This window comes from Schistocerca serialis, chromosome 4 (genome assembly GCF_023864345.2).
Source record: "Schistocerca serialis cubense isolate TAMUIC-IGC-003099 chromosome 4, iqSchSeri2.2, whole genome shotgun sequence".
NCBI lineage: Eukaryota > Metazoa > Arthropoda > Insecta > Orthoptera > Acrididae > Schistocerca > Schistocerca serialis.
The window spans coordinates 751,293,921-751,438,099 of record NC_064641.1 but is presented as its reverse complement, the minus strand read 5'-3'; the positions used below and the strand labels follow the sequence as shown (position 1 = coordinate 751,438,099).

Here is a 144,179-nt window from a genome sequence, read left to right as displayed (position 1 = left end):
AGATAGAATACTTCCTTGCTTAAGTCCTTGTCTTATTTCGAAGTACTCAGAGTTCCCCAATGGTGTTCTAATTCTACAATTGTGTCCTCTGTACATTGTCTTTATAACATTAATGTATCCATCTTCTATATCTATCTTCTTCATTTTTTCCCACAGTCTTTCCCTGTTAACTGAGTCATATGCCTTTTCTATGTCTATAAAAACCATTATCACCCTTTTGTTATATTCTCAACTTTTTTCCATCAGTTGGCGGATAGAAAATATCAGGTCGATCGTCCTTCTTCCTTTCCTAAACCCATGCTGTTCTTCACTCAGCTCCTATTCTATCTTTTCACTTATTAAATTTAGTAAAATTCTTTAAAAAATCTTGGCTGTATGACTCATAAGGGTTATTCCTCTGTAGTTTTTACAAAGTCTTTTATTGCCTTTCTTGAAGATGGGAACAATGTCTCCTGTTCTACAGTCGTCAGGTATTGTAGTATTTCTCCACACTCTTGATAGTACTCTATACAGCCACTGCATTCCCACTGGACCTGCTGCTCTTATCATGTCCACTGATACTTCATCAGGTCCTGGGGCTTTCCCCCCATTCATCTTCTTCACAGCTTTTTCCATTTCTTCCTGTGTAATTTGTCCTAATTCTGCTTCCCAACTTCTCTCAATTTCTCCATTATTTGTTGTTTCCTCATGTACCTACTCCTCAGCATTGAACAGCTTCTTAAAATGTTATTTCCAGAGGTCTTTTATATTCCCTGGATCTTCAATAATGGTACCGTCCTCTGTTTCCATCTTTACTGGTACTTGACAAGCCTTCCTTTTATTTTTCATCATTTTATAGAACATTTTCTTATTGCTCTTCACATCTTCTTCAAGTTTTTTTTGTAAACTCTTCCCATGCCTTTTTCTTTGCTGTTTGCACTTCTTCTTTTCCTCTATATATCTTTTATGGTCTTCGTCATTTTTAGTTTTCCACCACTTTCTCCATGCTCCATTTTTTCTTCTTAACTGCTTGGATTGTGGTATCATCCCACCAACTTGTCTGTCTTATTTTTTCCTTTGCAGATGTTCTGCCACATACTTTTTGTGCTGCTTCGACTAAAGTGTCTTTGAATAAACTCCATTCTTTTTCTACATCGCAGAAAACTTCTTTTGGAAATTTTTGTGTGATTAATTCTCTGTACTTCTCTGACATTCACTCTCCTTCAGTTTCCAATCCTGTATCCTCATCACTTTCTTCTGTTTTCTATTTTTCACACACTGATTCATTTTCCATTGTCCCACCAGTAATCTATGTATGGTCTCCATCTGCACTCACACTTGTAATTACCTTCACATTTGTTACTTTCTCTCCCCATTCCCTATCTACTAGAATATAACCAATTACACTCTTGGTTCTTCCATCCCAACTGTATCTGGTGATAACAGGACTTTCTCTCTTCATAAACCAGCTGTTTGCTATTTTCATTCCATTCCTCTGGCACAAATCCAGGAGTCTTTCCCGTTCTTCATTTCTGCCTCTATATCCAAAGCATCCCAATACTTGCTCAAATCCCTTTCTGTCTTTGCCTACCTGTGCATTAAAATCTCCCATCACTATATTAGCACTATCTATACGATTTTCTAACACATTTTCAAAGTCCATCTTCTCTTCTTCGCTACATACCACTTGAGGTGCATAAATCTGGATTACTTTTAGTGTTTCTTTTCGGAATCTCAGGTTTAAAATTATGATACTGCCTGATATATATCTCACATTTTCAATACAGCTTAGTACATTCTTATTCACCATCACTGCCACACCATTTCTTCCAGACCTGTTATTCCCACTCCAGTACAGTTTTCCTCCTCCTCTCAAATTCTTCTCACCTTTTCCCTTCCACTTTGTTTTGCTTAATCCCAATATATCTAACTTCCTCTCTCCTCTGTTAGTATAACCAATCCTCAGTTTAAATTCAAATTATGACATTGATGCATTGGAACTGTAATAGCTATTTCTGCCAACTATCTGAAGTTGATCTGAGATTAGTCGTGCACTGTAGGAAACAAATTTCCCAGGAGGTTAACATTCTATCCTCAGAAACTACAGTGCATTACACAACAATTGCACAGATACAGACAGAGCTTCTGAAGGAATATTACACTACTGGCCATTAAAATTGCTACACCACGGGGATGACATGCTACAGATGCGAAATTTAACCAAAAGGAAGAAGATGCTGTGATATGCAAATAATTAGCTTTTCGGAGCATTCACACAAGGTTGCTGCCGGTGGCGACACCTACAACATGCAGACATGAGGAAAGTTTCCAACCGATTTCTCAAACACAAACAGCAGTTGACCAGCATTGCCTGATGAAACGTTGTTGTGATGCCTCGTGTAAGGAGGAGAAATGCATACCGTCACATTTCCGACTTTGATAAAGGTCAGATCATAGACTATTGCGCTTGCGGTTTGTCGTATCATGACATTGCTGCTTGCATTGGTCGAGATCCAATGACTGTTAGCAAAATATGGAATCAGTGGGTTCAGAAGGGTAATACGGAATGCCGTGCTGGATCCCAACGGCCTCACATCACAAGCAGTCGAGATGACAGGCATCTTATCCGCATGGCTGTAACGGATTGTACAGCCACGTCTTGATCCCTAAGTCAACAGATGGGGACGTTTGCAAGACAGTAACCATCTGCATGAACAGATCGACGACGTTTGCAGCAGCATGGACTATCAGCTTGGAGGCCATGACTGCGGTTACCCTTGACGCTGCATCACAGACAGGAGTGCCTGCGATGGTGTACTCAACGACGAACATGGGTGCACGAATGGCAAAATGTCATTTTTTCGGATGAATCCAGGTTCTGTATACAGCATCATGATGGTCGCATCCGTGTTTGGCAACATTGTGGTGAACGCACATTGGAAGCGTGTACCGGTACTCGTCATCACCATACTGGTGTATCACCCGGCGTGATGGTATGGGGTGCCATTGGTTACACGTCTCGGTCACCTCTTGTTCGCATTGACGACACTTTTAACAGTGCACGTTACAGTTCAGATGTGTTACGACCCGTGGCCCTTCATTCGATCCCTGCGAAACCCTACATTTCAGCAGGATAATGCACGACCGCAGCTTGCTGGTCCTGTACGGGCCTTTCTGGATACAGAAAATATTCGACTGCTGCCCTGGCCAGCACATTCTCCAGATCTCTCACCAATTGAAAACATCAGAAACGTGATGGTACGCATTTCTCCTCCTTACACGAGGCATCACAACAACATTTCACCAGGCAACGCCGGTCAACTGCTGTTTGTGTATGAGAAATCGTTTGGAAACTTCCTTCATGTCAGCACACTGCAGGTGTTGCCACTGGCACTAACCTTGTGTGAATGCTCTGAAAAGCTAATCGTTTGCATATCACAGCATCTTCTTTCTGTCAGTTAAATTTCGCGTCTGTAGCATGTCATATTCGTGGTGTAGCAATTTTAATGGCCAGTAGTGTAGAATTAGTGGTGGTCTGTGTACAGTACCTATCAAGACAACAATCTGCAACATTTATCTCCAACCAAATAAGGTGCCCTCACTGCAAAATCTCATTGACCTACCATCAGTAATCCCAATGTTAAGAGACTTCAGTCCCCATCACCACTTTTGATTAAGCAGTTTACTACTTATTGTGTTCAACCTCAGTCTCCTTTACTCTGGAAAATCAGCTGACTGTCAGCACTGCACATGGTACATAAATGGATACTGAGTTAATGATCTGAAGCCCAGTTCTCACTCTTCTCCTCTGCAATAACCATGAAGACATATGTGTCAGCAACAATTTTCCACTAACCCTTTCCCTTCCTTCCCAACTTCCAACCAGTAAAGTGCTCACCACAGTGGATACTCCAAAAGAGAAATTGGTCAACCTTTTGCTCCAAACAGTCCAAGGTGATGCAATGGTTACCACACTGGGCTCACATTCGAGAGGACGACTCAGTCTTACTATACAGTTTTATGTTTTCTGTGATTGCTCCAGGCACATGCTGGGATGGTTCCAATTTCCTTCCCCATACTTGACACAATCCAAGCTTGTGCCCGTCTCTAATGACCTCGATGTTGACGGGATATTGAACCCAATCTTCCGTCCTTCATCCCTTAGCTCCAAATTATAATTTTTTGTCTATAGTCACACTGGAATTAAAATGCAATATAGAATTGCACTAACTTAAATCCATTCTACTCCACAGAAGAAAAGGTTGCTTCCCCTTTTTGTTATTACACTGGAAGCTTGTATCTAGTGGTCTGGAGACATTGCAGCTGCTACCAGGAGATTGTCCTGCTTTTTAAAAAAGCTGCTGCCCTGCTGCTAAAAAGCAGATAGAAGAACAAATGTGGTTTTTTTTATGACATTTGTGCTATTCCTTCAAAGTAATGTTTGACTTTTGTGAATGTTGGTTATTTCTTAAGACATAAATTAAGTTTGGGAAGTCCCTTCTGTGAATTCCTCACCCCAGAGACTTTTCTCTTATCTGCTCCAAGCACTGAAGCAGGTTTATTCCTTGTATGGATGTTATTTAAAACCTCTTTTTATCTCTTTAAAACATTTGCCTGACTGTGAGAGTATTGTAGGGTATGTGAAAGTAAAATAAATATTTATTTGTGAGGAGAAACTATTCATGATGGTATAGTGTAATGACTCATAAGTCTAAGTAAAAAATAAGATGTCTGTAATTTATTTCCCTTTAATGTTGTCAAAATAATTCTGAAGTAGTCTCCACGCCTCAGTTCACTTTTAGTTGTGCATGGTGTACTTACAGAACTACAGTTAGTGCGGAAAGGTTTGAAACAGTTCGTTTTCTGGAAATTTAAATGTGGAAATGAGTGCACCCTTAAGTGGGAAAATAGTGAAGTACACTCAAAATAATAAAAGAGAGTGGGTAAGTGAAGCTAAATTTTAGTGTTGGCTACAATGTTTTCACAGGTGTTAATTTTGCGTACTGTAAGATGTGTGGAAGAGAAATATTTCTTCAGAGGGGGAAAACTACTGTTGACAGTCATGTAGAAGTGCAGAAGCTTGTGCAATTTGGTGCAAGCAGAAAACCTTAATTTCATTTTTATTCCAAGACTCCAATGTCGGTTGCGCATGATAAATCAGTCAAATCTGAAGGCCGTAAATTCAACTGAATACCTAGGAATACAATTACGAATAGTTTAAATTGGAACACACAGAAAATATTGTGGGGAGGGGAACCAAAGACTGCGATTTATTGCCAGAACACCTAGAAAATGTAACAGATTTAATAAAGACACTGACTAACTACACTTGTCCGTCCTCTTTTGAAGTACTGCTAATGTGTCATTCTCAGCCATCGACCTCTCTTTCCGTTCTCCCGCCATCACTGACGCTGTTCAGTGGGAGGTCATTGATGATCTTCATTTCACTGACCACTTCCCAATCTGCCTTCACCTACTAAATGGTTCACCTCCTGAAGTTAAGCCCCCAAACTGGATAGTCAGCAGAGCTAACTGAACACGTTGCAGCCAGCTGGTGGTGTTTGATCACTATAACAGCATCCAAGGATTGGTGGGCCACATCACATGAGTGATCCATTGTGCTGCTGAGCTCTCCATCCCAAAGTCATCTTAGGAGGTGACCAGTACCTTGGTGGAGTGAGAGTGACATTCCGCAAACCAGGAGAGGTGTGCAGCTCTTTGACATTTTAAATGCCGACCGACAGCAGACTACCTTAGGGCCTTTCAAGTTGCGAGGGTCAATGCTTGTTGCGTCATTAGGGACAGTAAGAAAAGGTCATGGCAAGCGTCCCTGGACTCCATCAATCGTTCCACTTCTTCTGTAAAAGTATGGGAAGCCATCCGGAGGATTTCTGGTAAATGCAGAAATTTACCGATAGTAGCAGTGCTGAAACAAGGGTGCCTCCAAACAACACCCAGAGACATTGCTCGGGCACTGGCCGAATATTTTGCATGAACTACTGCCAGTGCAAGCAAGGATACAGCATTTTGTCACTATTGTGCGACTGTAGAGAAGGAAAAGTTTGACTTAACGTCCAACAGTTCTGAGGCCTACAACTCTCCTTTCTCCATGTGAGAGTTCGAATCGGCACTAACTGAGATTCGTGACACTGCACGCCTTAATGAGCTGTGTAGGAAAGACCCTGGAGCAAATGGTTAACCATCATCTGGCCTGGTTGTTAGAGACCAGGCAATTCCTTAGCCACCGGCAGGTGTGGCTGAGCGGTTCTAGGTGCTTCAGGCTGGAACCGTGCAACCGCTACAGTCGCAGGTTCGAATCCTGCCTCGGGCATGGATGTGTGTGATGTCCTTAGGTTAGTTAGGTTAAAGTAGTTCTAAGTTCTAGGGGACTGATGACCTCAGATGTTAAGTCCCATAGTGCTGAGAGCCATTTGAACCAATTCCTTAGCCACTCTCAGTATGAATTCTGAAGATTTCGGTCCACTGTCGACAATCTGGCCCTCCTAGAGGTGGCTGTTCAGCAGGCTTACCTCTGTAAGCATCACTGTATCAGCATATTCTTCGATATAAGTATGGCATATGATACTACTTGGAGACAGTGTGTTCTCGCATGACTGCATAAATGGGGCTTTCGTGGCCAGCTCCCCATCTTCATACAGTCTTTCCTGTCTCATCGGTTTTTTATGACCTGAGTTGGCAACGCGCTGTCTGATCAATTTGAGCAGGAGAATGGTGTTCCTCAGGGCAGTGTTTTAACTTTGTCATAGCCATCAACAGTATCACATCTACGGTAAGGAGTCCTGTACAGTGCTCCTTATTTTGAGACGATTTTGCTATTTCCTGTTCCTCCTCCAGTGTTGCAACAGCGAGCCATCAGTTGCAACTTACAGTGCAGAGGTTAGAGTGGGCTGCAAAGATGGGATTCCAGTTTTCTGCAGGTAAGTGTGTGTGTGTTCATTTTAATCGTTGCCATCGTCTTTTTAATTTGCCTGCCTTGAATATGGGGACACCATTCTACATTTTAGAGACATAGTGCAGTTTCTGGGCTCCCGATTGTCGTGATTACCACACCTGAGAGACCTGAAAGCCAGAAATCTGAAGGCACCGAACATCATCAAGTGCCTTAGCTGCAGAACTTGGGGAATGGACAGGGCTCGTCTCCTTCAGTTTTATCAGGCCTTTTTTTGCGTTCGCGCCTGGACTATAGTTGCACAGTGTATGGGTCAGCGAGACTCGTACTTGCAGATCATTGACACTGTCCATCATGGGTGGATTCTGCTGGGGACAGGTGCTTATCAGACCAGTCCCATACTTAGCATCTGTGTGGAGGTGGTGAACTGCCACTTACCATCCAGCGGCGGCTCCATTTGGTAATTTCCTTGCAGCTTCAACTTCACCCACACACCATACTGTTCCTTGTCCACCACTGGAATGGCTGCTTTCCAACCGTCCACGAGCCACGATGCCATTTGGGATCCACATGCAACATGTGCTGGAGTCACTCAGTTGGAGCCAGTATGACCCCAAATCCAGGGTTTTAACTTTCTGCCCCCCCCTGGTTACTGGAGAGACCCAGAGTGATTTTAGATTTGGTGCGGTACAGGAAAGATAGCACTCCTGCTTCTGTTTTTAATGTAATGTTCTCTGGTATTTTATCTGAGTACCATAACCATGTAGCTGTTTTGCAGATGGGTCTAAGCAGGGAAACTCTGTTGGTTGCTCTGTCGTTTTCCCGGATTGTGTCGTCAAGGTCAGACTGCCTACAGAATTTATTGTCTTTGATGCAGAATTATCTGTGATCTTGCGAGCACTGAAGCAGATGAGGCGTTCTCCTGGTGTTAGGTTTCTCGTCTGCTTAGATTCTCTGGGCGCCCTTTACTCTCTCCAGCACTTGTACCCAGCAGATACAGTAACCCAGAATATCCAAGATGACCTCCTACAACAACAACTACTGGGGAAGGAGGTGCCTTTCAGCTGGGTACCTGGGCACGTTGGAATTGTGGGAAATGAAAGGGCAGATCGAGTAGCCAAGGAGGCATGTCGTGATCTTCTGGTATTTCGGTGTGCTATCCCCCTGCATGCTATCACCTCGCTGTTGAGATACAAAAAAGTTATGTGTAAGTGGGAAGACAAGTGGTCGGCAGTGACCGATAACAAGCTCCATGTCATCAAGCCCATAACTCGGCAGTGGAGTTCTTCCTTCCAGCCACGTCGGCGAGACGAGGTCCTTCTTACTCGTCTTCGCATAGGCCACAGCCCTATGACACATGGATTCTTATTCCGGCGAGAGGACCCTTTTGTCGTGCAGATCACGGTGCGCCACATTTTATTGGACTGCACTTTATTTGCCGACCAGCGGACTGAGGCGGATTTGCTGGCGGATCTGCCATCTATTTTATGTAATGATCAGGCGAGTGTGGTTAGGGTTTTAAAGTTTTGTGAATTGTCCAATGTTTTTCACAAGATTTTAAGGAGATATTCTTAATGTGTCAAAGGATGGCTGGCTCACCCTAGTTCTTTGTAACTCGTCAGCCAGTCACATTTCCCTGTGCTTTTATTTCTTCTGTGTTTTTTTTCCTCTGTGTTTTAATTCCTTGATTAGCTCTCTTCCCTCATAATTGGTTGTAGTGCATGTGATAGAGTGACTGTGTGGTCATTTCGAGTGCATGCGTGTACAAACACTTTTAGTTCATCTGCGTATTCGTTTGTTTTCAAAAGTGTAAGGGCGCTGATGACCTCACCGTTGGGCGCCCATCAGATCCAAACAAACACACACCCATACCATGGATATATCTTTGCCCGTCATTGTTGCAATATTGACGTCAACATTATCGAAAACGAACTGTGAGAACGAATCAATTGAAATATTTGGTTTCCAGAACTGAACGGCAGAAGCCTCAAATAAAGCCAGAGTGCTATATGAAGAGCAGAAACCTGTATTTGGGACTATCTCATCAATGTTTTTTGACCCCACTTTACGAAACAAGTACACTGCAAGACCAAGCTGCAGTGAGAGATAAATCAACGAGGCCTGGTAGCTGACACAATCGCATGGGATATTGCTGTACATTTTTTTAATGTTCACTACCTTTCTTTTTTGACAAAACCACACCCTTCACAAATTCGTGTAAAGTGTCAGGAACCATAACTCCAGCATTCTCTGTCAAGTCATTGATATCTAGATAATCGGCAATACTGTAAGGAGTCATTCTTATATCTTCACGGATGATAGTTGCCGCTGTTCTCTTTCTCTCGTCTTTTTCATTAACAGCTCGTTCATCGTACCACTGATTCAAAAGTTTGTAGCCACAGCCATGAAAACATACGACTGGGGGATCTTCTTGTCATTGTTGCAAACAAGACCCCATCACCGAAGTGTTCAGTCAGTTTCACAGTCATTCTCTCTCTTTCTGGGAGACATTTAACTTTCTGCAACAAATCAAGCAGTGAAAATTGACATTCCTCTGAACTATCTATAAATTTGCATAACTCTTGAAAAGCGGCATCAGAGTTGATATTTTGAGGGCGGCCTCTTTTTCAAACAGAGGAGGCGTTCGACACTAATTTAGCATAGCAATCTTGATGATAACGGGTTAACGGGTTTCTGCAGCTGCTAAACACAAAACACTGTTGATGCATTGGCAAGTTTTCTACCGAAATCATCATTGCGTTTCTCTGCTTTCTCAAGCAGCATATGTTTCACAGTTAAAGAGCGAACTTCAAACACTCCAACTGGAGTGGTTCTTTTGTTTCCACCTCTATGTCACATTTTTCAGCACATATGAAACAGACTTTTTTGAAATTGAATGGATAAGAGGAAGAGGATCTCGAACTATTATCCTCTGCTTGCGCAACATTCTGATTAATTACAAGGTGTACAACTTTGCTTCCGCCGACAAACTGGTCGCACATGTATAATTCAAACTATTTTCCATCGCTGGCCACGCTGGCTCCCATCTTTCGGGCAGTGTACGAATCCCACCTCGAAAACATTGTTCATCTTTTGAAGCGATTCACGAATCGATCCAATTTGTGACTTCTTCATGAAACCGGAAGTGTTAGTCAGCCAGGCCATGCAGTATTGATCTAAACAGGTGATGGTCAGAGGGAGCAATGTCTGGAGAAGGCGGCGGGTGGGGTAGGACTTCCCATTTTAACGTTTCCAAGTGCGTTTTGACCTCTTTTGCAACGTGGGATCGAGCGTTGTCGTGTTGCGAAATCACTTTATCGTGCCTCTCGCTTTATTGCGGCCATTCGTCTTTTAATGCTCTGCTCAAACACATTAATTGCGTTCGGTAAAGAGCACCTGTGATTGTTTCACTTGGTTTTAACGCATCATAGTACATGATGCCGAGCTGGTCCCACCAAATGCAGAGCATGATCTTGGATCCGTGGATATTGTTTGGCCGTTGATGTGGAAGCATGACCGGCGTATCCCCATTACTTTTTGCGTTTAAGGTTATCGTAATGAATCCATTTTTCGTCCCCAGTCACAATGCGATGCAGAAATCCCTTCCGTTTTTGCCTCTGAAGCAGCTGTTCACAAACACACAAACGCCGTTCAACGTCTCTTGGTTTCAGTTCACATAGAACCCAAGTTCCTTCTTTCTGAATCATGCCCATAGCCTTGAGACGTATAGAAATGGCTTGCTGTGTCACTCCCATTAATAGTGCCAATTCTTCTTGAGTTTGATGCGAGTCTTCACTCAGCAATGTCTCCAATTCTGCATCTTCGAAAATACTCTCTCTTACACCACTACGCCTGTCTACGACGTTAAAATCACAGTTCTTGAAGCGTTGAAACTAATCACGACACGTTCTTTCACTAACAGCGTCCTTGTAATATGTTCTTGAGATCATTCGACGAGACTCGGCGGCTGTTTTCTTCATATTGAAACAGAACAGTAACACCTCCAACAAATGACGAGAATTAGGCTTGTAAACTGACATTTTCAATCAAGAACAACTTTATGATGCAGACACAAATCGACTAATGTTTGGATGAGGTTATGTTGACAGAGGTCCAAGGTAACTGCCTGACATCTGCGACCTGTTTCTGTCGACCGCTACTTACCGTTGTCGCCACCTATCGGCAAACGGCGTAAACAAAGTTGTACATTTTGTAGTTTCCTTATATTACATTCCTTAATATATCCACGTCGACGTACCTTATTCACTTCAATCAGCCCAGCGTTCTGTAGAAGATTATGTGCTCCATCCTTCCGTTCCTTGCTGGCGCGTATCAAAGTTTCCAAGCCCTTCGTCGCTGTTGATGTCTCTCTCCTTCCGAAACAAATTTACCACCAATAAAACAGGTAGTAGCGCCCAGCATTATTGTTTTCTCAGTTCAGACAAAAGAAATGAGACTAAGAAGAAGCACTTCATAACACCACAAACTGATGAATACTGTCACAAAAACAGAACTCTCTGGCAGTACTTTGACAGTTCACAACATTAACTCAAGTGAACTGGACACTGGACAGGAAGAAACGGCAGCAACAATAGTGGTAGGGGAGCGCAGAGTGAATGGGAACTTGATGTTTCCATTGTTGGCAGGCACTCCTGATTCCAACCATGCTGGTCGCAAACGAAATAACTTCAAGTAAAATATATAGGCTACGAACTATTTCCATACACGTAACGTTTCTCGTTTAAATACTTTGCTAAGCAACAAAAACTGCAAACTTTTACGTTAACAGAATTCTGTTCCAGTTCTTATACCTCAAATACCATTCTTAGGCGAAAATATGCACAAGATCTTTTTTGCGTACAGTTTTGCGAGGAATATATTTACTAATAAGAGCTCTGTTCGAAAAATGCGCCTTTTTGCGTATAAATTTAAAATATGGTACAAATTGATTTTTGTTATTACTATACCCCATGCGAGTATTTTCCCGAAGTTTCAAAATTTTATAGATTTTTTCCCCACATTTGCTGATTTTCGTACTAATTTGCGTGGTGTAATACGAAAGTGTTGTGATAATGTAACAGATGGTTAAGAAGAAGAAGAAACGTTTGGTTTTTACGCACGCTGGAACTCTAAACGGACGGAATTTGAAGCATTTTACGTAAATAAACTGCGCCATCAATTCTAAAGTATTGTTCTAATGTGTCTGAGGTCAGTAGCAAGAAGGTACTGATAAGAGAGAACATAAACACATGCACTGCTAAGGCTACACGGCTCTGCACTTAAACACACTATAACGCTAGAACGGTGCGGCTTCCGACCTATTAGTCCTGCTGAATATAACGCTGTTAATATTCTGGTGTAAGAAATATATCCCCTGTGCATGACATACATTCTCCATTCAAGTTTCTCTACGATAAACTACGGTGACAAACTGTAAAGAGATAAATCTACTACCTTCCACACCAAAGAAAACATTGATTTTTTCTAGCACAAACGCCACATATGTTTCCATGGGTATATGACGCCTGCTCTTTACGAAGTTCATGCCCGATTACGGTTCAGAATTAAGATATATTCACAACGGCCCTACAAAATAACCGTCAACAGCCGAAAGTGCATTCGAAGAAACAGTGAAATCTTAGGAGGAAATAAACATTATGATCAGTTGCGAGAGGAGATGTAACAGTCTTACCATAATTTACTACCGCCTCTGGTAACCTCCCTCTTGCACACAGAAGTCATGGTCCTATGTTTGGCTTTATTACTCAAGTGCAGGATAAATCGCCATTTCGCATTGACGTCACGACTCTAGAACGCCTCCTTTCTCCACTATTAAGATGTCTATATGTAGGCTATTCTCCTCCTCGAAAACACATAATTCTATTAATTTTCTCAGTACTCTTTTCGTCGTATTTGTCTGTAATTTTATATATCCTCAGTCGATTTCCGTAATTTTACTAGGTTTTCGCGATTTTACATATTTCATGGTATTTTTCTGTATCTCACATAAATTTTTTGTGATTATACCAGGTTTTTCTCGAATTTTACCGATTTTATGTCATCTTCCACATTTTTCCACAATTTTTCATATGTATATGGTCATGTTACTGACATTTCCATGTGCTGGTTGATTTTCTACGAAAATATCTGCTTTTCTTATACACCAACCTACTCCCCAATGATTCACTTGCATGCATTTAGATAGGATGAACATGAAAAGTATAGTAACAGTCGTTTCATACCTATAAATTTACATCCCAGACATGGCAGAGGAATGGCCTATTTCGCATACATCTTCGCTCATCTAGAGGAGAGTACTGAAACAGGCTTTCCAACGGTGGACATGCTTCATCACACATGAGCTGGAAGTCTTCTGATGACTCCAGATAATTATCTAAGTCACACACAGAACACGTAATTATATATGAGTTGCTCGCAGGTTATACTACACAATTGATGCACTCCGAGAGGACGATGGAAAAAATGGTTAAATGCATGATAAATGACCTGCAGCAACATGCCTCTCTATCGCTCTCAACTGATCACTCAATCTACTTCCTATCGTACCTTAATACAGATCCATATAAGTTTAGAGGCAGATGGCACTCTTTTCCAGGAAAGCATCTAAGACAGCAGTCACCTTGCATGTATCACTATTACCTCAATAGACATAGTAGAATGTTGCCATACAGCAACTGTTTGTTAGTGACACCGCAAGGTTGTGATTGACACAGAGTACAGAGAAGCACAGTCCTGCACAGGATCAAACACACGATCCATTCTGTAGTTGCGTACTGCAATCACCGCAGCTGGTAATACAATGCTCTTTAGCTAAAGACACTTAATAAAAATTTATAAGCCGGTTCCTGATAACTTTGGGGTCACACCTGGGCTTGTGATGCTACATATATTAATTTATTACTCTATATTTTGTGGTCATCCACGTTAAACATTCTATTCCAAACGTCTTATTTCTGCCAATGAAAAGTCAAAAGAGAACAATATGTTTGCTACTGAATGTAGGCAACCCATGCTAACAAACTGTGCTGAAATGAAGGTTGCCCCACTACTCTCGTGTCCAGCCCATAATACTCAGCTTGGCCATGTTCTTGCACCATATCTGTTGTCCGGACTCCGGCATGTGAAAGCTGTGCACGACTAGTGTTTGCTGACATGCCATTGGGCATAACAGGACTGCACAAACCCAATATCTCTCTCTTTCTCTCTGCCTCTCATTTTCTCCCTGCCTCTCTCTCTCTTTATTTCTTTTCTTACTATCTTTCCCCCTCTCTCCTTCTTAACGCAACGTAACGTTTGAAAGAACTGTTACATGACACAGCAACTTCATAAAGTGCGTGGAAAATAATTTGATAGTCTGTACAAGCAAAGAAAAAGGTGCTCATTATGAACAGAAGAATTATTCTGCTTTTCAGTAACAGGAAACTACAGATGCTTTAAATAAATACTATCCCTAAAATACAGTAGAAATCATACAAAGAGTATTATTCAGGCTAATTAAGCTGTCCCTACCTATGGGTTTTGGGCAACCTGCAATGCCTTCAGAAACACATGGGATTTTCATATTCCCTCACATGCTACGTGCAAACTATTGCTCTGTCCTAAGAAAGAATGAATGCGAACTTTTGGTAGCAAATAGCAAATTTAATGTAGTTAAATCTTGTACTGTCATACATTTTCGCTGAGGCCACATTTTCCGAGTTATTCAAGTAAACCGCATTTGACGATCACGTTTGTATGTTTTTCTGGGATAGTTCTAAAACTATGGCCGCTAGCAGACACATATCCCAGTACAAAATGTAACTACATTAAATTTCCTGCAAAGAGGTTCTGTTAATTTTTTTCCGTAGGACTAATAGTTTGCATGCAGCAAGTGAGAGAAAATGGATATCTCGCGTGTGGTGCTTGGAGGTGTTGCAGCTTGCATAGAACCCAAAGACAGAAGCAACTGAGTCATACTGTATATTCACGGCTGCACAATCTCACACTTTTTCACTTCAACATAGTTTATAGTTGCTGCTGATGAGCAATATATCGCTGACGCAGTGTGAATGTAATTGGTTGTGCTGATTTGATAGTTACATGCCAGCTTCTCTAATATCTAAAGCACTGTCCAACATGTGCACTTGCTGCAGGGGTGCATAATATACATCATGTAACTGCAGCCATCACTGGTACATCCTTTTCATGTCTGCAAAACCAATTTAACGCGTCATAATCATCTCCAATGAGCATTAAAATACAGAGATCTACTTCATCTGCAGTGGAGATTAAGTTATTCTTCCAGTCCCTGAAACGATATGTTTGTGATAGAGAACTGCATAATGATGTACCGGAAAAATGCATTTTACATTTGTAAAATATTATATGACTTATAATAAAAACAAAAACAAACACCATCTGAACAGGCCTTGAAGGCCCAATGGTACCGACCGGCCACCGTGTCATCTTCAGCTCTTAGGCATCACCGGGATGCAGATATGGAGGGGCATGTGGTCAGAACACTCTCCGGGCCGTTGTCAGTTTTCGCGGCCGGTGCCGCTAATTCTCAATCAAGTAGCCCCTCAACTTACCTCACGAGGGCTGAGTGTACACCGCTTTCCAACGTCACTCGTCGGACCCAGACAGTGACCCATCCAAGTGCTAGCTAAATCCAACAGCCCTTAACTTCAGTGATCTGACGGCAACTGGTGTTTCCACGGCGGCAAGGTAAGTTTACAAGCTGCGTCACTTCAAATAAAATGGCTTGTAAACCGAGAGTATTTTATTGAAGCACGCCACCACGAAAGACTCTGAGGACACGAATTATATTACTTCCGTTTGGCTATAAGACATGCACTACTTGTACAAAAACGAGAACATTAATGACAGCATGTAGTACCTGCAAAACTAGCACACTTATCTCGCACACTGTTAAGAATTTCCTACTTTTCATTTATGTTAAGCATATTGACATCACAGAAAGACATCCAAAGAAACAGCAGTTTTATGTTTGGAAGTAAATACGAGCTTCTCAACAAATACATGTCTGGCAGTATACATCAGTTAAGGTAGATAATTACAAATTTATCCTTTCCGCGTATCATACTGAAGCAGAACTTGTAACTACAGTAATTTAATCCACCTTGGTTATTTTCAACGATGCTGTAGATTTGTTGTCAGACCAAAGACGAATTAACGGTTGTAGTTCTTTTTCGTCTTCTAATTCACTTGTGGGTTTCAGGAAATCCACAATTATTCTTGGAAGCTCTTTATCATATCCCTGTAATCTGTAAGAAGAATTCTCTTCCGGCACTAAACCAACAGTTTGGTTATAGTGAGTGGGTAAGCAGTTCCGGCGTATACTGACCTATCGTTTCAAAGATAATTTCAAAGATTTGCTGAGATCGCTTTCCGTCACGTAATGTACAATGAATTTTGGAGTGTTTATTGTTGCTGCGATGTTCGGGGCATTTAACAAGAACCTATCTTCGTCGAACGTGTGACTAAGTGCTGTGTTAATACCATGAGCAGCGCAAAGAAGTCTTTCGCGATTTTTCGAAGCTTTAATTATACTGGCACTCTGGTCGGAGACGACAAAAAAATTATGTAACATGTCCGATGAAATATTCCAGTCAGTCGTACTCTCTTCTATTTTATTTTTAATATTTGCTTCTCTTTTTTTAAAATCCGGAAATTTCGTTGCAAATAAAACATTATTGATAAGAGACCAATCCATATTTATGTAGTGTACTGTAACTGTCAACTAATGCAACTGACTATGTGAATCAGACCATATGTCAGCTTTGGTAGCGCATGTTTGTATTAAAAACGGCCTTAATAACAGAAGACGATATGCTGTTTCAAATTGCATCTACCTGTTTTCTGACACATCTACTTGCCGCGCGGGATAGCCTTGTCACAGTTCTTGCGGCTCCCCCTGTCGGAGGTTCGAGTTCTCTCTCGGACATGGGTGTATGTGTGTTGTCCTTCACGTAAGTTAGTTTAAGTTAGATTAAGTAGTGTGTAAGCCTAGGGACCAATGATCTCAGCAGTTTGGTCCCATAGGAACTTACCACCATTACAACCACCACGTATCTGCTCATAGTGGAGGGATGCAGCACGAACGCTAAAATGCTGACTTCTCCATAATGCGCACATAGACCTTCTTGGCCTAGTTCTTTGAAACCTTCATCAGAAATAGCATTAAAAATCTTTTATCTTATGCATGCCTTGCAACTCATTTTTCTGTTATACAATTTTTTTATTACTGCTGGTATCCACAAAGGGTTCCGTACAACAATGTTTCTTTAGATGAATCATTCCCGACTGGAAACACAATAATGTAGTGCAGTTTATGTATGCACTGTATCCAGTAGTCTTGCTGTTTTTGTTTACAGCTAACAGAAATTTCTTGCATAGTTCACTTTTTGAGACTGTCCCGTTTCTTGAATGGTAGTTTGGTTTCCGTCCTACTACACTGGCTTCCTCACACTGCATCATTACAGACAGACACACCACAAATGAGAAGCTTATGCTGGCAGTCAGTGGGGTATCCAAGGACCAGGAAGGAGGGGGGGGGGTCTGCGCAGCTGTTGTCACTGCCCCCCCCCCCAGAAGACATACCCCTCCCCTCCAAAACAACGGATAATGTGGTTGACATAGCCAGCTTTCAGAGTCGTCCCTAAACCAGCCTTTGCAATCCATCAGAGAATTTTAGTGGCTCAAGACAGGGCAAAAAAAGGGGACGACTTTTTGCAGAAGAATAGACGCAATGACAAGCGGGCAGCCAACAAATGCTAAACGACTGCCGAAGGATCTCGTGCGTGTGCTGCTCACTTTCACCTCTCTCTCTCTCTCTCTTTCTTTTTCTGCTGGTTAACGGAAGGCAAAGGCTAAGACTGAAGGTTGAAGACATCCCAGCTGATACGAGACAGGTCCTTGGTGCATGAAGGAGTGAAGTTCTACGGTGGTCGTGCTCACAGGACTAGAGGAGGCTGTTACACCACGACGTCCAGCACGGTAATGGGATGGCAATATCAACTGCTACTCTAATCAGGGCCAAATCCACAAATTGGAAACACTGCGGGGGTAGTCATAACGTTTTAACTATTACCCCATTAAAATAAAGTTACGTGATAAACGTATTGTTTGTTTACGATCCTGGTATACTTTGAGGTCCCAACGCTACAGCGCCGTAGCACTATGCTAGAGCAGACTTAACATAATGGCACAGCCTGTCTCCACTTTATCAGTGGTTTGTTACATTTTTTTGTCTTCTTTAGCGTTGCTGTGAATAACTGTGTAGCTAATCAGAATTATTTCATCGTGTCAGCTGCTTACTATTTATATACAAACCGGGCACCATAAAATTGGCCCAAAAATATTTATAAGTATTAATTTAACAAAAACGCCAGGTAGGACTAGTAAACATATTTGGGGCCAGTTTTATCTTGCCCCCCATGTATTACAATTCTGTTTCACCTTTGATTCCAAAAATGCTCTGCTCTGGGTGATACTGTGTATGAAATTACAAGTGGGACTAATTCTAAAGTGTATTTCTGCGCTGCAGAATATATTTAGTAAGTACACTAGCGATGTAGACGGCTCTTTACATATCAAATTCAGTATTTCGAGTAATAGAAGCAACCCTTGCTGCGACGTTCCGCTACAGTTATAAAGTAATTAATTTTCTTAGTGAAACAAAGTGTTATGCTTCACTGTAACATGTGCGCACAGAGCCTACCATGAGCTCCATTGAGTTGGATGAACACACGAGATGTCAGTGGACGATAGCGGTGTAGGCTATTTGGACTCACTGACACACATCAACTGTCATAGTTGCGTTCTTGTGAGTACTCTCCACAGAGTCAAACCGGACAACCCGGCAGTCCTTTGCTGTGGCATTTCGTCCTATCCAAAGGTCTGGGAAGTTTTCATGCAATATTTGCATCGCAACATAAGAAGAGAGCTAAAAGTCTTCGTACTGGAACTATAAAGATTGCCATTTATCCAGTGATATCTCTTTTAAGAGTCGAGGGACATGAAAGGGAAGCAGTGCTTGGGAAGGGAGTGAGACAGGGATGTAGCCTATCCCCGATGTTATTCAATCTGTATATTGAGCATGCAGTAAAGGAAACAAAAGAAAAATTCGGAGTAGGTATTAAAATCCATGGAGAAGAAATAAAAACTTTGAGGTTCGCCGATGACATTGTAATTCTGTCAGAGACAACAAAGAACCTGGAAGTGCAGTTGAACGGAATGGATAGTGTCTTGCAAGGAGGATATAAGATGAACATCAACAAAAGCAAAACGAGGATAATGGAATGTAGTCGAATTATGTCGGGTGATGCTGAGGGAATTAGATAGGAAAGGAGACACTTAAAGTAGTAAAAGAGTTTTGCTATTTGGGGAGCAAAATAACTGATGATGGTCGAAGTAGAGAGGATATAAAATGTAGACTGGCAATGGCAAGGAAAGCGGTTCTAAAGAGGAGTAATTTGTTAACACCGAGTATAGATTTAAGTGTCAGGAAGTCGTTTCTGAAAGTATTTGTATGGAGTGTAGCCATGTATGGAAGTGAAACATGGACGATAAATAGTTTGGACAAGAAGAGAATAGAAGCTTTCGAAAAGTGGTGCTACAGAAGAATGCTGAAGATTAGGTGGGTAGATCATATAACTAATGAGGAGGTATTGAATAGAATTGTGGAGGAGTTTGTGGCACAACTTGACAAGAAGAAGGTACCGGTTGGTAGGATGTGTTTTGAGGCATCAAGGGATCACAAATTTAGCATTGGAGGGCAGTGTGGAGGGTAAAAATCATAGAGGGAGAGCAAGAGATGAATACAATAAGCAGATTCAGAAGGATGTAGGTTGCAGTAAGTACTGGGAGATGAATAAGCTTGCACAGGATAGAGTAGCATGGAGAGCTGCATCAAACCAGTCTCAGGACTGAAGACAACAACAACAACAACAACAACAACATCTCTTTTAGAACGGTTAGTAGAATGTTTATAGGAAGTGTCCGTCCATGTGGCAGGGCTGGAATGAAGTAAGGTACCACAACAAATTTCTCCAGAATGACACATCATACATCTGCGCACTTCTGCCATTACCTCTGTATATGACGAACCCAGCACGGAATATCTTTTTCCTTGTAGTTCGTGTTATGTAAATTTACATTACCGTGATTAACAACCGTTGTTGCTTCATTAATCAGGAACGCACATTTCAGAAACGTTATGTCGTCTCTCGGGCATTGCAAAGCAAACCTATATTTATACGATGCTAGCAATCACAAAATCGAGTGCCCGATGTAAGAACTGGTGGAGTCAATGTTGATGCAAGATGCAAACGACATGCGTCTGATTGATCCGTTCTTTGGCGATGCACTTCAGGCCACCGTGCGGACTGGCAAGCGTTGGAGCCAGATGAGTATCTTTGAGTACTCTGTCAGTTGCAGTTCTCTCGCTCTCACGCTCGCTCTCTCTCTCTCATCCTGTTTTGTAAGTTGAAGTTATCCGATTGTACTAGTGTCCTGATAATGAATGCAGTTACGTGGTCAGACGGACGTGGTGATCAGGATATGTTAAAAAGGTAGAACAAGTAAATATCAATATACGCTTTTGCACTACAATTTTTTTTTGTTCTGTAAAACCTTAACTTAAATTCTTCAAAGGCTAATACAAAAATTTTCTGAGCTCAACGTCTCACTTTTTATGGAAGGACATTTTCTATCCTAATCCGCTGAGGTAGAGCACAGTTTATGATCACCCTACACTTGTGGTAACAGAGACAGTGGTGGAACAAACAGGTCATTCCATAGGCCATTCCTGAGAACGATAAGAATGGAGTTCTAGGAATTAGCGAGACTGGTTGGCTAGAGTGTGGCCGTGGTATTTACTGGCACTCTCTAGTCAGCGGGTTGGCCTACGTGACATGTCTGCGACTGCGGCAGCGCCTCGCCGCCCCCTCCCCCAACCGCACCACGCGATCAAGTTGCTGCCGAAATGTGAAACCAGAGTGTCTCTGATATTTCCTCCATGCTACTTGGACTCATTGACACATATCGTCCGTCATAGTTATGTTCTTGTGAGTACTCTCCACAGAGTCAAACTGGGGAACCCGGCAGTCCTTTTGCTGTGGCATTTCATCCTAGCCAAAGGACAGGGAAGTTTTCATGCCAGGCTAGGAATCCGAATCACTGTCGGTAGTAAAGGACAATGACACGGTTTTTTCCAACAGGCAAATGGGAAGTTGTGGTTGATAAAATTGAAACCAAGCATCCTTGTCATGGTCCTGATATCAGCTACTTAGCTGATTGTGTGTGCAGTGACTGGCCTTAAGAATGAATAAACATTGTAGCATTAGCTTTTTACATCATAAAAGTATGTGTGTACAGCGTGTGCAGTGACTGGTTTTGAGTAATCCATTGACAGTATATAACTAGCTCTTTACACTGTGAAATAACTCTTTTGTGATAATGGATAAACAAATAATATTGCACTCTAGGGATGAATCTAACGAGGTTCGGCTGTTTTTAATAGATAGACTTGCCTTCAGGAGGGGCTCAAGTCCCCATGTCGGCAACCAGATTTTTGTTTTCTGCGGTTTCCCCAAATTATGGTTCAATGGGTCTTAACATCTGAGGTCATCAGTCCCCTAGAACTTAGAATTACTGAAACCTAACTAACCTAAGGACATCACACACATCCATGCCCGAGGCAGGATTCGAACCTGCGACCGTAGCGGTCCCACGGTTCCTCCTCAAATTACTTCAGCCAAATACCAGGATGGATCCTACTATGAGGCAACGGCCAAGTATTATCAAAATAACTGTATATATGAACCATACTTTCCTCTATATACTGAAACACCTCAGTTCGTCAAGTATCATTGTAAAAGTGATCTGAGGTTGAATAAAACTACTATTGGTATTACTATACAATTATACTGTTTTCCAGGATTTGCTTGACATTCGAAACATACATGTGGCAAATCTAGATTCTTGCTTATCTACATATTTCTACGCAAGAAATGTAGAAGCGGAAACGAGTTGTCATACACTGAAGCGCCAAAGAAGCTGGTATAGGCATGTGTATTCAAATACAGAGATATGTAAACAGGCACAATACGAAGCTGCGGTCGGAACGCCTAGCTAAGACAAGTGTCTGGTGCAGTTGTTAGATCGGTTATTGCTGCTACACTGGCAGGTTATCAAGGTTTAAGTGAATCTGAACGCGGTGTTATAGTTGGCGCAAGGGTGATGGGACATAGCATCTCCGAGGTAACGATCATGTGAGGATCTTCCCGTATGACCATTTTACGAGTGTACCGTGAATATCTGGAATCCGGTAAAACATCAAATCTCCGATAAAGCGCCGCGACAGGAAAAAGATCCTGCAAGAACGGAAGCAACGATGACTGAAGAGAATCGTTCAACGTGATAGAATTGCAACCCCCTCGCAGATTGCTGCAGATTTCAATGCTGGGCCATCAACAAGGATCAGCCTGCGAATCGTTCAACGAAACATCGTCGATATGGGCTTTCAGAGCCGAAGGCCCACTCGTGTACCCGTGATGACTGCACGACACAAAACTTTACGCCTTACCTGGGCCATCAACACCGACATTGGACTGTTGATGACTGGAAACATGTTGCCTGGTCGGACGAGTCTCGTTTCAAATTGTATCGTCTACGTGCATGGAGACAACCTCATGAATCTATGGACCCTGCATGTCAGCAGGGGACTGTTCGAGCTGGTCGACGCTCTGTAATGGTGTGGGACGTGTGCAGTTGGAATGATATGAGACCCCTGATACGTGCAGGTATGACTCTGACAGGTGACACGTACTTAAGCATCCATTCACGTCCATTGTGCATTCTGACGGACTTCGGCAATTCCAGCATGACGATGCGACACCCCACACGTCGGAATTGCTACAGAGTGGCTCCAGGAACACTCTTCTGAGTTTAAACACTTCCGCTGGCTACCAAACTCCTTAGACATGCACATTATTGAGCATATCTGGGATCCCTTGCAACGTGCTGTTCAGAAGAGATCTTCACCCCATCATACTTTATGAATTTATGGACAGCGCTGCAAGATTCATGGTGTCATTTCCCTCCAGCATTACTTCAGAAATTAGTCGAGTCCATGCCACGTCGTGTTGCGGCACTTCTGCGTGGTCGCTGGGGCCATACACGATATTAGGCAGGCATACTAGTTTCCTTGGCTCTTCAGTGTATAATAGCAGGCAGTTCCATAAAAGGAAAATTTTGTGTTGGTTCTGCAGTGCAGACAGGTGAAATACCGGAAAGCTTGACGCAGTGGAGGAGTATGAGAACTCTGCTTTATGGTGTTCACACCATAAAAGGGGATCTCTGGTGTGTTTCTTACTTTTAGTAGATTTCTCAGATGCTGTTGCGAAAACTTTCAAGCAAACGTTAAGAAGAGGTCTATCAACGTCCTCGTTTTTTCAAGGACTTTCAAATGCTACCAGAAACAATTCCGTCTACAAAAACCTTACTCGAGCCAGTATCTCAGTTGATACAAGAGTTAGAGGTATTAAATAACTGAATTATGTACACCTCTGCGTAATATTATTTGATGAAAAGATTATTCCGGTATGTTGAACTATTTATTAAATAAAAGTGGTGATACATCTTAGGTGTTTAACCCAGTAGATAGGTAAGAGCCCATATACTTTGGAAAACTGGAACTTTGTCTACTATTACTGGCATTATTTTTAATATTGTAAGATTAGTAGGAACTTTTCTAAGGGATTGCGATGCATCAATGTGTAATTTGAAACACAGTGAGGGTGGAGGAAGTATATAGTTTAACTGTCCCATAAACATCAATGTTGTTAGAGATTGAGTACAGGCAAAGGTGGAAAAAGGTGGGGCAAGCAATGGGACCTAAGGTACTTGAAGCTGGTCTACAATTTCGCTGAAGTAACTGAAGGAAATTAAAGAAAATTTAAATTACGATAATTCGGCGAAGATCCAACTCCTCGCAACTACTGCCATGCCTATAAGTTCACGTTTATGTCCTGGCCCAGCAGATAATTTTCAGATGCCTGTTAAGACTTTTCCACTTTCTTGTTCTGCTCGTTCTCCAGTCGGACAATACGCCCCACTTTTTCTCATATTCAGGTAACTGGCTCTAACTTAATGTAGAACGTAAGTATTTTATGAAGCTTTTGACTGACATTATTTTTCTATCGTTGACTTTATCCAAAAATATACCGTTATACTCACCGCTGTCTACTTTTATTCAAAATATTAATTTTTGCTGTGGATCCCCAAGTGCCAGAAGTTATTTTTTAAAATATTTATAGCTTTGAAAATTAACGCTAGGCTTTTGCAGTAGCTATAGGTTTTGTTAGATACGTCAGAAGGATTGTGAATACACTAAGATACACTACTGGCCATTAAAATTGCTACACCACGAAGATGACGTGCTACAGACGCGAAATTTAACCGATAGGAAGAAGATGCTGCGATATGCAAATAATTAGCTTTTCAGAGCATTCACACAAGGTTGGCGCCGGTGGCGACACCTACAACGTGCTGACATGAAGAAAGTTTCCAACCGATTTCTCATACACAAACAGCAGTTGACCGGCGTTGCCTGGTGAAACGTTGTTGTGATGCCTCGTGTAAGGAGGAGAAATGCGTACCATCACGTTTCCGACTTTTGTAAAGGTCGGATTGTAGCCTGTCGCGATTGCGGTTTAGCGTATCGCGACATTGCTGCTCACGTTGCTCGAGAGCCAATGACTGTTAGCAGAATATGGAATCGGTGGGTTCAGGAGGGTAATACGGAACGCCGTGCTGGATCCCAACGGCTTCGTATCACTAGTAGTCGAGATGACAGGCATCTTATCCGCATGGCTCTAACGGATCTGCAGCCACGTCTCGATCCCTGAGTCAACAGATGGGGACGTTTGCAAGACAACAACCAACTGCACGAACAGTTCGACGACGTTTGCAGCAGCATGGACTATCAGCTCGGGGACCATCGCTGCGGTTACCCTTGACGCTGCATCACAGACAGGAGTGCCTGCGATGGTGTACTCAACGATGAACATGGGTGCACGAATGGCAAAACGTCATTTTTTCGGATGAATCCAGGTTCTGTATACAGCATGATGATGGTCGCATCCGAGTTTGGCGACATCGTGGTGAACGCACATTGGAAGCGTGTACCGGTACTCGACATCGCCATGCTGGCGTATCACCCGGCGTGATGGTATAGGTTGCCATTGGTTACACGTCTCGGTCACCTCTTGTTCGCATTGACGGCACTTTGAACAGTGGACGTTACATTTCAGATGTGTTACGACCCGTGGCTCTACCCTTCATTCTATCCTTGCGAAACCCTACATTTCAGCAGGATAATGCACGACCGCATGTTGCATGTCCTGTACGGGCCTTTCTGGATACAGAAAATGTTCGACTGCTGCGCTGGCCAGCACATTCTCCAGATCTCTCGCTAATTGAAAATCTCTGGTCAATGGTGTCCTAGGAACTGGCTCGTCAAAATATGCCAGTCACTTCTCTTGATGAACTGTGGTATTGCGTTGAAGCTGCATGGGCAGCTGTACCTGTTCACGCCATCCAAGCTCTGTTTGACACAACGCCTAGGCGTATCAAGGCCGTTATTACGGCCAGAGGTGGTTGTTCTGGGTACTGATTTCTCAGGATCTATGCACCCAAGTTGCGTGAAAATGTAATCATATGTCAGTTCTAGTATAATATATGTGTCGAATGAATACCCGTTTATCATCTGCATTTCTTCTTGGTGTAGCAATTTTAATGGCCAGTAGTGTAGTTAGATGTTTGCTATTTTAAGTCTTGTTACCGCTGAACATTTGCCTTAACCGTGCGGCGGCTACTTTCTGCATTTCCTCTAAGAGTAAACAATGTATCGGGACGTGACGTGGCTCTCAACAGTGTAGAGGTCCTTGCAGCAGCCCACGCCGTTGCCTGGCATCGGTCTGAGGTGAGGCGGTAGCGAGCAGCACGGATGCGTCCATCCCTGGTCAGCAAAATCTTAAGAAAACCGTGGGATTGAGTAAGAGCACGGCGTAACGATAACAGTGTGAAGGTAAGCTATCAACGAAACCTGATTTCTGTCAATCCTTGACACTCAAGATACAGGCGTAAAATCGACTGCACCTTTTTGCGGACGCACAACATAAATTATCACAGGTTCATATATGTATTGAATTTCGAGAAGGCAGCTACATTCATGGTAATTTGATTTTGCAACCAGTCACCCAAAATATTTACAACGGCTTGAATAAAGCTGTCTGTCTTGGAGAAGTCTGGATTTTGTAAATGTTGTTATTACAAGAAAATCAGACTACCACAAATTATCCATTCTTGAATATTTGGTGTGACAGGAATGCGAAGAAAATGGGAAGGAAAGAGATAGAAAGGAAATGATGAGTCCCAGCCGCACAGGGCATTACGGCAATGTAACAGTAAGAACTGACAATTTGTGCCGGACCAGGACTCGAACCCTATTCTCTGCTTCCCTAGAACGGTTGCCTTGATCGCCTTTTTTGGGGCTCAAATGGCTCTCAGCACTATGGGACATAACTTCTAAGGCCATCAGTGCCCTAGAACTTAGAATTACTTAAACCTAACTAACCTAAGGACATTACACATATCCATGCCCGAGGCAGGATTCGAACCTGCGACCGTAGCGGTCGCGCGATCCAGACTGTAGCGCCTAGAACCTCTCGGCCACCCCGGCCGGCGATCGCCTTTCTTTCCTTCATTTTGTTCCTTATTGTTTTCGGCATTTGGTGTGGGCGGACGTCACATGACACACCGTCAAGTTCATCGTTGAAGCCAGCCCTCTGACCGAACACGCCGAGCTACCGTGCTGGCTACCGTCTCGGCCATCCGGAAACGCTTTCCGCCAGACTCAAATTCCCAACTTGCTTCCCGTCGCACCGTAACGACCTCCGCCTATTAAACTCTCAGATTTATGATTCCCGTAGGAGACAGAACACTGGTCGTGAATCCAGACAGCCTTACTGTCAGGCAGCCCTCGCGCCCGTAGAATTGTAGATATGAGCGGTGCCTGTTATCTCGGGTATGTCTAACTGAACAGACACCACTCAAATTATCCATGTCCTACGAAATTTCTGTGCCAAGTGCATTTCCGTATACATTTGTGTGGATAATGTTCCAGAAGTCGAGTGTCTCGTATTGTGTCACAACCCTTTTCCCGTGCACACATCATCAGAAATAATACATTTTCTAGGCGCTTCAGTCTGGAACCGCGTGACTGCTACGGTCGCAGGTTCGAATCCTGCCTCGGGCATGGATGTGTGTGATGTCCTTAGGTTAGTTAGGTTTAAGTAGTTCTAAGTTCTAGGGGACTGATGAGCTAAGATGTTAAGTCCCATAGTGCTCAGAGCCATTTGAACCATTTGAACCAATACATTTTCGTAAGAATTTCTAAAGGATGATATGTCGATTTACTGCTTTAAGGTCTATTTTTCTCGTAAATCTAATATTCGTTTTAAAGCGAGAGACGTCTTGGAAAGTTTCGCTATTAACGGAACGAAATCTGATTTGAAAATTGTGATTTTGCTGACAAATAATTATGTATATCGTTTTTATTTCGGTATAATCCGTATCTCCAATTCCAATTCAGTGAGCTCACATTTTCTTGGTTTGTCGTATTTCTAGCACTGGATCTTTGGCCATCAAACGACGCTGTGTGCAGTAGGTGCGGCACTGTGGGCGTCATTGCTTGATGCTGCCTTTCATTCTGATGGTAAATAATTTCTGGTAGTAAGTATGATCTGTGTATGACGTCTTATGCCATACTGTGCGCCCTGGTCTGGCACATCAAGTAGTGCCGTCGATGACGAGATCATCAAGGGCACGACACACGAGCGATATATCATTGCCAGTCTCAGCAGCAATATCGGTTGCCAGCGGTCGCTCTCTTTGACGCTGCCATTTCAACCAGTATTTCCAGTGCCACTTTCTTTCTTTTTTTTTTCTTTTGCTACTGCCATTATCCCGCATTGCGCGCAGGGTCGGCAGGGTTAAGAAAGGATTTGGCATGGTGATTTTTAAGGGGTGGCCAGATGCCCTTCCTGCCGCCATCCCATACCCCCCGGGATGGAGTACCCCAGCTGTCTGCGTCTGGTGTAAATCGGGAAAGAGTGTGAATGTGTTTCAAATGTGTGCGAGTCTGAGGCGGGACGTGGTAACGAGCCCGGTATTCACCTAGTAGGATGTGGAAAACCGCCTAAAAACCACATCCAGGCTGGGCGGCACATCGGCCGTCGTCGTTAATCCGCCAGGCGGATTCGATCCGGAGCCGGCGCGCTTACCCTAGTCCAGGAAGCAGCGTGTTAGCACTCTTGGCTATCCTGGCGTGTAGTATTTCCAATGCCACTATGTCTGCCATATTTAGCAGCAAGGCACCTGATATGCGTATGTCGGGTAATACTAGGAAGCAGGAGGGGGGGGGGGGGGGTGGCACAGGAGTCATGCGCAGAATGAGCTGGGACAGTGTCATGGAGTATAAACACACCTTCCTGCGACGTTTCGTCGTAAGATACTCCCATGACCTCATCAGTAGAGTTCGCTAGTATGTTCCTGTGACGGTTTGCTCCTTACGAGCGTAATCTGTTAGATCCACAGAATGGTGGTCTCAAGAAACTCTCAGCCACATCTTGTCCGATTATGGTTGGCTCTTCACCTTTTCGGCAGTGACCAATCCATATGTTTCCGGTACTTGCTTTGCTCCTTTATCTCGTGGCCATAGTAATATACTCAACACTAGTCCATGGTTGCTGATCAGGCGGCTGCAGAAGTCAACTAGACTGGTGCAAAAGAGCTGCAGCATTTCCGATGATGGCTCGGTACAGCGGACCTTTGAAGGGGTATGAGCAGTCGTGGAACATAGCGGGTGACCACCAACTCAGCGTGGGTTGTTACATCGCTATTCCCCTTGATAAACAGAAAACGAATTACCGCACGATACTCCACTTTGTTTGGGATGCGTCACATTGTTTTGCCTCCTCCAGCCTCGTACAACGATACTGTGTCACAGGAATTACCGTGTGTACAAGGACTACAGTCATGTACGAGGGTTGCACAGAAAGTAATGCACCACGCTTTTTTCTTCAACAGTTCTTTATTGAAAATAATGAGAATTACACGGACAAAAGAATGGTGTTTTATCTACACACCCTATTTTTCCATGTAACCCCTATCCCGTTCTATGGCCTTCCTCCAGCGTGAAACAAGGGCATGTATGCCCTGTCGGGACCAATCCTTGTCCTCGTGGCAAAGCCAGTGCTTCACTGTGTCAGTCACCTCATCATCGACCTCAAAATGTCTTCCATGAATGGAATCCTTTAATGGCCCAAACAAGTGGAAGTCTGAGGGGACTAGGTCAGGGCTATAGGGTGGATGGGGTAACACTCTCCAATCCTGTTTCGCCATGTGTTCAGCAGTCCTCAGACTTGTGTGGGGCCGAGTGTTATCGTGTTACAGCAAAACATCTCCTGGGTTGCTGTAGCGCCCAAGTCTCTGAAAGCGTGTCTTGGGTTTTGTTAATGTGTTGAAATTTGCTTCTGAATTAATGGTACCACCTCTTGGCGTCACATTAATGAGAATCACACCTTCACAGTCTCAGAACACAGTGATCATGACCTTACCGGTGAAAGCAGTTGCTTTGAATTATTTCTTCTGTGGGGAGTGAGAATGGCGCCATTCCATCGACTGTCGTTTTGTTTTGGGCTCAAAATGGTGAACCCAGGTTTCATCACCTATCGCAATCCGGGACAAGAAGGCCTCCCCCTGAGCTTCAGAACTTTGAAACAAATCAAGACAAATGTTTTTCAGTGCGATCTGAGATCCACCGTTAGACACCATGGAACCCATCTTACACACACTTTTCAATATCCAAGAGTGCGGATAACTGCATCCACACTTCCTTTGCTGACTGACAGAAGCACCGCCAACTGCCGAGTCGTAATGCGTCTGTCCTCGCAAATGACAACATAAGCGCTGCAACATGTCAGGTGGTGTAACAGCTGTGGATGGTCTCCCCAACCGCTGCAAATAGTGGAGCTCCGCCGAACCGCCTTCTGAAGACCTCACCCTCCATGCCCAACGACTAATTGTACTTCTGTCGACAGCAGATGCTCCGTAGACTTTGCACAAGCGTTTGTGGATTTCCCACAGTTTCTTTCTCTGCAGTGAGAAGTTCAATGACGGCACGTTGCTTGTAACGTACATCGCCTGCAGACGCCATTTTGAAACCATCCTGCAGCTACACTATCTGCCGGAAGTGACGGAAACTAGGCGCGCTCACTCCGGAGACTTCAAATAATACATACGTAACGTTTCGCATTCGTAGCATTGTTTTCGGCTGAGAAAAAAGGCGCGGTGCATTACTTTCTGGAAAACCATCATATGCTTAAACAAACAAGCAGGAAAAACTTGGACAGTTGCTAGTAGGTCTCGCATGCTGAGGGTCCCATACAACCCTAATTTCATGTATGGACAGTTCCTCCATCCTGGGAATCGAGAATCTCAACGATTTTTGGCTCTCACATTGATATTGGCAACATACTCGCTTTGGTCACAGGAATCCCAAAACTTTCGAGAAAGTTTGAATTCGGATGACAAATGACGAAAGAAATATTTTTTCGTGTGATATAATTACGAATTAGTCATTTTCTGATTTTTTTCCCTTTACTTGTTCTGTGAAATTTTGCTTCATGCCAAATTTCAGAATTATCGGTCAACGGGTAATACGCTATATGTTTTGATGAGTGAGTTTGCGGGTATCAATATATGTGACATAAATGGCACTACCTTTTGATTGCATAGCCTTAGAAGCTTAAGTTTTTTAACCTTGAAGGGACCGTAGACCTTAGTGTGTGACACGAATTCGAGCTTGTTATATCTACCCGTTCCTGAGAAACAGAGTCTTAACAGACGACCGGACAGACTCGGATAACAAATGAAAAAAAAAAAAAATTATTCGTTTGATATAATTACAAATTCACAATTTTCGGATTTCTTTCTTTACCTTTACCTTGAAACCTTGCCCCTTGCCAAATTTTTTGATTCTACGTCAACGGTTAGTACTCTATAAATTTTGATGAGCGTGTTTGCAAGTATCAAAATATGTGACATAAATGGCAATATCTTTTGATTGCACTGACTTAGAATCTTCAGTTTTTTACATCTCCATAGGATCGTAGATCTTAGTATGTGACATAAATTTCAACTTTATACTTCCACCTGTTCCTGAGGAAAAGAATTTTTAACAGTCTGATAGTCAGACAGACAGACAACAAAGTGATACTATTAGGCTGGTGCATAAGTTCATAGCGCTTTTTCATCAGAGTGTTTTCATCAGATTGTTTAGTCATCAATACCATATTCTTCCTCAGTATTTACAACAGTCTACCAAAGCTGGGATAACTTCTGGATTCAACGACCGTAGAAATCACGTGGTTTTGAGGCGAAGAACTCGTCAAGCCATGTTTGGAGCGCGTTTTCATTCGGAAAGGAAATTCTTTGGAGGTTGTTCGACAGAGAGCTGAAAACATGAAAATGTGAAGGTGCAAGATCAGGTGAATAAGGTGAGTGCGGAGTGACTTCCCTTTCCAACTGCTAGACAGTGCTTTTTGTCAATCTTGCAGAGCACGGGCTGCCATTATCGTGGAGTAGCATCACTTCATGCAGTCTTCCTGGTCACTATTCTTGGACTGCGTCAGCAAGACGTCTCAGTTGTTGACAGTAAATGTCAGCAGTGATGGTTACACCTTGGGAAGCAATTCGGAAGTATACCACACCGTCGCTGTTCCACCAGATGCACAACATTATCTTTTGCGGATGCGCACAGGTCTTTGTACAGGGAGTTTGGGCTCAACCACTCCTTTTTTCCCCTTATGTTAGCATAAAGACACCATTTCTCGTCACCAGATAACGATACAGTACCGGAATGGTTGGTGTTATTTACGAGCCAGTTGATGACAAGCAAGCAGAGATGCACATATGGGCACCTGCTGATTCTTGTGATTTTGGACTAGAGCATGCGGTACTCATAAAACCAATTTTTGCATGTAGATGTCGCACGACGGTGGAACGATCACAGTTCATCACATCTGCCAGTTGTCGACTATACTGAAGTGGAACATTGTGGATTAATGCCTTTAAACGATCTTCATCAAACCCCAAAGGTCTTCCTGGACGTGGAGAGTCATTAATGTCAAAACAATCCTCCTTAAAACTAGGAAACCATGTTCTGTCCAATGGCAATATCCCCATACAGGGCGCAAATTTTTCTGGTTGCCTCCGCTGTTGCCACCCCTCTATTGAACTCAAACAGAAGAATATATCGGAAATATTCCGATTTCTCCACTAGAAATTCCATTTTCTAGCGTCCACAGCTCCATTCACTATCTCCAAATGACAAAATGACGATATGAAAACTCAAATAGCAACAGTGAGCACAAATAAAGAATGACAGTCGATGAATAAACACATAACAACCGGAATACCAACATGCAAGATAAAAACGCTACGAGCTTATGTATCAGTCTAACATATGGGTTCCGTTTTTAGCGATTGACATACGGAACCCAAATATAATTTAACTTTTCGATGTGATGACTGAACATTTATGACTACCCTCGAAGTTGTACTAACGTTATTCGGCAGTATACAGAGTTACAGTTGAACGCTAATTATATACTTGTTTTGTCCAACGCCTTGTCGGAATACAACTTATAGGTTCTTCGTTGACTCAAGAGACGGTTAAGTGTCAACCTGCATTAACACTAAGCGAGACTTGCCTCACAAAAAGGACAGGAAAGGAGTGAAATGTCGGGCGAGACTATGGTGTTGGAAAGCCCTGCCGTAGAACTGACCGCCGCATCTGCTTTCGCCCAAATAAGGAGCCTGTATATGGAAAAGCAGAAAAAAAAGCAGAATGCCCATTACACCCCATGTCACACAAACGTGCTGCCTTCCATTGCATGGTACTTCGTCTTACGCCCATTCCAATGTCGAAACAGAATTTTAAGATAGAATTAGACGCCATTACATGCACTGCATCAAACGATGGCTATAGCCTTCAATTAACTGACAACATTTTACAAAAACACGACAGAAGAAAAATTTCTGTGTGTATGCCCCTCTGCAGCAACAATCACAGCTAAAACCAGCTGGTGTACTGCCCCGCAATTAGGAAAGCTATCCGACAAATTAGCCAAAACCCTCAAATCCTGCAATTACAAAACTTGATTGCATGTAAGGGGCACTACAGCTCATATCCTATTCAACAGCAAGGTCAAAACAGATTTATTGAGTAAGTGTTTACAAAATCAGTTGCAATGACTGCAAACAACTGTATATTGGTCAGACAAGTAGGGCTGTAACAAGTAGGCTGATTGGACACGAACGCAGCTGGAGGTTATGTCAGACGCCACCTTTGCCAAACGTGTGTTGAAAGAAGAACACAGATACCAAGTCCACACGGAAGTACTGCATATATACAACAAAGGAAGAAAACTAAGCTTGTTAGAAGCACTTTAGCTAAACAGACATTTAGCTCAAAATCCCCAGCTGGTTCTAAATAATCAATTACAGCTGAATACATCCCCATTTTTAAGCTTCACATGCAACAATCAAGCGGTCACATACCCCCAAACCGCCACACTGACACATACTGCTACACAAAATTAATAGAATTACCAACTCCTTACCTTTATTAGACCACAAACTTCAACAACATAACTTATAATACTTTAATATTGTGTCTCCTAACCATCTACTGTGTTTAATGTTGACCACTGCATAAAAATGTAATTTACGATGTGAAACATGTTTGTCGCACAACATAAGTTACCAGTGCTCAGTTACACAGTTCTCAACCAATGCCACGACCTCGAAAACTATGGCACTACAACCATAGAACGTGTAATACTATAAGATTCTGTATTTTAATTATTCTATATAGTACTCTCCGTTGCCTTTAAAGTTTAGTTTACAGCGTTAAAAAAAAAGATGTATGTTGCACAACATAAATGAAGAGCGCTCAGTTTAACAATTTCTTAGCCAATGTTAATATCTCAAAAAATTTATCAGTATAACCATTTAACCCGTAATTCTGCATTATTTAATTATTTATCGTGATTAACATTGTCAGTTATGTAAAGTGTAATTGGAAAGTTAGGAAACAAGTTTGATGCACAATACTCTGTGCAAGTGGGCAGTATTTTTGTTTTTGTATCGTTGCCTAAGATCTAGAGTCTATTTCTGACTATAGTCAGTTGTTTCCTGAAGATTGTCCAATAAGCCGCAAACTAATTCGAAATAAACAAAATTCAGTAGAACAAAAACAGTGTACTTGTTACTCAACCTTAGATAAAACGGGATGAGGTCGTCGCTTGTGGAGTAAGAAATTTTCTGTCGGCGATGTCAATACGGGAATCAGTGTTTAAATGAAATGGCTTCGTTTTGTTTTTATATGACCTCCAACAGAGTTTTCATTTTAATTTCAAAACTGAGACTGTTGCTGAAGGATCACGGTCAGGTTCTTCCACTCATCCTCTCTTTTTGCCCGATTGCGATGGGATTTCATTTTGAGATCTCACAAAAGCAGAATTTTTTGTGTAATTCGATGAGGTGGATACTTACCTCTTGTTTTAAGGTCTCGCTCGGAACAGGTAGCTACGTTTACATTACTAGAAACGTGAGACGCGAGGCTTTCTGATGCGAACAGAGAGACAGAATGGGGTCTGCCTCGGCGCGAAACAACTTCGCGCTACACCTCTTGCGGCAGGGACCACGTTTATCAGTATGCGATACTTGCCTCGCGAAATTGTTGCGTACCGCTGTTTCACGCCGCGTAAAGGCGTCCTAAGGACGTTGCTTGTTTCACTCTGAAATGAATGCATATAGCTTTTTCTAAATTTTTATTTATTTACGGAAGCGTGGATCGGTTTCCTTGTTTCATCCTTCTGACGTTATTCAGTCAGCTCATGGAATATCTTTGCATGGAATGGCGAGGAAAGAGGCGAGAAACGTCCTTAATGTGTACTGTTATTACAGTTATTTGACCGGTATGAAACCAGACTTCTTAAATGTTTCTCTGAGTTGTATCCTTTGATCATCTGTCAAAGGCTGCAACGGTCGACGACACGGGCCTCCGTACAGCCCAAACATGTCCATTGCTTCTTTCATAGCTGGTACCCCGAACTCACGTGTCACCTGCCAACAGAAATTTAGCATTTTAGTTAGTAAAGTGTCTCATATGAACATTTATAAAGGATAAAGAGGCTGCATTGTCAGTTTGATACAGCCAAAAGAAGAGCAAAATTATTGTTTTCAGCGAACTGTACACGTCAATTTATTTAACGTTTATTTATTCAGTTATTTATCTTCACCAGATGAGGGCATTCACGCTCTCTCCCGTTCAACCAGATCGCTTACATTTTACTTGATAGATACATAAATATTAGAAATTAAACTGGTAGCAATACATTGACAGTATTTCGTCGTTGAAGAAACAGTGCCACGTGACTGACTGTGTCGATATGCCGCATAAATGCAAAAACTCGCACAGCCACAAAACAGTGTTATCGATTTTTGTGTATGTCCTTGTGTTGGAAGCCGGTTTTGGGTCAAGGTATTAGCTGATAGCGTTTCGTAAAATGATATTTTCACCAAGAAAGAATTCGTTGCTCACTTGAAAGTAGTGTGTGTAAGAGTCGAGATTTGTCTTTGGGAGTGATTGACAGCTGCCAGCCACTCTAGGTGTTGCTGCATTCCGCAAGAATTTTCTGGCCCTGCAGCCTGCTTACAGATAACGGCATCTTCTGCTAACACCCTGTGAGATCTTCTGACGCTCCAGTTACACGGTATTTCATTCTTTTGCAGGTGCGTGACATGTATAACTCTTTTTACTTTGTTTGAATTACGCAATTCTTTGAGCTTTATTTTCATCGTATACCAACTGATACAAATCTGGAAAATCGGAAAGGTCAGTTACACAGCATTATTTCTTCAACGACGATTTGTAAGGAATAATGTACAACTCTGCTATGCCTGTTTTGGAAATATTTATTCAGTCGACAAAGTCACAATTGTTCCACAGTATTATCGTTTTCGGTTGACTTGGCAACCATCACGTCAATTAGCGTTCCTGAAGATAATCAACACTCGTAGTGTGCATTCCAGTGAAAAACGGACTACCGAGACCGGCATGAAATTGAAGATGGCGTTATTACTGCGATGACAGTACCTAAGGTTGTTTCTACTATAACATACCTAGATGAACACGCTATAATTTATTAATGTACTACCATTGCAGTAATACCGTCTGAAGGTGGTTGCTGTGACAACCGAATGTAGTTATACAGTGCAATAATCATTCACTTTGTTGGTTGAATTATCGTTTCTACATAGAAATTGGGATTTGCAACGTAAATGTTAATGAAAACAAAACCACAGTTGAAAGAAAGAAATAAAAAAGGGGAGAAAGATTAGAAAACATGGAGGGAAAAGTGAAAATATCTGTATGTTTAATTTATGGTAGCAAATTGTGAAAGATGACAGTTTGTGACGTACAGAAACTAAATGGGAAGTAAAAGCTGAGCTGCCATAATTTCGATAGATAAGTCATGAGTTTATTTACGAAAGTGGAAAAAAATGGAACACATTTGATGTGCTACAATGCTGGTAATTCCTTTGTAGTATGCTTACGCTCAAACGGGGATGGCACAAACACTTGTGGAATGAGTTAGAATTAAAGGTTCAAAATGCCCGAGGGTATTGAGCAACCAGCTGACATAGTGTTCAAAATGGTTCAAATGGCTCTGAGCACTATGGGACTCAATTGCTGAGGTCATTATTCCCCTAGAACTTAGAACTAGTTAAACCCAACTAACCTAAGGACATAACAAACATCCATGCCCGAGGCAGGATTCGAACCTGCGACCGTAGCGGTCTTGCGGTTCCAGACTGCAGCGCCTTTAACCGCACGGCCACTTCGGAGCTGACATAAGTAAGCTGCACTTGGGCACATACAGGGTGAAAAGTATTTAAACCGACAAACTCTGGGAGGTTGTAGGGGACGTCAATACAAATATTTTTCCCTAATGTCATTTTTTCCTGGGAGGATTATTTAAACCGGTGGAGGCTGTATTACGCTCTTCAGTTGTTAGAGGCCGTATTACGATCTTCAGTTATTAGAGGGCGTATTACGCTCTTCAGTTGTAAGCAACTGCTGTCCACCAGTGTAGTAGTGCATTGTCTCTGTTTACTAATGGAGCGATACACCAGGAACGAGTACACTGATATGGTTGGTGCGTACTACGTAGCGCGCCACAACGGACGAGCTGCACAGCCGGTTTATCAACAACAATATCCTAATCGCCGTACCCCGCATCATACGACCTTTGCTGCTGTGTGCCAACGTCTGCGTGAGACCGGGTCATTTAGCAGATTACCTGGACAGGGACACCGTCACACGGTAAGAACGCTGCAATTTGAGGAACCTGTCTTGCAGCATGTGGAGCGGGATCCTTCAATCAGCACTCGTGCAAGTGCACGTAACATGGGAACGAATCAGACGAATGTAAGAACAGTCCTTCGAGTGCAATTGTTACGTCCATTTCACTTACAGCGTGTCCACAATCTGGAACCAGTTGATTATCCACCCAGAGCACAGTTTTCGCAGTGGCACCTGGAACAGTGTGAAATGCATCCTACATTTCCATCCTCTGTGTTGTTTACCGATGAAGCGACGTTCGGGCGTGATGGAGTCTTCAACATGCACAATTCGCATGTTTGGAGTGAGAATAACCCACATGCCACAGTTACTAGCGCTCATCAAGTGCGGTTCTTCGTTAATGTGTGGGTCGGTGTTGTTGGGGACTGTTGAATTGGGCCGTATCTGCTACCTAGGCCATTAAATGGCAGGCACTATTACAATTTTCTCGCCAGAACATTGCCAGAATTGCTGGAAGACGTCCCGCTCCCTACAAGACAACACATGTGGTTCCAACATGACGGGGCGCCGGCACATTTCAGTCGTCGTGTGCGTCGATTCCTGGACCGACGGTTCCCAGAAACGTGGACTGGCAGATGAGGTCCTGTACTATGGCCTGCTCGATCCCCAGTTATGTCCCCTCTGGACTTTTTTGTGTGGGGAGAGATGCGCAACCTTGTTTACGCAACTCCTGTTGCATCAGAAGAGGATCTGATTGCCCGGATAGTAGCAGCAGCAGGAACAATTCAGGATACTCCTGGGGTTTTTGCACGTGTCAGACAGAACATGATCCGGCGGTGTAACCTTTGTTTACGTGTCAGTGGAGGCATTTTTGAAAATCTATTGTAATTGAAATTGGGTTGTGTTAATGTGTTGTCTCTTGGTCATAAAAAATGGAAAAGTGTTTGTTGGTTCAATAAATTAGCCACCAGAGAAATCTTTCTTTAAAGGTTTAAATACTCCTCATAGGAAAAAATGACATTAGGAAAGAATATTTGTTTTGATGTCCCCTACAACCTCCCAGAGTTGGTCGGTTTAAATACTTTTCACCCTGTATAGGTGGAGTTGTTATCGGTGAGGGGCTACGGAAATAATATTGCCTTTGACCTGTTATGGTGACAACCGTACTTCTCCGGATCTCGCTACGTCTGCCGAACCGGCAGCCATAACGGCAATGTAATCGTGAAGATGGTCTGAGGAAAGGGCCAAAACCTGTTGTCAGAAAATAAAAAGTCTGAAAACGCGATCGAGGCTGTTTTTATTGATTTTTGAAGTCTTTCTTTTGCAACATTTTATGTAGAATCAAACTGTAGCCTTCTGATATAAAGGCGAGGGGAAGGTTTAAGGCAGACGTTTCCGCGACGGTCTCGAAAGAGGAATTCTTGACAATTACCATTGCACAGAAAAGTGTTCCCTTCCCCTGTTCGCCTCTTCCACATCTTTATGGGCTCTATGATGAAGTAAGTGTAATACTCGGAGAAAGAAGTAGGTCAGACACGTTAATATTAGAAAACATTCATCCTTGCAGACCAGAAAGAGGAAATGTTACTGTCTTGTTAGCTGACTGCAGGAGAGTCCGTGGTAAGGGCCCAAAATTTGTCGTGCTTATTGAAAGGAAAATGTCCATGTACAATTACGAACAGAATACTGGCTGACCGGAAGGGACTAGCAATGATACCCCAAATTCAGATTAGTATATACAGTCTAAGAAAAAACAAACAAACAAATAATCAAACAAACGACGCACCACAAAGAGTTATCCGAATGGGACGGTAATCGGTAGATATGATGTACATGTACAACAAGCAAAGGATTACAGTTTCAGAAAAAATGATTTATTTGAGCCGTGCGCTGCTCGTGTTCGTGCCGTTTATTACTTGACATCTTGTCTGCGGTACTGCCGTCCCGTTTCTTATTCGATTTACTGGCGACACTGAGTTGCTGGCTTGCCTGCCCGAGAGTGATAGCAGCAGCGCTTATCGATAAGAGCACTGTCGTACCATCTTTGGAGTGACCGCTAGTATTTCCGGGTTGTCGTACATCGTGAGTTCAGTTGGGACTGAGCCGCAGTGAGGTCTGGACAGCCATGCCTTGCCTGACTGTTGCCGACGTGCTTGACTTGAGTGGCGACGACCTTGGGTGGTTTTTCGGTCAGTCGTCTCATCGCACGACGTGCATATGGTCGCCGACCGCTTCTGAGTTCTCTGTGTGTGTCGACTTGTGATTCGTCCTTGTTGTTCCACAGTGACCGTTAACATTGTCCGAGTTGTTTGTGGAAGTCTTTTTGCTCAACCATGTGTAGCTTGTGTGGATTTACCTGAGCAGTTGTTTTAATGCTGTCTGCATGCTGGCAGTCCGTCGGTTGGGACGGAGCAGCGAGGAAGTCTCCGGGATGCGGAGTCAGGCCGGGACCGCTGGCGGTGCGCACGAGCTGTCGGATTGTGAGGTGCTAGCTGTGAGAGCGACAAAGTTCGTTGCCCACCGAACCTCGACGCTGAAGTTGAGTGATCAGTTAACCTGTTATGAAACCTCAACTACTGTGACATCTCTTCGTTCATTTGCAGGTTGTTGCTCCTTGGGCCGTTCGGGTTAGCAGAAACGTATGATGTGTTGGAGTCAGTGAAATCTTGCAGCCGTCTTCCTATATTGTGATTAATTATAAAATTGACTGTTACTTGCCAGTGAAGTGCACCAGCAGCATTTTCTGCCCTGTGGCTGTTAACACCCCAGTTACCTATCCTGGTCGTTAGCGTAGTTTTCCGGCAGTGTGCCTTTCCTTGTCGTGTTGATGCTGTCCGGCACGGCGTGTAGTTCGACAGCCTTTTAAGTTATTTGGTTCATATTTTGCTTAGAGTGGTTATTGTTCCCTTGGCTGTTTTTAGAAGCCAATTTATGAAGATGTAGTGCTGTTCATATCCTCATTATCGGCCAATATTTTCCATTGTTGTGCCATTGGTCGGACAGAAGGGAATTGGTTAAATTGTTGGTTGGTCCTTGGGCTGTCCGTAGTTTGGCTTGCCATCCAATTATTTAACTTCAACTCTTGGCTGCCTCTCTCATCTCACCTTACGTTTGAGCTACCTTCTCAGGCCGCCCCTTGGAACACTTCTGAGCACCACTGTTCTTTTTGTTTTAGATTGTGATTTTCATTTTAGTTTCAAGTATTGCGTGAGGTCTACAGCCGTGTATTAATTCAGTTCTTTTAAATTTTACGATTACATAAAGGCGTTCAGCTGTGTTAAATTAAAATTTTTAAGATTGATTTCATTTTTTTTAATTTTCCTTAAAATTAGTTCTATCTGAATTTTTTTGTAATCAAGGCCCTACGCCGTTAGTTGTTTGATGTGTTATGTGTGGCCTTCAGCCGAGGATTTACGTGAACCCCTTTTAATAAGGCCTTCAGCCATGTGTATTCTTTAAAGGAATTTTTTTTATAAGAAGGAAGGGGTTTATTTTAAATTGTTTGTCTGACTTGTTGTTCAGGCCTTCAACCGTTGTTTGAAATTTGTTTGTGGCCTTCAGCCGTGCAGTAAGTTAATATTTCTTTAATTAAGCTTTCGGCCGTTCTGTTGTAAGTTTAAAAAGAAATTTCTTTGTTGAAAAAATTGTTTATTAATGTGTTTTAATTATAGCTGTCCTTCAGCCACTAATTGTTTTCAATTGCATGTTTTTTTAAGAAATGAATATTTTACCTTGTATTTTTAATTACTTTTGATTTCTAAGCCAGACCTTCAGCCGTTCTTGTTTTGGGTGTAGTTTTGGGCCTTCAGCCCAGAAAGCATCTCAAGTTCTTTAACTAGGCCTTCAGTCATATTGTTTAGTTGCGATCTTTTAAAGCAATGTGTAAAGGAGTGGTTCTTATAAAATAAAGTTGTGTGTTTGATTGTGCAACTCACAGCAAATGTTTACAGCCCCATCCACAATCATAACCTTATCCTGTGTGCTCTCTGAGCACCTACCAACCTGGTTTCATTATTCAGAGCAAGTCAGTAACGCGTTGGTCCACCTCTGTCCCTTACGCATGCAGCTATTCTGCTTGATACTGATTGACAGAGTTGTTGGATATCCTCCAACTGGCACATTAGGTCGTCAAAATCCCGAGCTGCTTGCAGGACCCTGCCCATGATTCTCCAAACGTTTTCAACTGGGGAAAGATCCGGCGACATTGCTGACTAAGTTAGGGTTTGGCAAGCACAAAGATAAGCAGTAGAAACTCTCACCGTCTACAGGCGAGCATTATCTTGCTGAAATGTAAGCCCAGGATGGCTTGCCATTTACGGGAGTAGAATATCGGTGACGTACCGCTGTGTTGTAAGGATGCCGAGACTCACAATCTAAGGGGTTCTGTTAAGAAAAGAACAGGCACCCCAGACCATCACTCTTGGCTGTTGTGCCATATGGTGTGCAAATATCCTACCGCTGTCCTGTGGTCTCCAGACACGTCTTTTCTGGTCATTGGGGCGCAATGCCAAACAGGACTCGTCATTGAATACAATTCTACTCCGGTCAATGAGATTCCAGGCTGGATAACGGCTTTTCTAAGGGCCACAGGTAGACCAACGCGCTATTGACTTGCTGAATTTGTGAAGCTCTTCTCTTGAATAAATCATCCAATTTTTCTGAGATGATAATCATTTATTTGTCTGTAAATGTACGTACATCGCATCTACCGATTTCCGTCTAATTCGAGTAGTTCCTTCAGGGTGTGTATGTTTTTTTTCTTGTCTTAGAATGTATATCACAACGATAGTCTATGCGTGTATAGTGATGCAGTAGTTATTTCTGAAACGACATTATGTACTGAGATTATTCAGAGTCTTATTGTGAAGTTATCTGGATGAAATTAAGCATCAAAGATGGTAGCTTCTGTAGACCACCTGCCTCAGGAGCTTCAGAGAAAACTAGAAGAATATTGAGGGAACTTTTTTAGATAATGCTATTGTAATTCATTTATTGTGACAACTATAGAATGGATTAGCAACGATGGCCGAGAGTTTCTAGGCGCTTCAGTCCGGAACCGCGCTGCTGCTCCGGTCGCAGGTTCGAATCCTGTCTCGGGCATGGATGTGTGTGTTGTCCTTAGTTCAGTTAGGTTTAAGTAGTTCTAAGTCAAGGGGACTGATGACCTCAGATGTTAAGTCCCATAGTGCTTAGAGCCATTTGAACCATTTGATTAGCAACGCGATTAAATCTGGTACCTGGGTCAGCGATTCGTGTGAAATTGTTAGGATATTATTCTCCGAAAATTACTTCAGTCGTTGAGGGTAAATCTGAGCGGACAGAAACTTTTGGAATCAGTCAGCGTAGATGAGGGAATCATTTACCATAAGGCTGTTAACCATCAATGACTGTAGTTGTTAAATAGAATGATATGAAATATAAAACATTCACGATCAAAAACATTTTTGAAGATCCAGCATCAAACAATTATCTCTTTGTCGTAGACAAGAAATGATATCGTATGGCATTGACTGACACCACATTGGGCGACTTGTGCGTCGATGGTGATGGAACAATCGTGAGGGCAACACAACACTCAGTCTCCGAGGGAAAAAATATAATATCCTAGCAAGGTTTTCCAGAAATGGAAAGACACGCCGTGGTTTAAGCTGTTACAAGAAGTAAGGAAGGAAGATTGGGTTTTACGTCCCATCAATATCGAGATCATTAGAGAGGGAGCACAAGCTCGAATTGTGTCAAGGATGGGGAAGGAAATCGGCCATGCCCTTTCAAAGGAACCTTCCCCGCATTTGCCTGGAGCGATTTAGGGAAATCACGGAAAACCTAAATCTCGATGGCCAGAACCGTCATTGTCCCGAAAGCGATTCCAATTTGTTAACCACTGCGCCACTTCGCTCGGTGTGTCTGTTGTCCTTTAGTAGTCTCGGCAATAGTCATACTGTGTACTGCTTGTAGAATATGAGTCATGTGATAAGAACATATTACCGTCGCAAGTAAGTGTGATGGATAGTGAGAGCATGTGAGATGCCGCATAGCCCTCTCACCGGAATGAAAAAAATAAACCGGTGTGAACTATGTTACAACAAAGGTATTCAAGAGTCAAATCTTGCAAGACGGAATGCAACAGTCGTAGCATGTAGAACTTGTGTAGAACAAATAGGAGATACATGCGCCTGGAGGTCGCTTGCTTACATCTCGCTGTTGCAAACGGACGTTATACCACGACACAGACACAAATTGTAATACAGCGAACAGACACGATGATGATAGAAAAGACACTCCATAATTTTGTAAAAAAAAATATGGCGCACGAGAGAGATTTGAAAACAGATCTCCACTTTCGCAGTCCAACAGCGTGGCCACATAACCACGACACCGGTTTATTCAAGTTCACTCGATGTTGCCCATCTTGAGCTTGGACCGTTCACTGTTTCTATTTTGCTTCTTTTTTCACAGTTCAGTACATCTTCTTTCTGTTTTCATGCTTTATCTGTGTTCAGTTTTATACCGGCTATCCAATGGAGCATCTTTCCACTAAATCTGAGGCTGGTGCGATGGGGAGTTCTCCTGGCAGCATCCACGGCCGGATGACTTGTCCGACTTAGCGGTAATAAATTCTGTATAAAACCTTTCCCGTGAGTCAGTCTATCTATTAGCGAAAACCATATCAAAAGCCGTACAGCAGTTCCTGAGATTAGCTTTGACATACAAACCGAGAAAAGCGGCGGGGGGCCTTAATTTGTAATACACGGTCCAGTCACACTAATGTGACCACCGAAGAGAATGTGCGACAACCACTCATAGACGACGGGTGGCACCGATAGCAGTGGAGGGTACATAAAGCGTGTCGGGGCGACGCAGAAAACAGTGCAGTCGCTACCGAAAGGCGGAAACGGAGCGATTTACCTGACGCTCAGAAGGGCATGATCTTTGGGTAGAAGCATTTCGGAAACGACTAAGTTTGCAAACTGAAACTTTCTGGAAGATTAAAACTGTGTGCCGGACCGAGACTCGAACCCGGGACCTTTGCCTTTCGCGGGCAAGTGCTCTACCATATGAACTACCCAAGCACGACTTACACCCCGTCCTCACAGCTTCACTTCTGCCAGTATCTAGTCTCCTACCTTCCAAACTTTACAGAAGCTCTCCTGTGGCTAAGTCATGTCTCCGCAATATCCTTTCTTTCCTGAGAGCTAGTTCTGCAATGTTCGCAGGAGAGCTTCTGTGAAGTAAGTAATTCAATGAGCGGTGAACTCTATATAATAAGGCCAGTAAAAATTTAGTGATAATTCATTTCACTTGAATCATCTGCGGATAATTTTTCAAACATTTCATGATCTACCTTTTCACAAAGAGTGATCTTACTGGCAACGCAGCTAATGAAATATCTGAAAAAAAAAGTTTATTCTTAAACTGTTACTATCTGCGTGTTGTGATATAGCAAGTGTAACATCATTTATGCAGACATATATCACAAACAATAAAGAAATCAACATAGAAGCTTATGGTACTTTATGACTGTTCCAAATTCCGAGCGCCTTTGGCTACACGGTCGACAGGCAATTAACGTTCATTGCTTTCTGTCATGCGGATAAAGTATTGCCAACTATTCCATTACGTTTTAGTTTTTTCTGTAACGGTTAATAGAGATTATTGTTCACATTAATACTTTTCGCCGCGACCACACCAGCACCAGGACAAATGTTTCGAATACTGCTTAACTCCCAGAACTTCAGGGAGTCCTTCTCTATGTCAGTGACATAGCGGCTCATTTATCCCTTTCTGGCTGTCGAATTAGTGAATCGAAGATCTGCTCTACCGCTCGATTTCCTCTGAACAATGGGATGTTGGCCTGGCGGGTTGATAACGAAATTTCTGTGAAAAGGAGGAATGCTAGCGCACATTTCATTCATGTGCTGTTTTCATCCGTGAAGAAGGCGGGTGTTATACATACCAGGAAGACGCACTGACTGAGTTTCCAGTAGAACTTCGTGCTTAAAGAAAAAGCAGTACATCAGGCCATCAGAAAGTTATAGCAAACGACCTCCATTAACACTCGTGTGATTTATCGTCAAACGTGACCTAAAAGAAATTTTGTCAATTTACGTAATTTAAGAGGTGCTCTAATAAAAATGCAGTCCAGACGTAACGACTTATTTTTCAGTGGTTTTCCTCAGGAGCTCCAAGGAAGTTCTCCATAAAAATTAGTCACTTTTTGTCACCCTCATCCTTGTTCAACTCCACGAGAGCTCCACTTATAATGACCCTGATTTCAGCGAGATGTTAGACTGTAAGCTTAAGCTCATTTCTTCCTTTAAGAGTATTTGTGTAGAGAATATTCAGGAGACAGGAAATAAATTAGAAGACGTCTGCCAAGACGCAGGGCAGTGCAGTGTCATGAGATGTTAACAAACGGAAAGGTTAGAGAGAAGTACACGGAAAGAACGTTATTAAGCTAGAGGCATAACATTAAAAAGATACAAAATTCATGAGGGTGATAATACTTGATTACAGTATTATTATAATTTTAGGTATAACGAATTAAGCAAGCAATACATTTCATACGTGTTAACAACTGTGAGTATGAATACCACAGTTGCTACTATGACAGACAATGGAACTGTTGTCGCTCCTCAATCAGTACTATCAGCATGTTACTTTGCGAAGTATTTTGCCTCCTTCATGTATGGGTAATGCGAATGTTTTTTGGCGAAGACTGCTTCTCGCTTCTATACGCTTCAGTTTCTCTTATTCTGTCAATTATTTTCTGGAGTCTTCTTTAGGTAATTACATCGCTTACGGTACGTTTCTATACTAGCTTCTAGATGTATGTCCTTTTTTTTTGTCTTTGAAAAAGTGAAGATGTACATCTAGAAGCTAGTGTAAAGGCGTCCTTGATTCAGTAACTTCAAGAGGATTCTTAGAACTGGGTTAGTAAGGTAAAAGGATGTGGAAATTGTTTGGTAATGGTATTATTTTAAGGAGAAAGTATTGCCATTGCCAAAGATCAGTAGTGTCATCAAGTAACTAAATGTACAATACCAAAATACTCCATTAGGAATAAGTTTGTATTTGTAAGTATATTATTGACATTTCGTGAACAAAGACGAAGAAATACTGAGGCCTTGTGAAATGCTAATACTATATTTAAACTTATAAGTACTACATATTACACCTCTTACTCCAAGTACTCACCAAGGCATTGGGAGCTTGAATTCTTCCGTGAAGTTCTGTTGCTTCTTTATACTTCCCTTCAGAAGCCAGTCTGTATATCTCACACACCTCATTGCCCAACATGTTGGCCAGTCCGTTTATTCCTCCAACAGCCCCTGAGGATGCATATTTAAGAAACAGTTTATCTTGCGATCAGGACAAATAAATTTAAAGCAAGGGATATTAAATGTAATGGCTATAAGATTTATAAGTTTCTTTTGAGATAAAATAAATTATTCAGGTTTATTGTGCATAAAAATGAAATGTTCAGAACAACTATGCAGACCATAATAAAATATCTCTCTATATAATTCAATAATAGAAACGTTCGGATTTTCCTTCTTATTTATTTGTAAAATTCAGGTTTCTTTTAATAACTGTATCAGTAAACTGACAATCTACTTAACTAAAAGCTTCGTGTCCAAATAAGGGACAGCATCAGTACTTTCTGTTTTCTAAAATAAGCTCACGTGCCTCCACTGCAGTATGTTACAGTGAGGCTATATTTTTGAGATACTTACTCAATGCAAGTAAATAAAGAAAGAAATGAGCGGCGATTTAGACATCTGCGAATTTTGGACTGTATGAGCAAAAAACATCATGCAAAGAAACATAAATTATTAAATCAACCTCTAAATATTGCCACTTCTGATTTAGTTCTGAATCTAAGCTAGTGTAGCAAATCAGATAAGTAAAAGATTGGAAATCGTTTTTGTATTTCACCTGTTTCGTTCATATTCTATTCTGTAACACCTGCATTCGCAATGTAAAGATTTATGCCATTCTATATATAAGTACTTGATTTTTCCACCACAGGATCTGAAACCGACAGCTTAAGAGCATAAGGAAAAATGTAGTATCATGCGTGCACCAAGAGGGTTACGAAACGTAAATTTAATTAAAAAAAGATTAAATTGAATCTGAAACTTTTGGAATCAGATAATCTCTGATTGAGAATGTTTCTGCAGCTTAAATTAAAGTACAGTTACCCCCTATGCCCTCATACGTATTATACGAGACGTGCAGGATGGTTATTTTCTCACCGACTAGTAACGAAGGTAGTAGGAAACTAGTGGATCCAGCAATGACCTGGAAATCGATGTTCTTTGTTTCATGCACTACACGGGCTATCTTCGTTATCTGAAACAAGCAAGGTGTCGTTTTCAGAATTATATGCTATTCTTTTATAAAGGTTACATAAATACATTACATTATTATCATACTCTCAACAGATTTGTAACTTACATCACCACCGCTCTCTTTCATTCCGATTATATTTGGGTGTTGAGCCAACTCGGTTATTAGAGGTGCACCCATATCTATTCCAGTGTTAGCTGGCATATTGTACAGTATTACAGGTACACGACTTCCTTCGGCTACATGCAAAAAATGTTTCTTCAGTGCTTGTGGCTGCAAATGGAAATGTAATTCCTTAATTAGTTATATCTGCAGAAAATAGTGTATGTCGCAATATGTTCCATTCAGGCGTTTTATTCACCTGACGTATAACATATAAAAAGAGAAACTGATGAAATGCTTCCTTGTTTACTTAATGAAAAGTAAATTGAAAAATTTTGAAAGAACAGAAAGCCATAACGCTTCAGTAAGCATTCATGGCTGATTTCAGCGTGCATATTAACTGCCATTTACGAGAATATTTGTCACGAAGTGTACTGATTCCTGAACAGGTTTTTCGCCCTTTGTGCCAGTTATACTGCTCATTGTCGCATTTCATCTTTTTCTCAGATGATAACCGAAATAATTCTAAATGCACGAGGCAGCATACGTTCAGTGCCGACTGTTTCGTTCTTTTAAAACATATAGTAAAAGGATGGTGAAGACAAAATGAGTGTCAAGGACATGGACATCCGCAGGGGGGGGGGGGGGGAGGGGGGGGGTGAGAGAGGGCAAGAGGGTACACACTCTTGGATACAGAGCTTATTTTCATTAAAAAAATCTGGGATATAAGAAGTTGTTATGCAACCTATAAAATGTTATTAGTTCTTGCGGCATGACACACCTCGAAACTAACCAACTGGTTTATCCAAAAATGGGACTTTTACCGTAGGTTCCTGCCTTACACTTGATTTTTTAAATGTATTGTACGTATGTATTGGGTCTCTTTCTTAAGAATAATCAGGCTGATTTTCTCTGGAGTTTCGGCTGATATTCACAACCACGTTTTCGCATTGCATAGCTGGAGTCAGCCCAACCAAATTACTGCTCGTCACGTCTTTCGTGCGACAACCAGTGACAACAGAAAGCGTCGGTTTGTTTCCTTTTACAAACAAAATTATCTTTAAATCGAAATTTTACGTGCGCGTTAGGCTGAGTGCTTCCAAATTATCTAGTGTGATATTCGTTTTATCGACATTTATTAACAGGGACAGTAAAAAACGAAGAACGAGCAGCAACGCAGCGGCGACTCAGCTGCGCCGCGTGCTCGGTGGTAGCAGTCAGTGTGAGCCAGAGCAGTGCCGTCGTTGCTGGAGTACTGGTATTATTCGTGCTTTACTGTCCCTGTTAATAGATATCGCTAAAACGAATATCGGACTAGACTAATCTGGGTCCGCACTATCGAGAAGGCATGTAAAATTCCTCTTTAAAAACCAGTTTGTTTGTAACAGGAACAATACTGACGCTTTCCGTCGACAATGGATATCGCATGAGACACGTGGCGAGCGGCATTTGCTTGTGCTGACTCCAGCTACACAATGCAAAAACGAAATTGCAAGCATCTGCTGAAATGCAGGATAAAATGCATCTGCTGATTCTTAGGAGATACACCCGATATACTAGCCTTTTCTCCATGGCTTCGCCCCAGTATGCGTTCGACATGTACACTGCACATACCACCTCCTCCCCCATCTGTTTGTTCACCTCTTCCTCCCTCCATCTTTCTGTCTACATCATCTTCCAACCTCTGTCTGTCTTCGACTATTCCCAACTCTCTCTGGCTCTTACTTCTCCTCCCCTCTCTCTTTGTCCATCTTCTCTGCACCCTCTCCATATCTTTCCCCTTCATCTCAACATTCCCCATGTGAACGTGTAGCCCCTGCCAAACAAATCGAGAAAGCACACATCTGTTGTGTAGGGTAGCCTATATCGCAGGGGCTGAAAAACGTGGCTCTTTCTGAAACTCTACTTCTAATACAATTCTTGAATTTTCCTGTTTGTGTGCCAAATTTGGTCGCAATTGATGCAGGGGCTTAGGAGCAGCTTTGCTCACGTACACGTATGTCTCATACATTTCACAAATCTTCTCTCCTCCTTCTATTTATCCATTTCCTCCACCCCATCCCTCTGTTGGTCTCCTCTTCCCCTTTCTGTTTCCTCCACTGACCCACCTTGTCTCTTTTTTCACATCTTTTATCTGTCTGTATCCTCCTCCTATTCTTTCTGTCTCTCCAACTCCTTCTGCCCCTCATCTGTCCATCACTTCAACCCCTCTCTCTGTCCATCCCCTCCTCCCCCCTCTCTGTCTATCCCCTCATTACATCTTCTGTGTCCATCTCCCCTCCCTCTATTCATACCTTTCTCCCCCATCTCTCTAACCATCTTCTCCTCCCCCTCTCTTTCTGTCCATCTCCTCCTCCTTCCTCTATCTCTCTGTCCCATTCTTCCCATCCCTTCCGCCGGCCGGTGTGGCCGTGCAGTTCTAGGTGCTACAGTCTGGAGCCGAGCGACCGCTACGGTCGCAGGTTCGAATCCTGCCTCGGGCATGGATGTGTATGATGTCCTTAGGTTAATTAGGTTTAAGTAGTTCTAAGTTCTAGGCGACTGATGATCTCAGATGTTAAGTCGCATAGTGCTCAGAGCCATTTCAACCATTACAACCATCCCTTCCTTCTTTCCTTCTCTCATTACCCATCCCCTTCTCTATACATTTGCATCTTCCTTCAGCCATGCCCACCAGGACGTGTAGTCCCTGCAAAACACACACTACTACTCCCACAATGTGTCTGCTGTGCAGGGCACCCTACATACCAAAGGCCTTAAAACCTTTTCTTGCTACTGATATGTAGGTTTCTCTTCTAAACAAATCGATAAGGCAGGCTGATGCAGCTCCAACATAACGTGGCCTATAGTGCAGGGCAGCCCACATGTCAGGGGCTAGAAAACCGTTTCTTGCCCTTGACATGCAGGCTGCCCTGCAATGCAGGTCTATTAGGCAGGCTGACACTATTATATCACAATACATACTTCATGCAGGTCAGCCTATACTGCAGGGGCTGAAAAATTACATCTCTGTCGATATCTCCTCTTTGAGATAGAAGGTTGTAAGCCCCACAGTGCTCATACTTGTGAAGTATGCTCATCATGTGCCAAATATCATTGAAATCTATCAAGGGGTTTGGGAGGAGATTCCTGACGAACATACAGTCTGCTTTACATATTACATAGTAACCTTTTGCCCATGGTTTCTCATTTGTTTATGCATGTCACTTATAATGGTTCAAATGGCTCTGAGCACTATGGGACTTAACATCTGAGATCATCAGTCCCCTAGACTTAGAACTACTTAGACCTAACTAACCTAAGGCAGCACACACATCTATGCCCGAGGCAGGATTCGAAACTGCGTCTGTAGCAGCAGCGTGGCTCTGGACTGAACTCTTATAATGCACACACCTATTGGTCCTTCACTGATGACCAGCATTTGGTTGGGCTGCCTCCAACTACATATTATAAAAACAAACTACAGAATGTTCCACCTAACCTTACGACTTCATACACTTCCGAAATGAAACAAAAAATGAAAAATGCAGTTCACCAGGGATGTACCTATGGTAGGGGCTCACACATTGGGAAGGAATGCACAGTCCATAAATGTAAATAAACATCACCTTCGACTTTTTCCGCATTGGAGCATTATTGCAGAAACTGTGGCACCATTTCTGAAGTAGTGCTGGAGGGGACTGACACCTTGAATCCTGCAGGGCTGTCCATAAATCTGTAAGAGTACGAGGGGATGGAGATTCTTCTGAACAGCACGTTGCAAGGCATCCTATGTATGCTGGTGAATGTTCTGGTCTGAGGAGCTTGATGGCCAGTGGAAGTGCTTAAATTCATAAGAGTGTTCCTGGAGCCACTCTGTAGCAATTCTGTAGGTGTGGGGTGTCGCATTGTCCTACTGTAATTGCCCAACTTCGTCGGAATGCACAAGGGGCATGAATGAATGCAGATGATCAGACAGGTTGCTTACGTATGTGTCACCTACCAGAGTCGTATCTAGACATATCAGGGGTCCCATATCACTCCAACTGCAAACACCACACACCATTACCTAGCCTCCACCAGGTTGAACAGTCCTCTGCTGATATACAGGGTCCACGGATTCACGAGGTCGTCTCCATACCCGTACACGTCCATCTGCTCAGTACAATTTGAAACGAGACCTGTCCAACCACGCAACATGTTTCATGCCATCGACAGTCCAATGTCAGTGTTGAAGGCTCCAGGCGAGGCATAAAGCTTTGTGTCATGCAGTCATCAAGGGTGCACGAGTGGGCCTTCGGCTACGAAAGCCCATATCGATGACATTTCGTTGAATGCTTCACATGCTGACACTTGTTGATGGTCCAGCATTGAAATCTGCAGCAATTTGCGGAAGGGTAGCACTTAAATCACGTTGAGTGATTCTCTTCAGTCGTCGTTGGTCCCACTCTTGCAGGATCTTTTTACGGCCACAGCGATGTCGGAGATTTGATGTTTTACCGGATTCCTGATATTCACGGTACACTCGTGAAATGGTCGTACGGGAAAATCCCCACTTCATCGCTACCTCGGAGATGCTGTGTCCCATCGCTCGTGCACTGACTATAACACCGGGCTCAAACTCACTTAAATCTTGATAAGCTGCCATTGTAGCATCAGTAACCGATCTAACTACTGCGCCAGACACTTGTTGTCTTATACAGGTGTTACCGATCGCAGCGTCGTATTCTGCGTGTTTACATATTTCTGTAATTGAATACGCATGCTGCCGATACCAGTTTCTTTGGCACTTCTGTGCATATGAAGTGGCAAAGTTAGTTGGGACACATTGTGTTCCGTTTTTGTAATGTGTAACGTAAGTTAGCCCAAGCAAATACTGCTCATCATGTCTTGATGGCTAGTGTAGACAGAAAACTTTGGCTTGTTTCCCATTACAAGCAAAATGATGCTTAAAGTGGTATTTTGTGTGCCCGTTCGGCATATCGGTCCCAAATAACTCTAGTGTGACATTTTTTTTATCGATACGTGTTGGCAAAAAAATTAAAACACGAAGGGTAATCGGTACTCCAGCAGTGATTAAACAGCGCTGCTGCCTGATGGTAGCAGTCAGGGCAGGCCGGGGGGTGCTATCGTTCCTAGAGTGACGATTATCCTTTGGGTTCTACTGTCTCTGGAAATACATATCGGTAAAACAAATATCGCATTGGGCTAAATTGGGACCTCTCTATCGAATGGCCATGTAGAATTCCACTATAAAAATTATCTTGTTTGTAATGGGAAAAAACCCAACGCTAGTCATCGACATTGAGCGTCGCATGAAAGACATGTTGAGAAGTTTTTGCTTGGGCTGACTCCAGGCAGAGTCTGCACAGAATACTGTGGCCCACAGATGCACAGACAGCAGGGCACGGGTGGGGAAAGCGGTAATGGTGGGGGCTAAGGACAGGCGTTGTAGGGCGAGAGCGGAGTGCTGGAGGGGAAATGCCATTCTAAACTGAAGCCTGCGCTTACATTATCTGTAAATATTAAGCAGGACCCCTCCACGCCCACAACTGCATGGCGACCATTCGAAAAGACCTGTCATCTCTGCTTTGGCTAGTATCTAAACAGAATTCCGCCGAAACTATTTTTGACTGGGTTGTTAACTATTTTTAACTTTCAGAGAAGCGTCATGAGTGGCGAATTTTGAAAAACCTACACATTTCTCTGGTTTACATGTTAAAATTTGTTTCTTTTGCCAAAACACAGCGGAATTTGCACAGTCTCACCTCACTAACATGTTGAGCAGACACAACTGCAAGAGCATTCTGAGACAGTGGTGAGGAACTGAGGAAAAGTAAAGTCAGTAGCTTATAAAAAAGCACATCTCCGGTACAAAAAACGTGTAATGTCTTCACTTATGTTGTTCCAAAACCCATAGCATTTCTAGTTTAATCTGCTATCGATGGGCATTAAAAATTACATTCTTTCATCGAAGAAGTCTGTGATTAGTGGAATAACCTAGTAGATAATGAAGTTTTGCTTAATAACAATATGGCAAGATACTCTCCTCTTTGTGTGCTGTCATTTGCCAAAATCTCATTGCAGAATCTGAAACCATTTATGAAATATAAGGAACATTGTGGTTATTTCACTCTGCCTTTATCGCTGGCACGGCGCGATCGCAAATGTGTGCGCTACGTCAGATAAAATTTCCCGATATTGGTGATAGACAGACACCTCTGCCCAAGTCCAAAGAAAAATTCAATATGTTAGCTAAATTTCATACACATCAGCGTATTATGTAATCACGAAATGCAAAACCATAGCGACCCCTATTTTTCATTGCAAACTTTTTACAATTTCGCGCACTTCCACGTAAATATCACTATAACTATGACCATCATGAACCTGACATATAAAGCTATAAGTATAGCAAAAATGATTTTTTTGCCGAATCATTTCTGTAAAATCGTTTGAGAAAGATTGCACGGCGTGCACATCGATTCTGTCATCGCCAATCAGCCAAAAGGTGAGAAACGTTTGTCGACGTCCCCTTCTGAACAAGCGAATGGACCTGCCCAGCGCTTTGGACGAAAATTGCTCACTGCGTATCGGCCACCGTACCCTGTGCGGACTCCACAAACTGAAAATACGAAATTGCAAATATGTACAGAAACGCCAGAGAAAACGCGCCTGACGGCTTTTAGGACAGACACCATGTAAATTTAAAGGAAGATAAATCCATATCATTGTGCAGTTAATTATGACGACAGCGTGAGCTTCCTATAATACCCTCACAATGAAGTTTGAAGGAAATATTTTGTCAATCATTTATCACCGATCTGCACGTACAGTCACTGAGTAACAATAAGTCTCGTAATATCAAGTCTGTGTGACTGAGGATTCTAATTCACAGCAGCGCAGTGGCACTGGACCCAAACAGTCAATCAGTCGAAGTCGTAATGACGAAAAATGTTTCCATCAAGGGAAATTGTCTGGCAAGAGTTGAAGAGTCATAACATTACTATTTTGGGTAGTCAAATAAAAATAGGAGTAAATGTTACCTGGAATGCACTTACTATCCTCAGCAGGATTCTCTAATTTATATGTCCCGTATCGCTGAGCCAAATAGTTTACAATAAATGCGTCTTATCTGTTTTGGCTTATGGACATGCAATTCAAAACCATTAAAAAGAGTGAGGCGTACTTGGCGAGCGAAGCTGAAACTTTATTTGAAAATATCTAAAAAGGATAGAATATAGCCCTCGTTGACTTAAATATGAACTGATCGTAACTTACCACCTGAAAAGTCTACTGGATAAAATTCTGCGGATGTCAATGGTCAAGTGGTAATGTTAGCCTCAAGCACAACTCACATAAATAAGAAGTGAAAACGAGGCAGGTACATATTATATTATACGTCTACAGAACAACTTTTGCAGTGACATGTATCTTTAAAGTGAGACACCTGCAGCAAGAAAAGAACGAGCTATTTCCTAAGAATCCACTATAACAATAACTTGTAGCTTTTTTTTTACCGTCATGCTGCTCTTGAAGTAACTGGGAGAAATGACCATCACGGCGTCTGCGCCAGCGTCGGCCATCTTATTCGACATGTCGATAGTCATCTGAGTAGCTGTAAAATGTAAGAAACCAACATCAGCTCACGATACTTTTAAATAGTGGATAACTGATGGATATGAGAAGAAAGTGCATTTTACAATGTTTCTCCTTCCAGTGCTTTAATCTGTAATGCTGATAAAATTATTGTTAGTTAATTAAGGAGCTAAGTGACTGGCCTGCAAAGGGCCAAGGTACAAACATACACTTCTGGAAATTGAAATAAGAACACCGTGAATTCATTGTCCCAGGAAGGGGAAACTTTATTGACACATTCCTGGGGTCAGATACATCACATGATCACACTGACAGAACCACAGGCACATAGACACAGGCAACAGAGCATGCACAATGTCGGCACTAGTACAGTGTATATCCACCTTTCGCAGCAATGCAGGCTGCTATTCTCCCATGGAGACGATCGTAGAGATGCTGGATGTAGTCCTGTGGAACGGCTTGCCATGCCATTTCCACCTGGCGCCTCAGTTGGACCAGCGTTCGTGCTGGACGTGCAGACCGCGTGAGACGACGCTTCATCCAGTCCCAAACATGCTCAATGGGGGACAGATTCGGAGATCTTGCTGGCCAGGGTAGTTGACTTACACCTTCTAGAGCACGTTGGGTGGCACGGGATACATGCGGACGTGCATTGTCCTGTTGGAACAGCAAGTTCCCTTGCCGGTCAAGGAATGGTAGAACGATGGGTTCGATGACGGTTTGGATGTACCGTGCACTATTCAGTGTCCCCTCGACGATCACCAGTGGTGTACGGCCAGTGTAGGAGATCGCTCCCCACACCATGATACCGGGTGTTGGCCCTGTGTGCCTCGGTCGTATGCAGTCCTGATTGTGGCGCTCACCTGCACGGCGCCAAACACGCATACGACCATCATTGGCACCAAGGCAGAAGCGACTCTCATCGCTGAAGACGACACGTCTCCATTCGTCCCTCCATTCACGCCTGTCGCGACACCACTGGAGGCGGGCTGCACGATGTTGGGGCGTGAGCGGAAGACGGCCTAACGGTGTGCGGGACCGTAGCCCAGCTTCATGGAGACGGTTGCGAATGGTCCTCGCCGATACCCCAGGAGCAACAGTGTCCCTAATTTGCTGGGAAGTGGCGGTGCGGTTCCCTACGGCACTGCGTAGGATCCTACGGTCTTGGCGTGCATCCGTGCGTCGCTGCGGTCCGGTCCCAGGTCGACGGGCACGTGCACCTTCCGCCGACCACTGGCGACAACATCGATGTACTGTGGAGACCTCACGCCCCACGTGTTGAGCAATTCGGCGGTACGTCCACCCGGCCTCCCGCATGCCCACTATACGCCCTCGCTCAAAGTCCGTCAACTGCACATACGGTTCACGTCCACGCTGTCGCGGCATGCTACCAGTGTTAAAGACTGCGATGGAGCTCCGTATGCCACGGCAAACTGGCTGACACTGACGGCGGCGGTGCACAAATGCTGCGCAGCTAGCGCCATTCGACGGCCAACACCGCGGTTCCTGGTGTGTCCGCTGTGCCGTGCGTGTGATCATTGCTTGTACAGCCCTCTCGCAGTGTCCGGAGCAAGTATGGTGGGTCTGACACACCAGTGTCAATGTGTTCTTTTTTCCATTTCCAGGAGTGTACATTTACACCAGCGAAATGTTTCAGAAATGAATTGTATTTATTTTTAATGTATACATGGTGAGTCACCTAACATTACCGCTGGATATATTTCGTAAACCACATCAAATACTGACGAATCGATTCCACAGACCGAACGTGAGGAGAGCGGCTAGTGTAATTGGTTAATACAAACCATACAAAAATGCACGGAAGTATGTTTTTTAACACAAACCTGCGTTTTTTAAAATGGAACCACGTTAGTTCTGTTAGCACATCTGAACATATAAACAAATACGTAATCAGTGCCGTTTGTTGCATTGTAAAATGTTATTCACATCCGGAGATATTGTAACCTAAAGTTGACGCTTGAGTACCACTCCTCCGCTGTTCGATCGTGTATATCGGAGAGCACCGAATTACGTAGGGATCCAAAGGGAACGGTGATGGACCTAAGGTACAGAAGAGACTGGAACAGCACATTACGTCCACATGCTAACACCTTTTTATTGGTATTTTTCACTGACGCACATGTACATTACCATGAGGGGTGAGGTACACGTACACACGTGGTTTCCGTTTTCAATTACGGAGTGGAATAGAGTGTGTCCCGACATGTCAGGCCAATACATGTTTAATGTGGTGGCCATCATTTGCTGCACACAATTGCAATCTCTGGCGCAATGAATGTCGTACACGCCGCAGTACATCTGGTGTAATGTTGCCGCAGGCTGCCACAATACGTTGTTTCATATCCTCTGGGCTTGTAGGCACATCACGGTAGACATTCTCCTTTAACGTACCCCACAGAAAGAAGTCCAGAGGTCTAAGATCAGGAGAAAAGGCTGGCCAATTTATGCGTCCTCCACGTCCTATGAAACGCCCGTCGAACTTCCTGACAAGGGTCAGCCTAGTGTTAATTGCGGAATGTGCATCATGCTGATACCACATACGTCGACGCGTTTCCAATGGGACATTGTCGAGCAACGTGTACGTGTGTACGTGTACCTCATCCCTCATGGTAATGTACATGTGCGTCAGTGAAAAAGACCAATAAAAAGGTGTTAGCATATGGACGTAATGTGCTGTTCCAGTCTCTTCTGTACCTAAGGTCCATCACCGTTCCCTTTGGATCCCTACGAAATTCGGTGCTCTCCGATACACACGATCGAACAGCGGAGGAGTGGTACTCAAGCGTCAACTTTAGGTTACAATATCTCCGGATGTAATTAACATTTTACAATGCAACAAACGGCACTGATTACGTATTTGTTTATATGTTCAGATGTGCTAACAAAACTAACGGGGTTCTATTTAAAAAAACGTAGGTTTGTGTTAAAAAACATACTTCCGTGCATTTTTGTATGGTTTGTATTAACCAATTACACTAGCCCCTCTCCTCACGTTCGGTCTGTGGAATCGGTTCATCAGTATTTGATGTGGTTTACGAAATATATCCAGCGGTAACGTTAGGTGACTCACCCTGTATATGTGTATACACGCTCGTAAAATATAGGTACAATATGTCTCTCCTAAGAGTCGTCAGGTGCTCTTGTATTTCGGCGGCTGTTAGCTGTTTTGTTTTTGTAACATGTTACTGGAGCAAGCCCAAACAAAGACTACTTATTGCGTCTTTAATAGGGTGCTCAGTGTCGACGGAATGCGCCTGTTTGTTCCCTGTTACAAACAAAATTAGTTTTGAAGTTGAATTTTACATGCAAAGTCGGTACAGCGGTCCCAAGTTAGTCTAGTGCGATATTCGTTTGATCGATATTCATTAACAGGGACAGTAAAACACTAAGAATAACAAGTACTTCAGCAGCGCCCTGCTCCGTGCTGACCGCTGCAGCCATGCGGAGCATTACTCAGTCGCTGCTGGAGTACTGGCATTTGAGCCACGGTAAAAATTGCTGTTTTGAAGAGCGCGCCGCAGCGCGTAGTGTGAAGCAGTCGCCCTCCGTTTCTGGCGGTGGCGCCGCTGTGGCAATCGCAGCTTTGGTGTCTCCCTCTGGTGGGAAAGGGGAAAGGTAGCCTGTTCACGTGCATTTAAGGGGCGCTATGAGCGCGCCAATCAGTCAGTCGGGGTCAGTCTGGGTGAGTCTGGAGTCAATCTGGGGTCAGTCTCCCGTCCCCAGCTTGCTAGTCTGTCTCTAGTCCGAATTTGTGGTGCAGTGAGAGAACTCAACGAGTGGTCGCCCGGTCGGGGGCTTAGTTCCTGCATCTGAGTCTGCGCGTTAGGCCGCTAGTCTACTCGTGTTTGCTCAGGGAATGGTCATTGGCGGTTGAATCGATTGGTTGGTCGGTCGCGGGCTGAGACACAAGATGACTTGTCCGCCTTGAGCGTTGGCGCATGTGAGGTCGCCACGTGAGTCCAGTGGGCCGCGCCGTATAGCGAGGGGCAGTGGATTCGCGCCCGACACGAGAGCAACAGGAGTCAATCCACGACATCGGTCTGGCCGGTGCGAGCTGCGACGCCGTGAGACGGGAGATCGGCGCACCTTCCTGCGTCCGTTGAAGCGGCTGGCAGCGGACGGTTCGAGAGAGCGTTTTGGAGGTGCTGCGCCAGGTCTTCGCCAGAAATCGCAGTTTATTATAAGTTAAGTGATTGATGATATGTTGTTTCATGTTCTTGTTAGGTCACCAGCCTCTTTGTTTTGAGGTCGCCCCACCATTCTTCTCCGTTTGAAACTGAAACCACATATCAACTACGTTGCTCTGTGAGAAGATTATAAATATGTAATGTTCTACTGAATTATAACCACATTCTAAAGATAATGCTGAAGATAGTTGTGACAGATAATGCGGAACGCTTGTACTTGAGGTAAGTACATGAGGACTGCGTTACGGCTTTTCAGAACGAAGATCTTTGTAGAATTCAAAGTAAAGTCAACTCACACTCGCATGAAGATCCAGCGATCACCAGCTTGCCGTTAGGGGTGAACTTGCGCACTTGCCGCACCATTTCAATTCTTTCCTCGGTACCCATAAGAGGGTATTCTCCATTTGAGCCCTGCACCACATAACCTGTAAAAATAAGAAGCACTGAAGTGGTTATTCACGCCCGGGTTCCCGGGTTCGATTCCCGGCGGGGCCAGGGATTTTCTCTGCCTCGTGATGGCTGGGTGTTGTGTGCTGTCCTTAGGTTAGTTAGGTTTAAGTAGTTCTAAGTTCTAGGGGACTTACGACCACAGCAGTTGAGTCCCATAGTGCTCAGAGCCATTTGAACCATTTGAAGTGGTTATTTGCATATGGCTATATTATTTGCGCGCAATAGTTTAGCTGCAACCACGCAATAAACTTTGTACTAACAATTACAGCACTTGCTCTATTTTTCCTTCATTATGTGAACATTATTGATGAACATTAATTGGAACAGCCCATTGTCTATATAGTGTTCTCGTGCTAACCTCAGCGATTCGTCTATATATGAACGAGATTTTTGTCCAGCATGAACAAGTTTGGTTTAAAATGGATTTATTGCTAAATATTTTCAAACAGTGCGTACAGTATATATAGTCACATAAGAATAAAGATGGAATCAAGTGACATGTGAACAAGACGTAGAATGCTTTTGTAAAGCATCGCATGTCAGCAGTGATATACGCCACACTGGAATACAGTGAATAGCCATACTTGCAATTTAACGATATTTAATTAGAACTTCTCTAAGGCCATTTTCGGAAAGTGTGTAAAGACTGCTGCTCGATACTTGTACAGGTTTGTGCTCAGGGAATACTGTACACATTTTAGACAAGAAGATGGAAGCTCATTCCAAAATAAGTGGAAAGAAGACATAACAAAATGACAGGAATAGGTGTTTTTAAGAAAGAATGAATGAAAGGAAGTAATACCTCTCAACATTGTGCTCAAATTCTTTTTCATTATTCACTATCGCTCTCACCTTACAATCTATAGTATCATTACCTTTTGTCAGTTACATCGGTAAGTTTTACGCTAAAATTTTCTCGGGATTGGAAGAAAGCTTTTCTGAAGCTTTCTCTTCGAACTTATTTTGAATTTCCTCTACAGACATTTGCAAGTATCCTTATCAGAAGAAAAACTTGGACAGTCTTTGATGTTCTCTAGGCCTTCACCCCTCAAAGCTACAACCGACCATCTAGTGTTGGATAAGATAGTACCAATTCCAGTAGTGTCCACCTAATGGCGAGAAAAAGACGTCACTTTCGGTTAATAGGTCAACGATTGCATATCCCTTACTTATCTTCAGTTGCATTCTTTATATTCTAGGAAATATAACATAGATCCAAATCCACGGGGTTTTCCATGATTCTTTTTTTATCTTTAAAAACAGAGCACTGATGCCATTTTGAGTACCAATGGATAAGGCAAATTACTAGACTGTGGATGCTGCTGCAAATGTTTTTGAAGGGAAGAATATTTGCCGATGGGCAAAGTGAATGAAGTTATTTCTAACTAATAATGAACATCTGGACACTATCACACTCTGGGAGTAGATTACTCCGTTTTCTTCTCTTACGCGCAAACCGTGGAGCATAAATTTTTGTCTCCTATTCCCCTGTGCGGCCATGGTTGGCAAGGTGTCACTTATGCTGCACAATAAAACATCTGTTATGTTCCAGTTGCTTAATGAATTTGAAATTGTTGGAATCGCTGCCTGTCCACATCTCTGCCACGCTAAGGCAGACGTGAAACACTAACCAGACGCGCCGAGACCGTTGGTGTGAATTGCGAGACCACTGGGAGAATGCCGCCCGCGACAACAGTAGATATTTATTCTATTGTTGACATTATTAGAGTGGGCGCATTTACGCTTTTCAGGGTTCGCAGTTACGGACACATTACACCAGATATGATGCATCATTCCGTACTCAGACGCTCATTTCGTAGAGGACTACTGGTCGTATTGAGTCCGATTGGGTATGCCAGACAATCTGCGTTAAGGCTTTACGAGGGGCTATCGATGTTCTAGCCTTGGAATGTACCTTATTTCCTCAAAAGTATCCCGACGCCCATTAGTGGTTATTTCTGTGGGGTGAGTCCACCCTTCGCCTTTATGGCAGCTTGAAATCTTCTGGGAACACATTCAATTAAGTGTCTGAGTATCTTTAGGGTAGTGGTTCCCATCCTGGGGGTAATTACCCCCAGAGCGGTTAAATGAAATTTACTAATAGGTAGAGACAAAAGAATTCAATTGTGTTTCAGTCGCAAAACTAAACTTTTTGTACAATACTAATATTAACGCGCAACAACCTATGGTGGAGTTTACAGCTTGTGAAACAAATACGTGAACACCTTCCTCACGTAGTCCACTCATCACATAAATTCTCTGTACTTTGTACCATGCATCCATGATAGTAAATGTGAGACATACATATCACATATTCTTAATTATGTCATCAAAATACCTTTTCCTAATTGTGAGTAGTTCCCATAATAGACTAGAAACTGATCTGTTATTCACTTCGCAACAATGAACCAACAAGTTGACAACAAACACAAAAAACAGTAACTATGTAAAAACTACTACGGCCTTCAGTGGTCAGATAAAATGCAGTGATGTTGGACTCCAGGGTCTGTAGAGAAGTCGTCGGTCTAACAAATGTGTTCTCGTCAGTGCACTAGGCAGAGCAATTATTTCAGGGATGTTGTTGTCCACAAAGCATTGCCTCACACAACCTGCTTTATGACAGAGTGCATTGTCATGCTGATGCAACCACTCACCATAATCAAACTGTTCCTGTATTGCACGCAGAGTACGATGCTGTGAAATGTGTTCGTATCCTTCGGAATTCAAAATTTTCTTAAGTGCTGTGAATGGACTAAACTGTTCATGAAAAACACCCCCATAGTTAACACCACATTCTCTATACTACACTGTTGACACTGTTGACACCACACATGACGGCAGGTAACGTTCTTCAGGCATTCACCAAACCCAAATCCTTCCATCAGATTGCCACAGAGTATGGCGTACTTGCCTGACCGGCTAGCTGCACGGTCTAACGCGCTGCTTCCTGAGCGGGAAGGCGTCGCAGTCCACAGCACGAATCCGCCCGGAGGATTAATGTCGAGGTCCGGTGTGCTGGCCAGTGTGTGGATAGTTTTTAAGGCGGTTTTTCATCTGCCTTGGCGAATGCGGACTGGTTCCCCTAATTCCATCTCAGTTACACTATGCTGGCGATTGCTATGCAAACACTGCCTCCACATACGCATACACCATAATCACTCTACCATGCAAACATCTGGGGCTACACTCGTCTGGTATGACACGTTCCCAGGGGTGTCCACTGGGAGCCGAACCGCACAATAACCTGTGTTCGGTGTGGGACGGCGGTGGGGTGGGTGGACTGCTGTGGCCTGTTGTGGGGTTGTGAACCACTGAGGGCTACGGCGGGACAAAGCCTCTCCGTCGTTTCTAGGTCCCCAGTTCAATACACAATAAACGATGGTGTAGTTCCCCACTGAAGAGCCCCGTTTCCAATTGTGCTTAAACCACGCTGAGAGGCGCTTAGCATTGAATATAGCAACGTGTGGCTTAAGAGGAGCATCTCGATCATTGTACCTACAACGACGCTCCACAGTGTTTGACGGTTCCTATGTCAGTACGAGATGTCTGTCTGGTCTTGGTTCAGCTGCGGTTGTTTCTTTGCCTTTCCTCTTCCAAATCACGTCACCGAACAGTCGACTTGGACAGCTTTAGAAGGTTGGAAACGTTCTTTATGTATCTGTAAGTTGGGTCACACCCAATGGCTAGTCCACGTCCGAAGTCACTAAACTCTCCTGACAGACCCATTACGCTGTTACTGCTTTTCGTTGCAAATGCAAAACTCCCCAACTCCTTTTATACGGGCGGATCCACCTCTCGTGACACCTAGCGCCAATTCTGCACTACTTAAGGGTGTCCGGATACTTGTTACCAGATAGTGTTTAGGTCTATGATTTAATCCTGTGCTGGTGCAAGGAATTATTTTAACTTGTCGCTTCTTTCACTCTGGCAACGATTAGTTAATGTGAAAAACACCAGACTGCATCGTGGTATGGATTTCGCTATAATCTGAACAAGTAAGTTTTAAGGTGAGAAGAATATGAGGACTCATGGATGGCAATAGAACAATTTCAGTGGCAGCAATATCTATTGATTACAGTCTCCTCTACATCTGTAACCATACACTGCAAACCATTGTAAAGTGTATGGCAAAGGGTACTTCCCGTTGTGCCAGATACACTGATGTCCAAAATTAAAGCAACAAAACAAAATTTTGCAAGGTTGCTTTTATTTTGATACAAAACATTATAAACAGGTGATAATAAAGTAGAAACAACGTAAAGAATACAGAACATAAACAACTGCAACATGCATAATGGTAGACAAAAATGTTCTTCTTTTCTTTCAACTAATGGATTTTCACACGCATTCTGACAATCAGTTAATGTGCTCAGTATGGGATGTGACTATCTCTGGCAGTATTACAGGCCTGACAACGACGGGGCATACTGTGAATGTTGTCATCAGTCGCATGTTGAGGCAAGACCCCCCATTCTTCCTGTAGAGCTGTTCGTAGTCTTGGAGAGATGTTGGTGGATGCTGATGTGATGCAAGCAGTCTCCCTAGTGCATCCCAGATTTGCTGTTTGGGATTCAAATCAGGAGAGTGAGCAAGCCACGCTATGGATGCAATATCTTCCGTTTCCAAGAAAACCTCAACTACCTGTACTCTATGAGGTTGAGCATCAGCGTCCATCAGTACGAAGTCTGGGCCCACAACACCTTGCAGCAACCGCACTCAGATCGGTTTCGGTGCGAGTGGCCACCGTTAGCGGACTGTGCAGCCCCTGAGAGTGATATCTCTGTGCATGGTGCGATCTTGCAGTCGGTGTGGCAGCAGACTGTGTGGCCTGCAACAGCTGTTTCTCTGCATATGGTGCGATCTCACATTCAGTGTGGCAGCAAACTATGCAGACGGCAGGCAGCGAGTGGAGTGCTTATGTAATCAAGCATTACATATTTATAAAGAGCTTCACCTTGCTCCTGCAAGTTAATAGGCAATCAATCATTTGATGGACTTCTTCCAAGAGTGGAATAAATTTCCCGCCATTTTCATTTGTTGGAGTGAAAGGATGTATGCCAGGGTAGTCTATGTATTTGATTTATTTTAGGGATGTATGTCAGGCACTCCTCACTACTTAGCAGAACAATAGGGAGTCATAAATCAATCGATCAGCTCGATTGACAGCTGCCAAAACTGCACACATGCTGGGGCAAGAGTTGGAGAAGTCTGTAGAGCACTTGTGCCAGAGGGATGGGGATGGGGAGGAGCGGTGGTTTCTCAGGAGGTCAGATTATCCACAGGGCACATAAATCAACCCACAGGATGTCATAAATCAATTAGCATAGCAATGGATTAAGGTTATAAATCAATCCGTTGCCAAAATTCCGCTAATACTCTCTTTGCTCCACTACTCAGGGCTCTGTTTTAAGAACCAGGAACACTAACATTACCTTGCTCTTTTATTGCTGTAAAGCTGAAGTTTCTTAAAAGTGACATTTTAGATACTGATGTCAGCATGCAAAGAAAATTGCAGTTTCCATAACGACAATACAAGAATTCAAGACAACCAGTATTTACTACATACAGACTCAAGTTTGTGCCAGAAAGGAACTGTACAAATGAGAATTGTTTAAAAAGTTACCTTCACATGTTAAGACCAATGATGATACAAAATTATTTCAGAATTTAGCCAGGGATAATCTGATGCCCCATTGTTTCTATTCAGTTAAAGAGTATATCAACTGACAAACTGCCTATTGGCTTCTGTCTCGGGTTCTTCGGCCGACGTTCATCTAATGATTTTTCCGACGTTTCGCCAGCACGAGTGGCTGGCATTGTCAAAGCTTCACCCTCCATTGCCGGTGGTGAACTCGAGCCGAGCTCGCGGCCGCAGACTATATGTACCTGGCGCGCCAACGTCCGAGGGCTTCTCCGCTGCCATTTACGGTGCGGTTCTCCTCTTGCTACCTGCGACGGTCGTCCGCTGCAGTACGGGAAGCCAGGATCCGTTTACCTTAAGGCTTTCCTCTTTCTTGTTGAAACTGTTCGCGTGTTTTTGTATTCCTACAGCTTCTCTAAACAAGCGGGTGTGATAGTGCTTCTCTACAGCCAGAACTTCCGTGTCGGCGAATTTTATTACGTGGTCGGTCTCATTCAGTGCGTGCTCTGCCACGGCCGATTTCTCCACCTGCCCCAACCTGCAATGTCGCTTATGCTCTTTGATCCTGGTGTTAATGGATCGTCCAGTCATTCCGACATAAACTTTTCCGCATGTGCATGGTATACGGTATATTCCCGACATTGCAAGTGGGTCTCTTTTCTCCTTCGCCGGTCTAAGACACTCTTTGATCTTCCTTGTCGGTTTGAAAATCGTCTTTACGCCATGTTTGCGCAATATACGGCCGATTCTGTCCGTCACTCTGGGAATGTATGGCAGAAAGGCCGTACCCGACATTTCTTCTTCTGGTTCTTTACTTCGCCGAGTGTTTGGCTCTGTTGCACTTCTAATGTAATTTGTGGAGTACCCATTGCTCCTCAGAACAGTTTCCAGGTGTTGCATTTCTCGTTTGAGGTGTTGCGGCTCACATATTCGTCCTGCTCTCGTTACGAGCGTACTAATCATGCCTCTTTTCTGGCTCGGGTGGTGGTTTGACAGTTTGTGCAGGTATCGGTCCGTGTGTGTCGTTTTTCGATACACGCTGTGTCCCAGGTTTTCGCCGTCCCTTGTGACCAGCACATCTAGAAATGGCAGTTTCTTGTCTTTTTCTACTTCCATGGTAAATGTTATATTGGCATGGAGGCTGTTCAAGTGCCTTAGGAAGTCACCGAGCTGTTCTTCACCATGGGTCCACACCACGAAAGTATCATCGACATACCTGTACCACACCTTAGGTTTGCAAGGCGCCGAGTGCAGTGCCTGTGCTTCGAATTGTTCCATGAAGAAGTTGACCACCACTGGACTGAGAGGACTACCCATGGCGACGCCTTACATCTGTTCGTAGAAATCACGATTCCACGTGAAATAGCTCGTGGTGACACATGCATGGAAGAGCTTTTTGATGTCTTGCGGGAACATGGAACCGATATGCTCCAGAGCGTCACTGAGTGGCACTTTCGTAAATAACGAAACAACATCAAAGCTGACCAGTATGTCGTTTGGTGCAAGTTTCAGTAGAGAAATCGGCCGTGGCAGAGCACGCACTGAATGAGATCGACCACGTAATAAAATTCGCCGACACGGAAGTTCTGGCTGTAGAGAAGCACTATCACACGCGCTTGTTTAGAGAAGCTGTAGAAATACAAAAACACGCGAACAGTTTGAACAAGAAAGAGGAAAGCCTTAAGGTAAACGGATCCTGGCTTTCCGTACTGCAGCGGACGACCGTCGCAGGTAGCAAGAGGAGAACCGCACCGGAAATGACAGCGGAGAAGCCCTCGGACGTTGGCGCGCCAGGTACATATAGTCTGCGGCCGCGAACTCGGCTCCAGTTCACCACCGGCATTGGAGGGTGAAGCTTTGACAATGCCAGCCACTCGTGCTGGCGAAACGTCGGAAAAATCATTAGATGAACGTCGGCCGAAGAACCCGAGACAGAAGCCAATAGGCAGTTTGTCTACAAGTGGCCACGAAAGCCTTAACAATTTTGTAGTATATCAACTGTGTATTTTTGCTTGAAAACTACACTTATTTATTAAGAAGTAAACAATCTTTGTGTTGCGTTGTTGTGTGTATGTGAAGTGTCAATCTAACTCGTAATCCGTTGAAAACTATTCTTTTATTTACAATGAAATATTATTTCGTTGTGTTGTGGTACTGAACAGAAGTTTCAAACCCAAATGCGTATTGCTGAGTTTGTATTTTTAATCTTGCATTGTAGTGAACTGTATTGCCCATTATCACGTGGTACATTTGTGCTGCTGGTGTACTCAACTGTATGAAATAAAGAAATAAGCAAATAGACATCTGTCTTTTAATCTCCGCAGCTGCTATCGCTTAACGAGTAAGCTACTCTTCTTATGGAGTCGTGAACGTTAGGCAATTAGCACGACACACAACCCGTCTCTGTGTAAGGGCATGATGTCACCATCGTTTTGTCAAAGTAACGTGCGGTGCTTCTCGTCGTCAGCGCTAGACGTGAGGTAATGTAACGTTTGATCTCATCACATGTGAATCCCGGTCCTTGAATTACGCCGAAAATGCTTCGTGGTACGTGATGTGATTCTGACGCAACATTGAGTGTGAGCCGACCTTAATGAGCCGGCCGTGCTGGAACCTTGGCCGTAATCCGAGAACACCAGAGCGGACAACGGGACGGCCAGTTCTACTGGAGCGCGCTTGTTTCTTGGCTGCTTCACCTGTACGTCCACTGCTAGTCTACTGGGTGGGCACTATCTCGTGAGACACATCCTTTGTGAATCATGTTGAAAGACTGACATCACGTACCGTACCGGAAACAGAACCGTGGATTTTGGCCTCAACAGAACCGCGGGATTCTGGCTCCTCGCGGATAATACAGTTACCGTCTGACCACCCATACACACTTCATTGCCAGCTTCAATGTGCCAGTAATTCTTTCTGTGACGTGTATTGGAATAGTTCGACTGGGAACAGATTTGCCTGGGAGAGGTCAGAATTTCTGCTTCGATTTCAGATCTGGAGCGAGACATCACCTAGAGTAAAAAAAGATTCTCAATTACGATTTACGTATGCCTGAAATAAATACATCAGTTGTTCCAGATCAGGTTTCTTTCCGCATGTATTTGAGAACCACAGGCAATATCGCGTCATGCCTCTCGACTATGGTGAGCGGTTATCTTATCACAACATTGCCATATTTTACAGATACACTCTCCTGTGGAAATGAAGAGTCTTATCGCCAACCGATACATCGAGAATGACACAGCACTTACCGACAGAATCATATTGTCATAGTTATCATTAATCGGTTCACTCACTGCAGAGAGTTATGATCTCATTTCTTCATTCTTTTCTTGAGTAAATGAATCTGCGACTATACGTCTCTATCCACAGCGATCTTAGGCTCTTCTATATACAATAGGCCGGTAATGTTTTTCGTTTGATCCAGCTATCAATGAGGTCTGTGAAAAAAGTACTGAGATCGACTATTTATCTACGAAAGTTTTTTTTTTTAAACAACAATAGTGTCCCCTTCAAAGTAGATCCCTTCGGCAGAGCCGTTCTTCCGTCTTGGTAGCAGCGCCGAAAGGATTCGACTGATTGGGTCTTTAACAAGTCGGTCACATTCTTTCACCAGAGTCCCAAAATGATGAACCTTTTACGAATTTCTTCAATTTCGGAAAAAAAGTGACAAGGACACAGATGACGTGAACTGGGGGTTGGGGCCGGGCGGGGGAGGGGGGGTGGGGGGGTGGAACAACATGAAAATCTATTGAGATCAAAAATTCCCTGATGCAAGTGGCCGTGTGAGACAAGTGCCTTTGTCATGGTACAGCATACACTTGTCGGCAATGTCTCGTCTCACTTCATTCAGCTTTTTCCTGACCCTTCAAGGACATCTTCGCAGAACACTTGGTTGACAATTTGTCCTGAAGGACAAATCCTACTGTCAAATACACAAATCATCATTGTTTTGATCTTTGATTTGCTCGCTCGAGCTTTTTCACTCGAGGATATGTGCCACTCCTCACTTTGCCACTTTGTCTCAGGATCGAACTCAAAAATCCAGGCTCCATCTCCTGTGCTGACATGACTGAACCATTCGCAGTCATTGACAATCCTCTCAAGAAGATCGACACATACGTTGTTCGAGTGTCCTTGTGCTCAGTTTGAGGTTCTTTTTAGCACAGACCATTCGCATGTGCAAAACTTCGGGGAAAATTTGATGTACGGTGAAAGTGTTTAAGTTTAACAGGCCACTCATCATCCCTATTTGTTAAACGTCAGTCTCATCTCACAAGAGCACGCACACGTTCGACGTTTTCGTCGGTTTTTGAAGGTCCCTCTGAGCGAGATTCATCTTCAATGTGTTTTCGGCCTTCCAAAAATGATTTTTGGCAGCAAAAAATATGTGCTCTTGATAAGGAATGTTCCCCACAGTCCTGTTTCAACTTTTCAGGGGTCACACTCGCGGGTTCCACAAGTTTAACGAAAAACTTGGGGGGCATAACATACCTCTAAATTCCGCTGTTCCATTTTCGTAACAGAGAACAAAAACCGAGCTTCGGTGAAGGTACTGTCAAAAATCATGTGATGGATTCAAGGAACTGAAACTCGGTCTGAGCATTATAGCGTCCCCAGTGCCATATTACGAAAAGACAATATTTATAAAGAAGACATTCATAATTTGTAAGAGATTTTTTTTTCATGTAGCCGTAAAATAATAATTTCTCTGTGTAGGTTTAGATTGCAAAGAAATAATTTATGACAGAATGATCTAGAGAGACGCCCAGTTACGCTCTTTTGTTAATTTTTTAGTCGACTTCACTTCCTCTTTTGTCTTGAATGTGTCTAGAGGGACATCTTGCGTGTGCTGACGAATGTAAGCATATTTGTATGAGTTAAGCATATAATATACTGATTTAAATTTATTGTACACTTTTAATTTGTAAGAGGTGATCCCGATTTCATGTCCGCCTTCCTTGAATTAACCTGCATTCAAGTAATTTACAGCTCAACAATCGCAGCGGCCGATGCAGCCAACGACGCCATTACGTGGCGATATTAACTTATGAAAAATTAGCGGAAGCGGAAAACTCGCCCGCTATTAGCATAATATCAATTTTTCTCCACAGCCGCACGAAGTTGCAGAAATACATAGCTTTAAGATTCTTATTTTCAGTAGCATAGCCGAGACCCAGAGCCAGGACTCTGACTACAATACAATGGTTAACGGAGGTAAGAAAATACTCTCGCGCGTGTGTGGGCCGCAATTGTAATTAATAACTAAAGATCTTTTGCTTTAACGTCAACTGACTAGCCGAGGAAATTTATATGAAAAGTTTATTGCATTGCTCAACTTAAATATCATTTTTATTAAGGCCCACCACGTAAGTCGGCAACAATCAAAAAAAAAAAAATAATAACAATAATAATATATACATTAAATTAAGACGGCCGACGGACGCGAGATTGGCGCCGCAACTTTGGGGCCCGATTAATATGATTCTATTGTAATGAATGTAATTATGTATGTGTCTAATTGTTGTAAAATATTAATGCTTGTATGAATTCTTTTACATGTACAACAACAAAACCACACCCTGAGGAGATCTGGAGAGGAAAAAGTGTAGAAAAGAAAGAGGATTGCGAGAAAGAAAAATAAGTAAGGTAAGGCCTATTGTGCAAGCATCCTGTGTAGCTCTGTGCGGAATATCGAACACATGTGCACATGAGATACCTTCGGTGTTTTGTGTATTTATGTGTTTATTTTTGGAGGGGATAATTATTCGTTTTGTGTATTTATGTGTTTATTTTTGGAGGGGATAATTATTCGTTTTGTGTATTTATGTGTTTATTTTTGGAGGGGATAATTAATCGTGTGTGTATCAGTGTTAAAGATTCGTCAGTGGCTTAAAGTGAATTTAGTATGGGTAAGATAGGACAACCTAAAGCATCCGTACCAGAAGAACAAAATTCTGTTAATATGGAAAGTGAGGATCATTTGCAATACGTAAACGAATCCCAAGCCACCGCCTCGGATAACATAATTTCCGGAGCGGGGGGCGAGGATCTGTGGACGGTGAATGACGCTCCACAGCAGAATGGGAATAGAGTAACAACTCCACTGCCTGGGCAGGGGGGCCAATCGAGTGCTAGATTAAGCGGGGCACCAGTATGCTCACCGATTGCAGACCCATTTGCAGAATTTCTGCGCAGGTTAGAAGAAAGAGATAGGGAAAGAGATCAGAAACTGGCTCAGATGCTACGTGAGCAAGAGCAGCGCAATGAAGCGAAACTAGATAGGATCCAAAGCGAACTTGCCGAGATGCGGGACGCGTGCAAAGAAATACCCGATCTTGTGCAAAGCTTAGCCGGAGAGATGCAAAAATTACAGATATCGCAGGCTAGGCTTGAAGACAATGTCCAGACTTTAACCAACCGCGTGGATAATGTGGAGATAGATGCACGGAAAAGTATTGACGCATATTTGGAAGTGCAAGCTCAAAAAGTAGAAAAAGAATTAAATGAATGGCTAGAAGTAAAGGATCGCGAGATATCTGCAAAGATTGAAAGCGACGTAAAAACAGCTGTAGAACAAGCGACTGCGGCCGCGAGTGTAAATATTGACGCCAGCGTTGCCGCACTACATGCCGAATTAATACAGATTAAGTCCCGTGTGACTGCGGAGTTGCCAAATTGGCAACAGGAGGTCGCGCGGAGACTGTCTGCGTTGGAAAGCAATGTAAACAGTGGCGGACAGATCATGAATCAGACTCCGCGTACTGATTACTATAATAACGCTGACGGTAGCCAGGGTGCGAGTGCGCAACCGCAACCTAATGCGAATTATGAGCACGAGCAACATGCGATACCGTGCAGCGCACATCACGAAGTGATGAATGTCCCAGAATGTAGCAATCGGACATGCAAAAAAGAGGACAATGTAATAAAACACAGGACATTCCAACCCTTCAATAGCGAAAAACGAAATGTCCACCCTGTTGTATTTATTAAGAGCTTCAGGAATGTGTTTCCCAGGACATGGACGGAAAGACAAAGAATACAGTTCGTGGTCTCCTTTATTCAAGGTGACGCGGCACTGTGGGCCACCGACGTGTCCGAAAAATGTCTAACGATGCAACAGTTTGAAGGTGCATTCTTGCAAAAATTCTGGTCCGATAGCGTCCAAGAAAGACTACGAAAGGAGTTGTACAGTCCAGAAATGTACAATCCTAAGATGGGAACGTTACGCAAATATTTCGAAAAGTATATAAACAAAACCAGGTACTGGGACGAGCCAATGTCCGATCGTGATATAATCAGATTAATAAAAATGAAGTTGCCCAGTGAAATTAAAAGATATTTCATCAATGTGCCGGAATACGATATAGAACAATTCATGGAAATAGTGGATTCTGTTGACCTACTGATCGAAGATATGAAAACCGAAAACAAGTGGAACCATGCAGGCTATAATCAACACAAAGCCGATTACAATAGCAGCCACAGTAACGGTAGTAACTTAGTACCAAATGGTAACGGGAATAGGCAACAGCACCGGCAACAGAATCAAGGCACAAACAATGGCAATGGTTATAACGGCAACGGTTATAATCGTGAAAATCGAAAGAGACATCATGATGGACGCATGAGTAATGGACATAATGGTAACGGCAATCCGCAATGGCGGAACAACCGAAACCAGTGGCGTGGTCGTAACGAACCGACACCACAGTGGCAACAAAACACAGCGCCACAATGGAACGCCAACCCAGGTCCGTCACAGAACAGGTCAGGGAGTTACAACCGACCACCACAAAACCAGAGCCATACACAATATCAAAATACACCATCGGGGAGGCAGGGCGGCCAACCCAACAGTAGCAACAACAACAACCAGAACCACAATGTGAGGTTAGTGGAAGTGACAGACAACTGTCAACCCACTGATGCTCATACGTTAAACTAAAGACAGCCACAATACGCTCTCCGTTGTTGGCTGCAGGATGGTGTAGTGAGGGCACATTCACGGATGACAGCCATAAACTTTGTATGCTGAGATACAATGAAGGAACAAAAATAGAAAAGGAACTTGTAGACATACCGCAGACATGTAACCGAACCGACAAAAGTGTTGTGCAGGCTATATTGCAAGCAGATATGTATGGAGCACCAATACACATAATAGTCGATACCGGTGCGTCAACCAATGTCATGAGCGCAAATTTTTACAAGTACTTGAGTCAAAATAATAGAATACCAGTATTGCCAGTGAAGAATTGTCGTGTTACAGGTGCAATAGGTGCACAATCTCATATCATAAAGCACCAGGTGCAAGTCGAGTTTACGGTAGGAAATGAAGCAATGAAAAGCTCGTTCCTAGTAGTTAAGGGATTAGGTGTTGCTTGCATCCTGGGGATGGAATTTTTACGCCAGAGGGACGCAAAAATCGACCTCTTGTGCGGGGAAGTAAGCCTTATGAATGAGGGTAGACGGGTAATTTTGCCACTGTTGAGGACACGGGAAGTGCACGGTAAATATTGCCGGAGCTTTCAAACGAGATTCGAAGGAATACAGGTAATGAATTTATATTCTGACTTAAGTACAAGACAAGTATATTTTAAAGATTTTATTACTGAAGACAAAGAGGAAAAAAGGAAACTGATAGCCATGAAAGTTAGGGAGTCAGAACATTTGACTGAAGCACAACAAAACGAATTGACTCAGCTACTTACAGATTATGAGAATGTGTTTTCGGAAAAACCCGGTGTTATCGAGGGCTACACCTATAACATCGAAGTGGTACCTCACGATACTTTCTGTCACGCAAACTACACCATTCCGTGGTCAAATAAGGAGGCAGTTACCAAGGAAATAAGAAAAAATACTTACAAAGACTTAAAGAAGTTCGCTCAGTAGAGCAACGTTTACATTTGTGTGTAGTAGGTTAAGTTTATAGCGTATTTTTTCTGTGTGTAAATGTTCCGATTTTAGTGTAATATTTAAAGACAATGAGGCACACAAGATTAGTGCGATTCAATTTTGTAGATGTTAAGGAATAATAGTATTTTTAAGCAATTGCATTTTGAAGAAAAAAATGAACGTAGGTTTAAGAATATGTTAAAAATTTCATGTTGAAAAATGCTTTAAAAATATTTTTAAAAAAATTCAATAGCATGTAATGATGAAAGAATTTTTCATTAGTGTGTCATGAATATTTTTGAACTGTAGTAGTAATGCAACTTATGAAATTCAATATTATAGTGTATAAGTCGTTTCATGTATTTATGTCTATACCGATCTTGAAATATGCTCAATCATAATTTACTTAACAATGTGAGTGCAGGGTGTACATCACCCAAGGTACCTCATGTGTTGTGGACAAGGTACAAAGCAAATCAATAAACGCGACTACCGCTAAGCACTGTTAAAATATATTGCCATCTGCTAAGGCAGAGATTTGCACGATTTTGTAGTGCAAACAAAAGTCACAAATCTAACATTAATCTAGGAACTTGCACGCTAGGCCTAGATTATAAAATGTGTACAATAATGCGAGAGGCAAGGTTTTGTAAAGTCGAGCCTGGCTCTGGAGAGCAAGTACGCAATGAGTGGGCAGACATGACATGGGGACTTACCTCAGATGAGACGGAAATACAATTGTATAGTCAAAAAATCTGAAGGCAAGTACGACTCTAAGTGGAAAATAAAAAGAGATAATTAGTGCGAGAGACTGGTAAAATCCAGCACTAGCCAAAATCCAGTTCAGACTGAATGAAATACATTAGTGTTTGTGAACTAATCGAAACAGTTACTTTAAGCAGTGTGAAAAACTGTGAAGGTGAAACTGTGATATGGACAGTGAAGTGCTAGTATTGAACGTTCAACAGCGGTGAGGACGCCAAACGCCAATATTACGCACGAAAAACTGTGAATTTGCCTATAAATGTGAACTGTTAACGTGAAGTGAACCCACAGTCAATATTTTTGGGACAGACTGTAGTTTCAGTGAGCACAATAATGCGAGATTGGAATGCGATGCGTGGACTGTTGCAAAACAGCGACCGCAGAAACGGCGAATGTTTGTGCTAAGCTCGTATTGGGACACTCACCAGTGCCTGCGAGTGCGGCGAAAACATAAATAATTTTATCAAGACAAAAACTGACGTGTAATGGAAACAGTATTGCATCAAAACTGCATTCACGGGAGAAGGTCCATGTCATGTTTTCTGCAAGACAGTGCTAGCTTGACACTCGGAAACTGGGAAAACTTAACAACAACTGCCGCACTAATAAATGCTCCTTTCCCACTAGCGTAACCATCTGAAGCGGGAAACAAATATTACGTTGGTTGTGTGTGTGTTTCATGTACTACGTCGGAGATGCGTAGCAGAGCTGACTCCTGCCAACAAGAGCGGGGGGCGGATATCATCCCACTCCGCCACGCCCGGCCGAGACAGAAGCGCATCGCCAACGGTGCAGCCGATCAGCTGATTCTGACGTTCCGCGACGGCGAGACACACGCTGGCGTCGAGCGGGCGTTGACCTCTCCACAGCCGCCGCGAACGCCGAGCACCGAACACACCAACCGACGCCGTCGCGAGCCAAACGTCGCGGCGTAGATCATCAACGACACCGCAATCAATTGTTTTAATGACCTCATTTTTTGCATAGTGCAACAAAAATATTTGTATGCACATCCTGTACTCCAATGACATTCCAGAAACAATTAAGTGAAAGTGACCAAAGCAGTTAGTCTGTCGCTCCGCCGAGGTTTTCCCCAGGTTTCCCTACGGCCGCGCCAAATGGGGAGCGAACAGTTGACACCCCTGGGACTTCAAATATTCCGGACTAACTCGTGGTTGTATACCTTGAACCTCATCTGTATTACACTTTGTGGACAACACACCTCAGTAATTTAACGCTTTAAATATACGATTTGACATATGTAAACTGTGAAAGAAAAATCTGCGTGTGGACACGGTGGACATGAAAGAGGAAATATTTATGTCAAAAAACACGAACATTTTTTATGACATAAACATTTCGGGGGGCAATATAGCGTCCCCAGTGCCATATTACGAAAAGACAATATTTATAAAGAAGACATTCATAATTTGTAAGAGATTTTTTTTTCATGTAGCCGTAAAATAATAATTTCTCTGTGTAGGTTTAGATTGCAAAGAAATAATTTATGACAGAATGATCTAGAGAGACGCCCAGTTACGCTCTTTTGTTAATTTTTTAGTCGACTTCACTTCCTCTTTAGTCTTGAATGTGTCTAGAGGGACATCTTGCGTGTGCTGACGAATGTAAGCATATTTGTATGAGTTAAGCATATAATATACTGATTTAAATTTATTGTACACTTTTAATTTGTAAGAGGTGATCCCGATTTCATGTCCGCCTTCCTTGAATTAACCTGCATTCAAGTAATTTACAGCTCAACAATCGCAGCGGCCGATGCAGCCAACGACGCCATTACGTGGCGATATTAACTTATGAAAAATTAGCGGAAGCGGAAAACTCGCCCGCTATTAGCATAATATCAATTTTTCTCCACAGCCGCACGAAGTTGCAGAAATACATAGCTTTAAGATTCTTATTTTCAGTAGCATAGCCGAGACCCAGAGCCAGGACTCTGACTACAATACAATGGTTAACGGAGGTAAGAAAATACTCTCGCGCGTGTGTGGGCCGCAATTGTAATTAATAACTAAAGATCTTTTGCTTTAACGTCAACTGACTAGCCGAGGAAATTTATATGAAAAGTTTATTGCATTGCTCAACTTAAATATCATTTTTATTAAGGCCCACCACGTAAGTCGGCAACAATCAAAAAAAAATAATAATAACAATAATAATATATACATTAAATTACGACGGCCGACGGACGCGAGAGCATCTGGAAGGGATGACCACATCGGCCTACATAAGTAGAACAATACACCGTTACCAGTTCGCTCGCAGTGTTGTCAGTCTTTTCTCTCACACATCGTATTTGTTACTCTTCGTCGTGGTCTTCAGCCTCTGATTTTGCGTGGCAAAAATTTACCCAAGGAATTTGAAGTAGCTTTGACTGACACACGACGATAAACTCCTTGTAACGCTAAGTTCTTCCACTGGGTGACCCAGCACTTCGACGTACTTTCAGAGATTGCTCAGGGATATCTTATGATTATTTGCGTATGAAGGACCCACAACCTCCAGCGGTCCATTGCAGAGTAACAACGTAATTATGACTTATTCTGTTTGTTACTTTAATGACCATTTTTTTCTGTGAAAATATCTTCACAGCAATGATGAAGCCTGTAATATGCATAACCAAAACGTACGAAGCGGAAAACAGAGTAAAGCAAGAACTGAAACTTCTGCAAGGTTCGCAGGAGAGCTTCTGTAAAGTTTGGAAGGTAGGAGACGAGGTACTCGCAGAAGTAAAGCTGTGGGGAGCGGGCGTGAGTCGTGCTTCGGTAGCTCAGATGGTAGAGCACTTGCCCGCGAAAGGCAAAGGTCCCGAGTTCGAGTCTCGGTCGGGCACACAGTTTTAATCTGCCAGGAAGTTTCATATCAGCGCACACTCCGCTGCAGAGTGAAAATCTCATTCTGAAAGCAAGAACTCTTAGGTGCAAAAGTGCTGTGATGCGGCTGCCATCTTTGCTGGAACAGCTCGTTGCATCGTCGTTGTGGCGTGCATTCAGTGAACTCATACAGAAGCGAATATCGTCCAGATTCTATCCATATTATTGCAATGTATCACTGTTAATGCACAACTATCACTGCCGGACAGCAAAACACTAGTCAGAACCGAGCAGTACTGAATACAAGCTTGAGGGCAACGGCGTAAAGAGCGCATTGCTGTTGCCAACGACAGGTAACATGAGCGAATCGAAACAAGACACCCAGTGCATACCATAGACATTTGCACCGTTGCGCACTATTTCCAGTACAATTGAGGTAAGAAACGAAATTCAGTAGCTCTGTAACGAGCCTCCTGAGACTGTACATCCCTTATACTAAAATTCTCAGAATGTTTCCCTAAACTGCCTCTGAAAGTTTTTCTGGTTCACCCTGTATAATGGCAACATTGGTTCTTTTTGTCTAAGGAACACGAAACATCTTCTTCCAACAGCACACATCGAAGGTATCAATTCTGATCTTGTCACCACGTTTCATGGTCCAGATCTCACAGATATAAAAGCACACAGCGAACACCAATGATTCCACTTTCATCTTTTCTGTTTTGGATATTTGCCATTTCTGTGACATCTTAGTGAGTTAAAACATTGCGGCTCGGCCAAGGACGATTCATCGTTTTACGATATTGCAGTGCCTGTGTTATCATGAAATACGATGCAAGGTTCCTTTGGACACACATGCATGGAGCAGGTAATGTGGCGACTGCAGTCACTATGAAATTCATTAAATGTAGTCGCAATTGCGAGTACGGATAACCATCAGCTGTAGAATGGGATGACGACAATGAAAATTTGTGCAGGGGCGGGACTCGAACCCGAATTTCCCGCTTATCGCGAGCGGTCGCCTTACCGTTTGGCTACCCGTGCACGACTCACGGTCACGTACACACTTCCTTATGTCGTCGACCATGTGTCTACATGCACGCATGTCCAGGGGGACATTACGTCTTAATTCGGAACAACATAGGCACTGCAATCGTATTTATCCGCCGACACCGGACGAGCTACTTTCAAGTGAAATGTCTCACATGTACGGCAATATACATAATGGATGTACGAGTACAGATCGTAGACGTATGGCTGACGACATATGGAAGTTTGGGTCTGGCTTTGAGTCGTGCGCCGATAGCCAAATCGTAAGGCGACCGCTCACGATAGGTGTAAAATCCGGGTTCGAGTCCCGCCCCTGCACAAATTTTCATTGTAGTCGTTCCATTCTGTACCTGATGGTTGTCCATATTCGCAATTGCGATTACATTTAATGTGTCCATAGTTTTATTCCTTTATCACAATTCCTATGCGCTGATCAGATATCGCAGACATACGCATTCATTCACTACCTCCAGAGCCATTAGGCAACTTGTAAGTTGGATTTGATCTAAACCTTGTCGAGTACAATGAGACGACAAAAGTCAGTGTCGAACATCCCTTTCCCCGGCGTACTGCAGCACTTCGACGTAGGCTAGACACAACTACTCCTTGGCTGTCCCTGAAGAAATATTGAGCCATGCTGCCTCTGTTGCCCGTCCATAATTGCGAAAGTGTCGGCCCCAGTAGCTGAGTGGTCAGCGTGACGGATTGCCGTCCTACGGGCCCGGGTTCGATTCCTAGCTGGGTCGGGGATTTTCTCGGCTCAGGGACAGGGTGTTGTGTTGTCTTCATCGTCATTTCATCCCCATCCAGCGCGCAGGTCGCCCAATGTGGCGTCGAATGTAACAAGAAATGCACGAAGGCGGCTGGACCTGCCCCACAAGGGGCCTCCCGGCCAATGACGCCAAACGCTCATTTCTAATTTCAGAGCGAAAGTCTGGCAGGTGAAGGATTTTGTGCGCGGACTAACCTCTCGATTATGTCCTATAAATGTTCGATAGGATTAATGTCGTATGGGTGGCCAAATCATCCAGTAGAATTGTCCAGAATGTTCTGACATGGAGTATTGTTATCCACACAAATTCTACATGAAGTCCATGGATGGCTGCAAATGGGTCTCCAAGTAGCCGAACGTAACCACTTCCGGTCAATTATTGGTTCAATTGGACCAGAGGATCCAGTCCATTCAATGCAAACAGAGGCCACACCATTATGGAGCTGCCATCAGCTTTCACAGTACCTTATTCAGAGCTTGGGTCCCTAGCTTCGTGGAGCCTGCGCCACACTCAGCCGTGCCATCAGCTCTTGCCAATTGAAATAGGGATTCACTTATAAACGCCACGGTTTTCCAGTCGTCCAACCGATATGATCACGAGCCCAGGAGAGAAGCTGCAGGCGATGTCGTGCTAATAGCAAAAGCATTCGCGTCGGTTGTCTGTTGCCATAGTCCATTATCGCCAACTTTCGCCGCACTGTCCTAGCGGATACGTTCGTCGTACATTCCACATTGAGTTCTGCGGTTATTTCACGCAGCGTTGCTTGGCCGTTGCTTTCGGCCATTAAGGGAAGGCCGCCGGCCACCGCGATGTCTGTTCTTGATACTGTGGATCTCGGAATACTGAATTCCTTAATGACTTCCGAAATGGAATGTCCAATGCGTCTAGCTCCAACTACAATTCCGCCTTCAAAGTCTGTTAATTGCCATCGCGTGGCCATAATCCCGTCGGAAATCTTTTCACATGAATCACCTGCCCTTTTATGTCTTGCGTACGCGATACTGCGACCATGTGTATACGTGCATATCGCTTTCTGTTATACCGGAGCCAAGGTAGCCCCTGAAGGCCGGCAACCCATATTACAGCACAGAGGACGAGGTTGTCTATGCCCAAGACGTACCAAAAGCACCATGGTAAACACCAGCTATTTACATACAAGATAATGGAAACAGACATTCCGAAGCACTACTTCCTCCAGGGGGAGTTCGAGCCACGGCCTGCAGGAAGTATCACTACTCCAAAACCTGACTGGCTGGAGACAGCTATTTAGAGGCTAGAACCAGCCCCGAAGTTCAGTTCACGCCGGATGCCGACCTCGTGTAATGCGACTGTTGAAGATTACGTCTTGGTCTCTGAACTGGAGTGTTACTAGTGTGAGTGTGTGTTACTGTGAACCTTTGTGGAAAATTAGAAGTGAACTTTTTTTTGCCTCAATAAGGAGACTTTTACTGGCATAGTTATTGTTGTACCTTTCGTTTGTTGTTCAGTCATCAACCGTGTGAATTTACATCAATAAAAGTTGTGTTTGTGAAAAATTGCAAATTGTCAGTCACAACACTTTTCAATGACTTTTGTCACCTCAGTGTCATAACCATTAGACTGCTCTTTTTCATGTTTATCTCTAGACCGAAATGTAAACTTATTTATCATTACTCTGAAGAACAGATCACTAAATGTTTCCCCACTCTTGCAATGATCGTATAAACAGCAATGGGGAGAATGGTGATTTTCCTGCCGCTAATTGAAATTCCATCATTCCAGCCATCGAGTGCGCCTCTGATGATATACTCTACGTAGATGTTACAGAGGTGAGGTCATAGTATACAATCTTGTCTGATTCCATTTGTCATTTCGCAAAGCTCCGAGTATTCACCATCCAACTGTATGATTTGAGTATATCTGGCATAAAGATCTTTTAGTAAATGATAATTAATTGAAACCCTCAGCTCCCGACAGGTGTTCTTGATACACCTCGAATGTGGTTATCACGGGAGGCGTGCTAGGGATAAATCCCTGCAGTCGCGCTGTTCGTCTGTGTCCTCGGTGGCTCAGTTGGATAGAGCGTCTGCCATGTAAGCAGGAGATCCCGGGTTCGAGTCCCGGCCGAGGCACACATTTTCGGCTGTCCCCATCGAGGTATACCAACAACACCTGTCGGCAGCTGAGGATTTCAATTAATAATTATCATTTATTGTAGAGAAGCTGCACGGTCATCAATGGTATCTGTTCTTTCGAGAACAGTTACTATCTTCATATATATACCTTTTAGTAGTGATTGAGAACCTCATACTCATCGAGCATATGCCACAGCTTGTCCCACATGACACAATCAAAGGCCTAGGAAACAAATGAAGGAAAATTATTTCAATAAATTTTTGGTCATGTTACTTCTCTTCGGAACAGCACACAAATTCCTCAGGGAACCTCAGATTAGTTAAAGTGTTATCAGGGGTAAGAAATTTACGACGAGTAGCAGATGGGGTGTCCCAGTGTGGACACTTCTTAAATTTCATAAACCGTTTGAGATATCATAAAACGGTTTCTTGCAAATCATAATTCGCAAAGCGCTTGTAATATGCTATTTTCTTCATACAAGCAACTATTCTTTCAATTGTGATTGCAAAGCAGCAATGTCCTTTCAGAAATAGACGGCTACACTTTTATTAACGGCATTCGGTAGCTCGTCAGAATTCAGGTATGATGATATACGTTATGTGAATGTTGACAGAGCAATTTGTTACCAAAAATGGGAGGCAAACATTGTAACGGCGAAGTCGAAATCTGGTGGTACTGCGCAATTTTCTCTCCGTTTTGTGATAGGACCTTGCCGTTGGTAGCGAGGCTTGCGTGCCTGAGCGATACAGATAGCCGTACCGTAGGTGCAACCACAACGGAGGGGTATCTGTTGAGAGGCCAGACAAACGTGTGGTTCCTGAAGAGGGGCAGCAGCCTTTTCAGTAGTTGCAGGAGCAACAGTCTGGATGATTGTCTGATCTGGCCTTGTAACACTAACCAAAACGGCCTTGCTGTACTTGTACTGGGAACGGCTGAAAGCAAGGGGAAACTACAGCTGTAATTTTTCCCGAGGGCATGCAGCTTTACTGGTGCTTCAGAAGAATGCCGGAGATTGGATGGGTAGACCACATAACTAATGAGGGAGTATTGAATAGAATCGGGGAGAAGAGAAATTTGTGTCACAACTTGACTAGAAGAAGGGATCGGTTGGTAGGACTTGTTTTGAGGCATCAAGGGATCACCAATTTAGTATTGGAGGGCAGCGTGGAGAGAAAAAATAGTTGAGGGAGCCAAGAGATGAATACACTAAGCAGATTCAGAAGGATGTAGGTTGCAGTAGGTACTGGGAGATGAAGCTTGTACAGGATAGAGTAGCATGGAGAGCTGCATCAAAGCAGTCTCTGGACTGAAGACCATAACAACAACATTGGACACTGAAGTTACAACAGCCTCACACCAGCTGTCTTTGATTACAGCCAATTAGCGTTAGTAATCCTGCACACTTTACGCACGTCACATTCGAGTTTATAAAAGGGCAATAACTTAATTACTATAGAAAATCATGGTAAGGAACTGTGACGTGGATTGGTCGTCGGGTGCTGATAGCTGAGCATGTGCTTCATTTTATAACTCGCATATTTTCAGGCTCTTCCTTGACCACCAAACAGCCTCACGCCAATCTAATGTTTAGCTGGAAGGTATAATAAATTTGTAATTAGTCATTCATTTTAATTTCTTTTATTTACTTCATGTCATAATGAGAAAAAATGATACAATGCGTTGTATGAATTTGTTACACCATTTTCTCAACGCAGTTACATGTAAATTCAGTGTATCCTGAAGCTCTGGTCCTGTAGGGAACGTTTAATCTACGAGAAAATTTGTCAGTGCGGCAATAACATGAGAAAGAAGTCAGTATAAGAGGGGGCTCTGAAAATTTAAGAGCGACAGATGTGCCAACTATGATTATGAGTAGAAAATAAGTTGCATATTTATAAGAAGTACTGTATTTCTTAGTGGCAAGGAGTGGATGGTGAAATCTGGAGGAGAGAGCTGGAAGTATTGATGTGCAGTCAAATGGTTCAAATGGCTCTGAGCACTATGGGACTTAACTTCTCAGGTCATCAGTCCCCTAGAAATTAGAACTACTTAAACCTAACTAACCTAAGGACATTACACACATCCGTGCCCGAGGCAGGATTCGAACCTGCGACCGTAGCGGTTGCGCGGATGTGCAGTCATTCTTGGCTGGGACTCTGATGTATATTGACAGACAGGCACGTACGCTGAACTAATTACTGAAAAATCGATTACTTTGCAGAAGGCAAAACAGCTTTCATGGTGACTGAAAACAGAAACGTCTATGAAGATCACAGGGACATTATGTTGAGAAGGAGAACGCAGTACTAACAAGAGGAGACGGAAGGAACTCAGAAATTTCTGGAGAATGATTGCTTCACCAGTGTTGTAATAACATATTGAAATGTTAATAAGGAAAGTAGCTCAGTAATTCTGAAACTCCATACACACGAGGGTATCGCAAGAGGTGAAAATTAAAAAAAGGAACCGAACGCCAAGAATTACAAGAGCGAAAGATGTTGGAGGAAGAAGTGAATAATTAACCGGGCATCTGAAACAAGAGAAATCTCATTCAAAGAACGCAGATATATCGTGTTTTTTTCTGGCTGTATCCAAGTAATTTTCCGCTTTATTTTGGGCAGAAGAGAGACTGAATTTTATCCATTCTATGGACAGTGTCATAAGTGGAGACGGACAGTTATAGTTTTCTGTGTTGAACTGTTATCCATTCTCAGAAGTTAGCGTTATCAGTGTAAGGACCAAAGAGAAAGATATTTGAATTGTGGATGCTAGTAAAAGTGATGACTTGCCACTGAATACGTACTTACGCATTCATCCGTTGTTAAGGTATAAAACTGTGTCTACGAACATCACCCTGGTATAATCGAGTCATGCGTCGATTCGGAAGAGTTTCAAAATTTTACAGCTTGGATTCTACCACAAGACGATACGCCGGAGCATCTGTGGGAACTTTATTATGCATTTTGTTAACTTTCCTATTGACAAAGTAACGACTGCCATCTTGTCTTGATCCAGCGATCGTTAAAACAGCTACTGTGCTCCAACAACAAAGAAGACCCAGTATTCATATTCCAGCGATTTCTGTCCAGAGACTAGCTTTGTCTGGTAATGTGTGACGACAGTATCATAGCATGCTACCATGTAGGCAGAGGTATTGACATACACACGGTAATTTTGCATCTTTAAGAAAAGAAATGAGCAGAACTTATTGCTTATTATTTTATTATCAACAGAAAACTTTCTTGCAGTTAGAATCTGCAATCTTACTGCATAATAGGAACTATCAAACTGATAATGACTTTATACACTGATGGTAAAATGTTGTGATGCTAAGAAGGATTTGTGCGACGAGGTCGTTTAATGAGAAGGTGGATGTTACTTCAGCGATGTATTATATTGTGATTAGAGATGGGTAAACTGAAACACGTCACTGTTTCGAAACAGTACAATGTAATGTTTCTCCACATAAATACAAATGAGGTGCGAGAGCGCTAATCATATCAAACATACAATGTAATGTTTCTGTCTACTGTATAAGTATGTCCACATAAATACAAATGAGGTGCGAGAGCGCTAATCATATCGCAGAAAGTATGAAATAATCACTTAGGCGTCTTGGTAGTTTCATATTTCCTGCAGCAAATGCGCTGCTTTCGTGTCGTGTGACTTTCATACTTTTCAATTGGCTGAGGACAGCCATAGCTGAAGACAGAAGAGCCACCACGAACGGAACTGGAGGTGGGAGCAAACTGCAGAAACAACGGATATGCTACTGGGATTCCCTCATTCCGTTAGTATGGGTAATATACCCATCCTGCTAATTTCCATGTACACAAAGGGAATCATTGAGGATAATAGGCACATTGACTATAGACTCACAAATAACGCCAAATAATTCGAATAAATAACAAAATATAACAGAAAAAAATTTTGTCTTTCAAGGTGGTCTCCGAACCGTTACTATAAATTCACCATGCTTCCTAGCCCTTCCCGTTCTCCATTACACTATCAGTGATATGTCAAAGAGATTGCTTGCAATTATACCTACATCAAATTTATGTATAATAACTGTCACTCTACGCCTTTTTTTATTCAGAATGTTGTAGGCTTACTTGCGTTTCCTAATATGATTACTGTACATGAACATAGATGCGTATGTTATCAAAAAGTATAATTTAACTGAATGATTTTCACATATTTATTATCTTGAATGTGAATAGTATGCGTTGTTCTATTGTTTGGTTAGTGTTTATAAAGCAGATGTTACACCATTTCGGAATATGACGGTCAGCTAGAAACGAAGCTTTATTTTCGGAAATCTTAAGCTTCATGCTACTGCTTGTCAAAAAGATTTCGACACTCTAGAAAGTGTTTCATGAAGTGGTATGTTAAATGTGTTTCAGTACCTGTGCCGAGCCCGAATCTCGTCCGACACAGTGGGGAATAAAACATCACTGTTTCGATACAATAAGTCCGTTCCAAGCACAGGTGGACTGAAACAGCCTTATTTTGAAACAACGATACAGTTTCTGTGTCTGGCTCGAGATCGAATCTGGTGCAGTTATCTGAGACAAGGGCGGAATGAAACACCAGTGTTTCGAAACAGCGAACCATAGCCGTTCCAAAACAGCCGGCCAGTGTGGCCGAGCGGTTCTAGGCGCTTCAGTCTGGAACCGCGAGACCACTACGGTCGCAGGTTCGAATCCTGCCTCGGGCATGGCTGTGTGTGATGTCGTTAGGTTAGTTAGGTTTAAGTAGTTGTAAGTTCTAGGGGACTGATGACATCAGATGTTAAGTCCCATAGTGCTCAGAGCCATTTTTTTTTCGTTCCGAAACACTGAAACAGTTCCACGTATCGATACACTGTATCGAAAAATAGAAACAGTGGCCAAGTCTAATTGTGATGCAAAGAAGGACTTTTGAGAAGAGGTCGTTTAATGAGAAGATGGATGTTACTTCAGCGATATTACATAAAGAAATAGCAGGAATGCAGCCACTATACGTCTTTGCTGGAAGTGATGGTCACGAGAATGTACAGTCGCAAGAAGACCGGACTCCGGGCAGTCACGTGGCACTACCGAGAGGAAAGACCATCGTGTTCAAAAATGGTTCAAATGGCTCTGAGCACTATGCGACTTAACTTCTGAGGTCATCAGTCGCCTAGAACTTAGAACTACTTAAACCTAACTAACCTAAGGACGTCACACACATCCATGCCCGAGGCAAGATTCGAACCTGCGACCGTAGCGGTCGCTCGGACCCAGACTGTAGCGCCTAGATCCGCACGGCCACTCCGGCCGGCCCATTGCGTTCGGCGTATGGTTTTGGAGCATCGTAATGCATCTGCAGCAGCAATTTGAGCAGCAGTTGGCACCACAATGAAACAGCGAACTGTTACAAATCGTTTGCTTGAAGGACAACTCCGAGTCAGATACCCTGTAGCGTGCATCCCACCGACCCCAAACCACCGCCATTGGCAACTTGAGTGGTGTCAAGCGAAAGCTCGTTGCAGGACAGGCTGGAGATCTATTGTGATTTCTGATGAAAGCTGGTTCTGTCTCGGTGTCCGTGATGGCCGTGTGTTGGCTAGAAGGAGGCCGGTTGAGGGCCTCCAACCAACCTGTCTGTGTGCTAGAAACACTGGACCTACATCTGGAGTTATGATTCGGGGAGTTCAAATGACAATTTGTGCCGGACCAGGACTCGAACCCTATGCTCTGCTTCCCTAGAACGGTTGCCTTGATCGCCTTTTTTGGGCTCAAATGGTTCTGAGCACTATGGGACTTACCTACTGAGGTCATCAGTCTCCTAGAACTTAGAACTACTTAAACCTAACTAACCTAAGGACGTCACACACATACATGCCCGAGGCAGGATTCGAACCTGCGACCGTAGCGGTCTCGCAGTTCCAGACTGTAGCGCCTAGAACCGGACGGCCACTCCGGCCGGCATTCGGGGAGTGATTTTCCATGATAGCAGGAGCACTCTCGTGGTTATCCCACACGCCATGAATCCAAAATTGTACGTCAGTCTGGTGATTCAGCCTGCCATTCGTGGACAGCATCCCAGGGGGTGTTTCTTAATAGTACACTACTGGCCATTAAAATTGCTACACCACGAAGATGAGGTGCTACAGACGCGAAATTTAACCGACATGAAGAAGATGCTGTGAAATGCAAATGATTATCTTTTCAGAGCATTCACACAAGGTTGGCACCGGTGGCGACACCTACAACGTGCTGACATGAGGGAAGTTTCCAACCGATTTCTCATATACAAACAGCAGTTGACCGGCGTTGCCTGGTGAAACGTTTTTGTGATGCCTCGTGTAAGGAGGAGAAATGAGTACCATCACGTTTCCGACTTCGATGAAGGTCGAATTGTAGCCTATCGCGATTGCGGTTTATCGTATCGTAACATTTCTGCTAGTGTTGGTCGAGATCCATTGACTGTTAGCAGAATATGGAATCAGTGGGTTCAGGAGGGTAATACGGAACGCCGTGCTGGATCCCAACGGCCTCGAATCACCACTAGCAGTCGAGATGACAGGCATCTTATCCGCATGGCTGTATCGGATCGTGCAGCCACGTCTCGATCCCTGAGTCAACAGATGGGGACGTTTGCAAGACAACAACCATCTGCACGAACAGTTCGACGACGTTTGCAGCAGCATGGACTATCAGCTCGGAGAGCATGGCTGCGGTTACCCTTGACGCTGCATCACAGACAGGAGCGCCTTAGGTGGTGCACTCAACGACGAACCTGGGTGCACGAATGGCAAAACGTAATTTTTTCGGATGAATCCAGGTTCTGTTTACAGCGTCATGATGGTCGCATCCGTTTTTGGCGACATCGCGGTGAACGCACATTGGAAGCGTGTGTTCGTCATCGCCATACTGGCGTATCACCCGGCGTGATGGTATGGGGTGCCATTGGTTACACGTCTCGGTCACCTCTTGTTCGCGTTGACGGCACTTTTAACAGTGGATGTTACATTTAAGATGTGGTACGACCCGTGTCTCTAACCTTCATTCGTTTCCCTGCGAAACCCTACATTTCAGCAGGATAATGCACGACCGCATGTCGCAGGTCCTGTACGGGCCTTTCTGGATACAGAAAATGTTCGACTGCTACCTTGGCCAGCACACTCTCCAGATCTCTCACCAATTGAAAACGTCTAGTCAATGGTGGCCGAGCAACTGGCGCGTCACAATACGCCATTCACTACTCTTGATGAACTGTGGTATCGAGTTGAAGCTGCATGGACAGCTGTACCTGTACACGCCATCCAAGCTCTGTTTGACTCAATGCCCAGTCGTATCAAGACCGTTATTACGGCCAGAGGTGGTTGTTCTGGGTACTGATTTCTCAGGATCTATGCACCCAAATTGCGTGAAAATGTAATCATATGTCAGTTCTAGTATAATATGTTTGTCCAATGAATACCCGTTTATCATCTGCATTTCTTCTTGGTGTAGCAGTTTTAATGGCCAGTATTGTATAACGCTCGCCCGCATACCACTGTTATAACTCAACATGCCACACAGAGTATCGACAAGTTGCTTGGTCTATTCGATCAACAGATCTGTCTGCAATTGAGTACATATGTGACATCATCGGGCGACAACTTATCCACAAATAGTATTAACCGTCTCTGTACTGATCGACTAAGTGCAACAGGCATGGAATTGCATCCCAAAAACTGACATACCCCATCTGTACAACACAGTGCATGGTCGTTTGGATCCTTGCGTTCAACACTCTGGCGGTTACACCGGTTATTAATGTACCTACATTTCGCATTTGCAATGGCTTATCTTCCGCTTACATTAACCTGTAATCTTGCAATGTTAATCACTTAAATGTATTGCATAGACAAGTGTATTCTAGAAATTTCATCATTCTATATTAATTATTTTTTCCGCCAGTGTATAAAATAAACTCTTACGAGAATGAATGATCTCGACATTGTTGAAATGATTATTTTTCTGAATACGTTTACATATAATAGAGGAAAATATTGATGCTTTCACCTAGTAAGAAAACGGTTAAAGATTGAACTTAACACGACATATCTGAAAAAAATATTATTTTTTTGTTTAACATTACAGTTAATCCCGAATCCCAGATTTTATAAGTAAGTGATTTCATCAATTCTTACCCAGAATGTCATTTTATTCTATGATAACTTACAACAGTTCATGTTAAGCAATGTACTTTGATACATGACAGATGTTTTAACAGTCAGTGTTTATTATAGACTACAAAATGTCCGCCCCGATAGCTGAGTGGTCAGCGTGACGGATTGCCATCCTACGGGCCTGGGTTCGATTCCCGGCTGGGTCGGGGATTTTCTCCACCTATGGACTGGGTGTTGTGCTGTCTTCATCATCATTTCATCTCCCCCTCCTGCGCTCAGGTCGTCCAATGTGGCGTCGGATGTAATATGACCATTCTAATTTACCCCACTTTTAGTTTTTTAGTGTCAGCAAGCCTTGTTCAATGTAAAAGTTGTAAGGCTGCACAAAAAATACACTTTCTAAGCCCCTGATCACCAATCCATTCTGTGGAAATCGGTATGTCTTACAAAATATCGACCTACTTCCTCCTACTTTCAAATATAGAGTGAATCAGCTAAAACTTGCACCATGTTGAGGAAATGGAAATTGCTTCGATGTGCGGTTTTCACAGAATGGAATGGTGATCAGGGGCTTAGAAAGTGTATTTTTTGTGCAACCTTACAACTTTTACATGGAACAAGGCTTGCTGACACTAAAAAACTATAAGTGGGGTAAATTAGAAAGTCATTGGTGTTTGTTGCAGGATTCAGATGCGAGTCATTTACGAGATATCGTATTCTGAAAAGTTTCAACTCCGACACTTGTGCAATACTTGTGGTAGCACAAACTAATGAACAACATCAATGTGTACACTAGCAGTGTGGATTCTCACCAGTAACGAGACAATTGATCATCACAGGTTCTGTTCAAAATGACCACTGGCAGCCGCAATACAAGCTTCTAGTCTGGTATGGAACGACTGCTGCACACGTGCTACAATTTCAGTGAAGATGTCCGTATCATTGCATTATCATCGGGTGTAGTTCGTATGTCGTTGTAGACGGCACTTTCAGCTTTCCCCACAGAAGAAAGTCTATCGCCGTTAAATCTGGATAACGGACCAGCCAGGGTACAGATCCTCTGAGTCTAATATAACGATATCGAAACAATTCGTAAAGACATCATGTTACACTTCGACCACTATGGGCTGGGCAGCTGTCATGTTGGTCCCACAGGTTCCTGCTAGTCTGTAGAGAAACGTCTTCTAGCATCCGCGTTAGGAGGCTGGGAGAGCTGTGCGAGTTCAATGTTCCGTCCATGAGAAACAGGCCTATGAGTTGATGGTTTACTATCCCACACCACATGTTTACACTCCATCGAAGCTGACGTTCCACCTTGACGAAGGCAAAGGGGATAGTCAACAGACTAGTAGTGCATGTTTTGGCATTTTACCTGGCCATGACTGATAAATTTGGCTTCATCACTAGGCAACATACATGGTACATTTGGAGCATCCTGTTTTAGTGCTCATGTACAGAAATTAACATGATTCTCACAATCGTTTCCATGTACCTCTTGATAGACAGAGAGGCGTTAGGCGTGGAACCTATGTCGATGGAGATTGCCTAGGACGCTTGCCTAACTCATCCCACTCCCTTGTGCGATTGCAGAGGAGCTAAGTGTGAGTCAACTGCAACAGCACCAAGAATATTAATTTTTCCCTCTTCTACCGTCACTTGTTTCCTTCTGTTAACGTTGTGTAGGTATGTCGTCTCCTGACATAGGTGGGAGAGGGAGAAAAGGGGTTACAGGTCAGTCTGCGCTCCCGAGCGGTACAGAGTAGACGGCAGATGGACAATTCACAGTGAAGGCATTTGATTGTTTTCTTCTATCTGAGCCAACACTGGTACAGGCATTTACTAGAAATGCAGGTAGTGACATTTGGTAGGGAACTCGTTGTGGAGACTCTTGGACAAACAGGGTTTTGAAATAGTTGTTTATTCCAGACAGGACTAAAAAGCATGAATAACACTGTTACAACAGAAGCCTGTGCAGAAGTCCCAGGTGTGGATACTAACCACAGTATCAAACACTAGCAGCATCTTAAGGCAACAACTTACTTGCAAAACAAAACATACTGAATGAGACGCTGTTCACTGAGGCACTCCAAGTGAGAGAGCAGACTTACGCGGAGCTGGAAAGAGGCTGGAGTCGACGGACGCGGATTTGACACCCACAACTCCACCAAAATGCGTAACCTAGGGGTTTTAAAGAGTCGCGTTGGGGCACTGTTTTTCCCACTTAAAGCCACCCAGCCAATCCCGCAGGTCTCTTGCAGGCGCCTGCAGGTCCTCTCTACTGCTCCTAAGGCGAGGATGTTAATGCAGTTGCACTAAGTCCGTATTTGGTATCAACATTGTTCAGCTGACAGCTAAACATAAGTGCTCTGCCAAATAAGGCTTGCAACATTATTTTTATACGTCATTTAGCCCCGCCCCTCGGGCTCCCCGGAGTAGGGACTGCTAGGTCAACAGTTTTTTGGCGTTTTCGCTCTCTTTCTAACCCTTGTGAGCCTACTAAAGTTGCTGTTCTAAGGGCTGGTATTAAGTTGGCTTTATACGCTAGTACGTGCCTGTTGCTCACAAAGTTCTACGGTGGCAACCTACCACAGCGTCTAGACGACATATGAAGTTACATGTTAATTCCTTGAAGAGTAACTAGCGTCCTGGGAACGCGTCTTGGGGCGTCTGCATTTCTCAAGGCTCTCCCCTTACGGTTTACTTCTTGTAACAATATCTCTCCTAATTTCGTCTGCCCTCAGCATCGTCTCTGCTTCCGCGTCTTGGAGCGCCTGTCCTCCTTTCTGACAACTTCAAGATAACACTACAGTAGCAAGGAATAATTAATATACTACAGGTGGTACACTACTACTTTCACTGGTTGAAGAGGTTGATAAGTAATTGCCGAGATAGTTGACGTCTATTGGACTATCTTGGTGCATACACCGTACATGAACGAACTGCATTCTTGCTACACTCTCCATACACCATGAGAATGCAGGCTGTTTCTGCATTGGTAAATCCCATCGTCCACTCGTGACCTACTGCTTGAACGTCATGCAGTGACTGACTTAGCAAGTTGTAGTGCGCTCAAGGAACACACAGGCACACTGTACGCAAACATAACAACATCGTATCTAGCAACTACACAAGTTGAATGGCATAGACAAGTATCGGTTGCAAAACTTTTCGAAATGCCATATCTCGTGAAAGACTCGCACTAGAATCCTGCAATAAACATCACTGACTTGCTGATTTACCCTACTTTTAGTCTGTTAGTGCCAATAGGCATTGCTCCATTTAAAACGTGTAGGCTTGCATACATTTTCTAAGTATTATTCCAATCTGTTTATCGACTAATAATAGAAGTCCCTGACTACAAATCCATTATGTGCAAACCGCATATCAATAGTACTTTCCATTCCCTAAAGATCTGTGATGCAAGTTTTAGGTGATTCACCGTGTGTGTGTTTTTAATTTTTTGTGTGTGAGAATGGAGATGTGTGTGTCACTTTTCATTTTAACCATCACAGACCAAAGCAGGAGAAAAGTTAGCTACAGGCCAATTCTATAGCTCTCTATTGAGTCAACATTGAAGCATCTTGTGTTAAGGTGAATCTCACGAAAGGGGCCTAGTATTCTGAGATAATTCTAGGTGATAGTGTTCAGTTGTGGCCTCACTAATGACTGGTGCACTAATTATCTGGCAGCAGTACATTTAACTGTTACTGTTGGTGCATTATATACAGTAAGGTGAGAGTACTGACTTTGGATATCTTAGTCAGTTACGGTAAGACGTATTCTGGCTTTCACCAAAGCGTTTCAGACTTCTTAACGTTTGTGAGAACCGTCTTAAATAGCTCATCAATTAAATTGGTAGGATCTTTAGTTAGTTCACGAAAACTGACAATGGCTGGGAGAACGGTGCACTGACACGACACCACTCCATTCCATACCCAATGACTCGTCGCGAGGATGATATGGCGGGCCTGTGGGCGAGTTAACATTTTACGTAGGAAGTTTAGTTATTGTCGTTTTCATTTGTCTCCGTTTGGTCCTGCTGGAAATGGGTTGTTGACACCTCCCATTCATATCTGCGCTGATCTGTCTCACAGTTGGCCGGCGATCGGCCCGTATAATTCCTCAGAGGCGACTAGACGTCCTTTCGTCAAATACTCGTGGTCGCCCTGTATTACGGTTTACGCGTGTGGCAGCACTGCCTCTGCGGCATTGTAGGTACATCCGGAGATACTGCTGACCTCTGAAACCCGAGTTCTTGCGTGATCTCCATTATGCTATGAGCCACGCGTCTTGCATCGATTATCATCCCACGTTCAAAGTCGGTTAACTCACGACGTGCTGTCACGTCCATCACACACCTGCATGTAACAGACCGTCCGGGTGCGATATGTATACTCACGCCATACGCAACAGCGTTCGGACGTCATACGCGGGATATCTTAAAATGGGACAACCCTTCCCGTGACCTCATACGAAGTCTCGCATATGTAGGACAGCCATTGTCTTGTAAGAGCGATTTTCTTAAGTATCAGTGCTTATTAATGTTTGATTTACGCTCTGACACTCTTTGTGGACTCTGCGATATAAATGTAAGCAATATTTGTGTTATCCACCCGCCTGATCTCAGCGTCACCGAAATCTCTCCTTACTTCTGGCATGACAGAAATTGGAAGACTTCAGGCAGTGAATACTTTTGTGCCTAACCACTGCCACAAATAATAAAAAAGTAATAATTATTACTGACAACATTTTGTGTGTTTGCCATTTAAATAACGTATAAGACTTTTGATGTGTTGGCAAATGTGCCAACACCTTGTAGATAGAGGCGGCCGAAATGCACGCTATCTAACGCAGACGGGCGTGAATTCTGGAACAGGATAAGTAGTGAATTCTCATAAGAAAAGTATGCAGCTCCTCGAATACTTATCTTTTATTCTTTGATGTGAATACAGCATTCTTGATGAGACATATCATATGATAACTATCAAACTATGTAAGGCTAATGGCGCCTTGCTAGGTCGTAGCCATGGACTTAGCTGAAGGCTATTCTAACTGTCTCTCGGCTAATGAGCGATGCTTCGTCAGTGTAGTCGCTAGCAAAGTCGTCCGTACAACTGGGGCGAGTGCTATTCCGTATCTCGAGGCCTGCCTTGTGGTGGCGCTCGGTCTGCGATCACACAGTGGCGACACGCGGGTCCGACATGTACTAAATGGACCGCGGCCGATTTAAGCTACCACCTAGCAAGTGTGGTGTCTGGCGGTGACACCACAACTTTCATAGCGGCTCTTCACCTAGGAACAGTAATTTTACTGAAGACCAACTAAATTGTAAACTTTTATATCTGTATAAATATTACATCTACTGTTAGCAACTAACGCTGTAACTACAGCAAATAAAGTAATGTACTACTTTTACTACTTGATATCAGATGTAGAATGAACCAATATCTGCAGAAAAAGATTTTCACTTTGCAGCGGAGTGTGCGTTGATATGAAACTTCCTGGCAGATTAAAACTGTGTGACACCACAACTTTCATAGCGGCTCTTCACCTAGGAACAGTAATTTTACTGAAGACCAACTAAATTGTAAACTTTTATATCTGTATAAATATTACATCTACTGTTAGCAACTAACGCTGTAACTACAGCAAATAAAGTAATGTACTACTTTTACTACTTGATATCAGATGTAGAATGAACCAATATCTGCAGAAAAAGATTTTCACTTTGCAGCGGAGTGTGCGTTGATATGAAACTTCCTGGCAGATTAAAACTGTGTGACACCACAACTTTCATAGCGGCTCTTCACCTAGGAACAGTAATTTTACTGAAGACAAACTAAATTGTAAACTTTTATATCTGTATAAATATTACATCTACTGTTAGCAACTAACGCTGTAACTACAGCAAATAAAGTAATGTACTACTTTTACTACTTGATATTAGATGTAGAATGAACCAATATCTGCAGAAAAAGATTTTCACTCTGCAGCGGAGTGTGCGTTGATATGAAACTTCCTGGCAGATTAAAACTGTGTGCCGGACCGAGACTCGAACTCGGGACCTTTGCCTTTCGCGGGTAAGTGCTCTACCAACTGAGCTACCCAAGCACGACTCACGCCCCGTCCTCACAGCTTTACTTCTGCCAGTACGTCGTCTCCTACCTTCCAAACTTTACAGAAGCTCTCCTGCGTAGAGCACTTGCCCGCGAAAGGCAAAGGTCCCGAGTTCGAGTCTCGGTCCGGCACACAGTTTTAATCTGCGAGGAAGTTTCACTAATATCTGAGATCGCTGTCCAGGAATCGCGTCTTTTGATCTCTCCTGTATCTACTAAACTTAAGAAGATGCACGCCACAGTCGCGATCGTGGTAGCGACAGGTGATCGCTCCCGCTTCTACAAGCAGACCACGGACCGTTCGTCAATGCGTATCTGGTAAACAACGCACTCACGCGCCCACACCGTTGTTTTTCGTCTCTATTATTCTCTTGGCTCATTAAATGCATGTTTACTTTCTTCTGTTGGTTCTCTCTCAACATATCGAGCAATTTTCCCTAAAGGCTGGAACGGACTCTCACCATTACATTCTTGTGTAATTTATGTGTTCGTTTTCTGTGGATGTCTTGCTTTGAGCCTGATGTATTACTGAATTGCGGATTCGTGGCTTTTTCCACATGCTGAAGGTTTCATCCCTTTTCCCATATTCCTAAAGTATTCGTACACTAATTTTAAGTCAACAGCATCTGTGTTGCTCATGTGTAGCTCTTCCCCCTGTCCTTAAATAATTCAGAGACGTCTTAACTGAAACACGTGTTTGCATTTACGAGCCCCGACACTGAACTGTGAAGGAGACAGGCAGTTTTTCAGGTAAGTCGTAACCTATTTGTGCAGTTGCAGGGAAGGAGTGACAGAGTTTCAGGTACCTTTCTGATCCGTCGTTACCCACCTTTTAATTTAATTAAACTCGTCACGAGTGATGATGATTCAACATTTTATTTATCTCAACGGCTTGACACACCTGGATCATCATTAATATATCAGTATACAGATTATTAAAGTCTTAGGTTAGTGGTGTTTAACGTCCCGTCGACAACGAGGTCATTAGAGACGGAGCGCAAGCTCGGGTTAGGGAAGGATGGGGAAGGAAATCGGCCGTGCCCTTTCAAAGGAACCATCCCGGCATTTGCCTGAAACGATTTAGGGAAATCACGGAAAACCTAAATCAGGATGGCTGGAGACGGGATTGAACCGTCGTCCTCCCGAATGCGAGTCCAGTGTGCTAACCACTGCGCCACCTCGCTCGGTGATTCTTAAAGTGTTACTGTTTCTTCTACTAAGGTAGAACAAAGATAACGGAACACCACTTGAACATAAATGCAGATGGTAGCTAAAATTGCAGGTTGCGCTGTTTTATTTGACCACGAACTGCACCTTTGCAATGTCCTCAATACGTAGAATGTGTCAGTCGTCGCCAGAACAGTGTCCCCTGTAGTTGCGTGTGCATTACGTCGGGGTTAAATGAATTCGATTGTGGGTGCTTCCGTAACCAAGGTAGCTGAAGTGATTAGTGTTTCAAGAGGCACTGTACCGAATATTTATGCCGCATATAGGGAAAACGCAAAAACATCATCCGCTAAGTCACAATGCGGACAAAAGTGTATGTCGAGCGTGACGGACTTCCACTGAACATGATTGTGACGAAAAATAAAAGGACGACAAATGCAAGAGTCAGTGCAGAACTGAATTTCACACTCGTGAGCCCTATCAGCACCAAAGCAACAGAAAGGGATCTCCTTAACCTGGAGATTGCAAATGCCTGAAACAGGAAAACGGGGGGCCGAAGCCATAAAACATGTACTACGGAGCAACGGAAGAATATCACTTGGGCGGAAGAGTCTCATTTCCCACTGTTTCTAACTTCTGGCCGAGTTTATGGTCCAAGGAGTGAAATATGGTGGGGTTCACTGACGATTTGGACAGCCATATCGTGGCATTTCGTTGACCTCTCGGTTACCCTGCAGGCTTGCTTTATTCCCAAAGACCATGTGACAATTTTCGCTGTCCAGGTACACAACTTGGTACAATGTTGGTTCCCCTGCAGTGATGCTGTGTTGCAAGAAGACAGGACCTGTGCTCATTCAGGTTGTATCGTCCAGTACTGGCTTTGTGAGCACGATGATGAATTGTCGTGTGTGTCCTCTGGCGACCAAAAGCACCAGATCCGAATATTACTGAGCCTTTTTGGTCTACTTTAGAGAAAAAGGCGGATGATCACTATCCATCTCCACCATCATTACCGGAAGTTATTTGCAGGAAGAATGGTATAAGATTTCCTTTTAAACCATACTGGACCTGTATTTGTCCGTTAGAGACGAATGGAAACTGTTTTCAATGCCAATGGTTTTCCTGCACCTGATTAGTCATTGTAATGTGTTATGTTTTTGATATTCCCAATTTTTGTCCACCCTCCATCTACCAGTATACAGGTTAGAAAGTGTTCCCTTTCTTCTACATCTTCCAGGATGACAAAAACCGTGTTTATAGTGCTGCGCCCATACGTTTCTGGTATGACGAACACTCTGGCAAATGAACGCATCTCGATTTGCCGGTGTAAACCACCCGATGTTAAGCCCATACAAAAAGTCATGTACTATTTGGAACAGCGGGTGAAACGCAGAGTCATCATCCCCGCAATGTGATAGCTCTGCAGGGTTCAAACATCAATGAATGCCTTGACCTGGATATGCCATACTTGAAAAAAAAATTGTGAGGCTGTTATCAATGCTGCAGGCGGTGCTCCATAACCTGTGACTGCACCTACTGTGGCGCTGCTGTTGACTTCCACTTCACGTTTTATCATCTTCCTCATTGTTTTGTCACACTGGTACTATCGGTGTGGATGTTCGTTATCTGAAAGTCGGGAGACTGTCTCTTCAAATATTATTCGCATCATAGAGAGATAGCGAGACTGCGCGGTGTAACTTGAAGCTGAAATACGCGACGAGTGGCACGTTGTTTTGAACAGCTCTGACTGTTTGTTAGTGATATTCCAGTCGGAATTCTGTATTAATGTCTTCGTCAAAAGGTGCTGAGGAAACACGTTGCACTGTTGGTGAAGGAGTTGATGAAATCCATTGTAGGCCCTGATAAGATTCATTATCGTATGTTTATAAGCTACGGTACATACATCGTTGCATGAAGATTTTTCCGTTATTAGCAGCGCATCTGTTTCCTTTGACGCGCAATTGGAGCGGTTGTTGCGCATATTCAGACCTCTCATATAGACAGATGGAGAAGCTGCGCTCGTCCGACGAAGAACGCGGCAGAGCGTGAAGTTAATAAGTTTACTGCACCTGTAAAATGACGATTAATGGCTGCGTATTCCGTATAATAGTAGAAACCATACATTCAGTGCTTAATTTGAGACAATTCGCAAGTGTTTTAACTTGTATACTTCTGCCAAGCCGCGCTGACTGCATGTGTTTGAACAATGAACTATGACATAAGAATTAATTGTGAAAATACCGTACTATGTAATATATGCTGAACGTGATGGTATCATTGGGATATTTAGAAACGAATTAAGTGATTATCGCAATAAGAAGAACTTGACAATGTTCTCAAGAAAGTGATCGACAGACTTCTGTATTTTAGCTGTGCAAGTGATTCCGATATACATACATCAAAAAAAGTTTTGCATCACCCGGTTCCCAGAACTCCTGAAGATAGTCGTTGACTGTGGATATTGTATCACAGACACAGTTCCTTTGACTCTTCAGAGATGTCACTAAGCCCGCCCAAAGACGTAAACAACCATGCATGAACAGGGGTCCGACAGCCGATGAGTTCCAGTTATTCCACCAGGAAGGAGGTACATGGCTCGTGTTGTCTGTAGTTCAACCATGCCTAGACGGTCAATACTGCGGTTCGATCGCGTCCGCATTGTTACTTTGTGCCAGGAAGTGCTCTCAACAATGGAAGTGTCTACGCGTCTCGGACTGAACCAAAGCGATGTTGTTGTGACATGGAGGAGATGCAGAGAGAAACAGGAACTGTCGATTACATGCCTCGCTCAGGCCGCCTAAGGGCTACTACTGCGGTGGATCGCTACCTACGGATTATGGCTCGGAGGAACCCTGACAGCAACGGCACCATGTTCAATAGTGCTTTTCGTGCAGCCACAGGACGTTGTGTTACGACTCAAACTATGCCCAATAGGCTGCATGATACGCAGCTTCACTTCCGACGTCCATGGCGAGGTCCATCTTTGCAACCACGACACCATGCAGCGCGTTACAGATGGGTCCAACAGCGTGCCACATGGACCGCTTGGTATCACGTTCTCTTCACCGATGAGTGTCGCATATGCTTTCAACCAGACAATCATCGGAGACGTGTTCGGAGCCAACCCGGTCAGGCTGAACGCCTTAGACACACTGTCCAGGGAGTGCAGCAATGTGGAGGTTCCCTGCTGTTTTGGGGTGGCATTATGTGGGGCCGACGTACGCCGCTGGTGGTCATGGAAGGCGCAGTAACGGCTGTACGATACGTGAATGCCATCCTTCGACCGATAGTGCAACCATATGGGCAGCATATTGGCGAGGCATTCGTCTTCATGGACAACAATTCGCGCCCCCGCCGTGCACATCTTGTGAATGGCTTCCTTCAGGATAACGACATCGCTCGACTAGAGTGGCCAGCATGTTCTCCAGACATGAACCCTATCGAACGAGCCTGGGATGGATTAAATAGGGCCGCGCGGGATTAGCCGAGCGGTGTAGGGCGCTGCAGTCATGGACTGTGCGGCTGATCCCGGCAGAGGTTCGATTCCTCCCTCGGGCACGGGTGTGTCTGTTTGTCCTTAGGATAATTTAGGTTAAGTAGTGTGTAAGCTTAGGGACTGATTACCTTAGCAGTTAAGTCCCATAAGATTTCACACACATTTGAACATTTTTTGGATTGAAAAGGACTGTTTATGGACGAGGTGACCCACAAACCACTCTGAGAGATCTATGCCGAATGGCCGTTGAGGAGTGGGACAAACTGGACCAACAGTGCCTTGATAAACTTGAGGACAATATGCTACGACGAGTACAGGCATGCATCAATGCAAGAGGATGCGCTACTGAGTATTAGAGGTACCGGTGTGTACAGCATTCTGGACCACCATCTCTGAAGGTCTCTGTGTATGGTGGTACAACATGAAATGTGCGGTTTTCATGAGCAATAAAAAGGGCGGAAATGATGTTTATGTTGATCTCTTTTGCAGTTTTCTGTACAGGTTCCGGAACTCTGGGAACCGAGGTGATGTAAAAGTTTTTTTGATGTGTGTATGTATGAAAATAGCGCGTGAACAGTGTCGCTCTTTTTTGGAACAATTTTCAGAAAAGATTTCATATAACCAGATCTGTGTTATTTTAACTGGTATAGTAGCATCCATTCCCTCTGCGTTGAACTTTTGTACGGTGTTGGAACATTTAAGCATTTCTATTAACTACAGGACTACGGAGAAAAGATCAGCCCGTGCTGCAACTTCAGGTAGGCTGTTTAGACTATGAGCGTTAAACAGACTTATAGGAGAGTCTACCCCAAGAGTATCGAGAGGAAGTGAAACAGGGCTGCTTCAAATGGCTCTGAGCCCTATGGGACTTAACATCTGAGGTCATCAGTCCTCTAGAACTTAGAACTACTTAAACCTAACTAACCTAAGGACATCACACACATCCTTGCCCGAGGCAGGATTCGAACCTACGACCGTAGCGGTCGCGCGGGTCCAGAGTGAAGGGCCTAGTACCGCTCGGTCACACCGGCCGGTGCGAAACAGGGAAAAGACTACAAAATAATAGCAGCCGCGCAGACTTTTCCTTATAGTCTTTCAAATTACATGTTCTCCAGCAGATGAAAAGAAATATAAGAGCTGCTTGTTACTTATATGGAACTGGTTGACATTTCTGACAGGACATGAAAATCATAAAATGAAGTAGGGAAACAGTCGCTACTGTCGAGTTTCTCAATAGATACTAAAATAACCCGAAAGGAATTCTTGCAAAAGGATACCAGGGTATGATCGTTTTAATACAAACAATATTTAGTAATTTTTGAAAATCTTGTCGTATGTGTTTGTGGTAATGACGGCAATGGCTGCAAGTAAGTCTTATACGACTGTCTTATACTATTTAACAATTCTGTCCATCGTATTATAATCGTTTCCTCTTTGAGTGTATGTCACACCTTCAGTAACTCTTATCATCGTACAGCGAAGTCGATATCGTGCATGTCCGCTATCAATGACTCCTCTTGTGGCCATTAAGGGGCGCCTGCAGGCGGACCCAGCTGCTGACTTCAGGCATGACAGCCGAGTCGTTCCAAGACACTTCATATTGTGCTGTGCTAAGGTCTCCACCGGGCTTACAATTTAAAATCCACAACAGATGCAGGACGACACTATTTTGAGGAAAGTAGCGCATCTTTTCTAAAACTGGTTAAAATATCTAAAAAAAGCTCAGGGTAATTTTGATGGGAGCGAGAGAGAATCCATAAAATGGCATTCCCATTCACAACACAGAAAGCATAACCAGAACTTATCAAGATCATCTTCTTCATCCAACTCGTGGTTCAAACACGGACATCCATTTAGGGACAAAGCCCAAACAACAAATTGGTAGTGGCGCGTATTTGACTGGCAATCTTCGCATCGTTCCTCTGCTGCCCAACCCCACTGTCTAGCGTCTACCGCCACTATATATATATATATATTAAAAAATCTAAGCACTATAGGACTTAACATCTGAGGTTATCCAGTCCCCTAGACTTAGAACTACTTAAACCTAACTAACCTAAGGACATCACACACGTCCATACCCGGGGTAGGATTTGAACCTGCGACTGTACCAGCAGCGCGGTTCCGGACGGAAGCGCCTAGAGCCGCTCAGCCACAGCGGCCGGCTCACGAGCAGGGAGCGATATCCAGGGTGCTTAGGCTGTTTTGCTAAACATACAGGCACTCGGTGACTTTATAGGGAAACATGTTGGCTGCACTGCTGTGAACAAGGACATGTGATGGAAGCTTGAAAAAGTGGCACCGCGTTGCAATGACAATGCCGCAGCAGCCTTAAACGTCACAGGCGTAACTGAACTCTTTCCTAGAGCAACTGCAAGAAGTTTTCTGAGCCACTCACGAGCAACAACAAATTAATAGAACTTGTTGTTAATACCGGTCCACCTGTTTCTAGAGGCTGACACAAAACAGCCGGAACTTTTGAAACACCCAATAAGTATAGAAAAAGAATCCTACAAAAAGTTTTGTTGGCAGAAATTCAACCACTAAAACTTGACTTTCAAGAGACAGGAGTCCAATTTATCAGTGTTCAAAAATTACATTCTGTAAATGGCGTCGTTCTGTACGTATGGATTCTTCCAGTCTGCTCTTGAGATTTCTCCTTGATTGCAGCAACATCTCATGTGGTATACCACGAATCTAGTCTTGAATTATTTGTTCAAATTCATCCTGTGTTCTTGGCCGAGTCATTTATGCGCGACTCTTAAAGTAGTTCACAAGAAAAAAAAAATCACAAACGGGCAAATCTGGTGATCTTGGGGACCAGGAAATGTCACCGAATCTTGATGCGGCACTGTAACCAAAGAAGCCATTAATCGCCTTCCAGTGTCAGACCATCCAACTGAAACCAGGTTTCGTGAAGCTGTGGAATAATGTTCAGTGCAGATGCAACAAAAGATACCGATTCGAATTGACAGTCACTGCGATCCGCTCTTTGTTTTCGAAAAAGTAAGGCCCAGTGATCACATGTATCGGAAGTGCACACCATACTGTAACCTCGCTGATGTACAAATGGTGTTTATGAACTTTGTTGGGGTTGCTGTCTGCCCAGTAATGGTAGTTCTGTTCATTCACGCCTCTTTTTAAATGAATATAGGCCTCACCTGACACTCACGTGTTATGGATGTGCTGACATCCATTCAATTATGCTGTCTATATTTGCTGACGTGATTCTAATCGCAACTGGTAATCGTTCTCCTTCAGTTGTCGCAGATCTACAGCTTATACGCATAAAATTTTGACTCAAAATGGAGAATTCGTCGCGCACTAGTTTGGGAACTGCGTCTGTAGCCACTAGGTTACAAACTGAACACTGTGGGCTCCGTCAGATTGAGACGCGTGTAGCTTAGACAGTCTGTAGAGCACGAGCACTTCTCGGTCGTCCTGTCAGTTTCTTTTTTAAGAGCATATCCAGTCTCTTCAAAAATTTTGATCTAAGTTTTTATCATAAGTTTCAAGGGAACCCGATCATGACGCTCTATGTTGCCGATTTCAGAGTACTTGACAGCTCAACACAAAAGTTTTATCTCAAGTACAGATAGTGTTGAGGATCAGTGGACAAAGTTCAAAACCATCGTACAATATGCATTAGATGAGTATGTGCCAAGCAAGATCGTAAGATATGGAAAAGAGCCACCGTGGTGCAACAACCGAGTTAGACAACTGCTACGGAAGCAAAGGGAACTTCACAGAAAACATAAACATAGCCAAAGCCTTGCAGACAAACAAAAATTACACGAAGCGAAATGTAGTGTGAGGAAGGCTATGCGAAAGGCGTTCAATGAATTCGAAAGTAAAGTTCTATGTACTGATTTGGCCGAAAATCCTAAAAAATTTTAGTCTTATGTCAAAGCGGTAGGTGGATCAAAACAAAATGTCCAGACGCTCTGTGACCAAAATAGTACTGAAACAGAGGATGACAGACTAAAGGCCGAAATACAAAATGTCTTTTTCCAAAGCTGTTTCACAGAGGAAGACTGCACTGTAGTTCCTTCTCTAGGTTGTCGCACAGGTGACAAAATGGTAGATATCGAAATAGATGACAGAGGGATAGAAAAACAATTAAAGTCGCTCAAAAGAGGAAAGGCCGCTGGACCTGATGGGATACCAGTTCGATTTTACACAGAGTACGCGAAGGAACTTGCCCCCCTTCTTGCAGCGGTGCACCGTAGGTCTCTAGAAGAGCGTAGCGTTCCAAAAGATTGGGAAAGGGCACAAAGACGTCGAACAGATGTGCAGAACTATAGACCTATATCTCTAACGTCTATCAGTTGTAGAATTTTGGAACACGTATTATGTTCGAGTACAATGATTTTTCTGGGGACTAGAAATCTACTCTGTAGGAATCAGCATGGGTTTCGAAAAAGACGATCGTGTGAAACCCAGCTCGCGCTATTCGTCCACGAGACTCAGAGGGCCATAGACACGGGTTCCCAGGTAGAAACCGTGTTTCTTGACTTCCGCAAGGCGTTTGATACAGTTCCCCACAGTCGTTTAATGAAGAAAGTAAGAGCATATGGACTATCAGACCAATAGTGTGATTGGATTGAAGAGTTCCTAGACAACAGAACACTGCATGTCATTCTCAATGGAGAGAAGTCTTCCGAAGTAAGAGTGATTTCAGGTGTGCCGCAGGGGAGTGTCGTAGGACCGTTGCTATTCACAATATATACAAATGATCTTGTGGATAACATCGGAAGTTCACTGAGGCTTTTTGCGGATGATGCTGTAGTACATCGAGGGGTTGTAACAATGGAAAATTGTACTGAAATGCAGGAGGATCTGCAGCGAATTGACGCATGGTGCAGGGAATGGCAATTGAATCTCAATGTAGACAAGTGTAATGTGCTGGGAATACATAGAAAGAAAGATCCTTTATCATTTAGCTACAATATAGCAGGTCAGCAACTGGAAGCAGTTAATTCCATAAATTATCTGGGAGTAGGCATTAGGAGTGATTTAAAATGGAATGACCATATAAAATTAATCGTCGGTAAAGCAGGTGCCAGACTGAGATTCATTGGAAGAATCCTAAGGAAATGGAGTCCGAAAACAAAGGAAGTAGGTTACAGTACACTTGTTCGCCCACTGCTTGACTACTGGTCACCGGTGTTGGATCCGTACCAGATAGGGGTGACAGAATAGATAGAGAAGATCCAACGGAGAGCAGCGCGCTTCGTTACAAGATCATTTAGTAATCGTGAAAGCGTTACGATGATAGATAAACTCCAGTGGAAGACTCTGCAAGAGAGACGCTCAGTAGCTCGGTACGGGCTTTTGTTGAAATTTCGAGAAAATACCTTCACCGAGGAGTCAAGCAGTATATTGCTCCCTCCTATGTATACCTCGCGAAAAGACCACGAGAATAAAATCACAGAAATTAGAGCCCACACAGAGGCATACCGACAATCTTTCGTTCCACGAACAATACGAGACTGGAATAGAATGGAGAACCGATAGAGGTACGCAAGGTACCCTCTGCCACACACCGTCAGGTGGCTTGCGGAGTATGGATGTAGATGTAGATGTAGAAACGTCGGAACTCCCTCTGTGCACTTTCGAAACTATCATTGTTTCTGTGAAACACTTTTATGGCAACAGCACGCTGTTGACCGTTTCACCAATCCGTTTGCAGCTCGAGGTCCCTGTTCCGCAGTGCAGCCAACTGTATATTGCTGCCACTATGGACTTCAAAAATTTCCGTTTCTCTATGTAGCTGTGAGCTGTGTACAGAATGAGGAAGCCTACGCTCGAATTGGTTCCCGTCTCTTCAGGCAATATAAGAAAGGTTATAATCTGATAGAAAGCGCGGCATACTTTTGCGCAGTAGATGGACAATAACGGCGTTATAGTCCTCCAGTGGCTGGTAAGAGGTACCAGCGAGCCGGTGTATGGGCCTGGCCACTGACATCAAGCCAGAGATAAAACCCAGCCGCCAACCCGCTGCAAGACGCAGCGAATCATGCTGTGCCAAAGTCTCTATCGCACTTATGCCGTACTTTCGTGGCCTAATTCTTCACTGGATTGCAAATGGAGTACGGTTAGGACTGCTGTTCTTTGTATAGTTGACGGATTTGCTTGTTCTTGGTGTGTCCTACAAATTACGACGAACGCCGCAGACTGGAATTGTAAAAGCCGGCCGGTGTGGCCGAGCGGTTCTAGGCGCTTCAGTCTGGAACAGTGCGACCGCTACGGTCGCAGGTTCGAATTCTGCTTCGGGCATGGATGTGTGTGATGTCCTTAGGTTAGTTAGGTTTAAGTAGTTCTAAGTTCTAGGGGACTGATGACCTCAGACGTTAAGTCCCATAGTGCTCAGAGTGATTTGAACCATTTTTTTGGCAAAAGTCATGGGATGCATTATAGACATATATAGGTGGCGTTAGTATCGCGTACACATTGTATAAAAGGGCAATGCATTGGCAGAGCTATCATTTGTACTCGGAAGATTCATGTGAAAATGTTTCGACGTGATTATGGTCGCACGACGGGAAGTAACAGACTTTGAACGCGGAATGGCACTTGGAACTAGACGTATGGGACATTCCATTTCGGGAATCCAATATCCTGATATCCACAGTATCAAGGGAGTGCCGAGAATAACAAATTTCAGGCTTTACCACTCACCACGGACAACACAGTGGCCGGCGGCCTTCACTTAACGATCGAGAGCAGCAGCGTTTATGTAGAATTGTCAGTGCTAGCAGACACACAACATTGCGTGAAATAGCCGCAGAAATCAATGTGGGACGTACGACATACGTATCCGTTAGGAGAATGCGACGAAATTTGGCATTAACGGGCTATGGCAACAGACGACCGATATCGGCACGACATCACCTGCAGCGCCTTTCCTGAGCTCCTGACCATATCGGGTGGACCCTACACGAATGGAAAACCCTGACACATGCTTACAAGATACTTTGCCTTGGAAATATACAAGATTTGCAATCTGTGAATAAAGTATAAGTAAGTTATCGATGGATTTGTATTGATTTTTTAATTAAATGAAATTAATTAAAACATCGTCTTCTGGACGAAAACAGTAGCCTGTATGAAGATATTTGGCCCGTGTACATTGATTGTGATACTCCAATTGCTATAGAACGCTTTTCAAAGAACATACCTGAAAGCAGGTTTAGCATTGTTCTCATAGAGACGACGGACAAAGATGTGGAAACATCAAAAACACGACACGTTACCATGCCTCATAAGGAGTAGGAAAACCGTTGGCATCCAAGACAGCGTCCAGTGGAATCGTACACCACACACACACACACACACACACACACACACACATACACACGCACACGCACACACACACACATATATATACATACATACATACATACATACACACACACACACACACACACACACACACATATATATATATGTATGTGTGTGTGTGTGTGTGTGTGTGTGTGTGTGGTGTGCTCTGTTTTATTTTGACATGTATCAGGATATTAGCCTACAAAATATCAGCAAGAGCTAATAGCTGTACAAAAATTGTGTTTCCAGAATTATATGACCTTAAACGACAATATGTATATATAAGAAACACTAGCATAATGATATACGCAAGTCAGCTATGAACAAATAAACTTTATATTACATTATCATTACAATCAATATTTAAAGCAAAGAATGTACAAGCCAAAACAGTACACAAATTAGTAGAGACTCAGACTAGCAGACTACTACGTCCTGTTGACTAAGTGGTGAATGTGATGGACAGGAAACGGGGTGTGGTTAGGAGTCAGAAGGGGGGGGGGGGGGGGGCGAGTGTGACGCAACTTACTTGTGTACTCTTTTGGCCGATATATTCTTATACTTGTAATGTCTGAGTATAATCGTAATGTAATATAAGGCTCATTGTTCATTGCTTCTTTGAGTATTTCATTATGCTTGAGCTATTTTCGTGGATAATGAATTGGCTCTAAGCACTATGGGACTTAACATCTGAGGTCATCAGTCCCCTAGACTTAGAACTAGTTAAACATAACTAACCTAAGGACTTCACATACAGCTATGCCCGAGGCAGGATTCGAACCTGCGACCGTAGCAGCAGCGCGGTTCCGGACTGAAGCGCCTAGAACCGCTCGCCCACAGTTGCCGGCTTTCGTGGATATGTATAGTCGTAAAAGGTCACATAACTTTGGAAAAAGTTTTTGTACAGCTATAGGCACTCCCTGGTGTGTCGACTAACTGTTTAGTCTTAAGTCGCTTGAGGACTGCCTAAAAACCCGAAAGGCAGTTTACTACGAACTATAAGGGGCGATCAAAAAGCTTACGTTCAATGGTCGTACAGTCCACAATCGGTATGCTAATCAAGCAAAATCGAGGTGAGCATTGACGCAATCATCCTACCGACGCACCAGGTTGAACATATCCGTTTGGTAAAACACTGTGATTTACTGCTTGAAGAAGTCCTTAACTGTCTGCTGTACTTCCTCGTCCGACAGGAATCGTCGAAACTCCAAGGTTTGTTTTAAGAGACCAAAAGCGTGCTAGTCGCATGGGGTGAAATCAGGACTGTAGGGAGGCGGTCATGTGTATCTCACTTAAAGTTGGTGTCACTTCTGTGTTACGACATTTGCGATATGGGAACGTGCGTTATCATGAAGCAACAGCACCCCTTGTCTCAGTTTCACTGGTTTTCTACAGACGTTCTGCCTATACAGATTCTTCAATCTCCGGCGGGTGTCTGCCAGTGTTAGTCCTTCAGCAGCCAAGAAAGGAATAATGGCACGTTGGTCCTTTTTGCATGCATTTGGTTTACCGCTGGCACACCGTAAAGACATGCATGCCCCACAAAAGCCTTCGCTACTTGTCGATGTTTATCTACCCTCATCGGAGTCCCGCCACGTTGCATATACGCTGCAGCAACGCCCCCAAACGGAAAATTTTTGATCGCCCCTTATATAAAATAAATATTACTGAGGTACACCAATCCTGTTTATTTCCAGATGTCTAAATTCCTGCAAGTACCGACGGAATATTTAACAAAAGATTATTTGATTTGTAAGAAATATCGTAATTCTGAAATAGGGCTTGGTTGACGTTGAAGAATGACGTCACAAGCCAGCATACAAAACGAAGCTTCTTCAGCTTAACTTCGGCAGTTATGGACAGTTTTCATTGATTTAGACCAGTTACCAGCAGAGTGACGACAGCAACCATTTCAGATTGTACGGTGGCAACACTGACGACGCCACATTGAAGGAAAGCACAGTTTCTGTTTGTTTGTCAACCAACCAACCAAGCTGAGACGAACCTGTGGACCTGCAAATTGGATAATACAGTTCAAGATGAGCGTAAATTCACTGACAGAAAAAAGTCGTAACACCAAACAGGAGTTGTGCGTCATAAATGAAAGTTGATTGGGGTGTTTCTACATCTGAAAGATGATGTCTAATCAAATTTCGCGGTAGACCCATAAAAAAGGCGCTAGTAGCGCCACTATGAGGATGAAAATCACGTTTGCTTTAAATACACGCTGTAGTACTCTAGTTACCTTTGATAGTGAACGAGTTGAGTTGATGTCAAGAAAGCCTTTAAGGCGACAAAGACGCCGATATCGACAACTCACTGACTTTGAACGAGGTCGTGTAAAGGGCTACAATAAACTGTATGTTCCTTCTACAGTACTGTGCAAAGACTTGGCAAGTACGTTGCCACTGAAAATTAGTGCTGGCAGCAGTTGTCACGAGAATCCAACGTCGTGAGAAAACCGGACTCCAGACGGCCATGTGGCACTACAGACAGAAGACCATCGTGTTCGGCGTATGGTTCTGGTGCATCCTAATACATCTGCAGCAGCGGTCTGAGCAGCAGTTGGCACCATAGTGATACAACGAACTCTTGAAAATCGGTTACTTCGAGGACAGCTCCGGGCCAAACGTACTGTAGTGTGCAATCCACTGACCTCGAACCATCGCCAGTTTCGACCTCAGTGGTGTCAAGCGGAAGCTCATTAAAGGGCGGTATGGAGCTATGTTGTGTTTTCTGATGAAAGCTGGTTCTGCCTCGGTGCCAGTGATGGCCGTATGTTGGTTAAAAGGAAGTCATTTGGGGGCTTGCAACCAACCTGTCCGGTTGCTAACTGGCTCTAGACCTGGAGTTCTGGTCTGGAGTGAGACTTTGTGTGACATCAGGAGCACTCTCGTGGTTATCCCTGACACTCTGTCTGCAAAACTGTACGTCAGTCTGGCGCTTCAACTTCTTGTTCTGTAATTCATGAATAGCATTCCAGGGGGCGTTTTCCAGAAGGATAACGCTCTCCCATATACTGCTGCTGTAACCCAACTTGGTCTACAGATGTTCCCGGTGGAGGTTCGAGTCCTACCTCAGGCATGGGTGTGTGTGTTTGTCCTTAGGATAATTTAGGTTAAGTAGTGTGTAAGCTTAGGGACTGATCACCTTAGCAGTTGAGTCCCATAAGATTTCACACACATTTGAACATTTTTTGGTCTACAGAGTGGAGAGATGTAGTCTTGGCGTGCTGTATCACCAGATCTATCTCCAATCGAGCACGTACAGAACATCATCGGATGAGAACTCCAGTGTCATCTACAACCAGCATTAACTATCCCTGTATTGACTAACCAACTGCAACAGGTATGGAACTCCATCCCACAAACTGAAATCTGGCACCTCCATAACACAAACTGCCATCTGGCACCTGTACAACACAATGCATGCACGTTTGCAGTTAATATTCTGGCGGTTACACCGGTTATTAATGTACCAGCATTACACATTTTCAATGGGTTATCTCACACTTACATTAACCTTTGATCTTATACTGGTAATCGCTTGCATGTGTTCGCTAGACAAATGTATTCCCCACTTTTTCATTACCTGCATTAATCATTTTTTTGTGTTGCGATTTATTTCCACCAGTATCCATCTACAGCTGTTGTGGAATCTATTGGCTGCTCGCCTTTTAAGTCCAAGACAACGAAATACAGGTAGTGTTATAGCGTAATGTCAAGCGCAATCACGCCAGTCGGGAACGAGAGAATAGAGAGGGTGTGAAGAAGACGTCAGCCAATTGCCCGCTGACTGACCCCTCTCCAGGACGACAACGCGGCAGCAGCGCCCTCTGTGCGAAGAGGACATAAGCTTCGTGCCCGTCTGGTCGCGGCCCAGTCGAGGAGAAGCTTCAAGACTAGCGACTTGAATAGAAGCGTCAAAGGTCGTTACTTGCTTGTACATTCTATGTAGCTCAATCTTGGAATTGTTGTCCGCCCCTGGTAGCTGAGTGGTCAGCGCGACGGAATGTCAGTACCTAACGGCCCGGGTTCGATTCTCGGCTGGGTCGGAGATTTTCTCCGCTCAGGGACTGGGTGTTGTGTTGTCCTTATCATCATCATTTCATCCCTATAGACACGCAAATCACCGAAGTGGCGTCTACTCGAAAGACTTGCACCAGGCGAATGGTCTACCCGACGGGAGGCCCTAGCCATACGGAATTTCAGTTTGGAACTGTTATACTGAAGAAACTTGTTTATTGCGGATGTCGCCCTCTGCTTGCGATACATCTATGTAATTCTCAAAGTTAAGTACTGTGGTGTCACCGGCAGACACCACACTTGCTAGGTGGTAGCCTTTAAATCGGCCGCGGTCCGTTAGTATACGTCGGACCCGCGTGTCGCCACTATCAGTGATTGCAGACCGAGCGCCGCCACACGGCAGGTCTAGTCTAGAGAGACTCCCTAACACTCGCACCAGTTGTACGGCCGACTTTGCTAGCGAAGGTTCACAGTCTACATACGCTCTCACTTGCAGAGACAACAGTTTAGCATAGCCTTCAGCTACGTCATTTGGTACGACCTAGCAAGGCACCATATTCAGTTACTATATGTCTTCTGAACAGATAATATTGTGAATCATGTACCGTCAAGAGCGACGTTCATCATTAATGGATTAAAGTTAAGTATCAAACTAGCTACGTCCGCTTTCTGAATTCTAATTCCTTGTCATGTTCCAGACCTCACGTCAGTATAGTTCTTCCCTCCTCACGCCAGCCTGCGTGAGCTAAAACGCGTGCATTTCGGCCTCCACTAGTAACACGGTGTTGGCTCTTCTGCCAACACAACAAGTACTGTCAGTAATAAAACTCATTAATACGATTTGCTTGAATTGTTGTCTAGCGATCCGAGGAAGCCGGTTTCCTAGATACCCCACATTTGACGACTAGGTAAGATGCAACAGGTCGATCTCAGTCTGCAGAAGGCGAAACGGCGTCAGCTGCAAGAACACGCAGTGTCGACTGCTGCTCACAGCCACGCTAGTCGAGGCCTCGCGACAGCTGGTGTGCTCCGGGCGGCCGCCTACCTGCTAGCGGCCAGGCGTTCCACGCGCGCATGTTGTCTGCCAGCTTGTCCATGGCGATGCTCTCGTCGCGGTTGAAGGGTGTGGGGATGGGCGGCATGATCCCCGACAGGTCGAGCCGCCTGCTGGCGGCGGCTGCCGCGCCTCTGCTCGCGTGCAACATGGCTGCTCGCGTCACTTCGCGTTGGCACTGTGCCCGGCGTCGACCTTGCAGCCGCGGTTTTACTCGTGCTGCGGCCAAAGATAAGCTACTCCACACGCGTTGCGTCACAGATATTAAGCCGGTGACCGCCGCAAGTAAACAAACGACTGGCGAAGAGGCAGGGGGTGCGACATAACACACGCGAAGTTAGCGGCACATAAAATTTCATCAAGTAATCTACATCTACACTTTTACTCCGCAAGCCACCCAACGGTGTGTGTCGGAGGGTACTTAACGTGCCACTGTCATTACCTTCCTTTCCTGTTCCAGTAGCGTATGGTTCGCGGGAAGAACGACCGCCGGAAAGCCTCCGTGCACGCTCGAATCTCTCTAATTTTACATTCGAGATCTCCTCGGGAGGTATAAGTAGGGGGAAGCAATATATTCGATACCTCATCCAGAAACGCACCCTCTCGAAACCTGGACAGCAAGCTACACCGCGATGTAGAGCGCCTCTCTTGCAGAGTCTACCACTTGAGTTTGCTAAACATCTCTGTAACGCTATCACGCTTACCAAATAATCCTGTGACGAAACGCGCCGCTCTTCTTTGGATCTTCTCTACCTCCTCCATCAACCCTACCTGGTACGGATCCCACACTGATGAGCAATACTCAAGTATAGGTCGAACGAGTGTTTTGTAAGCCACCTCCTTTGTTGATGGACTACATTTTCTAAGGACTCTCCCAATGAAACTCAACCTGGCACCCGCCTTACCAACAATTAATTTTATATGATCATTCCACTTCAAATCGTTCCGCGTTCCGTACGCATACTCCCAGGTATTTTACAGAAGTAACTCCTACCAGTGTTTGTCCCGCTATCATATAATCATACAATAAAGGATCTTTATTTCTATGTATTCGCAATACATTACATTTGTCTATGTTAAGGGTCAGTTGCCACTCCCTGCACCAAGTCCCCTAGGCTTAAACTACTTAAACCTAACTAACCTAAGGACATCACACACATCCATTCCCGAAGCAGGATTCGAACCTGCGACCGTAGTAGCGGCGCGGTTCCGGTCTGAAGCGCCTAGAACCGCTCGGTCACAGCGGCCGGCTATTGCTAGACTCTTCTAGGTCTATGCGCATCTACATCTACATCTGCGTAGATACTCCGCAAGCCACCGTACGGTGCGTAGCGCGGGGGTGCCCTGTGCCACAACTAGTCATGTCCTTTCCTGTTCCACTCGCAAAATAGAGCGATAGAAAAACGAATTTCTGTATGCCTGCTTCTGAGCCCTAATGTCTCGTATCTTATCTTCGTGGTCCTCAGGCGCAATGTATGTTGGCGGCAGTAGAATTGTTCGGGAGTCAGCTTCAGATGCCGGTTCTCTAAATTTTCTCAGTAATGTTTCTCGAAAAGAACGTCACCTGCCATCCAGGGATTCCCCTTGGAGGTCCCGAAGCATCTCCGTAACACTTACGTGTTATTCAAACCCGCCGGTAACAAACCTAGCAGCCCGCCTCTGAATTGTTTCGATGTCTTCCTTCAGTCCGACGTGGTAAAGCTCCGAAACACTCTATCAGTTCTCACTAATAGGTCGCATCAGCATCCTATGTTAGGTATCACTTACAGGCGACCCACTCTTTCCTAAAATTTGCCCAGTAAACCAAAGTCGGCCATTCACCTACCCCACCACAGTTCTCACATGCTCATTCCATTTCATATCGCTTTGCTACGTTACACCCAGAGATTTAAACGATTTTACTGTTTCTAGAAGGACACTACTAATATTGTATCCGAAGATTACAGGTTTGATCTTTCTACTCGTCTGCTTTAACTTAAATTTTTCCGCATTTAGAGATAGTTGCCATTCATCACACCAACTAGATGGCTCAAATGGCTCTAAGCACTATGGACTCAACATCTGAGGTCATCAGTCCCCTAGACTTAGAACTACTTAAACCTAACTAACCTAAAGACATCACACACATCCATGCACGAGGCAGGATTTGAACCTGCGACCGTAGAAGCAGCGCCGTTCTAGACTAAAGCGCCTGGAACCGCTCGGCCACAGTGCCCTGCACACCAACTAGAAATTTTGTCTAAGTCGTCTCGTATCTTCCTACAGGCACTCATCTCCGATATCTTATCGTACACCACATCATCAGCAGCAGACAACCGCAGATTGCTGCCCACCCTCTCCGCCAAATCATTTATGTACATAAAGAACAACAGCGGTCCTATCACGCTTCCCTTGGGCAATCCTGACGATACCCTTGTCTCTGATGAACACTCGCCGTCGATGACGACATACTGGGTCCTATTTCTTAAGAACGAGCCACGGAATTATCTGTGAACTTATTCCATACTCTCGTACTTCCGTTAACAGCCTGCAATGGGGCACCGTGTCAAATGCTTTCCGGCAATCTCGAAATATGGAATATGCCTGTTGTACTTCATCAGTAGTTCGCAATATATCATGTGAGAAAACGGCAAACTGAGTTTCGCACAAGCGATGCTTTCTAAAACCATGGTGATTCGTGGGCATACGCTTCTCAGTCTCAAGGAATATATTGGAACTGAAAGTATGTTCAAGGAATCTGCAGCAAACAGAAGTTAAGAATATTGGTCTGTATTTTTGAAGGTCCTTTCTTTTACCCTGTTTATGTACTTGAGTCATGTGTGCTTTTTTCCAGTCACTTGGGGCTTTGCGCTCGGCGAGAGATTCACGCTAAATGCAGGCTAGGGAAGGTGCCAATGTCATAGACTGTTGTTGTTGTGGTCGTCAGTCCTGAGACTGCTTTGATGCAGCTCTCCATGCTGCTCTATCCTGTGCAAGCTTCTTCATCTCCCAGTACCTACTGCAACCTACATCCTTCTGAATCTGCTCAGTGTACTCATCTCTTCGTCTCCCTCTACGATTTTTACCCTCCACGCTGCCCTCCAACACTAAATTTGTGATCCCTTGATGCCTCAGAACATGTCCTACCAACCGGTCCCTTCTTCTAGTCAAGTTGTACCACAAACTCCTCTTCTCACCAATTCTATTCAATACCTCCTCATTAGTTATGTGATCTACTCATCTAATCTTCAGCATTCTTCTGTAGCACCACATTTCGAAAGTTTCTATTCTCTTCCTGTCTAAACAATGTCTCGTCCATGTTTCACTTCTATACATGGCTACACTCCATACTTTCAGAAATGACTTCCTGACACTTAAATCAATACTCGATGTTAACAAATTTCTCTTCTTCAGAAACGCTTTCCTTGCCATTGCCAGTCTACATTTTATATCCTCTCTACTTCGACCATCATCAGTTATTTTGCTCCCCAAATAGCAAAACTCCTTTACTACTTTAAGTGTCCCATTTCCTAATCTAATTCCCTCAGCATCACCCGACGTAATTCGACTACATTCCATTATCCTCGTTTTGCTTTTGTTGATGTTCATCTTACATCCTCCTTTCAAGACACTGTCCATTCCGTTCAACTGCTCTTCCAAGTCCTTTGCTGTCTCTGACAGAATTACAATGTCATCGGCGAACCTCAAAGTTTTTATTTCTTCTCCATGGATTTTAATACCTACTCCGAATTTTTCTTTTGTTTCCTTTACTGCTTACTCAATATACAGATTGAATAACATCGAGGAGAGGCTACAACCCTGTCTCACTCCCTTCCCAACCACTGCTTGCCTTTCATGTCCGTCGACTCTTATAACTACTATTAAAAAAATCTAAATGGGATTCCATCCGAATCTAGTGATTTGTTTGCTTTCAAATCTTTCAGTTATTTCTCTACGCTTATCACTTTGTTGTCCACACGGGAGGCTGTGCGATCGTCAAATGACATGTTTCCACATTTCTCCGTTGTGAACGATTTCTTTAACGTGAAATCTGAAACTTCGGCTTTCGTTTTGCTGCCTTCAGAACCACACCAGACTGGTCAACAAGGGAATGAATGGAGCCTTAGACCCTCCTAGCGATTTCACGCACTCAGTGGTATTACAGGAAACAACACCATTATGCGTAACGATCGTTGGTAACCCGTGCGACCTAAATCTCTCAGGTATTGCCTTCACAGTCTTTTCACGAGATTCACATAGGAAAAAGCAATATATTGTTAGAGTTTTCTGGGAATGTACACAGTCAGAGTTATTACAATAAACCACACCGTGACGCATAACACACATCTTGTAGCATCTGCCACTGTAGTTGGGTGAATATCTCTGTGACGCTTTCGATTTTCCTAAAACAACCTGTGAGGAAACGTGCCGGTGGTGAGGGTCATAGACTGACCAGCATTACAAGTATCGCTCTAACAAATGTTATGTGGACTACCTCTTTCATGAGTGGTCTACCCTTTCTGACAATTCATCAAATGAATCTCAGTCTGGTATCTGCCTTTCGTACAATTTCTTTTATGTGGTCGTTATACATTCATGCTCATAAATTAAGGATAGCTGCAGAATGTGGTGCCACACAACGTGGCACTACTCAAAACTGGCGCTACTAGCATAGGCACATAGGGAACACACACGACACAGATCTGCAAGTCGACGGTATTGGTGACAAGTTGAGAAAACCAACCCGAAACACATTGCTACAAAACGCCACTGTTTCCTGCGCATGTACCCCGACATCAATATGGGATATGATCACCAAGCACACGTACACAGGCCGCACAACGGGTTGGCATACTCTGGATCAGGTGGTCGAGCAGCTGCTGGGGTATAGCCTTCCATTCTTGCAGCAGTGCCTGTCGGAGCTCCTGAAGTATCATAGGGATTTGAAGACGTGCAGCATTACGTCGACCGAGAGCATCCCCGACGTGCTCGATGGGGTTTAGATCTGGAGAACAGGCCATTCCATTCGCTTGATATCTTCTATTTCAAGGCACTCCTCCACGATAGCAGCTCGGTGGGGCTGTGCGTCATAATCCATCAGGAGGAAGGTGGGACCCACTGCACCCCTGAAAAGGCGGAATACTGGTGCAAAATGATGTCCCGATACACCGGACCTGTTACAGTTCCTCTGTCAAAGATATGCAGGGCTGTACGTGCACCAATCATAATCCCACCCCACAACATCAAACCATGACCTCCATACAAATCCCTTTCAAGAACATTAAGGGGATGGTATCTGGTTCCTGGTTCACACCAGATGAAAACCCGACGAGAATCACAGTTCAGACTATGTCTGGACTCGTCCGTGAACATAACCTGGGACCAATGTTCCTATCACCATGTACTTTGTTCTTGACACCAGGCTTTACAGGCTCTCCTGAGACCAAGGGTCAGTGAAATGCACCTTGCAGGTCTCCGGGCGAATAAACCACGTCCGCTCAGTCGTCTGTAGGCTGTGTGTCTGTGGACAACTGTTCCAGTGGCTGAGGTAAGGTCCCGAGCAAGGCTACCTGCAACACTCCGTGGCCGTCTGCGGGCACTGATGGTGAGATGTCGTTCTTCTTGTGGTGTTGTACACTGTGGACGTCCCGTACTGTAGCGCCTGGACACGTTACCTGTCTGCTGGAATCGTTGCCATAATCTTGAGATCACACTTTGTGGCACACGGAGGGCCCGTGCTACGACCTGCTATGTTCGACCAGCCTCCAGTTGCCCTAGTACTCTACTCCTCATAACGTCATCAATATGCGTTCTTTGAGCCATTTTCAAGACAGTCACCATTAGCACGTCTGAAAACGTCTGCACACTTACTCGCTGCACTGTACTCTGACATGCACCAACGCACCTCTGTGTATGTGGACTGCTGGCAGCACCACCGTGCGACGACCGCAGGTCACTTGCAGCACATGGTCATATCCCGAGGTGATTTAAACCCGCAAACCGCCCACCAGAGCGTTGTTTCACCATGTATCAGCATTATCCTTAATTTATGAGCATGAGTGTACTTTAAATCGCTCCGTGTGCATACTTCTCGATATTTAATGGATGTGAATACTTCTAGAAATTATTCGGCTATTACTTAATAATACAATATTGGGTCTTTCCGACTATTTATGCTCAATACATAACACATGTTAGCGTTGAGGGTCAAGTGCCGGTCCCTGCACCAACGATCGATCATGATCTTCCTTCATTTTTTTGCAGTTTTCTAGCATCTGTTAATTTGGAATTACGCAAGGTCCACTCTCATAATCGTTGATAATCTCTACCCTCATCCAGTAGATTCACAGAGAACTAGTGTTGATAGGAACGACACACCAATGCGTGTGGGTTTCGTCATCGTATACATGGCTATTCTACTGTTGGAACATGCCATATCCTGCAAGTATAGTATGGTCTCTGTAAACGGCATGAAACTAAGACAATTGTTTTTTTTCTCATATTGCTGAAGGAACAAGATTTGAAAACACCATTTCAAATGGGAGGCAATGAATGCACCTTATGTGGTTGATGGACCCCATGAGTGCAGTCGTTGGGGATAAGTCTCAAAACAGTTGTTTATTTTGTATTCAGAGCTCTTGCAACACGCTGGCTACTGTTGGAACAATTAGTATCAATCCCATAAAATGCGTTGTCTTCCAAGTCGAGTGTTGTGGCATACCTCGCAAAGCCAGTGAAATTAATTATACTGAAAAAAAAAAGATGTATAAAAATTTTAAAGCTCTTGTTTTGCGTATGTTGTTCAAATTATAACCTCTTTTCAAGGATCTTTCAAGTTATTATTCGTCTCTGACCGAATTACAGTGTCATTGACAAATGTCAATGTTTTCGCTTCTCCTCCTTAACCTTTAATTCTCTTTTCAAATTTCTCCTTGGTATCGTTTACTGCTTGCTCTGTGTATAGATTAAATAACATCGTGGTTAGGCCACAGCCGCGCCTCTTACTTTCTCAGCTGTTGCTTCCCTATTTTGTCCTTTGATTCTTGTAACTGCAGTCTTGTTTCCGTACAAGTCGTGCTCCCTTCAGAATTTTGAAGAGTGTATACCAGTTAACATTGTCAAAAGCGTTCTCTAAATCCACAGATGTTATAATAGTACAACAGCAAGGTACTTTCTGTGGTGTCACCGCCAGACACCACACTTGCTAGGTGGAAGCCTTTAAATCGGTCGCGGTCCATTAGTATACGCCGGACCCGCGTGTCGCCACCGTCAGTTAGCAGACCGAGCGCCGCCACACGGCAGGTCTAGAGAGACGTCCTAGCACTCGCCCCAGTTGTACAGCCGACGTAGTTAGCTACAGTTCACTGACAAATACGCTCTCATTTGCCGAGACGATAGTTAGCATAGCCTTCAGCTACATTTGCTACGACCTAGCAAGGCGCCGTATTCAATTGATATTGAGATTCTATTAATGTATCATCAAGAGGGATATTCTACAAATGTGGATTAAAGTTAAGTATTCCAGAAGCTACGTACTTTTCTTTACAGCATTCATTACATAGCCTGTTTCTGACCTCACGCCAGCCTGCGTGAGTTTAAGCGCGTGCCTTTCGGCTTCCTCTCATTGCGTCTAGGCTGTCTTGTCTCGACACAACATATTTGGCGACGACGATTTAACGGTCGTATTGCTCTAATTTACTTGTGTCATGGCTTCGGCACAATCTCCAGATGTACTGTCCGAATTTTATCGCTTGCAGAATCAGCAGACGCAGGCCTTATTGGATGCCCTTGGACAGCTCGTCCAGGGTCAACGTGCAATGCAAAACGATGCGGCGGCCGCCGCTCCACCGCTACCGCAGCCACAACACGCAGTTGCACCACCTTTTCGTCAATTCGATGCGGCGATGGAAAGCTGGACGGAGTGGTCACGACAATTTGGATTCCATCTCGCCGCCTACAGAATTCAAGGTAACGAGCGGCAGCCTCACTTATTGGCATGTGTAGGGGTGCAGACGTACCGTGTGATAGTGAAATTATTTCCCCGCCGCGACGTAGCAACTCTGTCCTACGAAGAAATTTTGTCTGCATTAGATGCATATTTCAAGGAATCAGTCAATGTAGTTGCAAAAAGGTATACGTTCTTTCGTACAAAACGTACGGACGGTCAAACTAATCGGGAGTGGGTTGCAACTTTGCAAGGCCTTACTAGGGATTGTGCTTTTGAGTGTGAATGTGGACTCCCTTATTCAGATACTATGGTGCGTGATGCAATTGCACAGAACGTTTCTGATGTTCGTATACGGGAGCAAATTTTGAAACTAGTCAATCCCTCCCTTCAACAAGTGATAGACATATTGGATAGGCAAGACACACTTGACTTTGCTCAGGCATCATTTGAAACTTCGCCAGCTGTGTGTCACATTAACCGGCCCGCCGGGCGAGCTGCACGGAACGGTAAACAGCCCTCGCGCACGTCCGTGCAGCCACATGTCCCGCGTAAGCAGGCAAATGCAGTGCTAAAATCATGCCCGCGGTGTGCTGCTAGACATTCGCGTGAGAATTGCCCTTCACGCCAAGCTATTTGCTTTTTCTGTAATAAAAAAGGACATGATCAAAGTGTTTGCCAGAAAAAGCTCCGATCGGACACTCACGATTCCAGGCCCTTTGCTTTGCGCCGGAATCGGAATCGAACCAAGAATACTCAGGCTCGTGAACCTTCGCCCATGGACATTCATGTAGTTAATTCCACTCCGCCCAGTGCCACTCTCTCTAAAAGTGACTGTGTGCGTCCCACAAAAAGTGTGTGTCGACGTCGCCGGAAATCACGTCAATTAGCAAGTGATTCTGTACCAGTGTCTGTTCAAATTGCACGAGACAGTCGCTCTTGTCGTCAGCAGGACAATAAACTTTTTGTAGACTTGGACATTCATGGCAAGGTCATACCATTCCAGCTCGATACCGGAGCTGCAGTTTCATTGATCAATAAAGACACGTACAAACAACTGGGCACACCTCCGTTGCATGCCGCAAATGTTAAGTTAAATAGTTATTCAGGTCCAAATATCCCTGTGTTAGGACAGTTCAGCCTTCTTGCAACATACAAGGGACAAACAAAACTTGTGTCTTTTTACGTCCTTCGCTCTTCTTCTGCTGTGAACTTGTTTGGTTTAGATTTATTTCAGTTGTTTAACTTGTCTATAGTAAATCAGGTCCTATCGGTGAACCAATCTATGCCTTCAGCCAGTGTTTCTCGTCTATGTGAAGAGTTTGCAGACATTTTTGCACCGGGCCTTGGTTGCGCTAAGAACTACACTCCTGGAAATTGAAATAAGAACACCGTGAATTCATTGTTCCAGGAAGGGGAAACTTTATTGACACATTCCTGGGGTCAGATACATCACATGATCACACTGACAGAACCACAGGCACATAGACACAGGCAACAGAGCATGCACAATGTCGGCACTAGTACAGTGTATATCCACCTTTCGCAGCAATGCAGGCTGCTATTCTCCCATGGAGACGATCGTAGAGATGCTGGATGTAGTCCTGTGGAACGGCTTGCCATGCCATTTCCACCTGGCGCCTCAGTTGGACCAGCGTTCGTGCTGGACGTGCAGACCGCGTGAGACGACCTTCATCCAGTCCCAAACATGGTCAATGGGGGACAGATCCGGAGATCTTGCTGGCCAGGGTAGTTGACTTACACCTTCTAGAGCACGTTGGGAGGCACGGGATACATGCGGACGTGCATTGTCCTGTTGGAACAGCAAGTTCCCTTGCCGGTCTAGGAATGGTAGAACGATGGGTTCGATGACGGTTTGGATGTACCGTGCACTATTCAGTGTCCCCTCAACGATCACCAGTGGTGTACGGCCAGTGTAGGAGATCGCTCCCCACACCATGATGCCGGGTGTTGGCCCTGTGTGCCTCGGTCGTATGCAGTCCTGATTGTGGCGCTCACCTGCACGGCGCCAAACACGCATTCGACCATCATTGGCACCAAGGCAGAAGCGACTCTCATCGCTGAAGACGACACGTCTCCATTCGTCCCTCCATTCACGCCTGTCGCGACACCACTGGAAGCGGGCTGCACGATGTTGGGGCGTGAGCGGAAGACGGCCTAACGGTGTGCGGGACCGTAGCCCAGCTTCATGGAGACGGTTGCGAATGGTCCTCGCCGATACCCCAGGAGCAACAGTGTCCCTAATTTGCTGGGAAGTGGCGGTGCGGTCCCCTACGGCACTGCGTAGGATCCTACGGTCTTGGCGTGCATCCGTGCGTCGCTGCGGTCCGGTCCCAGGTCGACGGGCACGTGCAGCTTCCGCCGACCACTGGCGACAACATCGATGTACTGTGGAGACCTCACGCCCCATGTGTTGAGCAATTCGGCGGTACGTCCACCCGGCCTCCCGCATGCCCACTATACGCCCTCGCTCAAAGTCCGTCAACTGCACATACGGTTCACGTCCACGCTGTCGCGGCATGCTACCAGTGTTAAAGACTGCGATGGAGCTCCGTATGCCACGGCAAACTGGCTGACACTGGCGGCGGCGGTGCACAAATGCTGCGCAGCTAGCGCCATTCGACGACCAACACCGCGGTTCCTGGTGTGTCCGCTGTGCCGTGCGTGTGATCATTGCTTGTACAGCCCTCTCGCAGTGTCCGGAGCAAGTATGGTGGGTCTGACACATCGGTGTCAATGTGTTCTTTTTTCCATTTCCAGGAGTGTATAAAGCACATTTGGAACTGAAAGTCAACGCGCAACCGAAATTTTTCAGAGCGCGCAATGTTCCCCACGCATTGCGTGATGAGGTAGCAAGAACATTACACGATTTGGAATCGCAAGGTGTGATTGAACGTGTGCAGGCTTCTCTCTGGGCATCACCCTTAGTCATTTTGCCAAAACCTTCTGGGAAATTGAGACTTTGTGTGGACTTCAAGGCAACGGTGAATCCACAGACTATTGATTCCGACAATGGCCCACAATTAATGTCCGCAGAATGTCAGTCATTCTGCAAGGCCAATGGTATTCAACATCTGACATCCGCGCCGTTTTCGCCTCAGTCAAACGGTGCCGCTGAACGATTGGTCCGGACTTTCGAGTCACAGATGTTGAAGTTGAAAGAGTCACATTCTCGGGAGGACGCGTTATTGCTCTTCTTGTCTTCGTATCGCTCTCAGCCCTGAGATGGTCGCTCGCCGGCTGAGTTGCTCCACGGTCGTCCTCATCGAACCTTGATGTCTTTGCTGCATCCGCCGCATCAGGTTCCTGTGCAGCGGCAGCCACCTGCTTTTGCTCCGGGCGACGTTGTATTCTATAGCAACTATCGAGGATCACAGCGTTGGCTCGCAGGGCGCATTGTTTGCTGCCTTGACCGCCCTATGTATTTGGTTTTGGGGGCCTCTGGTGAGGTGCGTCGGCATCTCAATCAGCTGTGCCTCTGTCGTCGCAGGTCTAGAGAGACGTACTGGCACTCGCCCCAGTTGTACAGCCGACGTAGTTAGCTACAGTTCACTGACAAATACGCTCTCATTTGCCGAGACGATAGTTAGCATAGCCTTCAGCTACATTTGCTACGACCTAGCAAGGCGCCGTATTCAATTGATATTGAGATTCTATTAATGTATCATCAAGAGGGATGTTCTACAAATGTGGATTAAAGTTAAGTATTCCAGAAGCTACGTACTTTTCTTTATAGCATTCATTACGTATCCTGTTTCAGACCTCATGCCAGCCTGCGTGAGTTTAAGCGCGTGCCTTTCGGCTTCCTCTCATTGTGTCTAGGCTGTCTTGTCTAGACACAACACTTTCTACCTGGAAACTATTCCGAAATTAATGGTATTTCGGTGTGTTGTTAGTGCGTAGTCTGTGGGCTAGAATCTGGATTTTCGACCTCGAGGACCCTGTGCTAACTTGGGGAGGGCCGAAAAATCTTGAAATTTTTGGCTTTTTTCCATTATTTCGTCTATATCTTCTAAACCACGCGTTTTTAGTGGGATACACCTATTTGTAAAGCTGAAGAGCATTAAATTTTCTGTACAATTCACTCGTCAAAAGATTTGTTTTACGCAAAATTCAGAAATACAAAAATTCAGAAATACCAAAAATTTCTCAGATTCTCCAAAACAGCAGAAAAACGGAGGTTTTTGCTTATAATTTACATTTGTCAACGTTTCTATATAAATTATGTTAGATGCCCATAAATTTCGACACACAGAAAGAATATATCGAGGTGGCCCACAATCACTGACACCACAACCACGAGTGAGCTCGCCATAGCTGTTCATGGCTCACGTGAGATCGTGCTCTATGGATGCAACAATCTTGCATAACATCTCTTTCAAACCACTACCAGCCGTAATCGTCCCTCTGACACCCATGAATGACATTAAGAGGCAGAAACCTCCTTGCCTTACAACGACATTGCTCTATTACGGAATGGATGCAACCATATCAAGAGCCTTCCTAAACAATGGCTGTTTAGAAGTACCACACAAGTTTCTTGGTTAATCCGCTTACATTATTCAATTGCAATGAGGATGGATGTATATACTATAGAGTAATAATTTACAGGTGAATTGATTAACAATAGGCACACAGTCTCGGAGCATTCGTATTTCCCTCCTTGTGTCCTCAGTTCTATGAATCCATTCCGGCTGGGCACTGATGACGAATGCATGTTCTTCTCATACAGCCAGGCAGCATCAGAGGCAGATGATACGATATCCTGTGCGATTCTGATATTTATGTCAAACAGTTTTACAGTTTTCAGTCCTTCATTGCGTGGTCGGAGAAACTGCTTAACTTTAACAGTGCCAGTTTTGCCAATAATATCTGATGCTGAGATGACTTTTATGCAAACTACCCGCGTCTCACTGGTTACTGCATCTCTGAGGGGATGGCTATTATTCCTCCCATGATGTGTAATGTGACTTTTTCATTCACCTTGTTCGCGTTGAAGTCGGAGTTATCGAGGATGAACTTGCTTATTGAACTGACTGACTCGTCGACTGTGTCTTTCTTTATCTGCAGCACATACGTTCCTTCAAGCCTAGAAGCTTCGGCATAGGAAGCTGAAAATTTTAACGTCGCTAGGAAGTGTATAAGAAGTTTGAATCCAGGCTTTTTGTTGACTTACTTTGTAAACCCGATTAAAATTGGAGACTAGAATTATTTTGGTCGCAGGCTAGCACAATGGCATGTGCCAGAGCAACACATTTCTTCCTCCAAGATTATAGTGAATTTGACAGAATGATTGTACGCAGGAGGAAAAGCTGTGTCTCGGGGACAACATGATGCAAACCATCAAAGAAATTATTGATGGGAAGGTAAGTGGTAGTGCTGAACACTATAGAGCGGAATCCTCTAAAATAATTTTGTCTGCTGTTTTCACAATTTGAAACATTTCTTCTTGAGGGTATCCTTTTTCTCGTTCACGTTCCATTTGTAAGACAAAATTTTGTGACCAGTGTCCTTGAAACATACAATACTCGCTCTATTGGATGAGCAAGATATAATTATGTCATATTTATATTTCTCCTCCACGCGTTTTTTCACTATTTTATCATGAGGATGAGAGTTTTCAGGTACCTCATCAAGCAACTGTCCAAGGGAGAACTGACACTCGTCGCTGCTCTTATCGAGTAACGCGAATATAAGTTCCATGACTTGATTTATGTTGGGAGTAGGTTGTTCCGGCCTTTTGTGGACACACGGTGGTATTTGTAGAAACTGTGAATGCACTTCTGGTGATATTCCGCGTTAACTGCAATTAAATCTGAGAACATGTTATCCAACATGCTCATACGGTCTTCCATTTTTTGTCCGCAATCATCACCTCGCAGACTTGCATGTGACAAAACTGTGCTTGCTACTTCAGGGAATGCGCCATTCCTTAGGTAAATTGGCCTATTTTTCTCTGTACTCTTCAGTAACCTCTTACTCGCTGAAGAAGCTGTGGTGTCACCGCCAGACACCACACTTGCTAGGTGGTAGCCTTTAAATCGGCCGGGGTCCGTTAGTATACGTCGGACCCGCGTGTCGCCACTATCAGTGATTGCAGACCGAGCGCCGCCACACGGCAGGTCTAGAGAGACTTCCTAGCACTCGCCCCAGTTATACAGCCGACTTTGCTAGCGATGGTTCACTGACAAATTACGCTCTCATTTGCCGAGACGATAGTTAGCATAGCCTTCAGCTACGTCATTTGCTACGACCTAGCAAGGCGCCATTATCAATTGCTATTTATCTTGTGATGCATGTACCGTCAGACCGATGTTCACCAATTATGGATTAAAGTTAAGTATTCCAGAAGCTACGTACTATTTTTGCTACTATAAAGACCTTGTCCTGTTCCAGACCTCACGCCATCCTGCGTGAGCTTAAACGCGTACCTTTCGGCTACCTGTCATAATGGATTGGCTGTCTTGCCAGTCCACAACAGAAGCAACTGTCTACGTCTACATCTACATGGATACTCTGCAAATCACATTTAAGTGCCTGGCAGAGGGTTCGTCGAACCACCTTCAAATTCTCTATTATTCCAATTTCGTATAGCGCGCGGCAAGAACGAACACCTATATCTTTCCGTACGAGCTCTGATTTCCCTTATTTTATCGTGGTGATCGTTCCTCCCTATGTAGGTGGATGTCAACAAAATATTTTCGCATTCGGAGGAGAAGGTTGGTGATTGCAATTTCGTGAGAATATTCCGTCGCAACGAAAAACACCTTTCTTTTAACGATTTCCATCCCAAATCCTGTATCATTTCTGTGACACTCTCTCCCATATTTAGCGATAATATAAAACGTGCTGCCTTTCTTTGAACTTTTTCGATGTACTCCATCGGTCCTGTCAGTTAAGGATCCCACACCCCACAGCAGTATTCTAAAAGAGGACGGACAAGCGTAGTGTAGGCACTCTCCTTAGTAGGTCTGTTTCATTTTCTAAGTGTCCTGCCAATAAAACGCAGTCTTTGGTTAGCCTTCCCCACAACATTTTCTATGTGTTCCTTCCAATTTAAGATCTGATGATAATCATGGCTTACCTGAGCGGTTTGGGTTGGGTGCAATTGTATCGATGCCACGTTCACGACGTAGTGAGGTCAAAATCAGTTTATCGTTATTGTAACTGTTTTGAGAATCCGTGGAAATTATAATTGCTCCACTTCTTCCAGCAACCGTTGATCTTCAGGCTCTTTTCGTTCGACACTAGAGGCAAGAAGCGTAGTAAATGGTTCAAGTGGCACTGAGCACTATGGGACTTAACATCTGAGGTCATCAGTCCCCTAGAAATTAGAACTACTTAAACCTAACTAACCTATGGACTTCACACACATCCATGCCCGAGGCAGGATTCGAACCTGCGACCGTAGCGATCGCGCGGTTCCAGACTGAAGCGCCTAGAACCGCTCGGTCACACCAACCGACGAAGCGTAGTAACTCCCCTGTTTTAACTCCTCTCGTTTTAACGTCTTTCGCATATGAAACACCGTTCTAACACCACTGAAGAGACCATATTAGCTCAGCACTACCACGACAAAAAATTCTGTTACAGCAAGTCCAAGAAAAACGCGTTGTAATATCACTCAAATAAGAAATCACCAATGATTATTCACATCGAACGGCTACAACGTAACTGACCTGAGAAGAAAAGAACCTCTACTTTAGAAACGCACATTGCGCTTAACACAATTTTGCATAGAAATTAATAAAAGATTCGCAAATTGCGATTATTACATGTAAACATTGACAAATGAAAATTATAAGCAAAAACGTTCGTTTTGCTGCTATTTTTCAGAATCTGAGAAGTTTTTCGTATTTGTGAACCACTTTCTATCTCGGTAACTATTCGGACAAAAATATTTTTGGCGAGTGAAATGTGCAGCAAATTTAATGCTCTTCAACTTTGTAAATGTTTGCGTTCCGCCAAAAACGCTTGGTTTAGATGTTGCAAGCGAAATAATGAAATAATACCGAAAATTTAAAAGTTTTTCGACCCTCCCCAACTTAGCAAAGGGCCTTCGAGGTCTAAAACTCAGATTCTAATTCATTGGATACCCACAAATAACATACCAAAATATCATTAATTTCGGAATACTCTCCAGGTACCCTCCACCCCCTTCATATATTATTTGTCCCAGATTATAAGATGCTCCTAAGACAAGAAGTAGGGTCAGTATTGTCTCTCGTGTTTCTACATTTCTCTGAAACTCGAACTGATCTTTCCTATCAGTTTTTCCATTCTTCTGTAAACAATGCGTGTTTGCAACCAAGACTAATTAAACTGATAGTTCACTAATATTCATACTCGTCAGCACTTGTCTACGTAGAAGTATTGTTATGAAAAGGAAAGGTGAACAGAGATTGTTCTCAGACAACATTAAAGCAGTCATACCGTTTACGTCTAGCAATTAATTTGATTCCTGTGTCATTTAGCCAAAATGTATTCTGTGTTTTGCGTTTGTAGTGTGGATGACCATATCCTTCAGCTACCTGCAATGTGTATCAGATTTCACCGCTAGTTTCAGTGAAATAAATTGCACGTCGTACCTGACATATTTTCATAAGATGTAGATAATAACTCGGTTCTTATTATTCCGACTTCACGAATCCTCCCAATTCTTACACTTCATCTTGTTGTTGAATTAGGTGCTTGGTCTAACAACTTCACAGCTGCATTTAGTTGCATCCACAACGTCGATATCGTTTAGTATGCGGTAGTATACCCATAGCACCCACAGATTAGACACGCACAGACTTCTCTGAAATTATGTATTTCTTTTTAGAGTACAGCTGTATAATTTTATTTGGGATAACTGTTTTGGAAGCTTGTAGGCTGTACGCCTTCCTTCTGTCTAAGCAGCACAAGTTTTTAGGCTTGACCTTTCCCATCAACGCAGATCAACACTCCTAAATTATCGCACTAAAATTTTTAAGTTTCCTCCTCTGTATTTTACTCAGTACTGTGCGCTGTATATTCCTCATCAAAACTAAAATAAGTAGGAGAACATGCGGCAGAATGGGGTACTTCATGGTCAACAGTTATTTTGAGGTACAGGAAAATATTAATAAGTCGTTAAATTGGTTTAGACGTCTTTATTATAGTGCTAACTTTCAAAACATTATTCTATATCAATATTAGATTACTTAACTTGGCATTTTATTGACAAGTTTGAGAAATGGTAAATTTCCCAGTTTTTCCCGAACGGTGGGGCAAAATGGGGAATAATATTCCACATAAAAAAATTAGTTATAAGTGGCATATAAACCATAAACATTTATGCTTCATGTAATGTGCATACTTGAATAACCTCGTCCTCACTGTCAACCCCCACACAACTTGCGAGCCCACTTGAAGCACACTTTACATTTGATCCAATCCTGTTCGGAGCAGTCAAGACAGTAAGGACACTCATTGGCTTCTTCTAATTTACCACTATCATTGGACGAATTCGGCTGCTTTAGTTTTGAGTATGTTTTCTAGATATAATGTTGTTTTTTGTCTACTTCAGACTTTTGTTAGACTTCCTGGACCAACTGAAGGCGCCTCTTCCGAGTTGGTTTACTCTTTGTTATTTTCCTTCTTCCACGTTTATTAGCTTAGTATTATAAGCAGATGAGGTCAAAATACACTACTGGCCATTAAAATTGCTACACCAAGAAGAAATGCAGAAAGGGGTATTCATTGGACAAATATATTATACTAGAACTGACATGTGATTACATTTTCACGCAGTTTGGGTGCATAGATCCTGAGAAATCAGTACCTAGAACAGCCACCTCCGGCCGTAATAACGGCCCTGATACACCTGGGCATTGAGTCAAACAGAGCTTGGATGACGTGTACAGGTACAGCTGCCCATGCAGTTTCAACACGATACCACAGTTCATCAAGAGTAGTGACTCGCTTATTGTGACGAGCCAGTTGCTCGGCCACCACTGACCAGACGTTTTCAATTGGTGAGAGATCTGGAGAATGTGCTGGCCAGGGCAGCAATCGAACATTTTCTGTATCCAGAAAGGCCCGTACAGGACCTGCAACATGCAGTCGTGCATTATCCTGCTGATATGTGGGGTTTCGCAGGGATCGAATGAAGGATAGAGCCACGGGTCGTAACACATCTGAAATGTAGTGTCCACTGTTCAAAGTGCCGTCAATGCGAACAAGAGGTGACCGAGACGTGCAGATGGTTGTTGTCCTGCAAACGTCCCCACCTGTTGACTCAGGGATCGAGACGTGGCTGCACGATCCGTTACAGCCATGCGGATAAGATGCCTGTCATCTCGACTGCTAGTGATACGAGGCCGTTCGGATCCAGCACGGCGTTCCGTATTACCCTCCTGAACCCACCGATTCCATATTCTGTTAACAGTCATTGGATCTCGACCAACGTGAGCAATGTCGCGATACGATAAACCGCAATCGCGATAGGCTACAGTCCGTCCTTTATCAAAATCGGAAACGTGATGGTACGCATTTCTCCTCCTTATATGAGACATCACAACAACGTTTCACCAGGCAATGAGAAATCGGTTGGAAACTTTCCTCATGTCAGCACGTTGTAGGTGTCGCCACCGGCGCCAACCTTGTGTGAATGCTCTGACAAGCTAATCATTTGCATATCACAGCATCTTCTTCCTGTCGGTTAAATTTCGCGTCTGTTAAACGTCATTTTCGTGGTGTAGCAATTTTAATGGCCAGTCGTGTAACTGTTTTGCCTCTATTTTTTGACACGTATTTGTTTTCCTGTGCTACTTTCTGAATTGGTAATATGATTTCTGGACTAGAAATCTGAAACCTATATTCTGGAGATTTCGCTACTCTACCAGGAGGCATGTACGATCAGTGTGGTGTAAGAGTTATCACCTGTGATGTTTCAAGTCGTGTTGTGCTAGATGAGTGTAGTGGCCCAGGTAAATTTTTCTTCAGCGTTTGCACTTGGTATTTGTGATTGGTGATGGTTGTCAACAGGCCACATTCCAGTATTCGGGCGTCATTAACAACATGTAACTTAAGTGACAACTGTAAATATGCATTCAAAAACAAGGTTGCAATTTAAAACAGTGTGATCACTTTTCCAGGATTTGAGACATACACTGATGGAAAAAAATCGCAGCACCAAGAAGTAGTTGTGCGACTTAAATGAAAATCGGTAGGCGTGTTTCTACATCTGAAAGATGATGTCTGGTCAAATTTCGCGAAAGTCGCGTAATAGTGGTGCTAATAGTGTCACTATGAGGGTGCACATCAGATTTACTTTAAACACACGCTGTAACGGTCGTGATCTTAGTTACTTTGAGACTGGACGTGATGAACCGAAGTCAGTCAAGAATCCCTTTAACGCCACAAAGATGCTAGTATCGACAATTCACTGACTTTGAACGAGGTAATGTAATAGGGCTACGAAAAGCTGGATGTTCCTTAGGCCATACTGCACAAAGACCTGGTAGGAATATAGGCACTGTAAGTTATTGCTGGCAGAGGTACTCAGAAGAATGTATGATCGTATGAAGACCGGGCTTCGGACGGCCACGTGACACTACAGAGTGCGGTTAAAGGCGCTTCAGTCTGGAACCGCGCGACCACTACGGTCGCAGATTCGAATCCTGCCTCGGGCATGGATGTGTGTGATGTCCTTAGGTTAGTTAGGTTTAAGTAGTTCTAAGTTCTAGGGGACTCATGACCTCAGATGTTAAGTCCCATAGTGCTCAGAGCCATTTGAACCATTTGAACTACAGAGTGGGAAGACCATCGAGTTCGAAGTATGGCTGTGACACATCGTAGTCCAGCAGCAGTCTGAGCACCACAGTGACACAACGAACTGTTACAAATCGATTACTTCAAGGACAGCTCCGGGCCAGATGCCCTGTGGGGTGGATTCACCCTAATCCACCGCCATTTGCGATTTCAGTTTGTGTAGCTCATTGGAGGGCAGCGTGGAGGTATGTTGTGTTCTCTCTGCCTCATGGTCGAGTACTGGTTAGAAGTAGGCCAGTTGAGGGCCTGCAGCCAACCTATCTGCGGGCTACACATACTGGTCCTAAACCTGGACTTATGATCTAGAGCGCGATTTCGTGTAACAGCAGGAGCTCCCTCTTGGTTATCCCACGCACCCTGACTGCAAATCTATACGTCAGTCTGGTGATTCGTTCTGTTGTGCTTCAATTCATGAACAGAATTCCAAGGGGTGTTTTCCAAGACGACAATGCTCGCCCACATACCGCTCTTGTAGACCACCATGCTCTACATGATGTCGACTTGGAGCCTTGGTCTTCTCGATCATCAGATCTGTCTCCTATCGAGCGCAAATGGGACACCATCGGACCATAGCTCCAGCGTCATCCACAACCAGCATTAACCGTCCCTGTACTGACTGACAAAGTGCAACAGGGATGGAACTCCATCCCACAAACTCACATTCGGAACCAGTAAAACTCAATGCAAGCACGTTTGCATGATTGCATTCAACATTCTGGCACTTGCACAGGTTATCAATGTACCAGCGTTACATTTGCAGTGGCTTATCTCGTACTTACATGAAACTGCTAACTTGCAATGTTTATTTTTCCGTCGGTGTAGATATAAAAACTTCTGATCGTTTACTGGAAATCAAAGCTGCCATCGTCGGATCTTATGCAAACAGACCGTTGAGCTCAACCATTCACAAATTGCTCTGAGCACTATGGGACTTAACATCTGAGGTCATCAGTCCCCTAGACTTAGAACTACTTAAACCTAACTAACCTAAGAACATCACACAAATCCATGCCCGAGGCAGGATTCGAACCTGCGACCGTAGGGGTCGCGCGGTTCCAGACTGTAGCGCCTAGAACCGCTCGGCCGCCCCGGCCGGCAGAGGTTTCATATAGGCTACGTCCAATGACTGTAGCCTGTGAGTGTCTACGTGGCGGCAAACTTAAAAACATATACCCCAGTTATCCATTGTTAAATCGATTAGTTCCAAGCTTTGTGTGAGTTGTGAATATCCGTCTAGAATGAGGAGAACTGGATTTTGTTTATTCACCCCTGTCAACGATACGAAGTGCTTGACTCGTTCTATAAAGAGGTCCTTAGTCATGCAGCGCGTTTCGTGAACATGTGACATAGCACCAGCTGGTAGACCATTCTGAAATTCCTACCTCATCCGTTTCCTTGGGAAAACTAATGTCTGTGGGGCGTACACAACAGCTGCAGAGAAGCAGATCACCAATGTCGTAGCATCATCTCCTTCTGCAGAGGTGAGAGTTTCCACTTCCCTTCATCCTTTCGGAGCAAGTATTGATAAGTGGCGTTTAGGATTTACTGGTATTCCCGTCTCATCACAATTAAATATTCAGTCAGTATTCGTCGACAACACTACCGAACAAGTCAATTTGTCAGCTGCAGGTTTATTAAAGCCCATATCTCGCACTGCTGAAGTAGCTTCCGGTTTCCATAAACTCAGTGTTTGGTTCAAATGGCTCTGAGCACTATGGGACTCAACTGCTGTGGTCATAAGTCCCCTAGAACTTAGAACTACTTAAACCTAACTAACCTAAGGACATCACACACATCCATGCCCGAGGCAGGATTCGAACCTGCGACCGTAGCGGTCGTGCGGTTCCAGACTGTAGCGCCTTTAACCGCTCGGCCACTCCGGCCGGCGATAAACTCAGTGTTTGATGCTGCCTCCAAAAGCATCTTATCCATTCTACTACTGTTTTCTATCGTTGCCAAGTGGATGAGGCAAACTCTTAGGATTAACCAATTCACAGGCTAATTCTCAGACTTCATTAGTTGTTAATCCAAATAGATGAGCTTCCATTTTACTTAAATATCGGACTATTTCGGCCTCTTGTTCTACAGTAAAGACAATTAAAAAGACCTATTGCTTCTTTAACACAACATTCGTTGTTTTCAAGTTTTTTCTTCACATGTCGCTCTAAGGTTGTTTGAGGGATACTGAAATGAGCTACTGCTCTCTTGTAGCTTATTCTTCCAGTTATTACGGCTTCTACAGCCACTTCCATGGAGATAATAGATCAGTCTTGTATGTTAGTTTTTGTTTGTGGACTCGAATCATTCTGTACAGAGAACAAAACATCTTTTGTGTACAAACTCAGAAATAATTAACGTGGGGCAGAACGGGGTACTAAAGGAGCAGTGTCCCATTATTCCCGATCCCATTCTGCCACAAGACGATACTTGCAGACTACGTAACATTCAGTGATTACCATAAAACATAATTCATATATAAAGTACTCGTACGTTAAAAATGAAGCTGAGAATACAATGAAGACAAAGGTAACGATTTAGTTTAACTGTAACAAACGTATTCACTTGGATGAAATATTCACTCTGCAGCGGAGTGTGCGCTGATATGAAACTTTCTGGCAGATTAAAACTGTTTGCTGTACCGAGACTCGAACTCGGCGCATTTGCCTTTTCGTGGGCAAGTGCTCTACCACCCCCCAAGGGTGTGGCCAGGCCATGTCTCCGTAATATCTTTTCTTCCAGGAGCGTTAGTTCAGCAGGGTTAGCAGGAGAGCTTCTGTGAAGTTCGGAAGGTAGGAGACGAGGTACTGGTGGAAGTAAAGCTGTGAGGACGGGTCGTGAATCGTGCTTCGGTAGCCCAGCTGGTAGAGCACTCGCTCACGAAAGGCAAATGTCCCGAGTTCGAGTCTCGGTCCGGCATACAGTTTCGATCTGCCAGAAAGTTTCATACTCCACTTACTTGTGAGAAAACGCATCGACACAGAACAACCCAGAACATAGCACGCGGCGGCGTCTCTGCATTGTTAGATACCCCGTTTTGATCTCTCGACATAGTTATAACAATGTCCGAGAGATGGCAGCACATACAAGGCAAAAAACACCGCTACCTCGTTCTGTCTTGTTACCCCACTATGGCATACGTTTCCCTACAAAATATTCCAATTTTCCGTGATAAACACAGTAATTCCTTTCGTCTTTACTGCAATCACAGGAACTTCAGATATTACCTCTCACGTGTTAGTAGCAGTTCCAAAGTTCTTATTTAACATTCGATAAAATGTAATTGAGAAATACAGCTCGCAGTTTCCGCAGATCATCTATAACTTACAGACCATGTTGTACGCGTTGTCAAGCACTAACTGCTTTGGTACAGTTACTGTGGTCCACGTGGCGTGAACATAGAGTTCCAGTCGATCAGAGTGAGCATTACACAACAACAGCAACAGCAGCTGATTGCTTTTGTACACAACGTCTATTTTAGTGTTCTCTCACGAGCCTCCGTCAAGAAAAGAATATTATATGTGTGCCTATATGGGTTGGTTAGTGAGGTATTGATGGCACGCAGTGCACAGCTATTTGGTTGATGACACATCGGCACATTTAAACATCAAGCCAGCAAGCTGCCGGGTGAGCTTACTGTTCCATCGTTAGGGGTGTCCGGTAGGGTGGTCACAAGCATACACGAATACACGCCACATTCACGCCACAATTCACTAAATTCACATGACCTCAGTGCCTGTGACTCTGATGGGCCGGCATGTCTTTTTAAGCAGCTGCACTCAGAGCTCACCAAATACGGCGGAGGAACGTTTAGAGGTTCAGGACACTCTCTTGACTTTGAGGTGGAAATTGCCCCTAGAATCAGCAATAATCAGTGGCATGAAGACGCAGAAGCCAATTGAAACCACTGCATCACGGACACATTGTGTGTTTTGGAAGTTTTTGGAAATTTGTGGAAAGTTCCTATGATCCCAAACTGCTGAGGTCATCGGTCCCTACGCTTACACACTATTTTAATGTAACTTAAACTAACTTTCACTGACAGCACACACACACACACACTCATGCCCGAGGGAGGACTCGAACCTCCGACGGGGGGGGGAGGGGGGGGGGAGCCGCTCGAACCGTGTCAAAGCGCCCTAGACCGCTCGGCTACCTCTCGTGGCTTATGTGTTTTCACAGGACATGTAGCCCATAATTGAAAAACGTGTCATGACGATCTCTCCATTGGCAAAAGATTCCGTACTAGTCCCCCATTCGAATGTCCGGAAGCGGACTGTCAAGGGGAAGGACCATGAGAAAAAGACTGGATAACGAACGACCGGTAGAGTGGTACCATTCTGGCCGGAACAGATAGTAATTACGAACCTGGTTAGCTTCGCCACAGGCTCCCCTTTCTACTGGCGAACGCCTACTATAGTGGGGCGTCCGTGTTGACAGAAGTGTTGAGAGAAGCGGTCGCCATCTCAGTCGATCGCAGTTCTAGGTTGAGTACGTCGCTGTCCTCATCAGCGCGAGTGTTGCCACCATTTTCCTATCTGTGTGAACGCTTCCTGCACTTGGTAGCAGCCATGGACTACACAACTCGTGTTAGTCAAGCTTCGATCAGTAGTACAGCCGTAAGTATGAATATTGTGCTTTCATAGTGATGCAACGTCCGCAGCTCGTGGTCTAGCGGAAAGCGTTGCTGCCTCTAGATCACAGGGTCCCGGGTTCGATTCCTGGCCGGGTTGGGGACTTTGTCCGCCCACGTACTGGGTGTTTGTGTTGTCCTCGTCATTTCATCATCTTCATCATTCGTGACAGTGGCTAGATTGGACTGTGCAAAAATCGAGACTTTGTACACGCGCTGATGACCGCGCAGTTGAGCTCCCCAAAAACCAAACATCATCTTCGTAGTGATGCAACAGTTAGCATTTCAGTCGGTAGGCATGATAAAGCTAATGCCTTCCTACAGGTAATTTGTGCTGCCCCTGCCTTGGTTTCAGTCATATCATTTCTCTTGGCCACTAATCATTTGACATAACTCTCGGTCCACTCTGTGTCTCTAGACAGGGCTGGTCGAGTAGTTTAGACGGTCGTTTATTTTTCAGTTACTTGTTTTATTTGTCTTGACCTGTAGCGAGTCATTTTCTTGCCACATTTGATTTTATGAAGGATAGAGAAACACTTTTTATAGTGCAAATTCTACCTCGCATTTCAGTGTGGTTTCGGAACAATATATTTAAATTTTTACCAGATCTGTCCGTCTTCTGGCCTGCAGCATTCCCTTGTTGCTTTCAATAAAAGTTCTTTTTAGCTATCAGAAACCCTGCTAGACGAAACGGAATCTTTTGCCGGCCACGGTCAAGATAACAGCAAATTAGCAGTTAAGACCAAGTTTTCCAGCTAACTGGGACTCAGGGGACAGACAGCTTCAATAATTCATCAGCTTTATCGCCACGTTCAAAAACAACAGCATCTATACTGAACCGTTAATTTACTTTCAAAACCTTTTCTTAAGAATTTACTTTATTTACTAGCGATTCATCAAGAACATTAACACATTTAATCACACTACATGAGAGTGGAAGTAGTTGCCAATAGGTAACTGAAGAAACACATTTTTTTTTAATAAATGGAAATTTTATTCCTAAAAGCCCTTTTTTAAAACAGATTTAAAATTATAATCAGAAAGCACCCTGTAAATATCAAGTTACAATTTATTCAGAGGCAGAAATAACAATTTTTTTTTTAATAGTAGGAGCTCCCTTTTAACACGGCCGTAGCCACGACCGCTCACAACAACCTCTGAAAGACTACACAGGTGCAAATCTGCAACACACCAGATTACCTTAAACTAAAAATTTTAACAACTCACACAAACACACAAACTATGCTCCCCGTAAGCCGGCCGGTGTGGCCAAGCGGTTCTAGGCCCCTCAGTCTGGAACCGCTCGACCGCTACGGTCGCAGGTTCGAATCCTGTCTCGGGCATGGATGTGTGTGATGTCCTTAGGTTAGTTAGGTTTAAGTAATTCTAAGTTCTAGGGGACTGACGACCTCAGATGTTAAGTCCCATAGTGCTCAGAGCCATTTGAACCATTTTATGCTCCCCGTAAGAGGGATAGAAATGGTACAAAACACTCAAGTTAAGAATTATTTGCCACCGAAAGTGCAACTTGTTTTTAAAAGAACTCTTACGGTGGAAGGGTGGCAATTTTATATACTAAAAAGACCATTTAAATAAAATCCATGAAATGCAGTTTTACATAAAATGTACCAACATGCTCTACATTACACAAATACCACCTCGCAAGATGATAGACAAGATAAAAACATATTTCAGGGATTCGGCCTTTACACCTTAAGCAATAAATTCGTTAACACCGAATCCGACAAACATGACAGAGGCAGCTATTAACGTATGGCGATCGACAGATAGACAGACAAACACTAACTGCCTAACAAATGCGCTCGGGAGACAGACGAGCAAGCTGGGGACGAGAGACTGACCAAGAAAACAAGTAGAATTTAACAAGTCCATGAAACAACATATCACAAATCACTTAACTTCTAATAAACTGCGATGTCTGGCGAAGACCTGGTGCAGCACCCCCAAAACGCTCTCCCGAACCGTCCGCTGCCAGCCGCTTCAACGGACGCAGGAAGGCGCGCTGATCTCCCGTCTCACGGCGTCGCAGTTCGCGCCGGCCAGACCGATGTCGTGGGTTGACTCCTGTTGCTCTCGTGTCGGCCGCGAAGCCACTACCCCTCGCTATACGGCGCGGCTCACTGGCTGCCACGTGGCGATCTCACATGCGCCGACGCTCAAGACGGACAAGCCATCTTGTGTCTCAGTGTACGACCGACCAACCGATCGATCCAACTGGCCTTAAAGGTCGATCCGAACGACAGACATCCTGGCACTCCAGACGGCAGACCGACATTGACTAAGAGATACACTCGGTCGGACCCACCCCTGCAGAGGAAACATGCCCTCAGGCTACCCAACATCCCTGCCCCGGGAAGATACCGACCTACCGATCGATCCAACTGCCAATGCCCATTGCCTGAGCAAACTCGAGCAGACTGGCGGCCTAACACATACTAGCACTCCGGACGACAGACAGACACTGACTGCCCCACACTGACCCGGCTAACCAACTGACAGACTCTCCAAGACTGCCCGACTGCCCGACTGCTGAGTTTTTTTTTTTTTTCTTTATTGTGATTTCATTCCCCTGCCCCATATGGGCAGGGGAGGGCTGTCAGCGGCACAATTCCGCCGCTCTTCAGCCGAGTGACATGACAACTTAAAATAAGAATAAAATGTTACATACATAAGGGGATAAAAAAGGGGAACTTAAAACAGAATAATGAGAGAAAATGGAGGTAAAAAGAGACTGACATGGAGAAGTTCATGGAGGACAGTTAAAAAAGTCACCAGAAAGTTAAAAAACGCAGTTGGCGATTCTTAAAACACAGAGAAGATACTGAATGAATATGCACAGGTTAAAAGTCGGCCACAGTATTAAAACCCACTTGTAGCACACACGACAAACAATAAAACTGCCAGGCGGGACCTGCCGAAGAAAAGGTCAGAGAGGAGGGAAAAGGAGGGGAGAGCAAGGAGCAGCAGGGGAAGCAGCGGGATGAAGAGAGTAGGGGTGTCAGCGGGTACATGTAGGGGCAGGAGACACGTGGGGTGGGAGATGAAGAGGGAAGACAGGGGAAGGAGGGAGTGCAGAGACACTGAAAGGGGGCACAAGAGAGGGAGGGGGAGTAGGAGGAGGAAGCCGCTCAGGAGGAGAGAGGGGGACAAGAGGGAGCCCTGAGGAGGAGGCAGGAAGATGGGGTTGGTAGGAAGGGTAGATGTCAGGGCGAAGCTCATCATCCGGGAGGGGTAGACAGTGGAAGTTGCGTTGGGAAAGGAGATGGAGCGTGTGGAGATGGAGAGAGGGTGGGACACAATGGTAAAGGTGCGGCATCTGGTTGGGGGTGGAGAGGAAGGGAGACAACAGAGGGTGAGGGGGATCAAGGTGGCAGACAATATAGAGTGTGCGGATGTGTTCAAGGAAAAGGAGAAGGTGGGTGAAGGGGATGAGGCCATAGAGGATGCGCGTGAGGGACGGAAGGCGGATGCAGAAGGCGCGCCGGAGCACATGGCGTTCGAGGATTTGGAGGGCTTCATAGAACCGGGGAGGGATGGAAATCCAATCCACGCTGGCATAACAGAGGATGGGGCGGATCAAGGATTTGTAGGTCAGACTGCCCGACTGCCGAGCTCATAGCGCCCCTTAAATGCACGTGAACAGGCAACTTTTCCCCTTTCCCACCAGAGGGAGACACCGAAGCTGCGATTGCCACAGCGGCGCCATTGCCAGAAACGGAAGGCGACTGCTTTACATTACGCGCTGCGGCTCGGTCTTCAAAACAGCAAATTTTACCACGGTTCATATACTTTTATACTGGCAGACCCCTCTCGTGACATCTAGTGGTCAGATGTGCTAAACACAGATGTGTCCGGATGCTATTGCTCACATTGCGCATGATATGTCACAGCTGCAAGGAATACGGTAGACACAATCATTACCCAAAGCAATATTATTCTTTACAAACCCTAAAAGGCCCTAATTTTAGATGTTGATCGAAAATTACACTCAAGATGCAACAGCGATCTCGCTATTCGTTTGTGCCTTGAAAACAACAGTGCGTTCACTTGGTAAAATATCGGCGGTCGTCGAGTTATTTCCCGGCTACGTCCCAGTGCTTTCTTTGAACATTCGATACGTTGGAAGAAGTTCAAATTTCACATAGGAAAAAGAGTTTGCTTTGGCTGCGTAGATTCTGTGCGCTGCGGGCATATGGGGCACTGGGTCACATCACTTGGAAGACAGACGGCACGAGGACGCGAGAAGATCCTGCATAACGTAGTGCTACAGCAGGCTTTCTCCCGTTGGTAAAGGACCAGCACGCAACGTTCCGGAGGAGGCGGAGAAGTGCTGCTGTTGTTACGTACGTGACGGGAGACGCGTCGCTTGTTGCTCACAAAGCGTGCCAAATGGCCTGCGGTTGAGGCCGGTCTGATGTTGCCCGCAGGGCGCACTGCTTTGTCTGACTCCTTTTCTTGTCGCTGTGGCCATTGTGGGCGGGCTATTCGGGCGGCGTCTTGTTTCTGGTCTGAATGGGTAGCCATCACTCTCTGCAGAAGTCGGCCAGCGCTTCCGCCGTAATACCTTAGAAGCGAGTCATAGCGGTACTTATTGAGCAGTCTTGCTTCTGGACGCATGATCTGTCTGTACTCTTGCAAATCATCTTATAGTAACACATGAACTACCTAGCAGTTATTGTGTACAGCTGTGATGTTATATGTTTCTGTATATTCTTTTTAGTCACTTCATTCCTTTTATGCTTAGCACGAAACATCCATTCGGCAGCGAGGCCACTATGTGATCGAAAGTATCCGGACACCTGGCTGAAAATGACTTACAAGTTCGTGGCGCCCTCCAACGGTAATGCTGGAATTCAATACGGCGTTCGCCCACCCTCAGCCTTGATGACAGCTTCCACTCTCGCTGGCACACATTCAGTCAGGTGCTGGAAGGTTTCTTGGGGAATGGAAGCCCACGCTTCACGGAGTGCTGCACTGAGGAGAAGTACCGATGTCGGTCGGTGAGGCATGGCACGAAGTCGGCTTTCCAAAACACCCCAAAGGTGTTCTATAGGATTCAGGTCAGGACTCTGTGAAGGGCGGTCCATTACAAGGATGTTATTTTCGTGTAAGCACTCCGCCTCAGGCCGTGCGTTATGAACAAGTGCCCGATCGTGTTGAATGATGCAATCGCCATCACCGAATCGCTCTTCAACAGTGGGAAGCAAGAAGGTGCTTAACACATCAATGTAGGCCTGTACTGTGATAGTACAACACAAAAAAACAAGTGGTATAAGCCCTGTCCATGAAATACACGACTACACCATTACACCATCGCCTCCGAATTGTACTGTTGGCACTACACACGCTGGCAGATGACGTTCACCGAGCATTTGCCATACCTACACCCTGCCATCGGATCGCCACATTGTGTACCGTGATTCGTCACTCCACACAACGTTTTTCCACTGTTCAATCGTCCAATGTTTACGCTCGTTAAACCAAGCTAGGTGTCGTTTGGCATTTACCGGCGTGAAATGTGGCTTATGAGTAACCGCTCGACCAAGAAATCCAAGTTTTCTCACCTCCCACCTAACAGTCATAGTACTTGCAGTGGCTCCTGATGCAGTTTGGAATCGTGTGTGATGCTCTGGATAGATGTCTGCCTATTACACATTACGACCCTCTTCAACTGTCGACAGTCTCTGTCAGTCAACAGACGATGCCGGCCTGTACGCTTTCGTGCTGTACGTGTTCCTTCACGTTTCCACTTCACTATCACATCGGAAACAGTGGACCTAGGGATGTTTAGGAGTGTGGAAATCTCGCGTATAGACGTATGATACAAGTGACACCCAGTCACCTAACCAGGTTCGAAGTCCGTGAGTTCCGCGGAGCGCCCCATTTTGCTTTCTCACGATGTCTAATGACTACTGAGGTCGCTGATATGGAGTACCTGGCAGTAGGTGGCAGCACAATTCACCTAATATGAAAAAAGTATGTTTTGGGGGTGTCCGGATACTTTTGATCACATAGTGTTTGTCAGCTTCATTTACACCAGGGTGAAAAAGTCTACTGCAGATGAAGCTTCGGAATTGATACCAAAATTTCAAACAACACCACTTTTTACCGTGGTTAGTCATAAATTTTAAGATGTTTCCTCGAAAAAATCCAGTATGCAATTAATTGTATGTTAGTTTGCAGGCATGTGTCAGCAGACGTAGTGCAGACTGAAATACCAACGCCACAGTACCGAAACACTCCACCACAGGACCTAAAATGAAATGGCACAGACCATCTCCACT

At 44.0% G+C, this 144,179-nt stretch overlaps 1 protein-coding gene and 1 non-coding gene across 3 annotated transcripts; one reads left to right on the top strand and one right to left on the bottom strand.

The window, feature by feature from the left end:
• Positions 1-34,889: 34,889 nt before the first annotated feature.
• On the bottom strand, positions 34,890-113,695 carry LOC126473285 (4-hydroxy-2-oxoglutarate aldolase, mitochondrial-like). Of its 2 annotated transcripts, XM_050100241.1 has the most exons (7): positions 113,495-113,695; positions 59,947-60,075; positions 55,364-55,461; positions 47,871-48,035; positions 47,669-47,765; positions 46,608-46,741; positions 34,890-35,170 (listed from the first exon to the last, which is right to left on the bottom strand). In XM_050100241.1, the coding sequence occupies exons 1-7, from the start codon at positions 113,652-113,654 to the stop codon at positions 35,012-35,014; spliced, it is 942 nt and encodes a 313-aa protein (XP_049956198.1). In that variant the 5' UTR covers positions 113,655-113,695; the 3' UTR covers positions 34,890-35,011. The 2 variants fall into 2 exon arrangements, with proteins under 2 accessions (XP_049956198.1, XP_049956199.1); XM_050100242.1 differs by lacking the exon at positions 59,947-60,075.
• Positions 82,102-82,175, top strand: Trnat-ugu (transfer RNA threonine (anticodon UGU)). Its single transcript has one exon. It is a non-coding gene; the product is annotated as a tRNA-Thr (tRNA).
• Positions 113,696-144,179: the final 30,484 nt, after the last annotated feature.

Coding starts and splice junctions, on each gene's coding strand:
- LOC126473285 (XM_050100241.1), bottom strand. CDS start 113,654: ATGTTGCACGCGAGCAGAGGCGCGGCAGCCGCCGCCAGCAGGCGGCTC. Junction 46,742..47,668: donor ACTACCTTCGTTACTAGTCG/GTGAGAAAATAA, acceptor ATGCATCCTCAG/GGGCTGTTGGAGGAATAAAC. Junction 35,171..46,607: donor TTCAAGCTCCCAATGCCTTG/GTGAGTACTTGG, acceptor TTCTGTTGGCAG/GTGACACGTGAGTTCGGGGT.